Here is a 144,179-nt window from a genome sequence, read left to right as displayed (position 1 = left end):
ATTTTTCCACAAATATGTCAAAGAGGGGAGACAAAATAGGCTTGAACTTGTGCCATAGATATACTTCAAAAGCCACTGAGATATTGACCCTCTAAAGCCAACACAGATCAGTAATGCTTTCAACTGAAGGGATCCATAAAACTCTGTCTTTTACAATAATCAGGTTATCTCAATATTCTAGTAATAAGGGTAATAAAAATACCTATATTATGTCCAAAAGTTTTCCCATATACAATCTATAAATAGGATGAATAACTCATGTGTACTTAGCAGGTTGTTGACTTGGGTTAGCCCTTAAATAAGAATGTAAATATATTGTTGAAGGAAATGTAATTATGTTTGGTCTTCATAAATGTACTTTTGATATTTGTATTTATTCAAGAAAAGAAATATTATTTTTATAATATATGTCAATGATTTTCTTGCTCATTGAAGTAGGTCTAGCACATGTTAAAGTGTTATAAGTGAGTCATGGAGTCAAAAGAATTATGTTGAAGACCTTAAGGGAATGTTACACCATGTATATTTATGTGTGAGATTCAAAGAATACACCTCCAAGCAAAGTGAAGCCTCCTCCTAGTAATGGCACCATTAAATGAAGAAAATTGAAGCAAAGAAGGCAAGTCATCCAACAGTCTTCAAGTCGGCCTACAAATCGTCCTAAAGGAGGGACACTCCTCTATATATAGAGGTTATCCATTCCTTCAATGTCCCATTCATCTACCTCTGAAATCAGTGAAGTAAAGGAGCCGAGAAAAGGTGAGTGAAGGACGAAGAAGGAGCCTCCAAGTGCAGGAAATACGATAGAATGGACAACGAAGGTTTTGGGATTGTTTTAGGGCCAATACCAGTCACACATGTGAAGGAAAAAGAGGGTTTCATGTGGTTATGGTAGCAGCAACTTACTGTCAATCATATCTCATTGTTTGGGTTTGAATCTAGGCCTACAAAGCCTCCTATCCATGTGAAGAAGGAGGGTCCTCAAGCAAAGGAGAGAATAACCATATTACATCAAGCAAGCCTCCCATACGTGCAAGAATTAGGGCTGCAGAACAGTCCTACCAAGTCTATGTCTACACCTCAAGGAAGAGCTCATTTGGTCAAGGAGGAGGTACGTATCATCACAAGGGAAGGGACTCATCACAAGTGTCTCTTCTAGAGAAAGTGCAACATGGTACATCAACAGTTGAAGGAAGAACAAAGTGTTGTAAGAAGGAGGATGAAGTGTCGAGGATCGAAGTGCTGGAAGGAGGAAGACAAAGTGCCAGGAAACCAAGTGCAGAGAGGAGGAAGGACTTGACTTGTTCTTGGAGGATATTCTAGTCAAGGGTCTAGGGTTTGTAATTGATCAATAAGAAGCTTCAATAAGAGAAAACTTACCGAAGGGTTTTCCTCTCAAGAGAATAGAGGTTTTGGCCCTAGCAGAGAGCCAACATCTTGTGTTCTTGTTCTTATGTTTTGGTAGCAGTTTGATGAAGCACACACACATGAATTAATAAGAAGAACAAGAAGATTAATCTAATAAGACAAATTGTAAAAATACTTCACAAATTGTTATCAAGTCAAGAATATTCATACTAAATCTAATTTCCCTAGATTCTTCAACATGGAATCAAAGCTAAGGTGACACATCAAGGAAATGGCATCTCAAGAACACTCATAAGGTGACTCATGAAGGAAGGACATCTACAAAGTTGAATCATCAAACCAAGAAGTCTCAATCACTTCAAGGACAAGAAGGCCTACCATCTATCATTCATCAAGGAAGACTACAAAGCAAGAAGAAGAGCCTTACATAAAGGCACCTACAAAGAAGAGCAGATCAAAGAGGGACCTACATCATCTACAAGTCATCAAGAAAATCTCATCATCAAGAAAGTCCACTTGGAGAAGGAAACTTGAAGAACATCAAGATCCTAGGAAGGCAAGCCATCAAGTCTTCAAGGAGAAAGAAAATCCACTGCATCTAAAAATCTATTAAGTAAGTATATGTCCCCTTATGAATATACAAAGCAACAAATTGGTAGGTACCAATAACTTTCTTGCATGGAAGAAGAGGACTAATTTACTTCTCAAGGAGAATGAACTTCTAGAACATATCAAAGGGAATATCACTATCCCTGCTAAGGAACAAACCCAAGCCTTAGCCAAGTACAATAAGGATGAGACAAGAGCTCAAAGGATTCTAATAGAATCTATCAAGAACTCTCTCATTCCTTATGTCTCCAAATTTGAAACATCAAAAGAAATCTATGATAACCTAGTAGAGCTATTATCGGTAACCACAACTGGAAAAGTGATATCTCTAAGAAATGAATTGTACAAGATGAAGATATCAAAGGAAGGAATAGATCCCTACTTCATGAAGATATCTTAGATGAGGGATCAACTTCAAGAGCTAGGGGAAGTCATGTCCGACAAAGAAATGACAATTGTAGTACTCAATGCTCTACCTGAGGATTGGGGCAACTTCACATCAAGCATATATGCCAAGAAGGAAGCTACCAAACTAAGTGAAATGTGATCTCTATGTAAGATATAGGAAACCAAACTCAAAGCCAAGGAAGTTGTGGGATCAAAGGAGCAAGCATTTCCTACCATGGCCAAGAGAAAGGGAAAATTTGGTCCACGAAGAACAAACAACAAAGATATGTCCAAAGTCTAATGCTTTGGATGCCAAGAATATGGACACTACAAAAGGAATTGTCCTAAACTTAAGAAGGACAACAACAACAAAATAAAAAGGGAAGAAGCTCATGTGACTCAAGAAATTAAAGAAGAAGACAAGAAGCAAAAGAAGGAAGATCCTCCAGATCTCTACTATGACTAAGTCAAACTCTTTACTTAGGTCTTCTTTCAAAGGTTTGAGTAGTATAGGAGCATGTAGAAATAGAATAAGATGCATGGTTAAAAATATATCTTCTAGAATATAGGAGCATGGTATATATAGATCAATATATTCATGTAGAAGAAGCATACCTAGTATAGGACCTCATCCACTATGAAAGAAAATTTGATCGTGATCAAGAATATTTGATCCGAATTGGATCCATAGAAAGACTGTTAAGAACCATAACTGAATCAAGTCGAACAAATGTCTAAGGAAATCCAAACAGTATCAAAAACACCCTAAACCAGTGGCCATGGCAGCCAACGTGGAACGACGAGGACCTCGATCAAAGCGCGCTGACCGAGGCCCATGGAGACCGCGCAGGAGGCCAAAGTAGCCCCTGGGAGCCCTAGAATGGGATATCGCTAGGCGAAAAGGGCCCTGAAAGGGGAGCCCGAGCACTCGGTCACATCGGGAGCCAAGAAACCACGAGCGGAAAAAGAGAAAAATGCTAACGTACGAAGGTGGGACCCACACGCTGGAAAACCAGCGGTATTGATCGGGGTGCCCTTAAACGGTAAGAGGTTTTGGATAGGAGCGGAGTGATCCCATACACCGATCGACACGTGGCAGGCAGAGGTGAGAGAAAACCGCCATTGATCGCGCGCTATCGTTCGAGCAAGTCAACCGCGCGAAACGTGTGTATGGCGTCAAATATAGAGGGCCCAGATCAGACAGCTGAGATTGCCCCTGATGGAAAGAAGCAGAATCGACAGGGAATTAAGTCGCGTTCTAAAGGGATTTGGAATTCGTTTAACCGTCACGGTGGAGGAAGGACGCATTCATGGTGTAACTAAAGAAATGAACCAACGAAGAATGTTGGCGCCATTTAGAGGAGGACAAGTGGCCACTCCCTAAGCGTTCATGATGATGCTAAATGCAGGGAAATCCAAGCGCAGCTGCAGAAGGTGAATCGACACAGGCAGAAGAGGAACTGAACAGGCATAAGGATCGAATGGCTAAAGCCATGAACAGAGACAGTCGAATCAATTAGAGTTGATTTGGAATCAGAATTGAGAGGATTCCAAGTGACCAAGAGAGACAGTGAACAGTGAACCTTGAGAGGAGGACTGAACACAAAGAATAGTAAAGCCAAGCAGAAGAGACAGAGGGCCGAGCTGACCACAAGCAGCGTCGAGCACCAGAGAGCTTGAAGATTCAAGCCTTCCCATAGAGGAATCTGTCCAGACTGAGCATCACATTTGGCTCTTTCCACTATAGACCAAGAGGTCACAGAGCTGGTAGGAAGAAGAAGAGTCTGTGTACTCCAAGTGGCTTGGGGAATCCAAGAACCACCCTGCCAAGCAAAATCTGCTTTAGGAGAACTCATATTGAGTCCCTGTATTGTAATTTCTCTGCTGAAAGACACAATAAAACAAGGCCACCACTGAAGCTGGACCGGAGATGTAGCCCTAGAGAATAGGGTGAACTCCTTATTAAAAATTGTTTGTGTCTTTGTGTTGCTTACTGTATTTCTCTTCTGTATCTCCATTTTATTTGTCTGTGTATTGGCAATCTGATCGATCCGTTGTTTGAATAACACAGAACACACACCAGCACATGAGTCTATAATACCTTTAGTTTAATAAATCTTTAACTGATAGCACTCATAGGGTGAATATCAGATCAATATTAGAAGGCCTTCATCATCAAAAGGAAGAAACATTTGCTAGTTAAGGGTCTCCAAGATCCTCTAATGGAATCTTCAAAAGAATATTCATGAATAAGAAGCAAATGTTTCATTAGGACTCCCATTCATGGGATTCAAGAAATAATGATATGCGGGCAAGAAAAAATGAAGCAAGAAAGGCTACACCAATCAAGAAGAACCATCAAATGAAGCCAAGATGATAAAAGGAGAATCAAGATGAGGTATGTATGCATCAAAGTTCAGTCATGTTATCATATGTACATTATTGAGTCATGGGAATAGTTCTATGACATGATCAAGTATGAAAGAATCTCTTTCACCAATAACATGCTCGAAGGCATGTACTACAATGCAATGAAGGTCAACAAAAGGAAATACTCACATAAGGAGTATAAGATTGCTGACTAGGAAGCAAGAAGGAATGTTGACTAGTCCTAGAAACTAGCAATGAAGAAGTGCTCCCTCAAGAAGTAGAAGGTAGTTGACCAATCTATCCAAGAAGAAGCAAATGAAGAAAGAGATCAAGCATGTGAAGAACACCATGGTCACAAGAATCACTATCTGACAAAGATCCATTGAAGATATCTCCCGAAAGAAGGCAGGACAACTCTGACAAAGGAAGGAAAGACCCTTGACACCTATGAAGGCCTTGGAGATACAAAAGGTGCAGATAACTGATTCTACTCTACAAAGATGTCATGATGAAGAATACATCCAGCAAAACTTAATGTTGAAGCAATAACAGGATGAAGTCATGAAGGGCTACTCGACCGAAGCATGGGAACAAGCAAGTTCAACGAAGCATCCATGAGAAGAGTATTCCGAAGCATGGACAAGATGACAAAGGAGTAGCTAGATGACAAGAGATCTTGATATATGACAAGAAGACCACTTTCCACAAAGGAAGCAATGACATGACAAACTAGGAAGGAAAGTGATCGATGGATGGTACCCTACCAAAAGGAATTTTGAACTAAGACTTCATGGCATCGAAGGAAAGAAGAAGATCAAGCAGTTGAAGGACCCACGAAGAAGAAATTGTTGATGAATGGACAAGTCCCTAGCTAAGAGGGAGATCTGACAAGTTCCCAAAGGAAATTGGGCAAGTTACCTATAAAAGGAAACTTGGGCATGTCTTCCTCATTCTAGAGGAAGGCATAGACACAACAGTCTTGTCTTCACTTGTGAAGAAAGAATGGGAGAATTGGGTAATCATCTGGCATCTGATACTCTTTGAGGATGTGTAGGGCATCCAAGACAAGAGTAGGCAAGAGGACCTATATTCTTTTAGGGCTAGGAACCCAAGATAAGAATAGTCCTAGAAGGTCAAACTCAATGAACACCCAGGTGGGTATGTACCTTGATAGACAATGACTATGGTGTCTATAAGTCATTAGTCTTGCCAACATTGTGCTCTGATCTATTGAGAGATAGAGTTTTCAGTCAAGGCCTTGTTGTGGATACAATGTTGGTTACTATGATGCTATAACAGAAGGATTGCCAATCCAGTTTCTCTTATGTGAATTCTTCAAGATTGATAATATCCAAACACATTGTAATGTTGTATGAATACCTCCGTAGTTAAGAATGAGTGTTGAAGGAAATGTAACTAGGTTTGGTATTCATAAATATACTTTTGATATTTGTATTTTTTCAAGAAAAGAAATATTGTTTTTATAATATATGTCAATGAGTTTCTTTCTCAATAAAGTAGGTCTAGCACATGTTAAAGTGTTATAGGTGACTCAAAGAGTCAAAAGATATGTTGAAGACCTTAAGGGAATGTTACACCATGTATATTTATGTATGAGAGTTAAAGAATACACCTCCAAGCAAAGTCAAGCCTCCTCCTAGTAATGGCACCATTAAATGAAGAAAATTGAAGAAAAGAAGACAAGTCGGCCAGCAGTCTTCAAGTCGGCCTACAAGTTGGCCTAAAGGAGGGACAATCCTCTATATATAGAGGTTTTCCACTCCTCCAATGTCCCATTCATCTACCTCTAAAATCAGAGAAGTAAAGGAGCCAAGAAAAGGTGAGTGAAGGATGAAGAAGGAGCCTCCAAGTGCAACAAAGAAAATAGAAGGGACAGCAAAGGTTTTGGGACTGTTCTAGGGCCAATACTAGTCACGCGTGCGAAGGAAAAAGAGGGTTGCTTGCGGTTATGACAACAGAAACTTACAATCAAGCACATCTCATTATTTGGGCTTGAATCTAGGCCTACAAGGCCTCTTATCCAAGTGAAGAAGGAGGGTCCTCAAGCGAAGGAGAAAGGAACCATATTACACCAAGCAAACCTCCCACACGTGCAAGAATTAGGGATGCAGAACAGTCCTACCAAGTCTGCATCTGCACCTCAAGGAAGAGATCATTTGGTCAAGGAGGAGGTAGGGATCATCACAAGGGAAGAGATTCGTCACAAGTGTCTCTTCTAGATCAAGTGAAACAAGGTACATCAATAGTGTAAGGAAGAACAAAGTGTCGTAAGAAGGAGGACAAAGTGTCGGGGAACGAAGTACCGAGGAACAAAGTGCCGAAAGGAGGAAGACAAAGTGCCAGGAAAACAAAGTGCAGAGAGGATGAAGGAATTGACTTGTGCTTGGAGGATATTCTAGTCAAGGGTCTAGGGTTTAGAATTGATCAATAAGAAGCTTCATAAGAGAAAACTTACCGAAGGGTTTTCCTCTCAAGAGAAGAGAGGTTTTGGCCCTGGCAAAGATCCAATATCTTGTGTTCTTATTCTTATGTTTTGGTAGCAGTTCGATGAAGCACACACACATGCATTAATAAGAAGAGAAAGAAGATTAAGCTAACAAGACAAATTGTAAAAAGACTTCACAAATTGTTATCAAGTCAAGAAGAATCATACTAAACATAATTTCCCTAGATTCTCCAATAGATACTTCATGCCAAACTGAATTAGTCACATATTATACCAATGGAAGAGTCAATAGGAATGCCATAATAAACCTAAGCCTCAAAAACCCACAAATAGCCTTTAAATGGTAATCAAGAAACTTCAAAATCAAAACACATTTGCCTCATAGCCTCAAAGTTGCCTCAAAAAACCACACACAATACTATGTTTAAGGCCGAATTTGGGGAGCCTTGGGATCTGCACGCTTTCTATAGGAGTGATTTCATACATGTGTGAATTTACTAATGAATAAATTAAGTAAAGGAACTCGCATTTGCTTAATAAGAAGGTTGAATGGACTTAGAGGATAAGCACACCCCAATGAAGAACCATAGTCATAGAATTCAACATTGTGTAATGATTCCTTGAAAAACATTGATTGATAATGTGCTTAAAAATAGAGGTGGAATGAGCCTAGAATGAAAATGCCTCAGATAAATATACAAAATCGTTATAGTCGTCTGCCAAGGAGGGCTGAGAAGGCCTCAGGGAATCTAAGCTTGACCAAAGAAATTAAACTTAGGCCCAAAAGAGAGATGTTCCTCAAAAATTGATCTCTGAATATTGTCCTTAGACCCCTTAAATCTGCCTCAGAAAGGCTATGTCAAGTGTGCTTTAGAATTATAACAAAACCACTGAAATTACACTAATTTAGGACAAAAATAAAAGCTCAGGACAACGCATCTATTGTAGCCTCATATGGGTGTGAATTACCACAGAGAAATAGTAGGTTTCATCTTGGGAATCAATCATAGGAGTGTCAAATTAGGCCTCAGGAGGGCCACAAATCCGCCTTCGAGAAAGACTGAAATAGTTCAAAGTTCTTTGCCTCAAATCATTGCAGAAATTGATTAGGATGCCCACAAAGAAATCCACAAAAAACCATAACCAAAACAAAAATTATTTCGACCTTCTACATCAGACTTTCAAGACTACACAAGGACAGTAGGTTTCAGACTAATCATAGATTTAGTGTTTCATATTTTTCATGCCTTTAAGGAGGAAGCGGGTGTCTTTTTATAGTGATTGTGGAGCCTTTAGAAGGGAGGCAGACCTGAACTGTTGGAGGGAAAGAAATCATGTTCAAATTTAGATTGAAAATTTTCACTTTGGAGCCAAAATCCCAATAATATTAGGGACGACCTTAAGTTTAAAATTCAAATTTTAAATTCTTGGAGCCAAAAGTAAATTCATTTTTTGGAGACCGACTTTAATTCAATTTTTTTATAATTATCCTTGATAAAATCCCTTTTCCCTTTTTTTGACTTTGACTAGGATAGGCCCATTTTAAATTGATTTTCTTGAATAAACAAAAAATGCTTGTAGCATTTCCTTTTGGGGTTTCTAACCACAAAATTGGGCTCCAATCTTTGAAACGTCATATCTACTCAACCATGAGGAGTTATATGGCATGCTACATACCGTTGGAATCGGTACAATGAGGAGAAAAAAATGACGATGGTCTCGCAATCAATATCATTGTCCTATAAATATATTTTCTTCAACAAGTACGAGGCTTCTAGGGATTCTCAAGGATTCTTGTCATTTGGAACTTCCAATCAATGCAAATTTAGACAAATATTAAGAGCATTCAAGGACCAACAATGGCATCAATGACAACACCATTCAACAATACCCCCTTTGTCATTGATGGTAACACACATACTCCCCTTGCAAATATTTCTCCCCTTGATTCCATGCCTCTGATCTTCCTTTCCTGATTTCTTTCCCCCCTTTGACATTAATGAAAAAGGGTTACTCCCCATGATGACATATCTTTCTCTGACTTCTTGTAATATATCTTTCTTCCTTTGACTGGTTTTCTCCCCCTGACATGTCATACCTCTCATGGATTTCCACGGCTGACTCTACCTGTAAATATGCTTCAACAACAATGGGTCCTTTTGCAAATCTTCAATCTTGAAGGTTGGCTTATGCTATTTCATAAGATGACTAATCTGCCGACAATGCTAGCTATTGCTTTGACGACTTATTCACATTTGTCATATGTCAAATTGTTGAAGGATATATCTTCAACCACCGCAACTTAGGATTCCCCTCTTCAATATACACTGGATAGGGAGCCACCAAGCTCGATTATTCAGAATAATCTTTGAAACGGATATGTCATCCGATCATCCTAATCCTCAACATCTTCCATTGTAGGTTCATCACAACCTTGCGAATTCACAAATCTTGAGAGCATGACTACTGAGATTTGTTCATTCACTTGATCTTCTTGTCTTTGTTTTCTTCTCCAGACCTTCTTGTACCTGATATTAGAGTTCTTAATGGAGGATTACATCTTGTATCTTTAGTCACGAGCTATATGTCCGTACTTATGGCATTTGAAGCAAACTCTGTGATCCCTGAAGGACAAAGCAACTGACATATATTTTCTGCTAATGAAGCCATTTGAAAATTTGTCTTATATCAGTAACATTGCTTCTAGGGTATTGATAATGTCTTTGATAATAATTCTCGCCATCATATTTACAATCCCTAGGCTTTTTTTTTAAGGATTTCCACTATTTTTAAGGAACTCCTTACAATTGTTCTTTCATTTGCTTGTTTCGCCTTCATCTTCAATCGAGCAGTTTCTTGATTTTTCTTATTAATGACATTGTTCTTCCTTTCATCATCCAACAATTTGTCCTTCTTCCATTTCCTAAGATTTTCTATTTCAGTTAGGACAACGTCAAGTTCTCTTTGCTTTTGACCAACTTTTTCTACGTACTTCTGAGAAAATTCCTCTAACTAGCTTGTCAAGTTTTTCTCTTTCTTTTCGGCTTCTTGCGCTTGAAGCTTTAGAAGGGAAACTTCTTCAAGTATTTGATTTTTCTTCCTTGCTTTATTAAGATCACATAAGGCACTGATCAATTTTGGCCTTATCAAACTCAGGAGTTGGATAACCAACTTGACTCTCATCATTAGTTGTAATAGATTTGGGGACTACTGCAATATCGAAGACTTCCTTTGATAGTCTGGATGTGTGCTTCTTCGATTTTCCCATTTCTGCAATTTTGATATTTGTCTTCAATTTGTTAGGCTGCAACTAAAGGAAGTCATTCTAATACCAATTGTTAGGATCACGATTTTCATTAGACCAAAACCCATAGGTATTAGTCTCTGCTATAATCGCCAGAGTTGGGATCCATGAGAGGCAGTTAGTCCATGTTGCGAAACACACAGGGAGCATTGAACTCAATGTCTAACAACTCCCTCCTCACATCTATACACCCAATATGTGGTCTTCCCTCATTATTTCTATCCTTGTCCCTATTGCACACTTTTTGTCAAAGCTCCAAGGAAGAAGATATGCCAAAAAAAATTCAAAGGATTGAATGACCAGTGATCAGTTCATTGAGTCTTTGGAAACCCATTCTGCAAATTTATAATGTAAATGATGTAAATAAGATTGTGTATGGGTTTTGATAATGTCTTTGATAATCATTTTTGCCATCATATTTACATTCCCTGGCCTTGTTTTTTAAGGATTTCCACTATTTTTAAGGAATTCCTTACAATCGTGTTTTCATCTGCTTGTTTCGCCTTCATCTTCAATTGAGCGGTTTCTTGATCTTTCTTATTAATTACATTGTTCTTCCTTTCATCATGCAGCAATTTCTCCTTCTTCCATTTCCTAAGCTTGTCTATTTTAGTTAGGACAACATCAAGTCCTCTTTTCTTTTGACCAACTTTTTCTATGTAGTGCTAAGCAAATTCCTCTAACTAGCTTGTCAAGTTTTTCTCCTTCTTTTCAGCTTCTTGCACTTGAATCCTTAGAAGGGAAACTACTTCTTCGAGTATTTGATTTCGCCTATTGCTTCTTCTTCTTCATCTATTTGATCTGAATCACAATCATCATCATCATCATCTTCATCTTGACCTGGATGCTTCTTTGAGTACAGATCATGGAGCCTCTTCTAGAGACTTTTGGCTGATGAGAATTGATCAACTTTAGCTTTTACAGTGTGCTTCTTCGATTTTCCCATTTCTGCAATTTTGAGATTTCTCTTCCAGTTGTTAGGTTGCAACTAAAGAAACCTACTCTAATACCAATTGTTAGGATCACAATTGTCATTAGACTAAAACCCACAGGTATTAGCCTTTGTTATAATCACCAGAGTTAGGATCCATGAAAGGCAGTTAGTCTATGTCGCGAAACACACAGGGAGCATTGAACTCAATGTCCAACAACTCCCTCCTCACATCTATACACCCAATATGTGGGATTCCCTCATTATTGATATCCTTGTACCTGTCACACACTTTTTGTCAAAGTTCCATGGTAGAATATATGTCAAAAAAATTCAAAGGATCAGATCATCAGTCATCAGTTCATTGAGTCTTTGTAAACCCATTCTACAAATTTATAATGTAAATGATGCAAGTAAGACTGTGTATGTATATAAAAACTTAGGTAAGCCTATTATTTTGACAAAAGTTTTATCCTAAGAGATTTTTCGTCTCACTGACACATTTGTGTTTCTAAACACGGATGCTTGGCATAGTTTTTCCCTCCAACCTCACCCCAAATCTAGGGTGGAATTCTTCGTCAAAGTCTTAGGTGAGTCCTAGCATTCTAGTCGAGTCTTATGTAAAAATGATTTGGGATAATTTAAGCTAATTGGCTAAATTATTTTATTACTACTTACTTGGTCTACTAGATCATATTGTGTCGCAAAAGTGGGTGTAATTTGAGGGTCTATATCGAATGGGCGTTCCTCGTTTGAGGGTTAAATTGTAATTATCTTATGAAAATAATATTTTAGTGCATGGTCCCTCATACTTAGACACCATGGAAATATTAGAGGGTGGAAAAAATATTTAATCCCCTCCAATGTCAATTAATTAATTTTTTTGGCAAAAATTAAATCAATCATAACCCAGAAAATTAATTAATTTGTCAAAATTAAAGTCTTACAGAAATTAAAATTCCCCAAGTGGAAAAAATCGCGTGTATCAAAGAAATTAATTTTTGAAGGTCCCCTACCAAGGGAATATTAGAAATTTCAAGAAAAATTAGACCCTTGGGCCTTGGTGGTTAAGTCAAAGTCAATTTTTTGAGAAAATTAGCTCAAAATAGTTATTTTTTAGAAAATTAACTCAAAATAGTTATTTTCTAGCTAATGAAAAATGGGTTAAATGAGAAGTTTGAAAATTCCTCAAAAATAAATATTTTCAATGGTGGAGATTAAAAGATGATCAAATATTTTTCGACAGCTGAGATAATTTTGACGGGAATCACGCCAACTAAAGATTTATATATAAATTAGGAGTCATTTGTGTCTCAAGCCATCTGATGTTTGGCTAAGAAAATTCTGCAGAAAATTTGATGTAATGTTATTGTCCCGCTAAGAACGTTTTTTTGAATCATAATAAAGACTTTGGGGTGCAATTCATGGTGTTTAATGTCTATTGATTTGTGGTACATGTTGGGTATGGGCATTCCTATATTGTGTGTAAAATTTTAAAAGTTTGTTTATTCATTAGATGGTGATAAGAACATTTTGTTGATAGATTTTGGATCTATCTTAGGTGATCTGATTCGTCATATGTGTAACAAGCTTTCTTGAAGAAAATATAGTGTTTGCAGGTTCCCCAGTCCTTGGGTTCCAAGTTCACAAATTGTGGATGTAGGTTAACCTTGTTTGGACTTCAAATATTTTGATGGTTTATCTAACTTCGCTAAGATTGTAGCTTGCATTTATTTTCCAAAATACACTTAGCCATTTATCAAAAAAATCTCTTAAAAAATTTATTTCTCAAAATTCCTTTTAAAAGCATTGTATATTTGTACATTTGTAAATAAATTTGTATAATATTATTTTGTAAATTACTTTTTCTAATTAGGTTTTTGCGGTTTCGCTATTTTTGTATAGATTGGGGTTTTGGGTGTTTGTAAATTCATTTGTGCGAGTGAAATCAAGTGAAAAGAGCTGGATCGGAGCTAGATCTAAGCCCTTGAGGGTAAGATCTAGTCTCCAAAATTTTTGCAGGCCTAGGTATTGAAGAAAATCTTAAAAAAATTTCAAATTTGAAGCAAATTAATTTTTTGGTGCAAGGATTTCAAATTTTAAAGGCTCTATGGCCTGGATCTACCCACTCCAAGGCCAGCATATTCCTCTTAAGCCTCTGTGTCACCCTTTGAGGGCCCAACGTCATCATTTTTTGCCCCCCAAAGGTAGGTCGCAAGCCCTAAAAGGCCTCTGCTTCCTCCCTTGGCCTTGCGTTGAGGGTTTAAGGCCTTTTTTAGCCTTGTCGTGGGCCTAGAACCTTGCCCCCCCCCCCCCCCCCCGCCCGCCCGACGGACGCGCTTGACCCTAGACGTCTTCCCTAAGGGACTTGTCGTGGGCTTTCAAGCCCTCTCCTCCCTCAGTCTCCTATGTCCTCCTATCGCCCTCCCTTCCAAGCCCTCGCTCTCCCTTTTGGCCCTCCTTTTGACCCCTTTCAGCCCTTCCTTAGCCTCAATCCCTAACCGCTAGGCCTTCTAGGCATTTTCTAGCCTAACATTAGCCCTCTTTGCCCCTAATTTTCTATCTTCTCATCTTTGAATTTTTTGGACTGAATACTTGGTGTGTTTTTCAGAGAAAATTGGCTCAAAACTTGTATTTTCAGGTGGCATAATCATTGGAGAAATTTTGGCATTTCGGGAAAGTGTGCTATAAGGCCTTGGGCCTAGAGTTTTCTCTCTAAACCCTCACTTTGTCATTGTTTTGCTTCAGGTGCCATATTCATTTTATAGCAGTGAATCAAAATCCCTAAAATCATATCTAAATGGTCTAAACACCCTAATAATCTCATGGTAAAATTTTTCTAGTGTTTTGGCTACTTGGGCATTGAATATCTAGCTTAGATCTAGTCATTTGCTTGCTGAAATATCTCTGCATAATCACTAAATCAGATATGATATAAATATGAAAAGAACACGCTAAAGGGTATAAAATTGATTGATGTGGCTTCTAACATGTTATCATAGTCTCTAGACATCTTGGGCATCAATCTTTTGGCATAGATCTCTAATTTCTAGTGGCTGATATCTCTACATAAAAGGCATAATCAGATCTGATATTTTCTTAATATAACATGTTAGGAGGGCTAAAAGTTCATCAATTTACAGTTGGCAAGTCATTAGGCTATTCATTGATCATTTTTAGCTTTATATGCATGTTAATTTCTTGATTTGAAGTGGCATACTGTTGTCCTATACTTTATCATAAGTAGCTCTTTCATGGTTAAATTGGCTCATGGTGGTTTATGTTGTTAAGTTCTAACAATTGTTTGGTTTGTGTTAGATTCGAGAAATTTTTAACTTGGCACTAAAATCACTCAAACATCTAAGCTCTAAATCCTCTAATCTCATTAATGGTTTAAGTTATTTGAGCATTAAGATCTAATTGGCATCTTTGTGTTTGGCATATAATTGAGGCATTGTTAAGAAATCATTGGATAATTGCTCTAAGTTAACAATCATAATCTTAAGAAGCTTTGATCTTAAGCACTTGGCATCTTAAGTTTCATTGATTATCATTCTAAGTGAGAATCTCAATATTGGTCATTGGCATATCTTAGGTGGTCTCAAGTAATCATTATTGAACTGGATATTTGTTCTAAGCATCTTGTGGATTAATCTATTGTTTAACATTGACACTTGTATCATTAAGCACTTGTCTTGTTTTAAGATTGTCTTTCAATTCATTATTAAGTACTCTTGCTATAAGGTAATTAACATCAAGTACTTAAAGAACATAAACAATCTTAACTCAAGATCCACTCATAACCATTGCATGAGCATTTTAGGCTTAGCCTGCACTAATATTTTACCTCCAAGCATAAGCCTGGTTGATAGATCTCTAGGGTCACCATTTCTCACCTAGCTTGAGGGACTTAGCACCTTTCTAGTGGTTAACACAATTACCTTGCAGTCATCAAATCCACAGTCTATGCAACGCCAGAGGCACTGGGTGGTTGGAACAAAGGGGGAGGTATCGTTAATCAAGCCTCTGCTTATTTCCCATTGGCTTCCATCCCACAACCTACTCTAAACACTGGTCTCAAAACAGTTACGAGGGAGGTTCCATTTAGACTAGGCATATAATTTAAAAGTAACAAATATCCTTGCATTACACTTAGATCTAGGGATTCGCGTAGCATATAAGTTAGTTAATCATTTAAGCAGTGGTTGTCCATCCGGTTACTTGCTCTTAATTTGTAATAAGTGAGAATTTTGACTCCATAAGGCATTGGTCTCATTTATGAATCTAATCAAATCCTTAAGTCTTGTTATATTTAGCCTAGTAGCTAGGCCACTCAACTGTGTCTCCCAAACAAGTTGATTCCTAACTTGTCTTTCATCATTTTCTTTCCATAGGGACTACCCCCCATAGTCTGTTGTTAGGAGACAACTAGAACAGAGTGAGGGGGATCAAAATGACAACCCCTGCCCTGAGTCGTTGTCGGGGTGCCTATACAATCTAAGCGACAATAGTATCCATGGAATTTGGCCCTGAGACCCCCTCATCCTCATCCATTTCATCATTATTCACATGGAACCTATTAATTGAAGGATGTACCAGGGACATGTCTTTCCCCTTAAGGGTTGGGAACACCTAATTGAATCGTTTATTAGCCACTCCTACCTAGGGAGGTAACACTATTACGTGATCAAAGCCCCAAATTTGGAAGAGAAACCCCATATGAAGTATCAATTTTCTTTTGATTAACAAGATTGGTTCACTTAGATGCACTAATGATTAACTGTACCTAATGGGGAAGATGCCACACTAGACATTGTGTGATTGGAAAGTGGTTTGCATCTTGGGTTTGCCAACTTAACTGGAGCCTAAAGTCCACTAGAGGAGCGTTGAGAGCCATGGAACTCCTATCACATGCAAAGCATCATTCCATTCCATGGGCACCTACAGCACCCCAGTAGTCTACGCTTTGCCCCCACATTATTAACGAGGTGATGCACTTGAACTAGCATGCCCTAGTCGTCTTAGCAATGTACACATGGTTTGGCAGATAATTTGAGGGCCAGATGTGGTTTGTCTCACACTTTGATACATGGAAGGGCTAGCACCATTCTCTGAGCCATCAATGTTGGAGTAGAACTATCTGATTCTATCACCAGGAGACCCATGAGACCCATTTTGTGCCCCAAACACAAAACTAGTCTGCACGATGATTTGCATAGAGATCTAGGGGCCAACCCCTAGAGGGAATTTTTTTGCGCCCTCTTCACTCAACTTGGTGTTGAAGAATGTAATTAGGTTAGGTCTTCATAATTGTATTTGAGTCATAATGAAATGTATTTATCAAAAGAAAGAATAAAATTTTATTATGACTTATTAAAGCATATGTTTCATGCTTCGGTCATCATGTTTTAGGTCAATGTCTCCATTGAGGACTTCTAGGTTTTATATTAAGTTATTAGAGTCGTCGTCCATTTAATGAGACCCTTCTTGGGCTTTTGAATCATGTAAAGAGAATTGTTATTGAGTAAATTAATTCATTTGTCACCTTCACACCAAGTCGACCCTTACCTGATCAAGTCGGCCTACATCAGGGTAATTTGAACTCCATAAGAGGCTATAAATAAGGGTAGTTTGATTCATTTGAAGGAACACTCTCACAAGTTCGATATACAACCAGTAGAAGCAAAAAAGTCTGAAATTCCAAGAGAAGAAAGAGAATTACAGAGGAAGGATAAAAGTCGAAGTTTTGGGCTATCTCTCTCTCTCATTCATACGAAGTTACTAGGTTACTATTGGGGTCGAAGATCTGTTGTTGGAGAAATCGAAGTTCTACTGCTGGGTTGAAATTATGTTGCTGGGGAGATTGAAATTCTACTGCTGCAAGATCGAAGTACTAGGTCAAAGTTGTCACTGGAAGGTTATCATCTGTAGAAAAAAAAGGGTTGACTTGGTGATTAGAGGAAGTCGGTGTCTAGGTCAAGGAGTCTTGGATCATCTCATGAAACTATTAAAGGAAGATTTGTTGACTGAGTTTTCCCCTAGATAGGAGTTTTTCCCTGGTTGTCTGCCTACATCTGGTGTCTTTGATCTTCGTGTTATGGTTATTGATAATTGTTTGATGAACTAAGTTAAAAGAAGAACACAAGAAAGTTAATAAGAACATAAGAATATCACAAGTAATTATCAACATAAAGAAAATATTTATGCTTTGATGATTTTCTAACACTTTTCACCGGAAGAGCTCAATGCATGCCTCCAAGAGGCCCATGCATGGATGACATCATCATTTCGGCCCTCTTGTGGGTGTTTTCTTATGTTTTTTACATTGGCTATAAGGTTCGCTTGTAACCTCAATTAGTTTTTCCCATCATTTGACAGCTAGGAGGGGCTTTTAGGCTAAATTGACATTCACTAGACATGTATAAATAAGTGAGAGCTCATTTGTCTCTCTCATCATCATCACTTGGAAAATTCAACCTCTTAGAAGAATTTTGCACTTGTTCTTTCTTGGCTATTGGATATCCTTTGGATGCATTTCAATGTTTGGAAGCTAATTTGATCTTGTCTTTGGAGCCACTTCTTGGATTATGGATGGATATATTACATGTTATCTTCTAAGTGTTTAATATTGATGGAATTTTTCTCTTGATATTGTCTAATGGATGGAATTATGTCTTCTATAATGTGCTAAAATATGTCCTAATTATTGAAAATCAATTTTTGAAAGGCTTTCTAGTTGAGTATTGCATATGTTACTCATTGTATGACATGTAATGAATGTTCCTAGTGGAGAAATCTTTAAACTCTCCATCAAACTCCATTATCTTTGAAGTGGGTAAATATTGGGAATTGGTACCTAGGGCATCAATTTTAGAACTCCTTAAAGACTATTTAGCTCATCTTGAGCCTCTTAAGACTCCATATGTGCAAAGAACAAGGCACTAATCCAAGTCCTTGGTGGTCAACCTTACTTTCCTTCCATAAGATATTCTCTTTAAATTTTGGTCCTCTTAAGGTAGGACATCTAACTAGGGCTTAAAGTGAATTTCCTTGGGAGAGGTTTTACAGGAATCTAAGAGCCTAAACATCAAGCCTAGGGTGTTGGCTACTTGACCTCCAAGTTTGGTGGACATCCACTTAGATTTCGTCCATAAAATCTATTTCCCTAGGTGTTGCCCTAAGAGGGAAACTCTAGCTATTCATCCTTAACTTAGGGAATTCTTTGAGGGTTGTATGGCCTTAGTACTTGGTGAAGTATATCATAAGAAGCCCTTTCTCCTTATTTCCTTGATCTCAAGAGCACCTTTAATTGAGTAAAATCACAAAAACCCAGATCTTGTGCTTCTTTTTCCTAGGTCTCCTATAGGAAGCGAAGTGCCTTTTGAAGCCTTATATCATAACTTTGAGCATTCCTTGAGAGGTATTAGTCCATCGCCTTGCACCTTAAACTCTAGAATACCTATTATAGGTGATCATAATCTTACCAGGAATACCTATCACTATTAGCACTTGGTCTAGCTACTGTCTTGCAAGGTTTCCCTCTCCATGGCCTGCTAGATTTTGTGGTAACAAAGACCACAAAAAGAGTCACTAGAGAACTACACCAATGTAATGATTCGAGCAGCAATATTGTGATTCAATTCCCTAGTAAACCCTTTTTCTAAGCTTTTCAGTGTATTACTCATGTTTGAATATCACTACGATGATGAAATTCCCAAATTCTTGATATTCTACCAAATTTGTTTTTTCAACAACTTTTATTAGGGTGTAAATTACTAAGACAAAGAAGTGACAATTACAAATTCTCTTTGAAATATAGATGACCTTCCAACAATAGTACTCAATCAAATCTCCCACGATGCCAACTAAGGAGGCTAGACCATATCCTTAGGCATACTACATGGTTCCTAGTACAAGAGAGTGATCTCCCTTAGTGTTGTTCGTATTCTGCTATAGTAACAATAAGATCAATGTTTATCTAAGGTTGATTCCAAGTGTTCTTACAGGCTTCCAATTACGTGGAAGATTGAATTTGTTGGCAATTTGTTAGATGCAATACCACTTAAGGGGGTAGAAACAAGGGTTACAAGAGTGTCCAATCAAGTGACTTATGCTTGTATTTCCTATGTATTCTTCCAAAGGTTTACTCGCTTGTGTTTAAAGATGTCAAAACACATCTCTAGCCTTAAACAAAATAAAAATACTTAGGTGCATGTTGCTACAGTAAAGCACTCTAATACCAGTTGTGTTTGTTGTTAGCTAAAACATAATATGTAGAGAAAGATAGAAAAATATATAGCTACGGAAACCAAATAAAACAAAACTTGAGTATGGAAACAATAAGCATGAGCAAACCTTTGTTGATATTCAAGATAGAGATCAATGTTCACTTGCCTCTTTGAGGGGGCAACCTCTAGCTAAGGAGAGTTCCAAATACAATATTATTCACTTTCATAGCCAATCACACATATAGGCGATATCCACTAACTAGAGGACATTCTTTAATGAGACCAACTTACATTTATTTATTTCACACTTTACTACCAAATGGGCCTTATTTAATAGAGATAGCCCCAATACATGAACTGACAACCCATCCTCCTAACTAGGGGAGATAGGAAGGGACCCTCACAAGTGTACCAAGTGCTTTGTCTATGTGGAGCAAGTGCCTTAATTATGTGGCACAGGTGGAAAAAGTGGCACAAGTAAAACAAGTATTTTTTAAGTTGCACATAGTGTTTTAAATACAATAATATATCGATTATTGGCATGGACTAATGTACGTATATGCATAATATTAGGTAGAACATTCATATTACTATAGAAAACAATAGAAAACTAGAGGATATTTCACATTATTATCTAAATAACAAATACATGTGAACTATGTAAAAGTTGCATGAGAGATATTTCACATTATTATCTAAATAACAAATACATGTGAACTATGTAAAAGTTGCATAAGAGATACCTGATCAATTTTGTTAAGACAACGTGTTCTAGTGTTGTAAATATAACCTTAGAAAGAGTAATATAGAATCGCTTGAATTGACCAAAGGAAACACGAGGGAGGATTGTGGATTACACGGGGCAAAATGTTGAGAATAATGTGAATGTGGTTGATTTCCCTAGTATAAGTACAGCGTGAAACCCACCCCAACTAAAATTTAGTCTTAACATTTGGAAATAACCATTTTACATGCAAAATATACCTTAGCTTATGGAACTAGCAGCTATGACTTGCAATGAGGGCTAATTTAGGGAGATCTATCTATAACATGCAAGATGACTTCTCTAGATTGAGCCCTAGCCATTGCATGCAAGAGAAAAAAAAATATGAAAGAAATTTCCAATTGAGTGGAGTTTTTTATCTGGATGGGCTTGCATTCTCCTTCTATCTGGTTTACTTGGAAAGGAAAACCTTATGCCATAAGATGGAAACGATATCTAAGCGTGGTATATGGCAAGGGAGAATAGTGAGAGGTTTTTACTATGAGAGTTTATGACCTCATAGTAAAACCCTGATCAATTTTGTTAAGACAACGTGTTCTATTGTTGTAAATATAATCTTAGAAAGAGTAAGATAGAATCGCTTGAATTGACCAAAGGAAACAAGAGGGAGGATTGTGAATTACACGGGGCAAAAGGTTGAGAATAATGTGAGTGTGGTTGATTTCCCTAGTAGAAATACAACATGAAACCCACCCCAACTAAAATTTAGTCTTAACATTTGGAAATAACCATTTTACATGCAAAATATATCTTAGCTCATGGAACTAGTAGCTATGACTTGCAAATGAGGGCTAATTTAGGGAGATCTATCTATAACATGCAAGAGGACTTCTCTCGATTGAGACCTAGCCATTGCATGCAAGAGAAAAAAAAATTATAAATGAAATAAATTTCCAATTGAGTGGAGTTTTTTATTTGGATGGGCATGCATTCTCCTTCTATCTTGTTTACTTGGAAAGGAAAACCTTATCCCATAAGATGGAAACGATATCTGAGTGTCGTATATGGCAAGGGAGAATAGTGAGATGTTTTTACTATGAGAGTTTATGACCACACCTTAGAGGTTCCAATATCATTGCACTTCCTATGACTACAACAAAATCATTAGCCTGCAATCACTAGATTTCACAGTTGAGTTCCATGTTTATGTATTGTTTGTGTTTATTATTTAGATTGTCTGCGATTATGTGGATTATAATGGTTTCGAATGCCGATTTCATTTCCAGAAATCTAAGGCAGATAAATCTAGGGCAGAGAGATGAGATGATTTCTCTAGCAAAGATAACTACTTGTGGAGACTTTTAACTTTCTTAATTAGGTTTTTCTTTGACTTGATTATTATTATGTGTTCTTCTTCATCAAACAGCTATCAAACATTAAAGAACAATGAAACAAAGGACACAATATATATGCTATCATCTAGGGCCAAAACCTCTCCAAGCTTGAGAGGAAAATCCACCAAATTCTCCTTCTTATAGAATTTCAATTGATGAATTCCAAGACCAAGGCCCTTGTCCTAAAAGCCTCTCCAAGACTAAGTCACAAGCTCTTCTTCCTTCTAAGTCAACGTTGGTCAAACTAACTTGCTACACCATTGATTTCAGCTTCTCTTCAATTTTCAGCCTCTTATTACATGCCTGCAATTTTCAGCCTATCTGAAAAAAGATCCTGCACGTGTGAGATGATTGAGGTAGGTTTGTGAGGCTTTTCTCCTTCACTTGACCCCTTCTTGTGTGAGATGATTGAGGCAAGTTTGTGAGGCTTTTCTCCTTCTCTTGAGCCCTGCATGTGTGAGATGATTGACGCAGTTTTCTGAGGCTTTTCTCCTTTGCTTGACTTGGAGACTTCCTTTTGAGACTTCGACCAACAAACACACTTCTTCCTTTAGCTATGTCATGATTCCTTTAAGATCTGAAACATCCAACTATTGTAGCCCTAGTTGCAGTCACACGTATGAGGTAATTAGCCCAAAAGCAATCCCTAAGTCTTTCGTTTTTCTCCTTCCTTTGTTGTATAAGAGACTTATTTTCTTCCTTTTCTCGCACTTCTTTTCCTTGATGTGGATGCTTGAATGATTGCCTACCAAGTGAGGCCAAGTCCTCCTTTATATAGTGATATGCCCATGTAAATAAGCCGACTTGTTCTCATGCGTAGGCCAACATCTCCTAGAACAATCTATATCTTCTTTAGAAGGCTGACTTGTTTGAGTACGTGTGACAAGGTCTTGGAGGGTCTTTTGGCTCTTATAATGACTCAAATAAATATGTAACATGCCCTAAAAGGGTCTCTCATACATGACAAAGATTCAATTGACTTTATGACTTAATGACCAATCCTAAGAGCTCACAATGGGGTCTTGATCTATACAAATATAAAATTCCTTGATCATGAAACCCATGACTCAAGCATAAAAGAAATAATTTTGTTTTTCTTCTTTGCATCAATTACATAAAATCATGATTACACATGTCATTATGAAGAAAATCATGATTACACGTCATTATGAAGACCGAACCTAGTTACATATTTCAACAATTATGTGGATTATAATGGTTTCGAACGCTGATTTCATTTCCAAAATGTTAATTTAAACATTGAATCGATCATAGTCATCCACAATTTGATAGAGTTTGAAACAAAGAATTTGACAAAGATATGGTGAATATCTACTTCCCATTTCCCAGTTGTCAAATAAACATTATATTAAGACATGAAAACATGCACAAAACAACTCAGTAATCATTAAACTTGTGTTTGGAGTTGTCATAATGGATGATAGAAACATCGAGTGTAAGTAAATTGATCAATAAAATATTCCAAAACAACAAAAAAATACTATATTTTAAGGCCATTGGCCTTTAATTTTGATCTTCATGCCACCTGAAGAAACCCAAATGACAAACTTGCTCACATACCCATACATAGGCTCTCCATAATATCCTCCATAAAATGAAGACTACTATAAACTTTGTCAAAATAGCAAGTTTCACCACACATTATACACACGGGAAGTTTGAAAGATGCATAACATAACTAACCGCATTGTCCTTTCAACACCTTGTGGCATTCATGTATCATATCATCTTTGCTAATCTATAAAATGTCCACCTAAATATATACTTCCAATAACCTACAGATTAATATCGAGTGTCCCATGAGGTTTAACTTCACAACATGGATGGCTTTCATAAAGTTCTAATATATACAATGTCCTCCTCATATACTTCCCATAATAACTTGCACGCTAATATACTTCTCATGAGGCTCGGACTTCAGACTTCATCACAACTTCGATGGTTTCCGTAAAGTTTAAAAAGAGAGGAAGTCGAATTGATATCCTGGGTAATGAATTGAACAGAGCGTAAGTCACTAAATATATTTTGGCACGATAAGAATTTTAATCGGGATGGTTGTGAGCACACATTAGATTTTTTGCCTTGACCTGATTCTACATGGCTAATGCCAAGAAAAATCTATTTCTTGATCTATTTTTGAAGTTAATATATAGAGAGAGAGGGATACTCTAATAAATACAGTCTATGTAGAGAGAGAGAAGGCGAGAGGATATCTCTAATAAACACAATCTTTGAATCTGCACCAGATACAACCCAAGGTAACTACTACTTGTTATGAAAGCGAGATTCTTCCTATGCATTTTAGGAAGCACTAGTTGTGTTGCCATATCATACACACAGTTAGAATGGTGTTAGTTTGGTAGAGGAAATCCAAAATATTAGCCTACAATGTAGACTACCCAACCATTTTTACATATAGAGTCAACTGTATTTAGCATGGCCTAATACATATGCATACAACACAATCACCTGCTTGATATGCATCAAACAAATTAGACTCTCAAAACATGCACTTGTATGGACATTAACGTACATATCATTTCCTTCAAAAGGTGCAGCAGTCATCCCACTTTCTTCCTACTATTAACTCACAAGCATAACAATCCCGACAGTAAAATATCTCTCGAGTAATTTGCAAATACTAGCAAAGAAATTGTCTAAAACCATGTCTTACATCCCTCATTTATTATCAAATCCAAATACCTTATTTATCAATTTCCACTTAAACCTTCAACTAATGGCTGACGATGTAGCAGCCCACTCCCCAGAGAAAAGCCACCAGCAACCAAATTCAAACAAAATGCAGTGGAGAATACCAGAGTCTGAGTCATGTTGTGATTTATGCAAAACAAAATTATCTGGGAGTTCTGCAATGAGTTCAAAACTTGATTTGAGACAGCAGTTGCCCCATAGCCTTACCAAAATTATACATATATTATTTGGAGAGAGGCAAAGGGCCAAATATGGTTGTAAAGCATGCTTACGATTTGATTTAATATGACCCACACTTGCTGTCAAACATATAAAGAGATACATAGAATTGCTATGAACATGCTTGACAAAAGTTTGACATATTATATAGGATTTTCGAAGATGTGCCTCGAGAAAAACCAATAATGATCTTGATAAGATGAAAGATGCTCTTCATGTATTCTTCTTGCTATCAGAACGTGAAAACTTTCGATCAAATGCTGCTAACTGGCTTCGAAGATTTTGATTGTCCTCCAATAAGCGATCATATTCAAGAAGGAATCCCTCTGATTGCTTCCTAAGAGCAATAGCATTTGCTTCAGCTGCCTCGGCTTCTCTTTCCTTTTCTTTTGACTCCAATGTTAACTTTTGCAGCTTCTGCTTCAGGTCAGCAATTTCATCCTTCAACAACTTCATCTCATTGGACCCTTCTTTATCTTCTTTGAGGCGGAAGTATTCTTCTTGAGAACTTTTAGCCTGCTTTCTTAAAGACTCCATGTTCATTCGTAACCCAGATGACTCTCGGATGTAATGGTGAAGGCGATCAATGATTATTGCAAGAAAGAGTGCAAACCCTGCAATTGTACACCACAAAAAATCAACCTTCAAAATCAAAAAAAAAGAAAAATATAGCCAAGAGCTCCGACTAAAGATGTATTTAGAAAATATTGAAAAATGGATTACACAACAAATGAATCAGATCTGACAGTCGCAAAGGCTGTCCAAACTCATCTCCAAAAAGCTAAAACATTAAAATAAGCTAGAATCTAAGAAATTAATGTACTACATATCAATAAATTACATCCTAGGCTGTGTTGAAATTCTATTATGGTTAAGTCGCAGCAAGAACGCTACTTAAAGGAACAAATGCCAGATACCTTCCAATAGCGTTTGTTGTTGAAGTATGGCATCAATTTACGCCAAAAAAAAAACATTCCTTGTGGTAAAAATCTGTCTAGGGTTGGATTCTCAAGGTATGAACAATGATTCAGATCCACATTTCTTTGAAATTTAAAACTATATATTTAGTCGTCGTTAGTGAATTTGGGCAAAATTAAAATATGTGAAAATCTTGAAAATAGATTAATCAACAAAGGCAAGAGATTGACAGTCACAAATGCTATCCAAACTCATCTTCACAAAACTTATAAGCATTAACGAATGCTAGAATCTAAGACCAAGGGATTTCTCAAATTGACCAACAATTTATATTAGCCCCTATATGGTTCCCATTTCTATAGTTTGACAGTTCTGATCTATTACGTGTCTGGATAGTCATTATTACTCGACGGGATCCTGTAGATCGCTATATTCTAATCTATTAGATCCACTAACATCCAATTAAGTGCAGGTTAACAAAATTCTTGTATGCAAGTTAAAATAGTTTCTATGTAAGCACCAAGTCCCAAGATATTGCACTTTCGTTATGAACTATCCCTACCTTGTTCAGCTTCATATCTCTATAAGCAATTTCCACTGTTTTTTGTATGTGTCTATAATCAACTCTCTCCATACGTTTTTAACAAATCAGTCATTGCAAAATTTTACAAAGATCCCTTCCTATACATTTTTATGAGCTCAGTTCTTTTAGATAATAATTATTATAATGGAACTAAGAATTAACATTATTTTCCCGCACAACTTTGTTAATTTCCATTTTGCAGTGATCTCCCTGGCTTCAGCAATTTTAAGAGATCTAGTATAGGCACCAGATGACCAAATATATAAGTTCTTTGACTTAATGGACACAATTTTTAGATGAGCATAAGGGAAATAATATGCATGTATAAATTTGGAGACCAAAGAGATAGAATGTATAAATTGGTAAAAACAAAGACGGCATAATCCAAACGAATATATCTGATATTGTAATCTCTTTAAATACAAACAAAGAGATAGCACCTCAAAAATTAAAAATACCAGAGGATAGATGAAATGGCCGAAAGAAGAGAACAAACCAACTACATCTTTAAAAACTAACGAATGAAATCAAGAAGAACAGAAATAATCGCATAAATGATCTGCACATAGGAAACATGCAAGGAGACAATTCTCTATCATGACCCCACTTATCATTTATATTATGTAACAAAAAGAAAATTTATTACGTATTGTGAGGAAATTGTCCTGATTCTGTACGTTGAGAGCCTAGCACGATGCCCTATTTGCCTAAGATGCCATGAGATTCTAGGTTAATATTGCTGGCATTATAAGTTGTTTTTGACTCTTTTGGTGATGAGCTTAGGCACATGAGATATATAATATTTAGAAGGCCAACAATTAAAAATGGGTAGCTAGAGTTCTCAAGGACTAGGGATGCAATTTATTAGTATAGCACACCATTAAGGAGCTAACAGTTCAAGTAGGTGGCAATGAGCTGGAAGGACTTGCAAACCTCAACCCCCCGAGATCTTAAGTTATTAACCCTTCCTCAACTAGCAAGTTAGTCTTCTTAATCAAATAGGAACCCACTTCATTTATGGTTAAGTAATTTCTTTTGAAGAACAAATAAGTGCAGCTAAGTTCAAGATAGCTACATCAATCAGACAACAAGGGAATTAAGAAACCCCTGTCCACAAAAGCTAGAAAGGCCATCATATGAGCCCAGGCCCCTGGGGGGAGGGGACTCAACATCACGGCAGAATGCATGTTGGTGAACTCATAGGAGTAGAGCCAACTCCTGCCTAAAACTCCACAAATCCCCAAGAAAAAGGGGGTCAGGTACATCATTGAATGTAATTTACAACAATGTTTCCACAAAAAACCAATTGCAACCAAATGAACTGAAAACCAAAGTAACTGACCTGCAATTACTGAACCACAAAGCTTATTGTTAAGTAATTGCAGGACATTCTTCCTAATTAGGCATGCACACAAGCAAACATTCTCTCTCTAAACTACACGGGGAATAATTGTATGATGTACATATTGTATCATCATTCATGCATTTGGAAGAAAAGGTTGTCTTCTCCCCTATGTTGCAGAAAATGTCTAGTATAGGACCATACTAGGTTCCTTTTCATACTGAAACATGAAAACACGTGGTATGGCCTTGACATGTATGTTCAGCTGAACAAATGTCCCCCACGCGTGGAAAACACATTTCATACAGCCGGAAACACATTTTATGGCCATACCAATGTCCGTACAATACATTTCCAACACTAAATCTGCCTTTTTTCCAAGGCAGTACTAAATCTGCATGTTTTGACTTGGATTGACTCAGTTTTTTTTACTAGGCTTGACCAGAAGTGCTACGATTAATAATAATAATAAATTCTTGAAGTAAAAGTTGACATTTCCTTTACCTTTCCTCTTTATCCAAAGATAGCATTTCCCTCATCTTTCTTTTTTATCTAAAAGCTGACATTTCCTTTATCTTTCTTTTTTATCCAAAGTTGGCATTTCCTCTATCTTTCATTTTACTTAAATTTTTAACATTACCATTAATTGTTTCAGGATATTTGAGAGTGGTTGCAACATCTTCAGAATTCACATGGAGAATGTAGACTTTCATGTCCCATTCAAAATTCACAATACTTGACAGTTTTCAGCATTTCAGGATTGGCAGGATTGCAGCATTTTCATTATATTCTATCACATATGAGGGTATGGGATTGGCATTTAATCAAGAGCACCAAGCCCTTTATGTACCTTAACATTGGTAGTATTGAATTTTGAACTCCTTTGTCATGGCTTTAACAAAAATTGCCCTTCATTCAAGCCAAAACCATTGAGTAGGAATGTAAAGCCATATTTTAAGGCTTGGATTAGGAGTTTCATCAAAATTCGATAGACTTGATTGATGTCCCTTGAGAATCTAGAGGCAAAGGGTGTTACTAATGATGAGTATCCCAACATAAGCGATGGTGGAACATTGCTTATCATTTATATTTATCATTTAAATGTTCTTGCTCATTTGTCATGGCTTTAGCAAAAATACCCTAATTGTTAGTAGTGCTGATTGTTGAACTCCTTTGTCACGGCTTTAAAAGAAATGTACCCTTCATTCAAGCCAAAATCATTGATTAGGCATGTGAAATCATATCATAAGGATTGGATTAGGAAGCTTCATCAGTGCTGGGTGGTGTCCATTGATGTCCTATTGACAGGGAGAAATGCACCACCAACGATTGTAAGAGGATTTCCCCAGTATGAAGTCCCAATTAGACCTCACAGCATTTGGGATAGGCATCCCATCCGGTATGTCGGCCTAGCTGCCACCATGAATGTTTGAGAATTAGACTTTGGACGAGTTGAACAAGAAGAAGGGAAATCCTAATGATACCCTAATGAGATGCAAGTTGGAATAGCTTTGGAAACCTTAAACAACACATACAAAGGATATTACAACAGATAAGTATATGAACATGAATCTCAAAGAAAGATTGTTAGCAAACCTTAATTAACATAAATGAACAAGGAAGAAATCTAGTTACCAGTTGTAAAGTAGTTTGCAATTAATAAGCAGTATGAAAGCATATGTAAATCAGCAAACCATTCCAAGTAAGATGTAAGTTTCCAATTAACAAAATAGTTCTTCAATCTTCAACACATAAATAGGCAATCACGTACCATTGAGAAGCTACAAGAATAGTCTTACAAGTTCCAATAACACGTGAATGAAATGCTTGTTGTGGCTAGAAAGAGCTTCTCAATATTGATGCCAAAATATCCAATGCACTATTACACAAAGTATCCAAGAGATCCAATAGTGGAAATGCAAAATTGTCACTTGATCTTTGAAAGGAATGAACAAGCTTTCCCTTTCCAAAGTGCTGTAAGTCCAAAACTAAAAGTCCTTTCTAACTAGCCATGAGGGTATATTTATACAAAGTTAGGTGACCTTTCACCTTCAACAACTTTTCAAATACCTTCATGACTTTTCAGCTTCTTCTAAGACTAATTTCTATTTCACTTTTAATTCTAATTCTACATTATTTACATAATTACATGGAATTCCAAAATAGCCAAAGGTATGGTTTGAACTTGCATTTCTTGACTTAGGTAAGTGTGCCATGCTATTTAATCAGCAGCTATGGATAGTACTTGGCTCGATATCAGGCTCTCACAGGCAATCTCACAATCGAAAGAATCAGGCACTATTTTCTTCATGTTTGCTTCTACTCGGTGGAATAGGGTGGAGAGCATTGTATGCAACTTTGTTGGTTCTACCATGTGTTCCACAATAACTTTTCGGGTGGGCTTTAGATTATTCCGAGCAATGGCCATCCTGCATGCATCTATGAATTCTTGAATTTTTCGCTGAATGTCTTGTTCTAGCCTCACTTCCCCACATGCTCCAATGGAGACTATTTATTATGGCCTGATAAGAACTGTTATCATGCTATGACATTGTCAATAATCACTCATTATCCTGACCACATCTTTCCGTAGCTTCTCATGGGCTTGGATGATCAATTTGATTTTTGCCTTAACCCTTTCCCTGGCAATTTCATCCTTTCTTGGTAGATCCATTGGGGCATTAGGATATTTTGTGTCTCTCTCATACATTATATCCACGGCGGTCGACGTATCTCTTAACAACGTGCCTTTTGCCTTGTGTTCATTTTGAATGGCCATGTGTGAGGACGCTACCTTCTAAAGCTTGAATAGTTCTTTCTACAGTTGTTTCATGATGTCTTCTACTACTCTGATTTCTTCTAGTGCCACTGCTCAAAAGTCATCTTCATGGGAACTTGAGGTCGACAAAGTTTGATTCTCTTTTTAAAGCCTCTCATTCTCCTGTTGCGAATTGGCCAAATTCTTCTCCAATTCTTTGATCTTATTCAACAAATGCTCAATGTTCTTCTTTGTAGCAACAAAGAATGCAAATCTTGTAGAATCTATTGCCATAGGATTGTTCATAGTATCTACCACTATATCTTGTTTGGTGGTCACCAAGATCGGTTTGGCCAAATCTCAGGCTACGTACCGCCTTTCTTGAACAATTCTATTTGAGCCGCAATTGAATCTGAAGCTTGAAAGATCAAACATCTGATTTTCTTCTTCAACCGAGATACTCATCTCTCCAAGTGGCATATGTCCTCTGGTGAGTGGTGTAGAAGGCTCAATATCCATGGGAGGTAATATGACTTGTGCTTCATTTTGAGCTTGCTCCTTTTGCTTAATTTCTTCTTGTGCTTTCTTGTCAGCCATTTCTTTTGCATGTCTTTCTTCTTCATGTTTCTTCTGGCTTTATCCTACTTCTTTTCTTCTCCTTGTTTCTACCTTTCCTCTTCTCGTTTTCTGTTTTCTTCTTCCCACTTTTTCTTTTTCTCCTCCTTTTGATTCTTCCTTTTCTCTTCCTCTTTCTTCCTTTTTTCCTCCTCTTTCTTCCTTTTCTCCTCCTTTTGATTCTTCTTTTTCTCTTCCTCTTTCTTCCTTTTCTCCTCCTCTTTCTTGGCTTCTTGTTTTTCTTTTAGCATTTTTTCACTTTCTTTGTTGCATCTTTCTCCCTTTCTCTCTTATGGGTAGCTTTTTGTCTTAGGCATCTTTGCCTTTGGATGATCCTCTGTTTGTAGGTTCGGCATCATTTGTAGGTTGGGAACTACCCATTCCCTTTTGTGCATCTAAGGCTTTTGCAACATTGTAAAAGTTCTTGAACTTTTCTTTTTCCTCATCGATGCTTGGTGTATAAATCCATTTGTATTTTAGCTAATTACAGTGATTTGCAGCAATGCCCTTGGAATCATATCTGTGAAAACTTAGCTCACCAAACCTAAAGCATTCCAAGTCACTAGCCTATGCTTCTGCTTCTTTGTAACATCTAACATAGTACGTGCCTACATATATCGGGAAAGGGGGCCATGGTGCCTTCTTTGTGCGGACTAGCATACCTCCAAGTCCTGTTGTTCCTGGTATGCTACTTTCTACAAGATTACTTTATCTGTGACAAACAAAGGAAGTTGGTGAGGTGGTTTGAGGGCTCTGAATTGTTAGTTTTTGTAGCATCGGACAGGTGTTCTAGTCTTGATTTGTGTCTAAGAAACTAAGGAACATGATATCTCCAAACTGAGAAAAGGTTTTGGAGAAAATAGCTAGAGACCACTCAATTAAGTTAATTGATCAATAATTAAAAATGCATAAGTCTAAGTTAGGAAACTTGATTAATTAACAACAATCAATTGAAAAGATTGAGAAAGCTCTAGAGACTCACACGGATTGAGTCTAAGATGATCTTAGTCGTTGATGAGGATCTAATCATGGTTGTTGAAGCTCCAGCGAGAGATTATAAGAGCAGTTTGATGGGATGAGGAGCGACACAGTTATGTAGAGCGAGTTTCCTTAGTAGATCGAGCTATCTAGATGAGCTTCAGCAAGGAAGAAGAGAGTTCGAGCCAGAAGGAGAGCAGTGATTGAAGTAGCAATAGCAGAGAGATCCGAAGGATTTTTCCAGTGCCAGCAAAGGAGAGGTCGAATTATCTGCAGAGAGAGGCCAAGCAGCCAGAAAACCCAGTTCAAGTTGCTAGAAGAGGGTTTGCAGACTTGTCAGAGATCAGATCGAGTTCCAGGAGGCATAGTGAATTCCTTCTAGTAACTAAGGGAGGCAGGACAGCTCACTAGGAGCCAACTAGCAGGTCGTGTGAATTATTCAGGCCTGGCAATGCGCATTTTTGGAAGAGCGAATTGTTGGAGAAGAGTGCAAGCAGGGTCAGAGGGGCCAAGTTGGGTTGCAGAAGGGAGAAAATTTCTCCAAATTATTTTGCCAAGATATTTGTTGGAGGATTGCTAGTAAGGCATCTAGATTATTGTACTCATAATTTTACTGTTGCATAATAATAATAAAAACCCTCATTTGTTGCACCTGTTTTCCCTTCGAGGTTTTTCCGAGGACATTAGTCCAAAATAACTGTGTTATTTGTGTGCATCTATTTTCTCAGTTCTAGATTTATTTCCGCAACATATTTATTTTATTGTGAGGATTGCAGTAGTGAGCTATTCATTGTTTGTCGTTAATTTGATTATCTAAAGACAAATAAATTGCATTAATTAGGAGAATAGTTTCCAGTTACTGCAATCGAGTAATTTTCACATGAATACTCTGATATACATTACATCCACCAGTGTAAACCAATCAGCGATATCATGCAATGCTTCCCTTGCTTGGTCGTACATACAAGGTGATTCGTCATTCAAAAGATTGTGATACGAGGGTGAGATGAATCCTTCAGCTATCTTGTGATACATTACCCTGTAACCAGTATCCCGTAAGTGTCAACAGTAGATATACACTAGTGGTATGTCTAGAGCCAAAGTCCATCACCATCCTAATACCTCAAGCTGACATCTTGAGCATATGGCATTTAGTAGATACCTAAAACTCAGGTTATCTTCCTGTAGGTGGATTCTGAGCTTGTTTTACATCTGTCCTAATGGAAGCTGCTAGAATCTCTGCCCAATTGAATATGCTTCCCACTTGGGTACATTTGTATATTAGTGGTACCCAATTCTCTTCAAACAATTATGCATTTGGCCCACCATGCAATCGGCAATACATATCCAATACCATTTGATATGCCTTTCTCAACAACTTGGTCTTCTATTCCCCATCAACTCGAAGTCAAAACTTATTAGGGCATTGCCACCAGGTCCTCATGACATCCTTACTAAGGCAAAACCATCAAACCACTTTGTTGTAAGTGCCACTTCATAGCTTGCCAGTTTGTAATATTCAGCAATACGAGGATATACATATGCAGCTATAGATAAGCCATTGTTGTCCCAAATGGTCATGTCTCTTATGTCAATACATTTTATTATCCATTATATAGCTTTTGCACACGAGGGGACAACACGATGTGATGTTACTTTATGCAACCAAGAATTCCTCACATTCTAATGTACTTCACTATCTTCCTCACCTTGAAGAACTTATTTATGAGTAAACAAATGATAGATTCCAGACCAAGTCATAGGTATCGATTTATCAATATAGCAAGTTGTGTTTGCATATACCAAAGTTGAGATTATAGAACTTTCCTTTGTTCCTTCTTCACCACCTTCAGCAATCTCTTTTCCCGGCCTTCTTTTAGGTGGTGTCATCTCTTCTATTAACAAGTAAATACTGAAGCACACAAAATCTACAGTATCTAACATCTCAAAAATATTCATGGTAATAGACAATGTTAGGAAAACCCAAAAACAATTGTAATGCATTAGGCAAAAGATTAGGCATGTGTATAGCAAGTCAATGCGTTGTTGCACAAACTATAGGGAAAGGTTGCATCGAAGAGGGAATGCGCTACAGTGACGCAAATTAGGCTTTGATATAGTGTCATCGCGCAAGGAAACGAAGTAAGTAACAATGAGGGGACTATGTCCTTGTGCAAGGGAAAGGGTTCAATTACAAAAGAAGGAATGTGTCATTGCGCAAAGGAAGAGGGGAGCCAGAGGTTGGGCTTCGCGTCACAGCAACATAGATGGAAGGAAGAACGTGTCATAGTGCAAGGGCAAGAGTAGCGGAGGTGGTAAAAGTTCAAGTAACAATTCGGTTTGAGAGCCTTGTTGCATTGGGAAAGGGTAGTTATCTGATGAAGGATCTTGCGTCGTTGCACAAAGGACTGCGAGAGATTTGGTTTTGACTCGACACCATAGCATAGCGTACACCTGAAACGATATGTCGTGACGCAAGAAAACGTGGAGGCTCGCGTTGTTGCAGGAATGGGAATATAGAAGAATGAGGAAAATAGCTAAGTGTGGGAGTAAGGAAGAATGATGACTGATGAATGAGGGAGACAGTAAAAGGATTAGCTTGTGTGTGCCTAGGAATATATAGGAAATCAAAGGGATAGCAAAAGGCCAAGAGTCTAGAGGCAAAGGGTTGTGCAAGAAACAAAATGACAAAGAACCTCAAAAGACAAAGGCGGGTGCGAGGACCTACCTGTTGCGACTATTCAACTCCTGGTGGCAGTGCAACGATCAAAAGCAGTGCGTGCCGATTACTACACTATAGTGCGCCAACAAGCTAAGGGCTTTGGCAACAAAGAAGCGATGTACAAATGACTTGGGATTAGGCCCTTATATAGTTTTCTTGTATGTGTGAGGGCCTTAGTGCACATTAAATGTAGTCTCGCAAGAGGATTTGCTCTATGTTGTAAGGAAGTGTAAAAAGGTTCAAAGGATGTGTTGTGTTATGCTAGGCAAATGCATGGCGCTACGCTAAGAAGGTGTGTGAGATGCTAAGCTACTCAAGAGTGATGTGCTAAGCCTTTTTTTAATGATTTTCTATTGTAATTCCTTTTTCCTTATTGACTTAGGTTTAGACAAGGATTTTCATCATCTTGAATTACAAAAATGGGGGGACTCCGAATTTTGGAAAATGTCAAAAATTTGTGACTGTTGTAGCTACTACAACAATTGCTGATTCACGAGTAGGCCTCAGCATCTCTAGTTTAGCCATTCTTTATGATGAAGCCTAATCAATAGAAAATATACATCTGAATTCATGGGTATCACTTGTTCAGTCATTTAGCCCCAAATAAAAGTTAGTCGGTCTTGGTTTATAACACATCAATTGAGATACAAGTTAGACACCAAAAGCTTTGATAAGAGATGGAGATATTATGTATGTGAGTTTAAACTTTAAAATGTTCAGAATTAGATACAGCCGGGCAAGGCAAGGATGTTGGGTGATATGGTGAAATGGTAGCTTCTGCATTCACCCCTGCCTATACAGATACTACCACCTTCGCTTTTGCAGGCGCGGGATCTGATACTGGAATAGGGTAAACTAGTGCTTATGAAACCCTTGTCCCCGGTTCAAACGATACTTAATCTGCTCGTTCTGGAACTACATATGGATATGAAACCGGAGTCTTTGATGTTGCCCCACTTCCAGCAAGCTTCCATAGACCCAACGGAGTCACTCAAGAAATCACAAGCATTACTTCGCTGCCAGCGAGCGTCTATAGCCTCAACGAAGTTGCTTGCATCACCTCTCTATGCAAGAAGCCTTTCTCATTGCTTTAGCCTTTTATTTATTTTTCTTTTCATGATATTTTGCATTATTTGGGCATTCATTGCACTAGGGTGGATGAGGGATCCCAACTTATTTTACGATACGAGAGGTTGTACCTTGTGTTTCAGAGACTTTAAGATTTTTTGAAAAGGGTTTACCCTCTATTGCAATTTTCACTCCATCCCTTCTCTAACCAATGGGTCGACACCGTTAAGCACAGAATTCATTGATTTGAGACCAATTAAGTTATGGAGATACTATTAAGGATTCAGGTTTCACTGGCTTAGTAGAGCACCCCACAAGATTCAATTCCTATTTTCTATTGGTATGATATAAAATCATAAGATGTTTAATATTGAACCAATCGATGAAGATCTAATGTTAACCAATTGATGAACAGTAACCATAGTCTTATTCATGACATTTGACATATCAACTTTTTGTACATGGGGTAGGCAAGTTATTTATATACAAGACCATTTATTTATGTACAAGGGCTCGATAGCAAAATGTGAAATTAAAAGCAAGTGTGACACACAAAAGAAAGAAAATGCAACAAATGTAAAGGAAAAACATAAACAAGATATGTACAAGGGGAACAACTCAAGGAATTGTTATTGGAAGTTGTCTTAGCCCTCAACAGGGAGGGGGTCAATCTCCCCTTGTAAGATTTGCAATCTGTAGGTATGCAGGCCAAGCTCTTCATGGATCAGGAATGGGCCAAGCCGCAAGGTTTGGAATTTAGTGTGTTTGTGTTTGTCTTCATGGGGTTTATTCCATTTCAAAACAAGATCACCCACACGAAACTCTTTTTCACCAATGGATTTCTTATCAAACCATCATTTAATTCTTTGTTGGTGGGACACGAATTTAGCACGGGCTTTCTGTGTTTCTTCCTCAAGCTTCAGGAGGGTAACAATTCGATTTTTGCATGATAGGGCATGACCTACCATGAGAATCTTGAAAAAACTATAAGGTGGGTAGATAAAGATGGGGAGGCAGGATGGCTTCCTTCCTGTATACCAGAAAGTAAGGCGAGGTACCAAGGGAGGATTTCAGTGTCACTCGATTAGCCCATAAAGCATTTGGTAAGGATTTATGCCATTTATGTTTTTGGGCAAGTACATTTTTCTTAATGATACGGATCATATTTTTATTGCTTGATTCTGCTAATCTGTTTCCTTGAGGATGATAGTTCAAAGAATGTTTCAGTTCAATTCCTTTATCCAAAGCAAATTCATATAATTTTAATGATAAAAAGTAAGTGGCATTATCAATGACAAGAGATGTCGAAACGCCAAACCTGGTAATGATATTATGTTCAATGAATTGCATTACTGCCTGGTCATTGACTTGCTTCAAAGGAATGGCTTCGACCCATCTTGTAAAATACTTTGTATCTGTGAGAATGCATCGATGTTGTTTAGATGAGTGTGGAAAATTTTCATATATAATATCAAGTCCCCATTGTTGAAATGGTTCTTTGACTTCAATGGGTTGCAATGGGGTAGTCAACCTTTTCTCCTTTCCAGCACACCATTGGCAAAATAGGAAACTTTCTGGCATATGCAAGTGCATTCCGAATAAAGGTGGCCAGTAGTAACATGCACGAATAATCTTGTGTGTTGTAGTCTCACTGGCAAAGTAACATCCAGTTAGTTCAGCATGAAGCTCTTTAAGAACTTTATCTGCCTTGGACGACTCTAAGCACCGCAGTAAAACTTTGTTATGATGTTTCTTGAACATAATACCATTGATCAACTAGTATTAGGTGGACTTGAGCCTAATTGCTCGCTTTTGCTTTGCCATTAATTCAAAAGGCAACATGTTGTGTTCTAAATATTGTCTCAGTGCAATATACCATGATGTTTGTAAAGTAGGCACATGCACATGATCTGAGTTATACGTATCAATTTCATCATCCCAATATGTCGTCTCTTTTGTTTGAGGATCCGCAACCTCTACAGCTAATTTACATAAGAAGTGACCTTTAATAGTATGGATTAGTTTAAACTAGAGGTCATATTCTTGTAATGATGTCATCTAGTTACCTCTCCATTCCCCTAACTCCTTTTGCACGAATAAAGATATGACCGTTGGGGGGCGAACAGTCACCTTTACATGGCTCTTTAGGATGTAAGGCTTGAAGTGCTTCATAGCTTTATATACCATGTAAGCTTCCTTATCAATATCAGGGTAATTCAATTTGGATCCTTGCATGTATGTACTCATGAATGATATAGGTTGTTCATCACCTTGATCATCCTTCTGCGTGAGAACTACTACAAGGGAAGAGTAGATGCAAACACATAAAGCAAGAATTCTTTACTAGAATTAGGAGTGTATAAGGCAAGGGCCGCAGCAATAGCTTCTTTTATCTTTGCAAAGGCCTCCTTTTCCTCTTGATTCCACTTGAATATTATGTCTGTCTTGATCATATTTTGCAATGGTTTCACAATCTACGCAAAATCATATATAAATTTTCTGAAAAAGTAAGTATCTTTCCTAAGAAAGACCGCATCACCTTTTTCCCGTTGGAATAGGGTATCTGTGTGATTGCCTTGACTCATTCAAGATCAACAATGATTACACTCTTAGCAATAATGTGCCCAAGAGGTTTCCTTTAGATACTGCAAAGATATTTTTCTTGGGGTTGATCAAGATGCCATATTTGCAACAATGCTCAAAGATTTGTTTGAGATAGCGAACGTGATCTGAGCACTTTTTTTAAAACAGTGTTACATCGTCCAGATATCCCACCCATTGTGTCTTATTAGTCCTCAAAAAGTGACGTCCATTGCCCATTGGAAGGTGACCCCAACTTTTACCAACCCAAAAGGCATTTGACTATATGCAACGTATCCCACTTGGTCCTAAAAATTGTTTTTAGCTTATCTGGTTCAGATAGTAGAACTTGGTTATAACCAAGAACCTGAGACTGTTTGAAGAATTTGTACCATGGGTGGGACAGGGTAATTATCTTTATCTAATACACGATTGAGATTATGGAAGTCTACACATAAACGTATCTCACCCGATTTCTTTTTAACAGGAACTAGGTTATAAACCCAAGTTGAATGTCTTCCTTTAAAGATAATCTTAGCATCCAACAGCATTAATTCTTTCTATATAAGTGATTCCAAGATTGGATGTACTTTTCGTAGCTTCTGCTGAAATAGCTTGACACCTTCCTTGATAGGAATAACATGTTTGATGACCCGAGTGTCGTAAGTTTTAAATCATGGAAGGTCCAAGCAAAGACATTTCGATAATGCTTGAACAATTGTATAAACGATTGGCGTTTAGCTAGAGTGCGACACGTACCGATATTTACAAACTTGGGGTCCTTTTTTATACCCAGGTTTATTTTCTCATGCATCAATGTCGAGATCTGCATCTTAGTGTTCAAGAGCTTTCTGAAATAGTTTTGCAGATCATATAACTTTGCTAATGTAACGACACCTTTGGGCATTAGATTGCCTTTCCGCAGCTTTGCCTCCTCCTCTAGAGATTTGTCATTTTCTTCTTCATCGATGGCTACATCCTTAAAAAAATCGAGTTGGTGAGGAATTCCAATATATGTTTATTGTCATTGAAAACATGGATGTTAGTTACATTGTCTGGGACTACGGGTTTGTAAACAATTACAATGGAAAACCCATCTCTAAGAGGAGCAAATCGTGTTGCTGCAGTTGCCAAGGTATCTGCTACAACACTATTAATCCTAGGCACTAAAATTATATTAAAAACGTTAAATGTTGAAATGAGTTGCCATACTTATTTTTGGTATTTTTTTAGGTATGGGGATAAACAATGAATTGTGTTATGCACCTATCTGGTGATTATTTCAGAATCACCAATTACCTTGATGCATTCTACTTGTAGATCGATGGCTTTCTTTAGTCCAAAAATCAGCACCTTGTATTATGTTGTTTTGTGTGTGCATTCAAACTCCATGAGACAAGAGATGAGCGTCTTCTTCTTTGTTGGATCCAGCAATATGCACCCTACACCAGCTTCATCTTGTGTTTTATATTGAGAAATCTAGGGCAGCTAGATTAAGGTGATTTCTCTATACTTTGATAATTGCTTGTGATGTTCTTTTACTTAAATTTGATGTTCTTGTAATTAGCTTCTCCTTCTTTTGATTATTATAATGTTCTTATCATCAAACAGCTACCAAACTATGAAGATCAATAGAAAAAGAGGACACACGATATAGGCTGCTAGCCAGGGCCAAAACCTCTCATAGAGAGGTAAACCCCCAAGAATTATTCTCTTTGCATAGAATCTTCAAACGACGAATTCCAATACCTTTAGACCCAAGATAAAGACCCCTCCAAGACCAAGTCAATCTCTCTCTTTTATGAGCTTGTCCTTCACAAAGTCATCCCAAGTCAAACTACTTGAAAACTGCTTCAACTTCACTTCTGATCACAAGTTCGGACCTGCAACTTTTGACTGTAATTTTTTTGTCTTACTGTAGAAACCCTAATTCGCACGTGTGAGAAAATGTGACATCCCCACGTAGCAATATTGCTAAGAGAAATATCAATTTTGTCAATTTTGTCAAATTTGGGGTTACTACTTAGGAAAAGTGGGTTGTGGGACCCCACTTGAAATTTTGAGCTAAAGAAAAGGCCCAACATAGGGGATAGGAAGAAAATTGAATTGCTAGTGGATGGTGGGGGCCACCCCAAGAGGAAAAACACACTCCCCTTAGCTAGCAGGCATTCTTGGAGGGAAGAGAGAGGAGGAGGTCGATGTATGGGACCCACATGGAGATTTGGAGGCCCAAGATCAAATAGGAGATGCATTCCACATTTTGGGGACTTTTGATCATTTTACAATTTCACTCACCTAGCACACTTGAGCTAAGGGCCAAGTCTGCAAGTGCTGTTAAGAACAAGAGATTTTCATGCGAGAATCTCACCCTACCTTCAGTGGACTTCGAGTGCCAGCCCAAGGAGATGATCTGCATTACATTTGGAGTTGTCCGGAAGTTTGGCTAGCCTTTCGTGGAGTTTCTTCTGCAGGTTGGGTGCAGAAAGGGGAATACGCTCCACTTGAAGGAGCTGTCTTTAGAGCAGGGGATTCCTTGAGCTTTTTGGGGTTGACTGGGGCCATAAATTGTTGAAGGATTGGAATGATAGAGGAGCACGAACTGGAGGGGAAATTGTTGTGCTCAGCGTGCCATCATCAATGACTGCATAGTGTTCCTTTTCGTGCCACACGAGGAAGCTAGGAGGAAGCCATTCCGGGGCTGGTGTGAGTTGATATTGAGAGGAATCCCAGGAGGGAATTTTGTTGAGCTTTGCAGCTATTTTGGAGCCCACGAGCAATGTTATTTTCTGGAGTGTCGATTTGCCTAACAGTTAGAGAGGAGCATAGAAATTGGGGCAAATTTCAGAGGTTAGCATTTGACCAAACCCTTTATGGGTTTTGGTGGGTTATTTGTGTTGAGACTGTGTTAATTTCCCGAAATTTTCTGAGCACCGAAGGGAGACCAAATCAACTAGTTCTTATAGCTAGCAGTGTAGTTTCTGAAGGGCCAGCGCAGAGCATTTGTGGGGGCAACTTCCTAGTAGCAGAGCAGCTGATTTCTTCACCAAGGCTTTGTTAGTTGCCTTGGGCAAGCCCAGGTGCATACATTTTGAGCTTCTATTGTACCCCTTTTTATCATAATAAAATGGCTCAGTATTGCGCAATTTTTGGTGCATTTCCTGGTGTTTAATTTGTGTGCAAATTTTGTGTGTTTTTGCTATGTATGCTTTGTTTATTGTTGTTAATTTTCCTTAGGGATATTACAGTGGTATCAAAGCTCATAGTCTTGGCTCAGCCTGTGGGAGCAACCGTCAGTTTATGACACCAGAGGACAGACAGAACATCACGTATAAGAGGCAAAGGTACAGAAGTAGAGAGAGGCAGCTAGAGATTACTCCTGATACAAAGACCATTGCACCGAAGGTTGAGGGACCAACTATGGGGGACAACCCAAATGATAGAGTGAGTAAAGAAGAGGAGTTTTCCCAACATCTCTTAAAGGCTATCCATGACTTATCTAGGGGTATTGACGAGTTGAGGCAGCAAAACAGCAGTAACAACAAGGGCAAGGGCGTTCAAGGGGATGTACACTTGGGTGAGGGCTCGGGTACCTCGCACCACCTAGGCAACAAACCCGCCCAATGCACCTCATGTTTCTAGCACACCACCCAGGTCAACCATTCCTACATTCCTAGCATCAGGTGTCGGAGGCCGCAAGGGCAGGAGGACATGCCCATGGGAGACTATTTTGTGGAATACCAGTCCTATGGGGTTGATTTCAGAGATGCCATCACCTTCAAAGACTTTTGCCAACTGAAGGGAAACAATAGGAGCAAGGGGCAAAGTGGAGGAGGTTACACGCATGGCACCGATTTGCAGCGCACAGTGGGGAGGTTATTCCTTCCTACTTTTGATAGCTCACCTGAGAGCTCATCCAGGGCGTGGGTTGAGAAGTTGGATGTCTATTTCCATCTTAACCAGATGACGGAGGTGGAGGCAATCAAGATTGCCACGTTACACTTGGAGGGAGAGGCCCATGATTGGTGGTTCCATGGATTGACCACGATGGGGCATGCAAGAGTCACAGCCTATGAGGATTTCACGAGGGTACTTGAGCACTTTGAGAGGAGAGACCCAAAGGAGCACTTTGGGGAGTTGACGCGGCTCAAGCAAACCGGTAGTGTAGAGGCATACATCTCTGAGTTTCTGAGAGTATCAGTGATGGTACTAGATCTATCAGAGACCAGGAGGGTGTCCCTGTTTTTGGAGGGGCTAGCAGAGCCACTAAGGGGCTTGGTGAGGTCCAACAGGCCCACCACTTTGCAAGACGCAGTCGGTAGAGCCCGGGACTTGCAGGATGCTCTGCCCAGGGCCAGAGCGCAGATACCCACTAGGCTTGTATTCCAGCAGAGGGGAAGAGACACCAGACCCCCACCACAGCGAGACATTCAGGGGCATGGGTAGTTGGATGACGAGGCTAGGAGGGACCTCCGACAGAGGAAGTTGTGCTTCACTTGCTAGGAGCCATGGGCACCGGGACATCGGTGTACCAAGGGCAAGGCCCACTTCATAGAGGTATTTTCTGATAGTGAGCCGAAGGATGATGTGGAGCAGGAGATAGGTGTTGGAGATGATGGTCCACCTATGGCGAGAGGAGGAGGTGGAGGCCCACCACCCCCACCAGGGGGAGCTCCTTTCTTACCAGCAGCAGGGGTCATTGCTTCACTTCGAGGAGTGCCAAAGTACCTCACTTTGAGGATTAGGGGCACGGTGCAAGGGGCAACGTGTTTCGGTGCTAGTAGATAGTGGGGCCACCCACAACTTCGTAGATTCCCGGAAGGTGGAGAGGAGGGGCAGACGCATAGAGTCCTTGAGGGGTTCTTGGCTTTGGTACCAGGAGACTCGTACCATGTAGTGCACTAGATACGTTCCCGGGATGACAATAGTGATGGGGAACTACTCTATGACGGACCACTTCTTTGTGGTTGATGTTCCTGACACCAATGTGGTGCTTGGTGTGCAGTGGTTGTACTCACTTGGGCGTGTTACTACTGACTGGCAAAAGTTGGAGATGGAGTTCACAGGGCCTGACGAGAAGATGGTCTTATTGAGAGGCATGCACTCATACCCTCCACAGACAGTGTCAGCGCACAGGATGGAGGCTGATTTGAGACATGGTGATATAGAGTGGGTAGTGGAGCTGAGGATATTTGATGCAAGGGGTAAGCCCCAACCACCACACCTAGATGTAAAGGTATTTCAGACAGGTACGCAGCAGTGCTTGGGGACATTCTGCCCAAACGACCACCTGACAGGGGATTTGAGCACACTATTGAGCTCGAACCAGGAGTGCAGGCAGTGATTACAACTCCATACCAACATCCCAAGGCTTATTGGGATGAGATCGAGAGGGCTATTCATGAGTTGTTGGCATTGGGGCACATCAGGCCTAGCTCTAGTCCCTTCACTTCATCGGTTGTCCTGGTGAAGAAGAAGGATGGCACACTAAGGATGTGCATAGACTACAAGGCCCTCAACAAGAAGACGTTGAAGAACTGATACCCCATCCCCTGCATAGACGAGCTTATGGATGAGCTTAGAGGAGCCAAGTACTTCTCTAAGATAGATTTGCGTTCGGGGTACCATCAAATTTGGGTGAGGGATCAGGATATCCCCAAGACAGCTTTCCGATGTCACTATGGCCATTTTGAGTTCTTGGTTATGCCCTTTGGGTTGACCAACGCCCCAGCCACTTTTCAATCTTGCATGAACCATGTGTTCCGTAAGCAATTACGCAAATTTGTGCTCTTGTTCCTCGACGACATTTTGAGATATAGCAGGACGTGGGAGGAGCACCTGCAGCATCTTAAGGAGGTGCTTCGCATTTTGGAGGGACAGCAGTTCTACGCGAACCTATCCAAATGTGAGTTTGGGCTTACCGAGATGCTCTACCTAGGGCACATCATTGGAGAGGATGGAGTGTGGGTACACGAGGAGAATATTAGGGCCATCTGGGATTTGGCCAGATCTTGGAATGTGACAGAGATGAGAGGGTTTATGGGCATTTGCACCTACTACAGGAAGTTCATGAAGGGCTTCTCACAGCTAGCAACACCCCTCACAGACCTGACCAAGAAGGGGGCATTCACATGGACTGACAAGGCACAGACAACATTTGAGCACCTCAAGGAGGTGATGAGCAGTTGTCTGGTATTGGCTCTACCTGATTTCACTCAGCCATTCACCTTGGAGTGTGATGCATCGGGTGAAGGCATTGGCGCAGTTTTATCATAGGGGGCACCCTATAGCTTTCGAGTCGAAAGCTCCTTACTCATGAGAGGTTGTACTCGATTTATGACAAGGAGATGTTGGCCATCATGCATGCTTTGGCCAAGTTCCGATAATATTTGGTTGGTAACAAATTCAGAGTGAAGACTGATCATAACAGTCTTCGCCACTTTCAGGGGCAAAAAAGCCCCAATGACAGGCAGCACAAGTGGGTCAGCAGGATTCAGGCCTACGATTTTGACACAGAGTACTTTAAGGGCAAGCATAATGTGGTGGCAAATGCCCTATCTAGGAGGCCCGCAACACTTTCCCTCATGAGCATTTGCCATGATTGGAAAGCACAGCTGCTGGTGGAGTACTCCAAGGATCGTCAGGCATGTGAGATCTTGGAGGGTACCTATGGGGATGAGTGCTACCGTGTGATGGCAGATGTTATTTATTACAAGGGGCACATCTATTTGGTTCCTAGTTCACAGTTGAGGGAGAGAATCCTCCACGCAGCCCATGATTCGCCACTGTCAGGACACCAGGGGTTCTTGAAGACTTACAGGATAATCAAAGAGTGCTTCTTGTGGAAGGGCCTCAAGGGGGACGTGTTGAGGCATGTACAAGAGTGTGAGGCCTGCTAAAGGAACAAGGGGGAGTTGACTCATCCGGCAGGGTTATTACAGCCACTTCCCATTCCGAAGGGAAAATGGGAGAGTATCTTTATGGACTTCATCACAGGACTTCCCGTGGCACAGGGTCGTGATTGCATCTATGTGGTGGTGGACAAGCTAACAAAGTATGCCCATTTCTTCGCTATTCCTGCCAAGTACTCTGCTTCTCAAGTTGCAGAATTGTTTTTCAGGGAGATTTTCCGATTGCATGGTCTTCCCAAGACCATAGTGAGTGACAGGGACAGTCGCTTCATGGGGGCTTTCTGGCAAGATCTCTTTAGGTTGGTGGGCACAGAGCTTACACCCAGCACCAGCTACCATCCCCAGACTGACGGGCAAACCGAGATTGTTAACAAATGGCTGGAGGGTTATTTGCAGAATTATGTGACAGGACAGCAGCGAGCTTGGGCACGATGGCTACACTTGGGGGAGTATTGCTACAATACTACCTATCACATGTCCATTGGTATGTCACCTTTCCGCGCTTTATATGGTTATGATGCTTTATCTTTTGCTGACATTGTTTTTGGAGACAGTCAGGCCCCAAGGGCCAAAGATTGGATTCAGGAGAGCCAAAACATTCTCAAGGCTCTCAAGGATAACTTACAGACAGCACAAAACCAACAGAAGATGTATGCAGACAGGCACAGGGTTGAGAGACACTTTGAGGTGGGGGACCTAGTCTTTTTGCGCCTCCAGCCCTACAGGCAGTCCACGTTGAAGCAAAAGGGGGTCGAGACGCTGTAGCCACGGTTTTATGGGCCTTACTGAGTCACCAGGAGGGTCGGTGAGGTAGCATACAAGTTGGAGCTTTCGTCGGGGATCTGAGTGCATAATGTCTTCCATGTGTCGTGCCTCAAGAAGGTACAAGGCCAACAGGTGACAGTAGCCCCGAAGCTACCTCCATTGGACGACAACGAGCATTTAGTTCTGGAACCTAAGGCTATCTTGGAGAGCAGGAAGAGGAGACTGAGAAACATAGTCATCAGGGAATTTCTAATCAGGTGGAAGAACCTACCCTAAGAAGATGCCACTGGGGAGGGTGAGCAGATTCTTCAACATCCTGCATTGCAATTGCTTGAGGGAAAGCAACATCTTGGTGGGAGAACTGTGATATTCCCACTTAGCAATATTGCTAAGAGAAATATCGATTTTGTCAATCTTGTCAAATTTTGGGTTACTACTCAGGAAAAGTGGATTGTGGGACCCCACTTGAAACTTTGAGCTAAAGAAAAGGCCCAACGTAGGGGAAAGGAAGAAAATCGAATTGCTAGTGGATGGTGGGGGTCACCCCAAGAGGAAAAACACGCTCCCCTTAGCTAGCAAGCATTCTTGGAGGGAAGAGAGAGGAGGTCAATGTATGGGACACACATGGAGATTTGGAGGCCCAAGATCAAATAGGTGATGCATTCCACATTTTGGGGATTTTTGATCATTTTACAATTTCACTCACCTAGCACGCTTGCGCTGAGGGCCAAGTTTGCAAGTGTTGTTGAGCACAAGAGATTTTCATGCGAGAATCTCACCCTACCTTCAGTGGACTTCGAGTGCCAGCCCAAGGAGGTGATTTGCATTACATTTGGGATTTGTTCGGAAGTTTGGCTAGCCTTTCGTGGAGTTTCTTCAGCGGGTTGGGCACAGAAAGGGGAATATGCTCCACTTGGAGGAGTTGTCTTTAGAGCAGGAGATTCCTTGAGATTTTTGGGGTTAATTGGGACCATAAATTGTTGGAGGATTGTCGTGATAGAGGAGCACGAATTGGAGGGGAAATTGTTGTGCTTAGGGTGCCATCATTAGTGACTGCGCAGGGTTCATTTTCGTGCCACACGTGGGAGCTGGGAGGAAGCCATTCCAAACCATCATCGGTGACTGCATAAGCACTGCACAGGGTTCATTTTAGTGCCACGTGGGAGCTGGGAGGAAGCCATTCCAAACCATCATCAGTGACTGCATAGGCACTGTGCAGGGTTCATTTTCGTGCCACACGTGGGAGCTGGGCCATTACGGGGCTGGTGTGAGCTGATACTGAGAGGAATCCTAGGAGGGAATTTCCTGAGATTTGCAGCTATTTTGGAGCAAATGAGCAATGTTATTTTCTGGAGGGTCGATTTGCCTAGCAGTTGGAGAGGAGCGTAGAAATTGGGGCAAATTTTGGAGGTCAGCATTTGGCCAAACCCTTTCTGGGTTTTGGTGGGTTATTTGTGGGGAGACCGAGGATAATTTCCTAGAATTTTCTCAGCACTGGAGGGGGACCAAATCAGTGATTTCTTACAGCTAGCAGTGTAGTTTCTGAAGGGCCAGCACAAAGCATTTGTGGGGGCAACTTCCTAGTAGCAGAGCAGCTGATTTCTTCACCTGGCTTTGTTAGCTTGCCTTGGGCAAGCCCAAGTGCATACATTTCGAGATTCTATTGTACCCCTTTTTATCATAACAAAATGGCTTAGTATTGCGCAGTTTTTGGTGCATTTCCTAGAGTTTAATTTGTGTGCAAATTTTGTGTGTTTTTGCTATGTATGCTTTGTTTATCACTGTTAATTTTCCTTAGGCATATTAAAGAAGAGATGGTAAAATAGACCTTCTCTCTCCATCTCTTAGGGTGCTTCTTTCTCCTTAGGTATTCGGCTTCCAAAATTGATCTTCTTGACACCAAACTTTAGCTTCTTGAGATGGCTACACTTCGGTCTTGCTACAACAAAAATGATGCGCTAGTTTTCACACATGTGAGAGATAGAGGCCCAAAACTTTGACTTTATCTCTCCTAGATTTTTTGCTCTTTCACCTTGTTCTTTTTCTTCTTGTCTTGCTTCTTCTTCCTTGTGATCGAACTTGCTTGGATGTTTGCTTCAAATGAGGTCGATTGTCTTCTTATATATAGGCTTCTAGGGGGCCCTAATGAGGCTGAATTCATTATTGTAGGTCAACTTGTCTGCAGACTTGGTCTTGGGGGAATCTTTTGACTCTTTTTGACTTACAATATATTCTTTTTACATGATACAAAATGCCCAATAGGGTCTTTTACATATGACAATGACTCTGACTTCTTTGACTTAATGACAAATCCTAAAAGCACACCATGGGTGCTTTGACCTAAATTCAAAGTGACTATGAGCATGAAACCCATGCTATAAAAATAATAATAATAATTTATTTATTTTCTCTTTACATCAAATACATAAAATCAAGATTACATGAAACATTATGAAGACCAAACCTAGTTACATATTTCAACACTCCCTCTTAACTAGGAAGGTATTCATAATACATACATGGTACATGGACATTCTCATACTGAAGAATTCTCATAAGAAGAGTCGGATTGGTAAGCCATCTCATATCTATTTATTCAGCTTATATCAATGCATCTCATCATTATCACAAGCATTGTCATATAGCAAGGCCTTGACTAACAGCTCTATCTCTCAACTAGAATAGAGCACAATGTTGGGGAGACAAATGATTTATAGACACCTTCATCATTGTCTCTCAAGGCACATACCCCATCTAGATGTTCACAAGGTATGTCCTTTTAGGACCATTCCTGTCTTGGATTTACACATCCTCAAGGAATTTCCTCTTCGACTACTCTTACCTATTGGATGCCCTACCTCATCCTCAAAGAGTATCGATATCAAAGTCTCAGATGCTTACCCAATCCTCCATTCTTTCTTCATAATGTGAAGACAAGAATGATGTGTCTATCTCTCCCTCTCAACTAGGGAGGATCTACTCATTCCTATAAAAGGAATATACCCAAGCTCCCTCTTAACTAGGGACTTGTTTCCAACAACAACTATCTGCTCTTTGGTGGAGATCATGGTACTATTAGCTACTTTTAGGGCTCCTCCTTTCTACATCATCATGTCATGGATGAACTTCAACTTCTTCATCATGGAGCCAACTTCTTCGTAGGGCTTCGACCATCATCTACATCACTTCTCTTCAACGAAACATTGTGTTGAACCAATAGTCATTTCATCCTTCTCTTCATCAGGAAGTGTCCTTTGTCATCATCTGGCTATCCTTCATACTGCTACCTTTTTCCAAGTCATGTTCCTTCCAGGGTTTTCCATCCAAGTCTATGTGTACTAGTTGTAGGTGAATTTCTACAACCCTCTTCCAGTAGCCCTGTTCCAACCCAACCAGATGCTTGCTTTCAAAATCAAAAGTTCATCATTAAATCAAAATTATCTCTTTATGATGGCCCTTCGTCATATCAGCTTCTGCAACATCAACATCCTGCATATTGTACAAATCCATCTCCAAGACATTTACTATCAAGGTTCTCCTTCATCATACATATCAAGGTCTTCATACCTTCTCCATGGAGATGTCATAGCTAATCCTTCTAATTGTTATCAGATGTTGATTACTCAACTTATCTCAAGTAGTCTATATGTACATCTTTACGAACTCTTCTTCATAGGAACAATGGTTGCCAACCACCTCATATTCTTTATGAGGTCATGTGATGTTGATTTTATCATGTCATCATATAGAAAAGTTCAAGGCACATGTATTCATGCCTTCATGTATCATTCATAAGGAAGAGTCCCTTCTTCTTCAATCATGCGCATGAGATAGAGCATTCTAACCATTCTATCTGCAATTAAGTGATGACATGACTTTATCCATATCTCAAAGTTAACAAATATACGCATGTGATCATCTAGGCTTCCTTCAGCAACTTCCCTTTCCTTGCTTGAATATGGAGAAATACTTCAACTAAATTGTCATGCTACACTTATTTTTCACCATACCTTCATCCTTCTAAACTGTGGATTCCATACTAGGTGGAATATAGACTATCTATGTGACGCTTCTTCTAAGTAAAGGTGAACCTTTTAACAAAGATTCCAAAGGAGGATCTTGATGATCCTTGTTCTGCAAATGCTTCTTTTGAATGATGATGAGGTGTCACAAACTCTTATTTTCTCTTTCTATCTTGCTAGATGACTTGCTTTAACCATTCAAACTGTGACTTCGACTATCCTTTCATGCTTCTAAATTCTAATATGATGTCATCTCAATACTGTTATAATGCATCTTATCATGATTGTAATGCATCCTACCATGACTTGCTAACTTCTATATACTGAAAATAAACTAAATGCATGTGAAAGACCTTCAATAATAGAGTTCTTTTACTTCTTCCTTCTTTGACTTCTTCTCTTCTGATTCTTCAACTTCTTTGGCCATATGGGCTTCACTTCTTTCCTTTCTTTTCTTGTTGCCCTTCTTGAGTTTAGAACAATTCCTCTTGAAGTGCCCATTTGTTACATTCATAGCACTGAATCTTAGACATGTCAATTTTCTTTTGAAATTTCTTTCGAGGCTCAAACTTCCCTTTCCTCTTTGTCATAGTTGCATATGTTTGTGTTTGTTCATTTGATCCAAGGTCCTTTGCCTATAATCTAGTTTCTTCAATCTTACATAATGACCACAAATCATTGAATGGAGTGGCTTCCTTCTTTCCATAGATGCTTGATACAAAGTTGTCGCATTCATCTGGTAATGTATTGAGTACAAGAGTGGTCATCTCTGGATCTGACATTGTTTCTCCTAGCTCTTGTAGTTGATCTCGTATTTGAGATACCTTCATGAGATATGAGGCAACCCCTTCTTCCTTTGATATTTTCATCTTGTATAGCTCAGTTCTTAAAGATATTATTTCCCCTGCAGTACTTACAGAGAACAACTCCACCAATTTGTCATAGATTTCTTTCGATGTCTTCAACTTTGCTACATAGGGGATGACAGAATCCTTGATTGATTCAATGAGGATTCTTTGAGCCCTTATTTCTCCTCTCATATATTTTGATAGTGCTTGAGATTGTTGTTGTGGATGTTTGGATATTGAGCCCTTGACATATTCAGTAACTTCATTTTCTATGAGAATTAAATCTATTATTTTCTTTCATGCAAGGTAGTTCGATGTCCCAACAAGTTTATTGTTCTCCTTGCAGAAAGAAGTCATTTGGTTTGTAGATTGAGACATAAATATGAAGTACTTACTTGATAAATGAAGATGCCGCCTTGATGATGTTTTCCACTAGATGTCTTTTTTTATGATGATCTTCCTTCTTCAAGAATGACAATGCTTCTTCTTCAATATAAGGAGAGATAGTCCTCTTCCTTCAAAGATGTTTGAGATGTGATCCTTTCTTCAATGTGAGGGAGATCACTTTGATTTTGTTAACGAAGTGCTCTTCTAGCTTCCTTTGGTTGATGATTGAAGGATGTGGAGGCTTCCAAGAATACTTCAAGTGTGTAGAGTTCTTTTGATATGGAGGTAGGGTCCTTGAGGTTTTCTTCTAAGAGATTTCTTCCTTCAAGATGATAGGGTCTTTAGATCTCCTTGATGATTTCGATTTTCTTGAAGCTCTTTTATGCTCGACCCTTATATATCCTTCTTCAATTGAATGATCTTCAAGCTACATTCCCTTGTAACCTTAGCTCTGATACCATGTTGAGAAATCTAGGGCAGCTAGATTAGGGTGATTTCTCTATACTTTGGTAACTGTTTGTGATGTTCTTTTACTTAAATTTGATGTGCTTGTAATTAGTTTCTTCTTCTTTTGATTATTATAATGTTCTTATCATCGAATAACTACCAAACTATGAAGATCAATAAAACAAGAGGACACAAGATATAGGTTGCTAGCTAGGGCCAAAACCTCTCCTAGAGAGGAAAACCCACAAGAATTCTTCTCTTCTTATAGAATCTTCAAATGACGAATTCCAAGACCTTTAGACCCAAGACAAAGACCCCTCCAAGACCAAGTCAACCTCTCTCTTTGATGAGCTTGTTCTTCACAAAGTCAACCAAAGTCACGCTGCTTGAAAACTGCCTCAAATTCACTTCTGATCACAAGTTCAGACCTGCAACTTTTGACTGCAATTTTTCAGTCTTACTGCAGAAACCTTAATTTGCATGTGTGGGAAAAGATGGTAAAATAAACCTTCTCTCTCCTTCGCTTAGGGTGCTTCTTTCTCCATAGTTATTCGGCTTCCAAAATTGATCTTCTTGACACCAAACTTCGGCTTCTTAAGATGGCTGCAACTTGGCCTTGCTACAACAAAATGATGCCCTAGTTTTCGCATGTGTTAGAGATAGAGGCCCAAAACTTTGATTTTATCTCTCCTAGTTTTTTCGCTCTTTCTCCTTGTTCTTTTTCTTCTTGTCTTGCCTTTTCTTCCTTGTGATCGAACTTGCTTGGATGTCTGCTTCAAATGAGGTCGATTGTCTTCTTATATATAAGCTTCTAGGGAGCCCTAATGATGCCAACTTCATCATTGTAAACTGACTTGGCTTCCTGCGGCCAAACTTGGTCTTCAAGGGGGACTTTTGACTCTTTTTGACTTAAAATAAATTCTTTTTACATGATACAAAATGCCCAATAGGGTCTTTTACATATGATAATGACTTTTTGACTTCTTCGACTCAATGACAAATCCTAGAAGCACACAATGGGTGTTTTGACCTGAAATCAAATTGACTATGAGCATGAAAGCCATGCTATAAAAATAATAATAATAATATTTTTTTTCTCTTTACATCAAATACATAAAATAAAGATTACATAAGAAACTATGAAGACTGAACCTAGTTACATATTTCAACATTTTAGATCCATCATAATAAAAATTCCAAATATTATTATGTACAGAAACATTATTATCTAAACTAAAACTATTTACATCTATAATATAGTTGTAATTTACAGCAATTAGGGTGCAAGGATGGAGCTCAGATTGTTTGTCTGATGAAACTGGCGATGGTTGTGCTCTGTAGCAACCAATCTCTGATTCCAGAAAACAAATTCCCAATGTTTCCTAAGGAAAACTAATTGATTTGTTGGGTCCTTCTAATTCCCTCACGATATACTTCATGTGTGGCTCACTATCAATTCTTATTTGATTATTGTTTCCTTTGTAAGGGAACCACAAATGAGAACAACTAGTAGCAAAATATTCTTGAATTTTTTGGGACCAGTCTCTACTTAGAAGAAAAACATAGGCTTCAGGAATGTCAACCACCACTATATCGATAGCTTGGACAACCATCGGATTTGATGATAATCGAATGAGTACATTGTTGAGTTCACCAATTACTTGTACTTCAGTCCTATCCAGTTGTATGATTTTGGCATTAGTTTTCTCAAGGGTGGCATTGATATTTTTACAAACAGACAATGACATAACATTAGTTGAAGCACCAAAATATACTAAACAATTATGAACATTATGATTAAATATCTCAAAAGTAAGTAGGAAAGGTGGTGTTTGTGATCTAGAATGAACTCCAATACTCGTTTCATTAATTATAACCTTGTTAGTTTCAGTAACCTTGGTCTGGACAACTTATGTAGTCTTCCTAGGATTGGAATGTGTGGGACTAGATTCACTTAGTGCAGCGGTTGGCATGAATGTTTGGATTATTAGCCTTCTTTGTTTGGGAAGTTGAACTATTTCATAAAATGTCAAATTCACTCGAGTTTTCTTTATATCTTCAACAATGTTATATTCCATCATACCACCTTCATTCTTGTCCTTGGTTGTGTGAATCGAAGGCGTGGCTTGAGAGGCCTTATTGGATGATTCAGGAGCTTTTGGATTTTCTTTGGTATGTCTCGAGGCATCATTCATGGGTGACTACTTTTGGATGGAGAAGTCAAATTTTGATTGCTAATCTTCGAAGGAAGTATCTGTCTCAACAACATTTTACCTAACTCCTAAGGATTAGATTCCGCTGCAGGCCCTTTACTCTGTAGGTTGTAAGATTTAGTGGCCTTAGTTGGTTGTGTTTCTCCGACCAATACTTCTCCAATTGTTTGTCTGTCTCTGTCAACCACCACATCCCACAATAACATAGTTGACCCCATAATGGACTCGTCATCAACCAGAGGGGTTTCTTCTTCTATCGATTCTTCTGATTGATCTTCAGCAAACTATTGATCCAAAAGTCTGTTAATCACAAGGGTTGTTGAATTAATCCACTATGGACAAGTCTTTTCCAAGTGACTCGCTTGATGATACGAATAGAAGTTATCCATCCCCAATTCTTCAACATTTAAATTCATGTTAGAGCTTCAGGCAAATTTAGCTAGGGGGTTGTTGTTGTGTCTAGAAAACGGTTTCAAAGATCTATTGCTTGAAGAACTTTCCCCAACACTATTCTTCAAATCTGTAACTTCATTGATTAACTTCTTCATCATTTTAACAACATCCACCTGGCCACTAGCCTCTTTCTCAAATGGTTTTCCCGTAGTAATTTGAGGCTTCTTTCCACTCACTTTTGAATCTTCTTGGGTATGAAGTACCCCAATAGAGAGCATATCCTTCTCTACTGCCAATGCATCAGTAAAATGTTCAGCTAATGTGGCTTTGACGCCCCTCTTAACAAATATTGCTATATTGGAATCGAGAGCTGACGTGTAATATTTTATAGTAATTTCATCTTGACGGGTGGTTGTGGTAGGAAACATATTAAGAATGGTGGTGAAGCGTTGGTTAAGGTATTTAACCTTCGCTTTCTTCTCCATCTTCAATGCACCAAGCTCTCTTAGTAATGTGGCAGGGGTCTTTTCTTCTTTGAACTTATCCAAAATGCCTTTTGGAACTGATTCCAGTTTGTAATAGATCCGGTAGGGAGATTGTAGTACCAAGTGGCAGCCTTGTTTTCAAAAGTAAAATGGAATAACCTACATGCCACATCTTCATATTGCACATTCATTAACCTCAAGATAGGTAAAAGTTTTGTTAATTATCTTCCAGAGTAGTTGTTTTTCTGAATCGAACTTTGGAAGTAAACTTTATGGATGGCGACGATGCTAATTGATTTCTGGCCATATTGTCAGTTAATTGTTCCTCGTCACTTTATAAATTGGTATGTTCTTCATCTTTTGGATTCTCGCATTCTAGATTCTCACCTTTTGCTCCTTCAAACGGTTCAAACAAATAAGGCCTTTCCACAAATTCTACCAAATCAACTAAAGATGTGTCAACCAAGTCTTCAACATAATCAACTAATACACCATGATCAGTTCTTAGTCTTCTTGTTGTTGGAAATGTAACTAGTTTCGGCCTTCATAATTGTTATTGTACTCATTTCAATATGTATCTTATGTAACAAACAAAATAAGAAAGAAAAATTTATTACTTTAAAGCATGGGCTTCAAGCTTCTTATTGATGGTCTTCTAGGTAAAAGCACATTCTTCATGTTTCTAGGGTTTGTTAGGTCATAAGATTTATTGCCATGAGTCAAGAAAGTCAACATCATGATTATAAGACCCTTTTGGGCAAGATGTAACTTGTAAAAGAATTTATTTTTGAGTCCAGAAAGTCCTGGAAGCCTCCTAGTACAAGTCGGCCCTAGCAACTTCAAGTCGACCTAAAGGAGGGAATTTGACCCCTTGGAAAGGCTATAAATATAGGCAGCTTCGACCTCATTTGACACATTCACACACACAAGTTCTATCTCTCAAGAAGAAGTTTGATCTGAAGTTTGGAAGCAAGAAGAAAAGAAGATTGAATGTCTAGAAGGCAAGAACAAGGAAGAAAAGTTGTTTTTGGGCTTTATCTCTCTCACACGTGTGAAATCTAGGGTTTCTGTAGCTTCAAGGTAGGCCAAAACTGCAAGTTTGAATTGCAGAAGATTGAGTTGCAGTATCAAGTTGTTGGAAGAGGAAATATCCTATTTTGATCTCATTGACCTTGGGAGAATCTATCTTGCTCAAAGAAGGATTTCCGGAAGAACTGTCTAGGGTTTCTACAGCAACTACAAGGGCAAAGTTGCAAGGTCGAAGCTAGGAATCAAAGTTGAAGCTGGAAGCTTGTTGAAGCAGGGTCAAGCCTTGTTGACCTCATCTACTTGGAAGAGCTTCTTGGAGAGCTAACTTGGTACTATGAGGAGGACTTGGTCTAGGGTTTGGGTCTTTGTTGTCTCGTTTGAAGCAGATTCTATAAGAGAAGAGATTTTTGGGTTTTCCCCTTGGAGGGGTTTTGCCCTGGCTTGGAGCCTAATCTTTGTGTCCATTGTCTTTACTATTTTTCTCTTGATGAAGAAGATCTAATAAAGAAAACACAAGAAGAAAAATAAAGCTCACAAGCAATTATTAAGGTTAAGGAAAATCTATATTAACAGTTGCCATATTGCATTTTCCAACATGGTATCAAAGCTAAGGTGAACAAGAAGGCAGTTGGAAGGATCATCTTATGGAGACAAGAAGGGTTTGCTAAGGGGAATCACTTGCAGAAGACTACATCAAGCTCCCATCAAAGGAAAACCTGAAGAGGAACATTGTTGTTCTTTCTTGGAAGGCGATCTATTTGAAGGCTCATTGGAAGACAACCTTGAAGGAAGCATCAAAGGATCTTGGTATCATTCATCACCCTTGGAAGTTATTGAAGTCTCTTTGAAGATCTTGAAAACATCAAGATAGTTCGAGTCATCATCAAAGAAGAAAAGACTCTTGGTTTTCAAGTAAGTATCATATTGTTACTCTATCTCTAAATCTAAAGGTTATATGGGTTCTTTCTACAAGGAAAGTAATAAGCTTGTTGGCTAAGAAAATTTCCTAACATGGAAGAAAAGGATTGACCTGGCACTTACAGAACATGAAGTAATGGAATATGTCCTTGGTAAAGTTCTTGAACCTAGCAAAGATAAGACTCAAGGGCTAGCAAAATACAAGAAAGGAGAAGTGAGGGCACAAAGGATCATTGTTGAATCCATTAAGGATCATCTTGTTCCATTTTGTTGCTAATTTGAAGACTTCTAAGGCTACGTATGACAAGCTAGTAAACCTGTACTCTATAAGCACATTAGGTCAAAAGATTTCTTTAAGAAATCAATGATATAGAATAAAGAGATCGAAGGAGAATGACATGGCCTCCTACCTGATGAAGATTTCACAAATAAGAAATCAGTTACATGAGCTTGGGAGACAATTTTTTACTCTGAAATGGTCATCTGCATACTGAATGCCTTGCCACCAGAATGGAGCAATTTTGCAACTAGCATCTACTCTAAGAAAGACTCTACTCCTTTTGATGAGTTGTGGGCTCAATGCATCTTGGAAGAGACTAGGATCAAGGCAAAGGATGACATTGAATCAAATGAACAATCTCAAGCCTTTATTGCAAGAACCAAGAAGTTGAAGAAGGGAAAGTTTGGAAAGTCCAAGAAGAAGCCAGATATGTCCAAGGTTCAATGCTTTGGGTGCAATGAATTTGGACACTTTAAGAGGGATTATCCAAACAAGCAAAACAACAAAATAAAGGAAAGAAGTGAAGCTCACATAGCTAAGGAGATAGGAGAACCTGAGAAGAAGCCAAAGAAAGAAGATGTCAAAGATCTTTACTATTGAAGAAGGCATCCTCTCTGTCAGGTTCTTTATGAAGTTTGTCTTTCATTTAGAAATAACATGCATTGTTGATTAAGTCTTGTTGTAAAAGCATGGCATCATAGATAGTAGCATGTGATAGTAGAAGATTTAGAATCTACTTGATTGAGTTGCTTTGTAGGAATCATCTAGTCTTTCAAGAATGAGAAGATTGGACGATTTTGCATATTATAGTTCATCCAAGCATTTTCTAAACATTATGTTGGAGATAGTCATTTTTGCTAAGGTGGATCATCATGATCCTATAAGAACCATCATTTTGGAAGGTTCTTGAAAAAAAGGCATTATATCAAGGTTAGTATATATTTTATTTTGTATGGAAACAATACTCTTGATGGATGAAGGAATGCAATTGGTCAAGTTGCAAAAGTAAATAGCTAGATGATTGTATGAAAGATTAAAGGAACTCTTGGGAAGGATTCATATTACTGAATCCTGTAAAAGAAGTTGGTCATAAATCATGCATGGTGAATGTTCCATATGGTTGTCTAATGCCTAAAAGATGAATTTGACTTACTTGCAATGAATAAAAGGATTAAGACTTTCTCACTAGAATATATAGAATGGTGATCAACATCTGGTATAGTCTTCGAAAGAATATTGTAACTTGGTAATCAAGTTCAATCCTTGGGCACTCTGATGCATGAAAGAATATTCTTGTGAAGATGGACCATGAGGATGTTGATGTTTTGTTGAGAAGGTCATCATGATGAACATAATGTTTTGCTAACTGGAAGGATATTGCAAGAATACACGATGGCAATTGAGGCAAGTTCAATTGTATGGATTGAATGTTGAGGCTAACTCAACGTATGATCTTAGCAATTATAAAGTCAAGATATCTTCATCTTGAGACTAAAAGGTAGCAGTGCAAGAAGATAACCTAAAGTTCAAGTTTGAATAAAAAAGATCACTTTCATGAGATAGCTATGATTAGCTTGAAGATTGGTAAGGCTCAATACAATGCCTTCATTAATTATGACAAGATGAAAGTGATGTGCAAGATTGATGACCTGAACCCTATCACAAGATTGAAGGAAGAAGATGGCCTCATGATACCCCAAAAAGAAGAAAGCTTGATGTAATGAGATGCTAAGGAAAGAGGGAGCCAGGCAGCTATCTCCATAAAGAACAAGTAGCTATTACTCTTATGGAAACAAGCTAGAGAGCTTGTGGTTATGACTTCTCAAATTGAAAAAGAAGTTAGGGATCTCTTCTAGATTTGAGAGGGAATAAAGAAATCTCCTTAAATAGGAGCAAGGATCTATTCCCTAGTCAAAAGGGAATGGGGATATCCTCTCTGGTTGAGAGGGAGTGATGATGGACATCACATGTGCATTCTCTTCTTCATGTGTCATGCACTTAACTAGGACTAACAGTCGTAAGTCTAAGTGAAGGCCATGAAGAGAGAATGGTGGAGGATTGGATAAGCATTTGTGGTTTCCTTGAGGATAGACAATCCAAGAAAGGAAAGGTATCGACACTCTTTGAGGATAAGACAAGTATCCAAGATAAGAGTGGTCGAAGAGGACTGATATTCTTTGAGGATTGGAAATCCAAGATAAGAATAGTCCTAAAAGGACATACCTAGTGAACATCTGGATGGGGTATGTGCCTTAGAGGTAGTGCGGTATCACACGTAAAGCCTCCCAGCATAATGCTCTCGAATGAAGTTGAGCTTGTCTAGTTAGGCCTCAAAGACAGTGTTGGTTATAATGACGATGCTTACAATTGGCTTATCAATCTGACTCTTCTTATGAGAACTCTTTAGTTTGAGAATGATGTTGTACAGGGTGTACAATTATGAATACCTCCCTAGTTAAGAGGTAGAGTTGAAAATGTAACTAGTTTTGGCCTTCATAATTGTTATCGTACTCATTTCAATATGTATCTTATGTAACAAACAAAAGAAGAAAGAAAGAGTTAGTACTTGAAGGCATGGGTTTCATGTTTCTTATTGATGGTATTCTAGGTAAAAGCATGCTCTTCATACTTCTAGGGTTTGTCAGGTCACAGGTTTTATTACCATGAGTCAAGAGAGTGAACATCATGATTATAAGACCCTTTTGAGCAAGATGTAACTTGTAAAAGAATTTATGTTTGAGTCCAAAAAGTCTTGGAAGCCTCCTAGTACAAGTAGTCCCTGGCAGCTTCAAGTTGGCCTAAAGGAGGGAATTCGACCCCTTGGAAAGGCTATAAATAGAAGGAGCTTCGACCTCATTTGACACATTCACACAAACAAGTTTGATCTGAAGCTGGGAAGCAAGAAGAAAAGAAGAGCGAAGGTATAGAACACAAGAAGAAGGAAGAAAAGTTGTTTTTGGGCTCTATCTCTCTCACACGTGCAAAATCTAGGGTTTTTGCAGCTTCAAGGTAGGCCAAAACTGTAGGTCTGAATTGCAGAAGATCGATTTGCGGTATATCAAGTTGCTAGAAGAGTGAATATCGTGTTTTGATCTCATTGTCCTTGGGAGGATCTATCTTGCTCAAAGAATGATTTTTGGAAGAACTTTCTTAGGGATTTTGCAGCAGCAACAGGGCCGAAGTTGCAGGTTGAAGTTGCAGGGTCGAAGTTGGGAATCAATGTTGAAGCTGGAAGCTTGTTGAAGCAGGATCAAACCTTGCCAATCTGATTTACTTGGAAGAGCTTCTTGGAGGGCTGACTTGGTACTTGGAGGAGGACTTGGTCTAGGGTTTGGGTCTTGGTTGTCTCATTTGAAGCAGATTCTATAAGAAGAGAAGAGATTTTCTAGGTTTTCCCCTTGGAGGAGTTTTTCCCTGGCTTGGAGCCTAATTTTTGTGTCCATTGTCTTTACTATTTTGCTCTTGATAATTGTTTGATGAAGAAGATATAATAAAGAAAACACAAGAAGATAAATAAAGTTCACAAGCAATTATTAAGGTTAAGGAAAATCTAAATTAATAGTTGCCATATTGCATTTTCCAACACTTGTCACTCGCCTATGTGGTAAAAGGCCAAAAACTAGAAGTTACTGAGCTACTTTGCAAAATCCCGAGTGTGAGGCCTAAGAGACCTTAGATCATCTTAAGTGACTTCGTACCACTGCTCAAGTCTCTTTGGAGGGGGTAAATTTTCAGGATAGTGTTCCTCAAATAGCTCGGGACCAAATGGAGGAGAAGCAACCTGATTGTTATCGTGACCTAAAGTTTTTGAATGATATGAGTGAGGGTATCAACCAGCCATGCAATGGAAGCCCTACTTCTAGCGCTAAAAACTATTGACGGGGCGAAAAGCACTGTCAATGGTTGTAAGGGGATCTCTCTCGTATGAAGACCCAATTAGACCTCACATTGTTTGGGATAGGAGTCCCATTTGTTTGAGAATTAGATTTTGGACAAGTTGAGCAAGAAGAAAGGAAATCCTAATGATACCCCAATGAGATGCAAGTTAGAATAGCGTATGGAAATACCTTAAGCAAGAGATACAAAGGATATTACAGCAAATAAGTATATGAACATGAATCTCAAAGAAATATTGTTAGCAAACTTTAATTAAGATGCATGAATAAGGAAGAATTCTAGTTAACAATTGTAAAGTATTTCTGAGTTTAGACTTCCATGATCCATACTGTTTAGAAGAGATTTTTACGGAGAGATCACATCGAGCAATTTCTTGGAGCCAACATTTTGAACCCTCTGCCCTGATGATGAACCACAGTAGAGGGTTCGAAACGTTGGCTCCAAGAAATTGCTCGATGTGATCTCTCTGGAAAAATCTCTTCTAAATATTGTAAAGTAGTTCGCAATTAATAACCAATATGAAATCATATGTAAATCAGCAACCCATTCCAAGTAAGATGTAAGTTTCCAATTAACAAAATAGTTCATCAATATTCAACACATAAACAACAATCACATACCATTGAGCAACTACAAGAATAGTCTTACAACTTTCAATAAAACATGAATGAAATGCTTGTTGTGGCTCGAAAGAGCTTCTCAATATTGACGCCAAAATATCCCATGCATTATCATACAAAGTGTCCAAGAGATCCAATCGTGGAAATGCAAAATTGTCACTTGATCTTCGAAAGGAATGAACAAGCGTTCCCTTTCTAAAGTGCTCTAAGGAGTCCAAAACTAAAAGTCCCTTCTTTCTTGCCATGAGGGTATATTTATACAAAGTTAGGTGACCTTTCACCTTCAACGACTTTTCGAATACCTTCATGACTTTTCAAATTTTGTGACTAATTTTTATTTCACTTTTAATTCCAATTCTACTTTATTTACATAATTACATGGAAATTCAAAATAATAAAGCAAACATCTTTCATGGCAGTAATTCCAAAATAGCCAAAGGTACAGTTTGAACATGCAATTCTTGACTTAGGTAAGAGCAACTATGGATAGTATTTGGCTTGATATCAAGCTCTCATAGGCAATCTCACAATTGAAAGAACTGGGCACTATTGTCTTCATGTATGCTTCTCCTCAATAGAATAGCATGGAGAGCATTGCATGCAACTTTGTTGGTTCTACCATCTTCCACAATAGTTTTTTGGGTGGGCTTTGGATCATTTTGAGTGATTGCCATCCTGTGATCATCTATGAATTCTTGAATTTCGTGTTGAATGTCTTGTTCTAGCCTCACTTCCCCATGTGCTCCAATGCAGACTATTTTATGAGACCTGATAAGAACTGCTATCATGCTATGACATTGTCAATAATCATAGATTATCCTGAGCACATCTTTCCCCAGCTTCTCATGGGCTTGGATGATCAATTTGATTTTTGTCTTATCCCTTTCCCTAGCCATTTCATCTTTTTTTGGTAGATCAATTGGGGCATTAGGATATTTTGTGTGCCACTCGTACATTATGTCCACAGCAGTCGACATAGCCCTTAACAGTGTGCCTTTTGCCTTGTGTTGATTTTGAATGGCCATGAGTGAGGAGGCTACCTTATGAAGTTTGATCAATTCTTTGTACAGTGGTTTCATGATATCTTCTAATACTCTAATTTCTTCCAATGTTGCTCAGAAGTCATCTTCATGGGAACTTGACGCTGACAAAGTTTGAATCTCTTTCCATAGCCTCTCGTTATCCTATTGTGAATTGGCCAGATTCTTCTCCAATTCTTTGATCTTATTCAACAAATGCTTAATGTTCTTCTCTGTGGCAATGGAGAATGCAGATCTCGTGGAAGTTATTGTCATATGACTGTTCATAGTATCTGCATTATATCTCATTTAGTGGTCACCGAGATCGGTTTGGCCGATTCTCGGGCTAAGTACTTTTGCCTTTCTTGAACAATTCTATTTCAGCCATAACCAAATTTTAGGCTTATCACTTGATTTTATGCTTCAGCCAGGATACCCATCTCTGTAAGTAGTAGATGTTCCCTGGTGAGTGGTGTAGAAGGCCCAATATCCATGGGAGGCAATATGACTTGTGCTTCCTTTTGAGCTTGCTCCTTTTGCCTAAATTTTTCTTGTGCTTACTTGTCAGCCATTTCTTTTGCAAGTCTTTCTTCTTCATGTTTCTTCATTGCTTCCTCATGTTTTCTTCTGGCTTCTCCCTACTTTTCTTATTCCTATCTCCGCCTTTCCTCTTCTCATTTTTTGTTTTCTTCTTCCTACTTTTTCTTGTTCTTCTCCTTTTATTTCTTCCTTTTCTCCTCCTCTTTCTTGGCTTCTTATTCTACTTTTACTTTTTTTGTCTCTCTTTCTTTGTTGTCGCTTTCTCCCTTTCTCTCTTCTAGGCAACTTTCTTGTCTTGGGCATCTTTGCCTTTGGATGATCCCCCATTTGTAGGTTCGACATTATTTGTAGGTTGGGAAATACCCATTCCCTTTTGTTCATCTAAGGTTTTCGCAGCATTGTAAAAGTTCTTGAACTTTTCTTCTTCCTCATCAATGCTCGGTGTGTAGGGCCATTTGTATTTTAGCTACTTACAATGATCTACAACAATTCCCCTAGAATCATATCTATGAAACCTTAGTTTACCAAACCTAAAACATTCCAAACCACTGCCCTTTGCTTCTACTTCTTTGTAACTTCTAACACAGTACATGCCTACAAATATCAGGAAAGGGGGCCATGGTGCCTTTTTTACACGAACTAGCATACCTCCAAGTCCTGTTGTTACCCAATATACTACTTCCTACAAGATTACTTTATCCATGACAAACAAAGGAAGCTAGTGAGGTGGTTTGACGGCTTTGAATACTCTGATATATGTTGCATCCGTCGATGTAAACCAATTAGTGATATCATGCAATGCTTCCCTTGCTCAGCGAGACATACAAGGTGATTTAGCATCGAAAATAATATGATGCAAGGGTGAGACGAATCCTAGGGTCTTGCCACTAGGTCTTCAAGACATCATTGCTAGCTAAGGAAAAGCCATCAAACCACTCTGCTATAAGTGCCACTTCAAAGCTTGCCAGTTTGTAATATTCCGCAAAATGGGGATATCTATATATATGTTTGCTACTATAGATAAGCCATTATTGTCCAGGATGATCGTGTCTCTTATGTCAATACATTTTATTATCCATTCAATAGTTTTTGCACACAAGAGGACAACAAGATGCAATGCTACTTTATGCAACAAAGAATTCCTCACGTTCTAATATACTTCATTGTCTTCCTCATCTTCAAGAATTTCTTTGCAAGCGAACAATTGATAGATTCCAGACCATTGTTACTATAGAATCTAGATAAGCCATTGTTGTCTAGGATGATCATGTCTCTTATGTCAATACATTTTATTATCCATTCAATAGTTTTTGCACACAAGAGGACATCAAGATGTGATGCTATTTTATGCAACCAAGAATTCCTCACAGTCTAATATACTTCATTGTCTTCCTCATCTTCAGGAACTTCTTTGCAAGCAAACAACTGATAGATTCCAGACCAAGTACGTGGCATCGATTTATCAATTTAGCAAGTTGTGTCTACATATACTGGAGTTCAGATTATAGAACTTTCCTCTGCCCCTTCTTCACCACCTTTAGCAATCTGTTTTCTGGCCTTCTTTTAGGTGGTGCCATCTCTTTGTTGATGAGGAAATACTAAAGCACTCCAAATCTACAGTACTTGACATCTCAAAAATATTCATGGTAACAGACAATGTTAGGAAAACCCAAAAACAATTGCAATCCGTTGTGCAAAATATTAGGCCTGTGTATAGCAAGTGAATGCGCTATTGCACAACCTATAGGGAAAGGTTGTGCCAAAGAGGGAATGCACTACAGCGATGCGATTTAAGCTTTGATATGGCGTCATTGCACAAGGAAACTAAGTAAGTTGCGATGAGGGGATTGTGTCGTTGCACAAGGGAAAGGGTTTAGTTACAAAAAAAGGAATGTGCCACTGCGCAAAGGAAGAGGGGAGCCAGAGGTTGGAATTTGCAACGGTAGGGCATAGACAAAAGGAAAAACGCATTGTAGTGCAAGGGGAAGAGTAACCGCGACGGTAAAAGTTGCAATAACAATTCGGTTTGACAGCGTCATTACACAGGGAAAGGGTTGTTATCTAATGAAGGATCTTACGTCGTTGCGCAAAGGACCACGAGAGATTTGGGTTTGGCTCGGTGTCGTAGTGCAGGGTACACCTGAAAGGATGCACTATGGCACAAGAAAACGTGGAGGCTCGTGCTATTGCGGGAATGGGAATGTAGAAGAATGAAGAAAATGGCGAAGTGTGGGAGTAAGGAAGAATTTTGATGACTAAAGAATGAGGGAGATGGTAAAAGGATTATAGCCTATGCATGCCTAGGAAATATGGGAAAGCAAAGGGATAGTCGAACGCCAACGGCCTAGGAGGCAAAGGGTTGCGCAAGAAACAAAAAGACAAAGGCGGGTGCGAGGACCTACCTAGTGCGATCGTTCAACAGTAGTGCGCTAACAAGCTAAGGGCTTCGGCGACAATTTTGATGAATTAGAAACAGAAGAACTTTCACATCTCTGGCATCATAATCAAAATCTACTTATGGAAATTAAGAAACCTAAAAATGGTAAGAAATTATAGGAGAACAAATTAGAAGAACTTATCACAAAAGAAGCATCAAAGTCTTCAAAAGTAACAGTCCATGTTGAAGGAAAGGGAACAAATATTGATCCAGATAATATCATGATTTAGAAGTATTCCAATCCAATTGAAGTGAAGACATACTCAGATGTTACAATTCAAAAGATGGAAATTCCAAGTGACAATACAACGATTGTTGAAGTTTGTAGCTTGAGCAGGTAATTCTACGCAGGCCTTGTGTCTAGATGTGCAGAAGTCGCCCAGATCTACTTAGAACACTTGCTCTAGGTTGAGCAAGTTGTTAATGTAACTTAGCCTAAGTTTAACTTAGGAAAAAGAAAAATCACAATTAATATGTTGGCTTATTGAGCTAAAATAAAACTTGGGAAAAATAAAGTAATTTGCCTTAATGTATAAGTTTCAATCTTAGCAATCGATCTCAAGAGAAGTAAGATATAATCTCAGGCGTCAATCACTTTGAGATTAGAGTTACAATTAGGGTTTTGGCTCAATGTAAAGTTATAAAATCAAGGCTAAGGTGAGGAGAAGCCATACAACAATAGCACTAACCTCAGGAAGGGTGTGATACTCCATTGCGTCGAGTCCAAGGAAAAGTGCAAGGAGCAGCTAGGGAGATAGATCCACATCAACAGAGAAAGATCGAATGACAAATCTAGGGTTTGATCCACTAGATAACTCCAGGTTTATTGTTGTATATTAATTCCTCAGTTGGACCATTATCCCAAGACGAGAGCCCGAGTAGGTTTTGAGCAATTTTAATGAAGAATTGATTTGTTGGGCAAAAAATCTATTTGTGTCAGTGTGATCCAGATCGTGTTATTTGCTTCTATTGAATAATTTTGTTAGGAACCTAGTTCTGTATTTGATCAGTAATTTATTGCTTCGAATTAAATATCGAGTGTTGGGTTCGTGTAAAATCTAACATGGTATTAGAGCTAACACTTTGAATTGATCTTAGAATCACAAGTGTCGGGTTTGTACTAGATCATCGGAGCCAGGTTTGGTCAAGGTTGTACGAATGGAAGTTTTCTTTTAAGGCCGAAGTAAATCAGTTTAACAGCCCAAAGGAAATTTTTTCAAGTTGAATTTCTTTTCTTTACTTGGCATGTTTTAAAATAAAAAGAGTGGGAGCCATGGTCGATAGGCCTAATGGCCCACTCGGTTGCCAGAGCAGCCAGTCGGCCAATCGGCCAAATGAGACACAGCAATGTCAGCCACCAAACCAAGCTACAGAATAGAACAGCGAGCCTAGTGTGGTGCAAAAAACTTGTAGCAACCGCCTGACAGTAGACCAACAATGCAGCTCATGAAGGACGTAATGGTTGTAGGGCATCATTCAAGGTTAGAGGTAGCACTATGAGCATGAAGTAAAGGAGATGACGAAGGAAGTAGGTTATCGGTGTAGAGTAAAAAGCAGTCCAATAGCAACACAGCCCGCCAAGAGTCACATGTGGGGGGCCAATGGGCCTACAAATCCAACTAGAACCAAGTTGCAGGGTCGACGATCAATAGTCAGTGGGTAGGTAAGGACGCCCCCCAGCTATTAGTCAACAAAGAAGGCCCTACCAGCAATTAAATATTTGCCAACACCAACCGAGACATTGGAGATCGAAGCAAGATGTAGAGAGTTGAGTTGTCGGCATTGAGGTCAAATCTAGTGATGTAGGGGAAGAAGGAGGCAGCGGTTGTGGTGGTCACGGCAATCGAGGTACTAGAGATGGCCAACAGGGCGCAAGGTTGTAGCAAGGTTGGTCGTGAGGGTGTGGATGCCAAGATCGTAGCAAGGTTCAATGACATGGCCAAGAGCTCGGGCAACAGGCTACGCACACATATTGTGTGTTGATCAACAAAGAAACACAGCTTGCAGTAGGGTTGGCAATGCGCATAGATTCAGTGCAGGCGGACAAGACACCCACTGGACCAAGGATTGAATCCAAGAGCAAGTAAAGTGTCGTTGAGGGTTGACAACCCTAAACCAGAAAAGGCACAGTTCCATGGTGGCAGAGTCACAAGAGTGTGACATGAAGAGTCGTGGGAGTGTTGTTGCCGCTGAGGATAGTTGTCAAGATAGCGTGGGAGCGCAGGGGTGTGATGGGTGCAAGACAATCACCCGAGAAACAAACAATACCTATAGAGGAAGATCATGTCATGGGAAAAATGTTGCGTCGGGCATCATCAAGCAACTACGAGAGGGTGCAAAGTCGTTGGGTAGGGTATCTTCCATGACAGGCATGAACTAGCAGTTTTTGGTAGAGTTGGTAGTAGCCAACAGCAAGTACGAAGGACAATACCAGTAGCTAACAAGATTCGCAAAGGAAAACCATCAAAGGGAGAGAGAGAGACTGTACCAATCGGGGAATTGGTAGCAGTGTTCGTGGGTGTCTCAAAAGGACCGAGACAAACCCACAGTAGTGCTAGAAGGACATAGCACAAGATCGATGTTAGTGACAAAGATTAAGCAAGAGGCTCTAAAAATTGAGTTGAAACCGGGGACTCGACTTTCTAATCTAGAAGATGGACAGGAGGCTTCTTCCAGATCTATTAGGACCAATTGGCATGAACTAATATTGATGGATGCTCAAGAGCAGGATCCTAGGAGCATGGTTGGAGGAACAAGTCTTCAAATCAAATTCTAAAGCAGGTAGCGGGAAAGTCTTCCAATTCAAAGGGAGCAACTACAACAGCAGATGACATGATGGGATTGGAGATAGATCCAGGTGGAGGAGGTTCTTCCAGAAGTACCTCCCTCGCCAAGAGGAAGTATAGAAATTTGTAGCTGAAGCAGGTACTTCCGCGAAAGCCTCGTGTCTAGGAGTGCAAAAGTCACCCACATCTCCTTAGAACACTTGCTCTAGGTTGAACAAGTTGTTAATGCAATTTAGTCTAAATTCAACTTAGGAAAAAGCACATGTTAATAAGTTGGCTTATTGAGCTATAATAAAACTTAGGAAAAGTAAGTGAGGCGAGATCTAATCTTGGGCATTAATCACTTTGAGATTAGAGTTATGATTATGGTTTTGGCTCAATGTAAAGTTATAAAAGCAAGGCTAAGGTGAGGAGAAGACATACAACAATGGCACTAGCCTCAGGGGGAGGAGCAGTGTGTTACTCTAGTGTGTCGGGTCCAAGGAAGGTACAAGGAGTAGCTAGGGAGACAGATCCAAATCAGCTAAGGAAGATCGAAGGACACATCTAGGGCTAGATCCATTGGATAACTCCAGGTTTATCGTTGTATATGTAATTCCTCAGTTGGGCCATTATCCCAAGACGAGAGCCAGCGTGTGTTGTGAGTAATTTTAATGAAGAATTGATTTGTTGGGCAAAAATTTGTTTGTGTCATTGTGATTCAAATCATGTTATTTACTTCCGTTGAATAATTTTGTTAGGAACCTAGTTGTGTAATTGTTCAATAATTTATTGATTGGAATTAAATACTAGGTGTTGGATTCGTGTAAAACCTAACAGGGATTAACCAAGCAACATTAGTGTGAAGGAAATCATATAATTGAAGTAAATCAAGAAATCACCACAAGCAAGATAAGGGAAAATCAGGTCACAAGAACTCCTTATCAACATCCAAATCATAACAGTAGACATCTCAAATAGTCAGCATATCAATATCACTCAAGACAAAAACCACTGACTTATGTTCCAAAAAATATTGATGCCAACACAATTAAGTCTCATAATAACAATTCATATCAAGTATCAAATAAGTGCAAAGTTCCACAAACGGTCGAATTGAGATGGTTAGATCATTTTTCGGTTCCACAATTTTTCTCATCACTAAGAATTTCATATTGTCTCATATCATGAAAGATGACAGCTACAAAAGCAGAAAGTGATGCAAAAACATTACAAGCCAGAAAAAAATGACATCAAACTTTTCTATAAATATGTTCGAGGACAAAGCATTTTTGAAAGGGAAAGCAAAGTTATAAACATAAATATATAAAATAATATAATTAAATAATTATTAAAAATAATAATTAGTATAAAGAAAGGACATGGCTAGTCATGAAAGGGCATCCCGACTAGGTTTAAACTTTATATACAGGACCCTCATTGTATTCCATCATATAATTTTTACTATTATTATTATTCAGCAGCAATTTGAGAGATAAGTCCCTGGAAAAATCCCAATGAGGGGAAAAACAGTTCAGCAGAGAAGGGCTTTATTATTATTCTTCAACAATTTGAGACATACAATTGCTTGCCTGATACTGGCAAAGCTCCGGTATACAATTTCTCCACTATCAAAAATAGTCTAGAAACATGAAGTTCCCTCTACAAAAACAACTCGGCCTCTTCCCAACGATTCGCACTTCCTCCTGGCAACTCGCACTACTAGCTAGAAATGCGCACTAGCTGCTCCAAAAATTTGCACTGCCTCTGAAAAATTAATCTACTAGCTAGAAATGCACACTAGCCGCTCCAAAAATTTGCACTGCCTCTAAAAAAATAATCTGCTAGCAAATCGACCTCCAGTGACTCGTCTAACCCACTTGCTTTGCCTCTAGTAATGTCTCTGGCAATTGGCTACTGAATCGAGCTCCTGTCTCACTCGCACCGACGAACTAGAAATCCGCATTGCTAATTTTGGCCTCCTCCTCTACAGATAAAATTGACCCCCTTCTGTCTCTAGAAACTAGAAATCACTATGGAAATTCCTCTCCCGTATTCTCCTCACAAGTCTCTACTGAAACCCCGTTGTTGGTGTCTCCCTCTACTTCAACTGCGCCCATGCTAATTTGTTACAACTAGGTAAGTCGAACTGCTCAAGTGTGTCTCTCCAAACCCCATCTACTTGCTCTTATAAACTCTCATTGAGCAACCAACGGCCATGATCTAATCATAATCGATGGCTAAGATCATCTTGACTCCATCACATAACTTTTCCGGAAGTCTCTAGAGCAAAATTGATTTTCCTCAATTAATCCAATTTAATTAACCAATTTTCCTAAGTTAGGGAAATTTTAATAATTCGCTAATTAATCTAATTGAGGTGTTTTCTGGTGAAACCTTTTCTAGGTATTGGAGAAAATGTGTTCCTTAGCCTCATAGACACCATAGAGACTAGAACTCCTATCTGTTGCAACCAAAAACTAACACTCCCTCTTAACGAGGAAGGTGTTCTCCACTACTCACATCTTATCCCTGAAGAAGACAAACTTTGCCCTTCCCGACGCCTTTGTGAGAATATCTGCAACTTGTTGATCTATGGGAACATGTTGTAGCCAAACAAATTCACACTACACACAATCTCTGATGAAGTGGTACCTTATATTGATATGCTTCGACCTATCATGAAACACTGGATTCTCAGAAAGCCTGATGCAACTCTGATTATGACAGTAGATACTGGTCGAATCCAACTGTTGACCAAACAAACCCACTAGCATCTTTCGAAGCTAGATAGCATCGCAAGTGGCCATGCTAGTTGCCATGTATTTTGCCTCCGCAGAACTCAATGCCACATACTTTTGCTTCTTGCTGCACCAAGAGACAACCCTTGATCCAATACTAAAGCAACATCCTGAGGTGCTTTTCTGATCCACTGAATTACATGCCCAGTCTGCATCTGTATATCCACATCAACTAACACCATCACCCCGAGTATATCTTAATCCATACTCAATTGTGTCATGCAAGTACCTCAACATATGTCTCGTCGTTGTCCAATGCACCCTCTTCCAATTAGGACATTGACTGACATAGTGACCATGCTAACCACAACCAAAACATTTGACCTTTGATTGGTCCTTCTTCATCTTTTCTCCTTTCAAGCCTTATCCCTTACTAGGACCTTTCTTCACTTTACTTTTTCCTGCTAGGGCAACATTCTCTTGCTTCTCCTTCACCTCCAGTGCCTTCCCACTACTATTGGTGCCATTGACTAAGTACAGCCTCATCTCCTCTTAAGTGAAATCACTCCATAGGCGATCCCAATCTAGAAGCTTGTCTCGCCCATAAACCACTTAGATGAACATATGTCATTCCTTGGCGAACCCGTTAGTGCTACACACACTAGTTCATCATCACTCAGCGTTTTTCCAACTGCAGCTAGTTCATCTCTGACAAATCGAACCCTGGTGAGATAGGAAGTTACATCCTCACCCTTATGCATCTTGATGGTTCTCAACCTCTCCTTGAGAATCATTTTCCTGTTTTCTGAAGGATCTTGGTATAGTTTGATGATGGCATCCCACATCTGCTTCATTGTATCCTTCTCTACGATATGTGGAACGATGTGATTCCTGACTCCATCAAAAATCATCCTCTTCGCTTTGGTATTATCCCTCTTGTATTCATGTAACAAGATGGGATCTGTTAGTGCAGCAATAGTTGCCATAGCAAACTCCTTCAGACCAAATTCGTCCAATAAGAACAACATTTTGGCCTTCCAAACTCCAAAGTTTGAGGCTCCATCCAACCTATCCCGATCTCTCAATCCTGAAGCAGCCATCTATGGAAAAATTTGCGAGCTCAAATAAACTGGAGAAATCTAAAGAAATCAATCTAGGTAAAAACCCATGTGTACTTCTCTTCATGTGCCCTGCATTGATTTACCTATGCAAACCCCCCACACCTAGATTTGCTTTAATACCATGTGAAATTTCCTTAATTGGAGTAACTAGAAATTTAATCTTTTATTTACTAGAGATTATTTGTCTTCAGAAAACTAATTCAGCAAATAACGATTTATTCACTACTGCAACCTTCACAAAATTGAATATTGGAACTGAGAAAATAATGCACACAAAATTTGGACAGCAAAATTTTTGGGCAATAATCCCTGGCAAAACCCCAATGCAAGGAAAACCAGTTCAGTAAATGAGGGTTTTATTATTACTCTTCAGCAATTTGAGAGATAAAACTAATTGCCTGATACTGGCAAAGCTTCGATATACAATTTCTCCACTATCAAAAATAGTCTAGAAACATGAAGTTCCCTCTACAAAAACAACTCAGCCTCTTCCCAACAATTCGCACTTCCTCCTAGCAACTCATACTGTTGGCCAGCATTACGCACTTGTTGCTCTAGAAATTCACATTGCCTTCGTAAAATTAATCTGCTAGCAAATCGACCTCCAGTGACTCGTCTAAACCACACTTGCTTTGCCTTCAGCAAGCAACTAGGTACTAAATCGAGCTCCTTTGTCACTCACACTGGTGAACCGGCAATTCACACTACTAATTTCAGCCTCATATTCTACAAATAAAATCGACCTCCTTCATGCCTCTGGAAACTGGAAATCACTATCAAAATTCTCTCCCAAATTCTCCTCCCAAATCTCTACTGAAACCCCGTTGGTGGTGTCTCCCTCTGCTTCAACTGTGCCCTTGCTAATTCGCTACAACTAGGTAAGTCGAACTTCTCAAGTGTGTCTCTCCAAACCCCATCGAGTTGCTCTTATAATCTCCCGCTAAGAAACCAACGACCATGATCTTATCACAATCAATGGTTAAGATCATCTTGACTCCATCAAGTGACTTTTCCAGAAGTCTCTAGAGCAAAATCGATTTTCCTCAATTAGACTTAGGGAAATTTTAATAATTGGCTAATTAATCTAATTGAGGTGTTTTCTCGCGAAACCTTTTTTGGGTACTGGAGAAAATGTGTTCTTTATCCTCATAGACACCATAGAGACTAGAACACTCGTCCGCTGCTACCAAAAACTAACATTTGTGAGTATTTTTCTTATGTTTTGCTAATGTTGTAGAATTAGGGATTTATGAAGCCTCCATGATATGTTGTATCTTTATTGGCTTTAAAATCTCCACATGCAAGATCATTGACATTAAATCTACTCTTTGTGAAAGTCACTAGGGTTAGATTGAGAGGTTTTCATCTCGCTTTCTCTCTCCATCCAAGGTATTCTACCTTTGATCCTCATCCTTTTGACTCCATATACCAAATTGATTGAAGGCACTAGTCATTGTTTGTCAATCTTCTTTAAAACTTTAGCTTTTTCTTACTTTTCATGGGGGTTAGGGTTTTGCAAAATCTACATTAAATAGGATAAAACAAGTTAAAAGTCATATACATAGGGTTAGGGTTTGAATCTATTGTGTTAAAATGGGAAAAATATAATCTTTATTGCATTTTTCAGCAATAATTCTAGGGCTGACATCTAGAGTTTCCTAGTGGTTTTGTGCATTGCAACCACTGAGAAATTTGCTTTAGTGTTTCTCTTGTTTACCTATTTAGTAGACTTTGACATTTTATTGCCTATCATCATTTATAGGTTGTTTTTATTATTGTTGTCATAAATTTTGTATGCTATAAAGTGTATTTATTTCAAACCCTAGTTTATAACAACAATTGTTTGATTAATGGTAGCATGTGTTTCTTATCTATTTGAACATCTTTTGGACTTATCTCAGCCATTTGAAATTAGCCATAGGTTCTTTGAGATTGCTACCTCGTTTTCACTCAGAGCCCTACCTTATTGAATAAATTTTTTGGGTTTCTAATTAACAAGTTCCTGGGAGGGTTTTTAGCTTGGGAGTCCTTGGGTCACTTAATCTCTAAGGCCTATCGGAAACCCTCTATTGTGGGGATAATATCCAACCACAAAATAAAAGGAGAACAGCCACTAAGATGACAGTAGTGGTTGATCTCATTGTTTCCCTAGACCTAAAGGCCTAGTGAGGCTTTGCACTAAGCTGCTAGATTTGTGGTAATGGTGAACACTTCTTTTGTAGAGAGGTGTTCAGCAACTAGCTTAGTGTATTGTTTTCGACCTTTCGGTTTTCATATTTCAGTGCGTGAACCACATATTTGTAAACATAATTATTTGGTCATGTTATTGTTGACAATTGCTCGATAACCTATTTCATTCCATAAGTTAATGGTCTATTTTCTATTATATGGCTTAAAAATTTGTGTGTTTGTTTGTGATTGATAGAATCTAGATCCTAGATGGTTAATGCTCAAATGATTAATCATTGATGTACTATGGATGTTATTTCTATCTTCATTGATATACAAATATGCATGTTTTCATATTTTCTGCAACTAATTTGGAATTCTAGATGTTTTTTTAATATAAATGCATTATATATATATTCTCCCAAGACACTACACTCCTGAGGATTTTTGGAAAATGATGCTCCTGCTTTCAAAAACATTCCCACTTCGCTCCTACTCCCTGCAACCTCGAATGATACATTGCACTGTATTTGGACCCATGACTTTAGCTTCATTATCAAGTAACATATGCTATCATGTTTCATTTATTGAATATTCCTCTATAGGTCATAGATTTACTTCATTAAGACCAAGGATGAGGTCTTTGAGAAGTTTTAAGAGTTTAAAGCTCTTGTAGAAAATTAGATTGGTATAAAGATTACAATTTTGAGATCAAATAATGGAGGAGAGCATATCTCCAAGGAATTTGACCCTTTTTGCAAGAAAGCAAAGAGTAAGAGGGCACAACAGTGCTTTACAATCCATAGTGAAATGGGGTTTCTGAGAGGAAGAACAGGTCCATCATAAACATTGTCAGGGAAACGATTCATGCCCTAGAGCTACCCAGATGTCTTTGGGCAAAATCTTGATGTGTAGTAATCTAAATTTAAAACAAAAGTCATCACAAGATATGAAAGGACACAACCAAAATAAGCTTTTATAGGTGATAAACCACGAGTATCACATTTTGCTGAAGTTGGCATTAGGATAAAATTGATAAGGGTTTGGAAAACAAAAAAAAACGTATAAATCAGCAAACATCGGCCAAAAAAAATACAAAAAGGTCAAAAAAAAGTGATTTAAGGCAGCTTTTTGGATTGACTTGTGATTTTTTTACGATTTTGTTAAACACATACATGGAAAAGACAGCAGATAAGCTAAACGTGAATTGCATTTTTATTAACAGAGATATAAATTTATAATACATTCTTGTGACCCTTGGTCTTTTCATATACCAAATCGTCTCTTGGACTCCGATGACTATTCACATTCCACACCAACCCTTAGCAGATTAGGTGTCCAACATTCCCCCCCCACAAATCCGAAGGGGTATATAATTTATAGCACATTCTTGTGACCCTTGGTCTTCATATACCAAGTGGTCTCTTGGACTCCGGTGACTATTCACATTCCACACCAACCCTTAGCAGATTAGGTGTCCAACATCCCCCCCCCACAATCTGAAGGGGTATATACAAGTCCAAGAAGAGAGCTCTAATATAAAATACAACAATGCATGACAGCAATAAGCTGAATGTGCTCTCTGAGATGATGGCATAAGGTGGGAGAATTCGAGGTCTCAACCGACAGTGGTTTAAGGATGACCACCAACACTAGAACGCTTAGTGCAGTTCCCGGAACTCTTCCAAATCTGGCAAGAAGCTGAAGTCTTCTACTAGAGAAGTGTCCCTAATGCTTTGAAGAGGGATACCTTCAACCTGGAAAAGGGAGGTCTACAATCTGCGATGGTTTAAGGAAGGCCACCAACCAAAGGAATGCTTAGTGTGATTCCCAGAACTCTTCCAAATCTGGCAAGAAGTTGAAGTCTTTTGCTAGAGGAAGTGCTCCTTAATGCTTTGAAGAGGGAGACCTTCAACCTAGAAAAAGGAGGTCTGCAACCTGCAGTGGTTTAAGGAAGGTCACCAACCAAAGGCATGCTTAGGGGCTTTTGTGTCTCTGGCTACAACTTTGAATCTAAGTATGGTTGTCTCTAGTTGTAGGCTCAAGATGCAAGTTCAGGTTGTGGCTCAGGTTGCAGGTTCAGGTTGTGGCTCAAGCTCGCTTGATTTCTTTTTGAAGCTTGTATATGACCACCAATTCCCCCCCTGTCAGATACAAGGTGAGAAGATGAAGAGACCTCAATTGCAAGACTTTTTAATACTTGAGAACAAATTCTGTGATATGAGCGAAATATCTTCTTGGTTGTTGAAGCCCATTGCCAAGAAATGATTCGTCCAAGGTGTATCTTTGTTCAGGTGAATCTTTGTTCTTGCAGGAGGCTTGTTTTTTAAGCATATATTTGAAGAATGAGTGTGCTAACTACAATGCTTGCATCGGTGAAGATCAAAACAACGATCCTTTACATGGCCAACTTGGTTACAGTGTTGGCATTTGACAATCTGTTGTCGTATAGGAGCAGGAACAAATGAATATGTATTATGAACTATCATGCAAAAACCCAGCACTAAGAAACTGGATGGACTTGGAGTACTCTGGAGTGTGAAGAGAAGCCTCCTTATCATATCCAAGACCTGTTTTATGCTTGTTGCTAACAAGCTCCTCCCAAGGTCTGATGATTGGCTTGGAAAGTGCAGACTGAACTTCTGCATTTGCATGCAAATCTACTCTTGAAATGGGCACACGATGAGAGTCAACTTCAATGTTACTAATTTGACCACTTTTTGGCAATTGATGGGAGTCTGTCTCAATCTTGAACAGAGAATTGTTCTGAACAGAAAACAGTTCAGAATGACAACTCTTCTAATGAAGTTCATCTTGTTGTAGTTGTGATTCTAGTTACATAAATTCAATGTTTCTTGTGCATATTGTAGACATGTCTGAATGTTAAAGAGAGTATTGTTGACCTTTACCATACATCAACAGTAGAATGTATCAAAGTATTTAGTAACTCTAATACATCAATGATTTTGGCCATTTTTTTTAAATAACTGAAGATTCACTTATAGCAAATGGAAATTTAAGCAACTTTGTTTGAGAGAAATAAGATGTTGAAATATCTAACTAGGTTCGGTCTTCATTACGACATATGTAATCATGATTTTATGTCTTTAATGAAAAGAGAAAAATAAATTTATTATTGTTATTCTTGAGGCATGGGTTTCATGCTCAAGAGGAATTTATTTTTAGGGCAAGCACCCATTGAGTGCTTCTAGGTTTGTCATAAAGTCAATTGAGTCATTGTCACGTCTTGAAGACCCATTTGGCCATGTTATATTGTAAAGAGAATTTATTTGAGTCAAAATAGAGTCAAAAGACCCTCCAAGACCTCATCATGGTGCAAAGATCAAGTCGGCCTAAAGATAGCAATTTGTACCCCTCAAAAGCCTATGAATAAGAAGGAACTCGACCTCATTTGGAGACTCACTCAAGCAAGTTCGATCTTCTCAAGATAGAAGCTAGAAAAGAATGAAAAAGGAGAAAAACTAGATTGAATTTTCTGGGCCTCTCTCTCTCTCTCCCTCTCTCTCTCGTGTTAGGGTTTCTACATTTGCTAAGCAAAAGAATTTGTTTGGCAGAAGAATTTGAAGAACTTGCTGGGTAGAAGAATTTGCTAGGCAGGTCGAAGTGGCAGAATAAATTGTTGGTCAGGTCGAAGTTGCAGGAGAATTCGCTGGGTAGGTCGAAGTTGCAGGAGAATTTGTTGGGCAAGTCAAAGTTGCATGAGAATTTGTTGGGCATGTCAAAGTTGCAGAAGAATTTGCTAGTCGGGTCAAAGTTCCACAAGAATCTACTGGGTAAGTCAAAATTGCAGCAATTGTTGGAAGCATGGTTTGACTTGGTCTTAGAGGGTCTAGGTCAAGGGTCATAGGTCTTGGAATTCATCAATTGAAGTTCTATAAGAAGAGAAGAATTCTTGTGTGTTTTCCTCTCAGTTGGAGAGGTTTTGGCCCTAGCTGATCGCCTACATCTTGTGTCTTATTGTCTCATTGATTTTATTGTTTGGTAGTTGTTTGATGATAAAGAACACCAATAATAATCAAGTGAAAGAAGAAGTTAATCAAGTAAAGTAAAAATATATCACAAGCAATTATCAAGTTAAGAGAAATCCTCTACTCTAGTTGCCCCTAGATTTCTCAACATGGTATCGGAGCTAAGGTGACAAGCCAAGGAAAGGCAGCTTAAAGAAGGACATTTAAGGGCCAAAGCACTAGAAAAGCATCAAGAAGTTCGATCAAGAGGAAAAAGAAATGAAGCATCTTAGATCTGTTTTTGGGCTATATTCCTCCACACGTGCAAAGATTAGGGCATCATCTTGTAGCAGAAAATTCTAAAGTATAAGCTACTCCAATAGAATTGAAGTTTTGGGGCAAAAGAAGTCTCCCTTGCAAGTTGAATTAATAAGAAGAAGATTCCATCTCAAGCGAAGGAGAAAGGAGACAAATCCATCCATCTTTTAGTCACATGTATGAACTAGGGTTTCTGCAAAAGAAGCTGAAATTGCAGTCTTGCAACAGCAAGCCGAAATTTTGAAGAAGGGTCGAAATTTGAAGTTGTAAGTTTGACAAGCGTGACTGGAAGGAACTAAGAAGACCTCAAAACCCTAGCTCATGTTGGGAATCACGATTGTCGTTAACCAAAACCCGCAGGTGTTAGTCAACGATCACATCACCAGAGATAAGGATCCATGAGAGGCGATTAGTCCATGTTGCAAAACACATGGGGAGCATTGGTTTAACCAATGTCCAACAATCTCCCCCTAACGCGAGTCGGGTGTGTATCGAACTCATGACCTACACTCTGATACCACTTGTTGGGAATCACGATTGTCGTTAAACCAAAACCCGCATGTGTTAGTCAACGATCACATCGCCGAAGATAAGGATCCATGAGAGGAGGTTAGTCAATTTCGCAAAACACGAGGGGAGCGTTGGTTTATCCAATGTCCAACAACGCATCCATAGAAGAACTACACCTTGAAGCATCTAAAAGTCTCTACATTCTAGAGAAGCAAGAAGAAGCGTAATCATCATCATCAAGGAATCAAGGTGATCTCCCTCTCATTGAAAGATCACTTTTGAAGGAAGATATCTTCATCAAGAAGACACCTTCTATCATCATCAAAATCAAGAAGGCATCAAATTGAAGATATTAACATCAAGGAGCATCTTCAGTTGACAAGTAAGTATCTTTATATATATGTCTGAATCTGTTAAAATGACTTAATTTTGCAAGGAAAGCAACAAATTGGTTGAGTCGTCAAACTTTCTTGCATGGAAGAAGAGGGCAAATTTGATCCTCATAGAGAATGAAGTCATTGAACATGTTAAGGGTACAATCACTAAACCTCCAAAGGAAGAAGCTCAAGATTTAGCAAAGTATATGAAAGGGAAAGTAAGGGCTCAAAGGATTCTCATAGAATCCATCAAGGATCCCCTCATACCTTATGTATCAAAGTTGGAGACATCAAAAGAAATATATGACAAGCTAGTAGAATTGTTCTCTATAAGTATTGCAGGAGAAGTGATATCATTAAGACAAGAACTCTACAAGATGAAGATATCAAAGGAAAAAGGAATAGCCTCATACTTTATGAGGGTGTCATAAAGTATAGTACTCAATGCACTAGTAGAGGAATGGGGCAACTTTACATCAAGCATCTATGGAAAGAAAGAGGTTACCCCGTTCAATGAACTATGGTCATTGTGCAAAATTGAAGAAACTAGGCTAAAGGCAAAAAGTGATGGAGGATCAAACGAGCAAACACAAGCATTTGTTGCCATGGCGAAGAGAAAAGGAAAGATTGGAAAATTTGGTCCTCAAAAAAGGAAGAAGAATATGGCGAAGGTTCAATGCTACAGCTGTCAAGAATATGGGCACTACAAGAGAGATTGTCCCAAGCTCAAAAAGGACAACAACAAAAGAGGAAGGGAGAAAGCCCATAAAAACGAAGTGAAAGATGCTAAGAAGAAGAAGTCAAAAATGGAATAAGTGAAAGATCTCTACTATGATTTAGACAATCTTCTTCACCAAGTTCTTTTCAATTTTTGTATAACTATCATGGTAGGAAGCATTAGAAGCATGATAAGATGCATCATTTTAGGAGATGGCATCATAAGAGCATACGAATGAAGCAAGAGCTCATGACATCATCAGCAGGAGCTTGAAAGATAGCTGAAGTAGAAGTCTATGGCAATCATCATTAGAAGGAAGTAGCTCTTGGTAACCTCATTAGAAGCATAAGTAGTACTTATGGGTAGAAGGAAGTCATCTAGTGTAGAACTCATCATACATCATTAGAAAGGAGCATTTGCAGGATGAGGATAATCAAGATCCTCCATTGGAATCTTCATTAGAAGGTTCATCTCTTGGAAGAAGCAAGTGTCTCGCTAAGAATACCACCTTGGATGGGATTCACTATTTGGAAGAATGATGGTATGATGACAAAGGAATGCAACATGTCGAGATGGTTGAAATACTCTCAATCAAGGAAAGGAAGTTGTTGAAGGAAGTCTAGATGACCAAAAGAAGAAAAGAGGTATGTATGCATATGTTTGATAAGTTAGGTCATGTCATCATATAGTTGCAGATAATTGGGATCGATACTCTACCTCATGAGTATGATCAAAAGAAAGGGTTCTCTTTTGTTGGAAAGATGCATTGAAGGCATGGTTCACATATTGACTAGATGAAATCAACATAAAATGTCCTCTTATGAAATATGAGGTCGTTGACAAAGATGAACGAACTATGATTGGAAGCTCTTGGGAAGCAATATGTGAATAAAGAAAAGAAGAGATCATGAAAAATACAACTACGATCACCTAAAAAAGGCCATGATATCTCCATGGGAAAGTCCAGGAAGAAAGAAGACCCTTGACAATTGAATATCTTGGAGATGTGTCAATATATATGCAGGATGTTGATGTTGCAACAAGCAAATGTCGTGATGAAGGGCCATCACAAAAGGTAATTTCTAATGCGATGTTCATTTTTTATTTTGAACAATATCTGGATGGGCTAATACAGGGCTACCAAAAGGGAGTTATGGATGTCACCTACAACTAAGCACTCATGGGATTGGATGGAAGATCCCAAAAGAAACATAACGTAGAAGAGGTAGTTGTATGACAAAGAGCCATATGTGGATCAGAAGATCACTTTCAAATGAAGAGAAGGATGACCTAACTAACATGACTCGTGAAGGAAAGTGATGGATGGTCGATGCCCTATGAAGAAGTCCCAAAAGATGAAGGCTCCATAAAGATGAAGAAGAAATTCATGACATCGAATGGAGGAGCTATACAAGCAGTTGAAGGTCCCATGATCTCCACCTAAGAAGCGATGCTTGCTACTGGAAACAGGTCCCTAGGTAAGAGGGAGCTTGGAAGTCAGTTTTTGATTAAGAAGAAACTTGGAAGCAAGTCCCTAGCTAAGAGGGAGCTTGGACAAGTCCTTGGTTGAGAGGGAGCTTGGGTACACTCCTTTTATGGGAATGGGTACATACCTTCATAAAAAATGGGTATATCCTCCCTAGTTGAGAGGGAGAGATAGACACATCATTCTTGTCTTCACTTTCGAAGAAAGAATGAAGGATTGGGTAAACACCTGGCATCCGACACTCTTTGAGGATGTGGTGGGGCATCCAAGATAAGAGTAGTCGTAGAGGACCGATATTCTTTGAGGATTGGAAATCCAAGATAAGAATAGTCCTGGAAGGACATACCCTATGAACAACCGAGTGGGGTTTGTTCCTTAAGAGAATGATGAAGGTGTCTATAAATCATTTGTCTTGCCAGCATTGTGTTTTCATCTTGTGGAGAGATAGAGTTGTTAGTCAAGGCCTTGCTATGTGACAATGCTGGATGATATGATGCTAAACAGATGAGTTACCAATCCGACTCTTCTTATGAGAATTCTTCATATTGAGAATGTCCAAGTACCTTGTATGGATTATGAATACCTCCCTAGTTAAGAGGGAGTGTTGAAATATGTAACTAGGTTCGGTCTTCATAATGACATATGTAATCATGATTTTATGTATTTAATGAAAAGAGAAAAATAAATTTATTATTGTTATTCTTTAGGCATGGGTTTCATGCTCAAGGGAAATTTATTTTTAGGTCAAGCACCCATTGAGTGCTTCTAGGTTTGTCATAAAGTCAATTGAGTCATTGTCATGTATTAAAGACCCATTTGGGCATGTTACATATTGTAAAGAAAAATTATTTGAGTCAAAATAGAGTCAAAAGACTCTCCAAGACCTCGTCATGGTGCAAAGATCAAGTCGGCCTAAATGAAGAGACAAGACGGCCTAAAGATAGCAATATGTACCCCTCACAAGCCTATAAATAACAAAGAACTCGACCTCATTTGGGGACTCACTCAAGCAAGTTCAATCTTCTCAAAGTAGAATCTGGAAAAGGATGAAAAAGAAGGAGAAGAACTAAATCGAAGTTTTTGGGCCTCTCTCTCTCTCTCTTTCGTGTTATGGTTTCTACATTTGTTAGGCAGAAGAATTTTCTAGGCAGCAGAATTTGCTAGGTAGAAGAATTTGACGGGCAAGTTGAAGTGGCAGAAGAATTTGATGGGCAAGTCAAAGTGGCAGAAGAATTGTTGGGAAGGTCAAAGTTGCAGAAGAATTTGTTGGGCAGGTCAAAGTTGCAGAAGAATTTGTTGGGCAGGTCAAAGTTGCAGAAGAATTTGCTGGTCAGGCCAAAGTTCTAGAAGAATCTACTGGGTAGGTCAAAATTGCACAAGTTGTTGGAAGCATGGTTTGACTTGTTCTTTGAGGGTCTTGGTCAAGGGTCATAGGTCTTGAAATTCGTCAATTGAAGTTCTATAAGAAGAGAAGAATTCTTGTGGGTTTTCCACTCAGTTGGAGAGGTTTTGGCCCTAGCTGATCGCCTACATCTTGAGCCCTATTGTCTCATTGATTTGATTGTTTGATAGTTGTTTGATGATAAAGAACACTAATAATAATCAAGTGAAAGAAGAAGCTAATGAAGTAAAGTAAAAAATTTATCACAAGTAGTTATCAAGTTAAGAGAAATCCTCTACTCTAGTTGTCCTAGATTTCTCAACATAAGAGTGGCCCTAGTTTAGTAGGTTTGAGTCTCCACACTAACATTGCTACCCTGACACTTAATTTTGCAAAGTTCGATGGAGATGACTTGCTACAACTTTTGTCCTTACTTTTGAATATAATGATTGGCAGCGTTCTCACTACATTTTAGCTCCAAAAAAGCTTTTCAGAGAAGAGATCTAAAGCTCTATTGTTGTCGAATTTGAAACAAAAGAATTTGACTTGGATGGCACATAAGAAAGCCTCACTCAGCTTAGGGAAGATGACACAATCAGCTGGAGTTCTAGATAATTCAAGGAGTGTTTCTCCTCTGATATAACATTAGAACGAACAATGTGCAACGATATTGTTCCTTTTATCAGGCTAGGCCAATATCACAACTAATAGCTATTGGAATGACCATATTCCATAACCATTTCAACGCATACCACACCGCTCTGATACCATTCATATTTGATCACTGAATAACACGTTGTTCCGGGAATGAGGTTACAGCAATATGAATACGCACAAGGAGAGACCTGTTATCTAATGCTTCTCTAGTGCTCATGTGCGGCACAAGAAAAAGGAACGAGACCTTTGTGAGCAAACTCATCTGTGCAGATTGAAGAAAGCTCTATGCAAACTCAAGCAGGCTCCCAAGGCATCGTATGGTAGGATTGACAGCTACTTGCAGTAGATGGGATTCATCAAGAGTAACGCAGATCCCAACCTTTACTATTTGATGGTAGAGGGTGAGCCACTCATTCTAGTTTTGTATGTGGATGATCTCTTTTTGACAGGATCATCAGGGCTCATAGAGGACTGCAAGAGGAACCTGGCAACAGAATTTGACATGAAGGATTTGGGGTTGCTGCACGATTTCCTAGGATTGGAGGTGTGGCAAAAGGATAGGGAGATCTCCTTGGGCAAGGAAGATACACTACAGATATTTTGAAGAGGTTCAGAATGCAGGATTGCAGACCCATGTCTACGCCCATGATCACCAACTGGAAGAAGATAGATGCATCAGATGACAAGGATGTCGACCCCACCTTGTATAGATAGCTTATTGGGTCTCTCATGTATTTGGTCGACGCTAGGCCAGATATCTGCTCCTCAGTCAATACCCTAAGTCGATTCAAGGTTGAGCCGAAGAGGGTACATTGGGCAGCAGCGAGGCATATTCTGAGGTATGTTCGCAACAAAATCGAGTATGGGTAGAGATACACTCGAGGGGATGACATCAGACTTTGTGGGTATACATATGCAGATTGGGAAGGCAGATCAGTGGACAAGAAAAGTACCTCCGGGTACTGCTTCAGTGTTAGATCAGGGATGGTTTCTTGGTGTAGCAGGAAGCAGAAGTCGATAGCACTGAACTATGCAGAAACAGAGTATATGGCAGCCAGCACAGCTACGTGCGAAGCTATATGGCTTCGAAAGCTGCTAGTAAGCTTGTTCAGGCAAAGGATGGAGGCGACCAGTGTCTATTGTGATAATCAGAGTTGCATAAAGCTCTCTAAAAATCTAGTGTTTCATGACAGGTCGAAGCACATCGATATTCAGTGTCACTTCATCAGAGATTGTGTACAACGTGGAGCAGTCCAACTACAGTATGTTCCCACAGAAGAGCAGGTTGCAGATATACTCACGAAAGCTCTAGGGAGAGCTAAGTTTGTCTATTTTAGAGAACAAATGGGTATGATGGAAAACTCGTTTCAATAGCAGGGATAGGCTACTTTGGATGCTTTTTAGTTGCAGATGTTGCAGTTGCAGCATCAACAGACAAGAGGGAGTTGCAATGCAGATGGAGTGTTGGTAGCAGTATGGCAGTGTTAGCGGCAGTACAGATGGAGTATATATCAAAGTTGCACAGTGGTTGGTGGGCAGCAACAGCCAGATATCAGTAGCATGACAGGAGATGATACAGAGACAGAGTGTTGCTACAGGGTGTGCAGTAGCACTAGAACACATTCCTTGCTAAGAAGGAGTGTTAGTTTTTGTAGCATCGAATGTGTTCTAGCCTTGAAATTTTGTGGAGAGGCTCGAATACATGAGATCTCCAAAACCCATAATTCGTTTCTGGAAATTCCACATAGAAATGACTTAATTAGATTATTAACCAGTTTTTAAATATTTCCTAAGTCTAAACTTAGGGAATATGGTTAATTAATCAGTATTAATTAAGTCAATGCGAGAATCATCTAGAAACTCACACGGATCGATCCAAAGATAATCCTAGCCATTGATTAAGTTTTAATCTTGGTCGTTGGTGCTCCAACAATGGATTATAAGAGGAAGTCTATGTGGTGATGGAGAACACACCAATGCAGATACTCAGTTGCCCAGGCAGTTCGATTTTCTCAGTAGTAGCAGCTCAGCAGAGAAGATAGAGCCAGAGGATGAGTAGCAAGTGGAAGAGGAGGGAAACAACATTCCGAGAGGAAGGTTTCCAGTCCCCGGAAGAGGCAAAGGAAGGAAGGTCAAAATTATCATAGGGCCAACGTAAGCTCTGCGCAGAGGGTGATGCAGGAGGCTAAGCGCAGAGGCTAGGGAGGTAATTTCGGTGGCAAAAATTAGTTGCGAAGTGAGAAAATTCTCACAGTAATTTTGCCAGGTTGAAGAGAAGGGCAGCAACATTTCGGGAAGAAGATTTTCAGTCCCTGGAAGAGGCAAAGGAAAGAAGGTCGAAATTTGCAGAGAGCCAACATAAGCTCTGCGCAGAGGGTGACGCAGGGAGCTCAGCGGGGAGGCAATTTTGGAGGTAGAAAATAGTTGTTGGGTGAGAGAAAATTCTCACAATATTTTTGCGAGTATTTTCCTCAGATTAAATTGTCAGTTGGACATCTAAATTATTGTACTCGGAATTGTTGCTAAAGAATAATAATAAAACCCTCATATGTTGCACCGATTTTCCCACATTGGGTTTTTCCGAGGACAATTGTCCAAAAATAATTGTGTCAAAATTCTTGTGTGTGCTAGAATTTCTAAATTTTCAGGATTTTATTTTCCACGGTATTTTTATGGTAAAAATTGCGGTTGTGATTTTATTCATTGTTTGTCGTAGCAAATAAACTATATAATTAAATTTTTCAAATAGAAGAATAATTTCCAGTTGCTGCAAAAGACAAAAAATTCACATGGTCTCAGAGCGTAGTTGATCAGCCAGAGAGCTCAGAGGAGAAGACAAAAGGAATTTTGTTGCTCATTGTGGGCAGCAGGCTGAAATTCCCAAGGGCATCGCAATTATTTTGCGAGGAGGTCGAATTACTTACGGAAGTTCGATTTTTTTTCTAAGTGCTGGGCAGAAAAATCTGATTCTTCCAGATCGAGTGATTCCAGAGGCAGAGGGAGCAGCTCAGTACCTTCGTTGGGCAGATCTCTAGCTAGACGTAGAGGGTTTTGCAACAATTTGCTAGAGCAGAGCCAGCGTCAGGGTGGAAAAGAGGAATAGCACACTATAAATTCTTCGGCATAACCATGGACAGAAGTAACATTCAGGAGACTTCATATTTGTCTTCCAAATTGGAGGACGAATTTGCTTGCTTAGCAGGATCAGCTTCACAGGGAGTCTAGTATATAGACAATGGAGCATCAGCTCACATGACAGGGGTTAGAAAATATTTCTCTAGCTACAAAGAGGAGCAGATGGACTTCCAAATTACTATGGGAAACGAAACAAAATGTACTCTAGTAGGGAGAGGTGCCCCAGATTTTCAGAGGGAGTCAAGAGAAAGCACCAGCGATACAGATGTATTGCATGTGTCAGGATTGAGTATGAACCTGATTTCAGTATCCCAGTTACAGGATAAGGGGTATGATATTCACTTCATAAGAAAGAAAGTGTATGTCAAACACCCAAGCTGGAAAAAGGTAAGACAGATTGGAGTTCAAAGTAACAGATTGTACCAGTTACAAATTGATTCTCCAATGGCACTAATAGGCAGTGATAGTAGCAGTGGGAAGGAGCTGAATGAGTTATGGCATAGGAGAATGGGACATCTACACCATGGAGCACTCAAGATGCTCAGAGAAACGGTAACAGGGGTTCCTGAACTTGGCACGAAACATGATGATGTGTGCAGAGGATGTGTACTTGGGAAGTATGCTAAGGCAGCATTTACAAGAAGTGACAGCAGAGTTGATGGTGTGTTAGGACTCATACATTCAAATATTTGTGGCCCGATGTCCACTAGAGCTCTTAGTGGTGCCGAATATTTCGTCACCTTTATTGATGACCATTCTAGGAAAACTTGGATCTACTTCTTGAAGACCAAAGATGAGGTCTTCGATCATTTCAAAGAGTTTAAAGCTCTCATGGAGAATGCGACAGGGAAGAAGATCAAGGTGCTTCGCTCAGATAATGGTGGAGAATATATTGATAAAGACTTCACATATTTTTGTGCGAAGGAAGGCATCAAGAGAGAATGGACAGCTCCATATAATCCATAGCAGAATGGTGTAGCGGAGCAGAAAAATAGAACCATTGTTAGAGCTCCAAAGGCTATGTTGTATGACCAAGATCTACCCAGATTTCTGTGGGCAGAAGCATGTAACACACCAGTATATATTCAAAACAAGACTCCTCATTGAGCATTGGGGAAGAAAACGCCAGAAGGTGTCTTCACAGGGAAAAAGCCAGAAGTTAGCCACTTCAAAAAATTTGGCAGCGTTGATTATTGCCACGTGCCAGATGATAAACGTACCAAACTGGATCAGACTGCAAAGAAGGGGTTCTTCGTCGGGTATAGTGAAACCTGAAAGGCATACAGAATCTACATTCCAAGCAATAGCAAGATTGTAGTAAGGCGAAACATGAAGTTCATGGAGGATTGAGCTTTCAAGAGATCTCGTGAGATGCCTGCAGGTGATCAGAATCAGTCAGCATAAGCTCCTTTGGTCCAACCAATGAGACAGGCAGGAGGACAGTCACAAGGATCAAGTACTGTGACGCGTACCAGTATTTCCTGGGTGCAAGAAATCTGAGGAGTTCTCAGCAGATGGAGCAGCAGAGACAAGATGAGGAGGAGTTGGTTGAACCTCCCACGACTAGTGGTCGAGCCAACAGAGAGGTTTGTCAAACATTGAGAGATGCAGAAGAGTTTATTGGAACTCCTAGGACGAGCAAAAGACAGCGCAAACAGTCTGACAGGTATCAAGCATTGGTGGCTCAAGTCGCAGAACCTTCCAGCTTTCAGGAAGTCGCACGAATCAGGTGTGGGTAGATGCCATGGTAGAAGAGTATAGCTCTATCATGACAAATGATGTTTGGGAGCTAGTGCCAAGGCCGCAAGATAGATCAGTTGTAGGTTTTAGATGGATCTATAAGATCAAATATGCAGTAGACCGCAATGCAGAAAAGTACAAGGCTAGGTTTGTGGCAAAGGGATATGCACAAAAAGAAGGGCTAGATTATGAGGAGACCTTCGCCCCATTTTCCAGATACACTTCTATCCGATCAATTATATCTCTAGCAACTCAGATGGGATGGCAGATTCACCAAATGGGCGTCAAGACAGTCTTCTTGAAAGGGGTGATAGAGGAAAAAGTGTACATAGAATAGCCAGAGGGCTTTGAGACTCGTGAGAGGCACACTCATGTGTGCAGATTGAAGAAAGCTTTATACGAACTCAAGGAGGCTCCTAGGACATGGTATGGTAGGATTGACAGCTACTTGTAGCAGATGGGATTCGTCAAGAGTGACGTAGATCCCAACCTTTACTATTTGATGGTAGAGGGTGAGCCACTCATTCTAGTTTTGTATGTGGATGATCTCTTTTTGACAAGATCATTAGGGCTCATAGAGGATTGCAAGAGGAACTTGGCAGCAGAATTTGACATGAAGGATTTGGGGTTGATGCACTATTTCCTAGGATTGGAAGTGTGGCAGAAGGATGGGGAGATCTTCCTTGGGCAAGGAAGATACGCTACAGATATTTTGAAGAGGTTCAGAATGCAGGATTGCAGACCCATGTCTACGCCCATGATCACCAACTAGAAGAAGATAGATGCATAAGATGACAAGGATGTCAACCCCACCTTGTATAGACAGTGTACTGGGTCTCTCATGCATTTGGTCAACACTAGGCCAGAAGTCAATACCCTAAGTCAGTTCATGCTAGAGACGAAGAGGGTACATTAGGCAGTAGCAAGGCATATTTTGAGGTTTGTTCACAGCACAATTGAGTATGGGTTGAGATACACTCAAGGGGGTGACGTCAATCTTTGTGCGTACACAAAGGCAGATTGGGCAGGCAGTTCAATGGACAGGAAAAAATACCTCCGGGTAATGCTTCAGTGTTGGATCAGGGATGGTTTCTTGGTGTAGCAGGAAGCAGAAGTCAATAGAATTGAGCTCTGCAGAAGCAGAGTATATGGCAGCCAGCATAGCTACGTGCAAAGCTATATGGCTTCGAAAGTTGCTAGTAAGCTTGTTTAGGTAGAGGATGGGGGCGACCAGTGTCTATTGTAATAATCAGAGTTGCATAAAGCTCTTTGAGAATCTAGTGTTTCATGACAGGTCAAATAAAATTGATATTCGGTGTCACTTCATCAGAGATTGTGTACAACGTGGAGTAGTCCAGCTACACTACATTCCCACAGAAGAGCAGGTTGTAGATATACTCAAGAAAGCTCTAGGGAGAGCTAAGCTCATCTATTTTAGAAAACAGATAGGTATGGTGGAGAACCTATTTCAGTAGCAGGGACAGGATACTTTGGATGTTTTTCAGTTGCAGTTACAACAACAGCAAATGAGAGGGAGTTGCAGTGCAGTTGCAGTGTTGGAAGCAGTATGGCAATGTCAACAGCAGCACAGATGCAGCATATATCAAAGTTGCGCACTGATTGGTGGGCAGCAGCAGCCAAATATCAACAGTGTGACAGGAGATGATACAGAGCCGTTGCTGCTATAGGGTGTGCAATAGCACTAGAACACATTCCTCGCTAAGAGGGAGTGTTAGTTTTTGTAGCATCAAATGTGTTCTAGCCTTGACATTTTGTGGAGAGACTAGAATACATGAGATCTCCAAAATCCAGAAGTCATTTCTGGAAACTCCGCCTAGAAACGAATTAATTAGATTATTAACCAGTTTTTAAATATTTCCTAAGTCTAAACTTAGGGATATGGCTAATTAATCAGTATTAATTAAGTCAAGGTGAGAATCATCTAGAAACTCACACGGATCGATCCAGAGATGATCCTAGCCATTGATTAAGTTTTAATCTTGATCGTTGGTGCTCCAACAGTGGATTATAAGAGGAAGTCGATGTGGTGATGGAGAACACACCAGTGCAGATACTCAATTGCCCAGGCAGTTCGATTTTCTCAGTAGCAACAGCTCAGCAGAGAAGAAAGGGCCAGAGAGTAAGTAGCAAATGGAAGAGGAGGGCAGTAGCATTCTGAGAGGAATATTTCCAGTACCAGTTTTTAAATATTTCCTAAGTCTAAACTTAGGGATATGGCTAATTAATCAGTATTAATTAATTCAAGGTGAGAATCATCTAGAAACTCACACGGATCAATCCAGAGATGATCCTAGCCATTGATTAAGTTTTAATCTTGATCGTTGGTGCTCCAACAGTGGATTATAAGAGGAAGTCGATGTGGTGATGGAGAACACACCAGTGCAGATACTCAATTGCCCAGGTAGTTCGATTCTCTCAGTAGCAACAGCTCAGCAGAGAAGAAAGGGCCAGAGAGTAAGTAGCAAATGGAAGAGGAGGGCAGTAGCATTCCGAGAGGAAGATTTCCAGTCCCCGGAAGAGGCAAAGGAAGGAAGGCGGAAATTTGCAAAGGGCCAACGTAAGCTCAACGCAGAGGGTGATGCAAAGGGTGATGCAGGGAGCTCAGCGCAGAGGTTGATGCAGGGAGCTCAGCGCAGAGGTTGATGCAGGGAGCTCAGCGCAGAGGGTAGGGAGGCAATTTCGGAGGCCGAAAATAGTTATGGGGTGAGAGAAAATTCTCACAATATTTTTGCTAATATTTTCCTCATATTAGATTGCCAGTTGGGCATCTAAATTGTTGTACTTAGAATTGCTGCTGAAGAATAATAATAAAACCCTCATTTGCTACACTGGTTTTCCCACATTGGGTTTTTCTAGGGACAATTGTCCAAAAATAATTGTGTCAAAATTCTTGTGTGTGCGCTAGAATTTCTCAGTTTTCAATATTTTATTTTCTGCGGTATTTTTATGGTGAAAATCGCAGTGATTTTATTCGTTGTTTGTCGTAACAAATAAACTGCATAATTAAATTTTTCAGTGAGAAGAATAATTTCCAATTGCTACAAAAGATAAAAATTTCACAAAAATTGACGATATTTTCAGCCAATAAAATCAGCATTTGGAAAAAATTACAATGTGGCGATGTTCGTGATTTTTTCGTGATGTTTGCAACATTGGGTTCTTCTAAATATATCCATATTGCTAAAGAGAAAAGAGAAATAAGTTACAACCCTTTGTTTGAAGGGTAGTTTTATGGAATACAGCAAGACATCTAAGGCTTACAAAATCTACATCCCATCCCAGCGAAAGATAGCTGTAAGCTGAGATGTCAAGTTTGACAAGTATGCAGGTTCCTCTAAGTCTCAAGAGCCTCTAGCAGAGATTGAAGAGATGGAGAAGCTTTCTACCCCAAAACTTGATCACATATTCTATATAAATCAGAGTCAGATCAATTAGATTCCAATGCAGATACAAAAGACAGTTTGCCTTTTAAATCAATCAAAAGGCCTGAATGGTGTACCCAAATAGTAAAAGGGGCCCAACAGCAAGTAGGAGAGCCTAAGACTTCTTTTCTGAGTGAGTCATACTCCTCAGAAGTTTCCTAATTATGTTACATTGATGTCTTCCATTATTGATACAAAGCCTTTCCATTATGTGGAAGCAGCAAGCGAGAAGGTATGGTAGGATGCCATGGTAGAGGACTACAACTCCATCCTTAAGAATGATATTTGAGAGATAGCACCATGACTAGCAAGTCAGTGATTGATTTCAAGTGGCTACAAGGTAAAACCATAAAACATGCATTTGATGGCAACATTCAGAAGTATAGGGTGAGGTTCGTAGCAAGAGTGTCCTCCCAGAAAGAGGGAGTAGACTATGAGGAGACCTTTAGTCCAACTGCCATGTATACATAATACTTCCATTAGAAACATTATGTCTATAGCATTAGTATTTGATTGGCCTTTATATCAGATAGATGTTAATAAGGCAACTTTTCTTTATTGAAATAAGTGTGTGGAATGACCTGTTGTAGAGTTTTAAACCCAACGTTTCAGACTTCTAAGTGAGTCCATCATCAGGGGAATGCCATAGGTCATTCCACACACTTATTTCAATAAACTCCACCTGTATGGACTCATTATATAAAAACTTTTCTTCATGTTCTGATTGAGAAAAATGTATACAATGCATTAATCAACCTAGAGGTTATAACATGCATAGGCAGGTACCCATGTGTGCAGGTTGAAGAAGGCCCTTTGTGGGCTGAAGTTGGCACCACATGCTTCGTACTACTACTCACAGACTGATTAGTAATTCCAGAGTTTGGGCTTCACTAAGACTGCTGCAGATCCTAAGTTCTAACTTCCACTATCCATTCGATAATCTTATCTACTTATCTTAGTGTTGTATCTAGATGACCTGGTCCAGACAGGTAGTTCAGAAAAACTCAGCAGTAAGAAGAAACTAACAAGTGAATTTGACATGAAGGACATTGGCCTTATGCACTATTCTTGGGTTTGCAAGTTTGGAAGAGCCCAAGAGAGGAGTTCCTCAAACAAAGTAAGCATGAAGTTGAGATTTTGAAGAGGTGTCAGATAATGCATTGTAAACCCTTGGCTACTCTTATCATACCAAATCTGAAGTTGTCAGCAGGATTCAAATTTAGATTTGGTTGATCTATTAGTGTACAGACAACTGATAGGTTTCCTCGTGTATCTGGTAAATTCAAAACCTGATATTTGTTTTGTAAAGGTAAATTCACTAGGTTGCCATAAGGGAACAATTCATCATGTTCTCAGATATGTACGAATTGACGACTTGATGCTGCATTGTTTTGCGGATTTATATTAGGCTGGAGATACAGGTGGCAAGAAAAGTACTTCAGGGTTATGTTTCAGTTTGGGTTCAGGTATGATATCCTAGTTCTGCAGGAAGTGGCGGCAATGCAACTTAGTTCAGAAGAGGCAGAATATATGGCAGCCAGTTATGTTAATTTGTGAGGCCATCTCGCTTCGCAAGTTGATAGCAGAACTGACCAATCAGATGTTGGAGCCTAGAGTGATTCACTGTGATGATTAGAGTTGCTTCAAGCTCTCTAAGAATACAGCATTTCATGATCGTTCTAAGCATACTGATGTCAAGTACACATATTATCAGGGTGCAGTGATCAGAGAGTATGTTTGAGTCACCGAGGAAGAAACTTGGATTGGTGGAGAACACTTTCCTCACAAAGAGGAAGTGTTAGTTTTACCTGGTTGCTCAGCCACTGTTACCCTCACAGCAGCTTGGCACTCTTCCACAGATCCATTGTGGCTTGGTTTCTCTGAAGCAGAGAGGTCTGTGTGTGAGGATGCAGCAAACTTCAGTAAGAATCCTTGCAATACAAGCATGTGCATGCAAGCATGCACGCATCATCCTTATTTAGAAGTGATGTTCCAAGTTTGTAAAGCACTAGCTTTTATTATTTTAGACTAGCTGTTAGTTCTAGTTCAAGTTTGCTGTTGTTTGATTTTTAGACTAGGCACCTTGAATGAGAAGGTTCAATTTAGCAAGGGCACAGATCTTAAGTAGGTTAGTGTATGCTGAGTTGACTTATCTCCCTGAGGATGCTTTAGTCTAAGAAATCAATCAGATTTAACTAGGGCACATATCTCAAGCAGGCTAGTGCATGATGAGTTAACTCTCCCTGAGGATGCTTTGCTTTAAGAAATCATTCATGCAGGAGTGGATGTGTTAATCTAGGCAGCTTTCCACATACAGGATGAGCACACTTCTCTAAGAAACAAGGGGTAGGTTTTGGGCTCCCTACTTGATATGTATACATGCATTGTATTTCTCATTTTCAATATCTAAAAACAGAGATGTCAAAGACAGTTTGCAGAAGTAATTTTCTGTGTAAATTTTTGTTTCTAAATTAATAGACACAGATGAGTTGTTGCAATTTCTTATTAATTGCTGTTAGTATTTTTCAGTTTGTGTATGTGTTTTCAGATCTATAAGCAGAAGCAGTTTTGAGAGTTCTTTAAAGTTTTCAGGCTTCTAGGACTAATTATTGCAAGTCTCCCATGTACTGAAATTTTGACAAGGAGAAAATGGAGGTGAAGAGCTTCTAAGTAAGAATCTCTCTACCACAGAGAACTGATATAAAACAGAATGACAGGCTTGCAAAGAAGAAGAGAAGGGGAGGAAAGAAGAAAGAAAATGAGGAAAAGGGGAGAAGAAAAATAGACAAGATCACCCCAAAAATGAGAAAAACTGATTTTGAGGTAACTTTTGCACACAAGCTCAGATTGCCCTGAATTTCAGGTGAAGAACCGTAAGAAAAATTCCCTAACAAAAAGTATTTTCAATGCTTTTGTAGATCCAGTTCAAAAATGGTGATAAATATGGAACTCACATTTGACATGTGATCGCAAAATTTTCCACTAACCCATAAAAGCCAGAAATTTAACAGGAGTTGAGCATGGAATAGAGTAACACACAGAGTTAGTTGTGAAAAATTCTTAAGAGAACTCGAGAAATTGGCTTCCTTGACAGAGCATAAAATGGTATTTTGGGGCACAATACCCCAAATATAAAACAATGGATCTAGAAAAATTGACCTTACAAAGTCAAAATCTCCACAACAATCCAGATAAACTTGTCTTTTAAAAAATTTATAATCATTATCAATTGGGAGATTGAAAATTCTATATATATTTTGCACTTGAAGGTGAACATAACTCAAAAGTGAAAAATCACTCTTTTGCGAGGAAAACAGAAATTGACAAGAGCAGTATATAATCAGGACCAAATTTGTCAAAGTAGTCAGAATTTAAAATATTATCATTCTTTGTTGGATCTTGTCTAATTTTCTTCCACAGGTGGAAAATGCTGGTCGCATGCCCATTTTGCACTGACAAAGTGTTGGAAACAAGTAAGTTGCCAAATTTTGCGAGGCAAAGCATATAAGCATGATATCCATTTTGAGCAAACTAATAGCAATTCGAAATTTGTTGCAGTGGAGAAGGATCTGTGCATTCAGACCACTGACATGCATTTCTGGTGTTTCATAAAAATTCAATAGAACAAAGGCTTTCAGCTTGATTTTTGAACTTGAGTTGTTCATAACTTCATGTGGATGACTGAAAATGCCTTAAACTTCTAGGGAGAAAACGATGAGGAAGAAATGAATTTAAAAAGACATTGAAACGGAATCTAATGGCCATAGTAAGTGGAAAATATCTGAGGAATTAACAAAAACCATGAGAAGCCTAAGAGATCAAATCCACAGTTAGAGAGCAGATAATGAAGTCGATGAAAACCTGGGAGATGCATTACATAATCAATACTATGATGATCAAGAATCTGAGAGAATACAGAAAACAATTGGTGCAGAGGCAAAATTCGACCCAGCTCGATAGAAACAGTAGTAGTTTCATAAGCCACTCTCAACAAAGATCTCAGGGATCGAGGAGATCATCTCCTGATGATACATATCATTTGGCTCCATCAGAATCTTTGATTAGTGAATCATAAATCAAAGTAACCTTTGAAAAGTCCTCAATCCTCTGAAAGCAATTACAGAAGAAAGAGGCACCATTGAGATAATTTGCCAAGGCAAAGCCACCTACTTTTGATGGTCAGATTGAAACTGGCCAAGAAGCTGAAGCTTGGACATTGGGGATGCTAAAGTATTTTTAGCTCCATGATTATTCAGGAAAAATAAATCTGATAATTTCCATTTGCAATCTGAGTAGCAAAGCATCCTTGTGGTGGGAACAGCACAGACAAGAGAAAATAAACAATGACAAAAAAGCAGTTTGGAAGCAGTGAAATGAGTATGAGCAGGGAACAATGTCTGTGGATGAGTACAAGGAAAAGTTCACGGAATTTTTTATGTCAAGTATCTCAGGGACGAGAAACTAAAAATTAATCATTTCCTTAATGGGATTCATTCCTCATACAAGAATCAAATTCAGATTGTCGAACAACAGGCATTGGAAGAGACGCGGCAGAAGGAAAACACTGTGGAGACCAAACAAAAAACAAAGCATAATTTCCATAGGAGATAGAATGACAAAAGAAAGCAAGGCAAGATACAAAATTCCTTCCAGCCAGGTCAACATGCTCAGAGCTGAACACCAACAACAAAAGCTACTGTTGATAGAATTCAAGAAGCTACTGTGAATAATGTGGTGCATGTGCCCAGGATTTACACTGGATTGAAGGAACATCAGGTAGATGATTGGGGTTCCAAGCAAAACTGAAAATCAATCTATTTCAGTTTTTACTAATCCTGGAGCTAGTCATGGGTGCATTACTCCTAATCTAGTTGAGAATTGTTGTTTTAAGTGGAATAAGCATAGCAAGTCATAGTTGGTTCAGTGAGCCACTAGAGCTAGGAAGAATAAGAAAATGGTAGAGAGATGTCCAATTACTTTTAATGCAATGCATACTCATGTACAATTGCAAGACATGAGATCTGTTCCCTAAAGTTTGGATGTGACAGGTTCAACTCTTTTGATCCCCTCGAGGTTAGGCTCCAAAATCTGTTTACCATCCATGGATCATGGGTAACTACTGAGAGGATTTTCCATGAGATATTTTCCTTGGAAAAAAGAATTGAATAACCTACCTCTTCAAATTTATGATGCGCTCATTCAAATGGAGTGGTTGGAGCTGTATCTGCTAAATTTTACAGCTACAACAAAATAATTTACTGCATTGAGAATGAGGGGAATACAAGAACAATGCATGATATTTCAAAACCAATATCTGTAAGGGAAATTACATCCTTATTGGTTGAGAAATATATAGAAAGAACTGTCATTTGTTTATAGCTCATGCAATGCAGCCACCTAACAACCATGATCCAAAGCTTGAAGACTTCCCAGTCCTGCAAGAGTTCAATGATGTATTTCCAAATGAAATAGCTAGACTCCTAACAATGACATAGACTTTTCAATAGACTTTGCTCCTGGAGCTCCAACTTTATCTAAAACTCTCTATTGTTGGATGCATTGATGATAGACAATCAAACAAATCTGTTATCAAGAACAAATACCCCTTGGCATGAATTGATAAATTGCTCAAACAAATGAGAGGAGCAAAAGTCTTCTTAAAGATTAACGTAAGGTCAGGATATCATCAATTCCAGATAGATTATGAACATATTTATAAGACAGCTTTCAGGACACAAAATGGCCATTATGAGTTTGCAATGGTGCCATTTGGGTTGATGAATCCACCAACCACCGTCATGTACCTAAAGAACAAAGCCTTTTGCAAATACCTGGATAAGATTGTACTTGTACTCCTTGATCATATTTTAATATATTCCAAATCTATGGGAACAAGAAGAACACTTGCAATATAAGTGTTAGACGAACACCAACTTTATAAAAAAGTTAAGCGTGTATTATTTATATCAAAAGCAAGTTCAGTATTTGGGTCAACACTATTTCAGGGAAGGAAATAATGATGGATTCAGATATGATTGAAACCAATGTCACATTTATTGTTCCAGTGAAGATATCACCAAGGGTTCGGAATTAGAAATATTGGGAAAAATGTTGAAAAAGATCAGAAAACTTTAAAAATACAAAATCCCTATTTTTTTCATTTTTCTTTTTAAACATCTAAAGCAACAACATCAAGCCCACACTGTGTAGAACAAATAGTGACAGGATGAACTATTAAGGCACTCCTTGTGTTAGAGTCCCAAGTTCAAAACTCCATGAACACAAATTGAACCATGTTAAGGATTGGTCTGGTCCAAGCCAGGTGCGATTAGCTTAGATGACCCTAGGTCACAACTTCTTAACTACAAACTAGTCTCACAAGTCACAAACAAACTGTAAATAAAAAAATAAAACAACAACATCAAATAAACACATTGGCACATAAATATGAAATTAAACTGCTATGTATTTAAGAATCAAATAAATGAGCTGGAAGCGAAGCGGATGGCGACCCTTTGAGGCGGAATGGAGATGGCCTGAACGGGATGGTGGCTCCGGGTACGGGGTACTGCAGACGCCGGCACCTGGCCTGCAGCTACCCCTGACAAGTTCTTTCTCATTTCCCGTGCCTCCGTTTTCCGCTAAAACCATCATTTCTCTTTCACCGCGTCAATTTACATTTTCACCGTTAAGGGTTTCGTTTTTTGCCGAGGGCACACAAGCCGTTTTTCACCCTACCCATCTCCCGACAGTTAGGCACCTGTGCCTACCCTAGCTCCCCTTTCGGACTATTCTCCCCGAGGTTTTCATTTCTGCCTGGTTCCATTTTCGCTGCTGTCGGTGCCAGTTTTCCGTCGACCAGCTGGTTTCGAGGTGGTTTGCCATTTTTTAGTGCAGCTGTCGCTATGGACGTTGACGAGGTGGATTATTCGAAGGATCCTCTGGAGGAGGGCTCCATCTGGCATTCCACGTTTGCAGCATCTGAAGGTATGTACAACGAAGACCTCTCTGGTAATTTTGTTGAATACCCGCAGTCCTCTGGTCCTGTACACCCCACCTCCGTTTTGCCGGAAGAACCCTCAACCTGGCCGCAGTTTTCAGTGCCGTCCCCGGCTACCCTGCGTTTTCTCTCGGATTGCTTCCACCCTTCCCCGGACATTGCGGGTCCTTCTGTTCCGCCGGGACCTTTGTCGGCACCCCTGCCTGGATCTTCGTCTGAAGCCCCCCTGCCGGCTGTCCCTCCCTCGTCCTCTGCACATTCCATACCCTCGGGCAGATTCTCCACGGTTCCCCTTCTCTCTGAGGTTGTTCCTGTAAATCCCTCAATCCCTAACCCCTCCCCCCCACTCGCTGCTCCGGAAGAGGCGAGGGTTTCTGCAAACCCTAGCCACCCACCTTCCCGCCCCTTGAAGAAACAGAGGTGCTTCAAATCCCGGCGCACTGACATTATACTTCGACTTGAGGAAGACCTTCAGTGGGGGGACACGATGGACTATGCAGACAGAGTTCTGGTCGGTCGTATCAGAGGGAGAAACTATTCGGCGGCTAGACTGAAAGCTTGGGCCACGGAAATATGGGGACAACACTTGGCTGATATCCCTTTTGTCCAGACTTTTGTCCGTGGTTGGTTTGCGTTACGGTTTGCAAGGGCTGACCACACCAGTTGGGTTCTCTCTTCCTTCTGGCACTTTGAGAACGCACCCGTACCCTTAAGCGTTGGACACCACTATTCGATCCGGAGACGGAACAAATTGGGGTCGGCCCGGTTTGGATTAGGCTCCCTGGATTACCCCTTCAGTACTGGTCAGAGGATATTTTTCGGAAAATCGGGAATTCCCTGGGCACTTTCATGGAGTTTGACAAGTCATATCAGACCACAGGAATGATGGCATATGCAAGAATCCTTGTTCACTTAGATACCAGAGGAGGTCTACAGGAATTCATCACTATTCAATGGAGGTCTTTTTCGCGGAAACAACGGCTAGACTACGAAGGTATCCCCTATCGTTGCAGAAGGTGCCATCAGGTGGGACACCTCTACAAGGCTTGCCCCCTCTTAAAGAAGCTAAAGCAGGCTACACAGGAACAGGAACAGGAATTGCCAGCTGAACAGCCCCCTCCCCAAGCAGCGGAGACCTAGCCGACGAAACAAAACAAGACATCAGACACAGTGGAAGCACCGCCGGCTCCAACACTGAAGAAGCGAGGCAAGACTCCATTGCGACCTCCCTCCCCTCCACTGACGCACTCTAGGGCTGCAAAAGGCGACATCTTCTCTTCAGGTATGTCACATTTTTCTAATGTCTCTGCATCTCATCTATCTGCATCTATTTTGTCGCTCTCTTCTCAGTTGCCTCCTCAGGTATTGGTTCCCCCTCCCCCTCTCCACACTGGCCCTTCTCTGGGCTCCTATATGCCCCCCTCTCCCCATCGGACAAGACACCCCATATATCCTGCTCCATCCCATTGCCTCCTCCTATTTACACTGCCTACTCCCTCTCCCCTGGCCCGATCCCTTCCCTCCCGCCTCCCTCCCCCTCGGTTAACTCTACCCCAAGGTATTCTACCCACTCCAAAACTAAGGAGAGAGTGCCGGATGCAGTAGGCCTTGATGTGGATTCTCCCCTGGTTTCGCCCAAACCAGGGAAGGGCAGACCTTCCAATCTCCACAAGGCAATTGACCAAGCTGGGATTGAGGTTGTCCAGGGCAAGCAGAAAACTATAGAAAGGGTTCTTAGAGCAAAGGATACCCTCTCCCCTCCCCCTCCATGAAGCTTGTTTCCTTCAATTGTAGAGGGTTGGCTAGCCTCGAGAAAAAATTAGCCCTGAAGCGACTATTTCTCTCTGAGATGGTCGATATGATCTTTTTACAAGAAACCCTCTGTATGGCAGACACGATCATCCCCCTTCTGAAATCTTGGTTGCCAGACTGGTCTTTCCATGCCCTGGATGCCTCTGGTCGATCAGGGGGGATAGCTAAGGGTTCAAGAACAGAACAATTGACATAAGGAACATATGGGGTGGGGGGGGCTTTATCGGAGCTGATATTTTCTCCAAAGATTTGGAGGTTGAGATTAGAGTCATCAATGTCTACGCCCCTGTCAAAACAGAGAGACCTTCTGGAGAAGGCTTTTCGGTACCTCTCTCTTTCAGGCAAACAATGTGATCCTAGGTGGAGATCTGAACTTCTCTTTGGGTTTCATGGAATCATGGGGCCACATGGCTCAGACAGACCCGCTATCTGAAGTTTTTTTGTAATTGCTAGAGGACCATCACTGGATTGACATCCCTTCGGCTAAACTCCAGCACACCTGGAAAAACAATCGTTCTGGTAGCCAAAGTCTGGCCCGGAGATTAGACCGTTTCCTCATTAAGGAAGCCTTTCATGCCAGACATTCCCGTGCTAGGCAATGGGGGACTCTCGGACCACCGGCCTATTTATCTGGAATTAGATGACAGCTCACACAAGATCTCTGCTCCATTCAAATTCAACTCAACCTAGCTAAGGGATCCCTCCTATATCAGTTTGGTTACTGAGTTCTGGCAAGCCCATCCGATCTCAGGGGAGGTGGATCCTGCAAAAGGGTTTGTCAATAACCTCAAGGAGCTAAAGGGATTATCTAGAGAATGGGTGCACAAGAAGAGGGAACAGGAGGAAATTAACCTAAAACTTGCTGAACAGGCCATTTCAGATATTGAAGAACAATCGAAGGGTACTTTTACCTCCCTGGAGCAAAAAGAGCAATATACCCACCTGATAAAGCAGAGATCCCAAATTCTCAAGGACAGAGAAGAAAGCTGGTGCCTAAGGAGCAGAGCGACCTGGCTCAAGGAAGGAGATGATAATACAAAGTTCTATCACCGCTTTGCAAATGGGCGAAAGGCCATCAACACCATCTGGGAGCTCCAGAACGACCACGGACACAAAGTTAATACCTCCAGAGAGCTGGCTGCTCTAGCCAATTCACATTTCAAAAGCATATACTCGGCCCCTGGAGAGGCCAACATTCTGGAGATAATGCGCATAACAGACTCTTCCCTCGGTTTGTTGAGGTGGATGAGGCAGAGGAACTGTCCAAGGAGGTAACCTTGGGAGAACTAGAAGCCACCATCAAAGGATTTCAAAGAGATAAGAGCCCAGGGCCTGATGGCTAGACTGTTGAATTCTACCTTGCTTTCTTCGACATCCTGGGCCATGATTTGCTCAAGGTGGTGGAGGACTACCGCCTCTCGGGAAGGATGTCTCCAGCTATAAAGTCCACTTTCATTGCACTCATCCCCAAAGCTGACAAGCCCTCCTCTTTCAATGACTTCCGCCCCATCTCTCTGTGTAATTGCCTATACAAAATCATAGCCAAAATCATAGCAAATCGGCTTAATCCCATCCTCTCGGCTCACATTTCCTCTAAGCAATTCGCTTTCCTTCAGCATCGCCAAATCCATGAGGCAGTAGGAACTGCACAGGAACTTCTTCACTCAGTGCACATAAGGAATCTGAAAGGTATGATACTGAAGGTGGATTTATCAAAGGCTTTTGATAGAGCGAATTGGCTCTATATTCGACTGCTTCTCACGCATCTGGGTTTCCCTTATTTATACATCAAATGGATTATGAGTTGTATTACAAATGTCTCATACAGTGTTCTTCTAAATGGTGCTCCTACTCCTTTCTTCTTGGCCGAAAGGGACTTAAGGCAGGGATGCCTGCTCTCCCCCCTACTTTTCCTTCTCATCATGGAAGGCCTAAGCAAATCTATAGGGGCTGAGCATAGAAGGGGCAGAATAGTGGGCATTAAGATTACGGACAATTGCTTTTTAACCCACTTACTGTTTGTGGACGATGTCCTCATCTTCTTGAACGGCAGCATCGGAGACACCACTATCCTACAAAACGTTTTTGATCTCTTCCAGAAGGCAACTGGCATGGCTATCAATATTCTCAAGTCTACTCTGACTGTTGCTAGCTGCTACCTGCTGGAAGTTCAATTTGCTCTTCGCTGTTTCCCTTTTACTTTACACTATTTGGAGGAGGGTCTGAAGTACATAGGATTCTTTTTGAAGGCCCTAGGCTCATCTCTAAGGTGGAAAAGCGACTGAACATCTGGTATAACAGATACCTTTCTCGAGCAGGCAGGTTAATCCTCATCAAAGTTGTTCTGGAAGCGACCCCGGTTTACTGGATGACCTTGGCCTGGATCCCCAGGGGAATTCTTGCAAGGCTTAAAAGCATATGCAGCGGTTTTCTATGGAAGGGCAAAAAGCAAGGTAGACTCTTTGCTTGGGTTAAATGGGACACTATTGATAGACCCAAGAAATGGCGGGGGGGGGATGGGGCATCAAAAAATTGGGCATCTTTGCCAAAGCAATGGTAGCAAAATTGAGATGGCAGCTCATAACATCATGTTGAAGCCCCAAAAATCGGGTCTACAACAAGGGGGATACCCGCCCGGTCCGGACCTTGGTTGGCAGCTCCTTTTCCGTTTGGTATAGCGGGTTCGACTGGGGATATGGGACCAGTTTCCCAATTTAAGTGCGTGTGTGAGAAAGATTGATATTTCTGATCTAACCGCTTCTAAATGGAATACCTCTACTCTAATTCTAATCTAATAATAAGGAAATTATATTCTAATAAGCAGAAATATCTAAATCTACACTAACCCGGGGTGTAATCTTTCCTTTATGCGATCTAAAATGATTTCAAATAACAACTGGTAATAAAGATCATTCAACTGTTATGAGAAAAGAATTCAATAAAGATGAACCACTTCGTATAAAAAGTTAGACGAAACAGTTGTGAAAAACATATCGCATAATAAGCTATTCATACACTAAGCATAAATAAATAGTTATCACCGTACAAAAGTGCCAAATGATAACTCAGGCATTCATACATCAATATATAAATAACTGAACATGAAAATCACTCTAACACAAGGGCAGAAATAGTTAAGAGATAGAAATACCATTTATAACTAGTCCTACTCATGAGCTTCAAGCGATAACGATTTATCTCTTCTTGATCAAATATCCATTAAGGGTACAAAAGTGCAACATCAGTAGCAGATATCAAATGCAAACATCAATAAATCTTGTTCCATTCATTCATCAAAACCTCCTCAGAGGGTACAGAAGTGCATGTTCTGGGATAAGTTTTTGATAAATTTCAGGACCCTTCTCTAAATGCATGAGAAGGGTTTAAATACTACTAACTAAATCTAAAAATAAATTATTATAAAAATGTAGGATGCGGTTTAAATGACCGTCCTCATTTCAGGAAAATAAAACAAAATTAAAACTAAAATTGAATCTAAAACTAAAACTACTTCTGTATTTGGTCCTTGAAATCGCACGCATGTAGTATCTGTTTGAGAAGAGTCGGCTGGCCGACTTCCGATTTTAGCTGAGCTGAGAAAACAAAATCAACAAGAGCTGGCGCCATCTTTTCGGTCGAATTGATGATACACTTAAGAGTCATCCATTGGCTATGTGACTTTACCAAGTATGCCCAGTAATAATCCCAGTTTAACTTGGTTAACCCTTGGATTGTTTCTGCCTTTTCTTTTGCCTTCTACTTCCATTCTGCCTGTATCGTTACTTTCTTGCAATTTTCGGGGCTTGCAGGTGATTGGGCAATTAGCAGCTTTCTTTTTCGAGAAATTTTTCTCAGCGGCGCTAATCGCGCATCAGAAACTGCCTCCGTTTCTTGATCCGGGTTTCCTTGATGCGTTTTTCGCCTTTTGCGCTTTTTCCTTCTAGCGGATATAAAGTTCAACATTTGTAAAAATAATATTTCCATAAGCTCTTGACCCTGAGTTTTAAACTGTCTGTTTCTGATATCAACGTTGTCCAGTATCAACTTGACCATGTTCGTGTATGGGAGAATTTTGGGCCTTGCTGCTATCCGGTGTAGGAATGAGCAAGCTAGCTCTGTGATAGATGCCTCAGAAGAACTGTTTGAGCCCGCGGTAGCAGCAACTTCCATTACTCTTGGATTCTCCTCTTCAAGCAGATTATACATGCCTTCCCACGTAGCAATTCCTGCGTCTCTGTTACAGGCCGTGTCTGTATACAAGGGCGCCATTTCTTTTTCTTCTGAGCTCGGAGCTTTGCTTTTCTTTCCCATTTTATCCTGCGTATTGCTTTGTATTGGCCTCTGTTCTCCATTCCTGCAATTCACAAGTGAAGTGAAAATAATGACAAGGAAGGGTGATGGGAAAGTTTTTTAAATGCTGAAGATACATCAAATATACCACCTTATGTGAGATGATTTTTTGATAAGCACGAACCCATATTCCATTAATAACTGGCAACTACCTTATTTATTAGCATTAAAGCGCATAACCAGGTGTCAGCTTATGGAAAATACTTTTCTTGAATAACGCGCCCGAAAGATTTGCGATGGAGGGATTTTGCGATTTGCTTCACAATACCGCATATCACAACGTCGCAAAATGATAACATCGCAAAATGTAACGTCGCAAAGTTGGTCGCTCGTGATATCACATTATCACATTGTCGCTATATCGCGAGATCGCAATATCGCAATATCGCAAATCGCAGGAACGTTATATATGATAAACTTTGTTAACTTGTTTTCTGCGAAATGCGATTTGCGATCGGCGTCATCGCATATCGGCAAATTAAAGTTTTTCAATGTAAATTGTGCTGTATGCGATGCGATATTTCATTATCGCAATCTCGCAATGTTTAAAATTCAGCTCATAAGGAGGTATCCCGTTATCATTTTGCGATGCGATAGTCCTAAGGAAAGATTTGTGTCTTACCTTATCATAGAACTTAGATTTTTGGATTTTTCGAGGAGGGCTTCCTAAGCTTATGATGGTAATTTTATTCGAAAAAGGAAATTTAAACACAACTTTGATTTTTTAAATTTTTGCTAAGGGTCCCCATTTATTTAGTATTAGGAATAACACTAAATAAGAAGGGGGTTGTTGCTGGCCACAACACATCACAGAGTCTTTGGACAAAGGTTGCCCATGCCAAGTATATCTCCCCATCAAACACTATGGACTGGATCAGGCAGGACCATCGGAACAACGATAATATATCCTCCATTTGGAAGGCGGGGCTAAACTCTCTTCCCCTCATTCGCGAGGGCCTAACATGGAGGATCCATGAGGGGAATGCAGTTCGAATTGGGGTTGACCCCTGGATTGGATGTGGGTACACTCACAGGCTCCCAGCAGAGGTGTCTGGACTTCTGGCGGAACAGGGCTACACACACCTATGTCACATAGCAGACTCTACAAATTCTACTTTTTTTCAGCAGGCCTAGAAGTCGACTCTGGACCTCCACCTTCCGACCCACTGGCATCAGGTCTGGGATGATTTCATTGAAGCCCTTACACAAGCTCACATACGGATAACAGAAGGAGAGGACGAAATTGTGTGGGCTCATGCTAAGAATGGCAGATATTCGCCGAAGGATGGGCACCTGAAGCTCATGGAAGCTCAAAAAACAGAACATTTAGAGCCATGGTGGAAAGCCCTTTGGAAGTTAAAAGCGGCCCCCAGAACGCGAGTACTCATGTGGTCCATCCTCTTCAACAAAGTACCGACCCGTTTAAACCTAATGAAGCGATCCTTCCATGGACCTTTTTGGTGTCACCTGTGCAGAAGCAACGAGGAAAGTACTAAGCACCTATTTCTGGAATGCCCTATCATCTCTGAGCAATGGAACTTCATCCTGGCACAGTACCCCTCCCTTCAGGGGTGGCGCGGGGGGAACATTCGTGAGGCTTGGCTAAGTTGGCTCGGTGGACACAAAGGAAAAGATAGGAATCTGCCCCCTCAGATGTGCTGGGCCTTTTGGACGGCTAGGAACCGAGCCATTTTCGAGCACAAATTCCCTCACTGGCTTTCCATCAAATCCAGAATCATAGCCGATTTTGATTCTATCCCTGAGGATATCTCTTTGTCTCCCCCTAGGGACCTTCAACCGGAACTCATAGATAAATCATCTCCTTGGGCCTATTTTGATGGGTCAGCCCAAGAAGAGGGCTGTGGAGGGGGAGCCATCCTCTACCTGAGGGACTCTCACTGTTTCAAAATCCAAATGAACCTGGGAAGAGGCACAAACAACTTTGCTGAGCTTGCCACTGCAAAACACCTCCTACACTTTGCTCTAGAGAAACACTGCACTCAGCTCCAACTCTTTGGGGATTCCAAACTTGTCTGCAACTGGCTTAATAGAACATCTCATTGCTCTGCTTTCTCATTGAGGCACATTTTGGATGAGGCACATAGATTGATAGCATCCTTTGATAACTTTGTATGTCACCACATCTACAGGGAGCGCAACTCAGGGGTAGACCACCTATCAAAGGAGGCAGCGCGCTGGCAGGAAGAGGACTGGTTGATACAGGAGGAAATTGATGGCACCTTCCATCAGTTTTACCACAGGCCATTCATGGATCGGCACAGGCACTAGGGGATTTAAACACTCTATCTTTACTTTCTTCCTGTTTTTTTCAGTATCTCGCATGCAGTTTAAATTTCTGTATATATGTTGCTACAGAACTCTCATCTAGTTTTTTATTTGACAGACTCTCAGTAAAAACTACATCAGTGTTATTTCATTTTTGAGAATTTCATGATCTCCCTGCGTGGAGAATCCAGTTCACTGTTTTTTTTGCTGTCGTTTATTTTGAAAACTCTGATAAGTAACAGTACTTTTGAGATTTACATGACCTCCCTGCGTGGAGAGTACAGTTTTTTTGTGTTTGCTGTTTCGCCAAACAGTCTGCGGAGGCAACCAGCCTCAATATGCATATGCTATGGCATCTACAGAATGTAATTTCTCTTTACTAATAGAAATTACGAGTTTTTCCAAGGGAAAAAAGAAATTAAACTGCTATATAAAATGTAAAAAATGCCATCAAGTATACATCACATAGTGATACTGAATTCCAGTATCTGTCCCCAAGTCCCAAGACCTGAAAGGCTGATACAAAATCACATAAAAAATAATAAATATGGCTCATGATTCATCATCATGAGCAAAGTTATCAAAACCAATACCATAATTGGAACCAGCTTGTGAACTGATTTGTGTAATGGTCTATTAAAATATACAATACACACATGTACAAACCATTAGACACCAAAATCCAAAGTTTGACCATGTATATGGTATGTAAGTACTAAGGGTGAATATGGCAAAATGGCACCAAATGTGAATCGCAATAAATATCCAAAACACAATACAGACTCTAAGGGCTTAAATAGCCTATAGAGTCCAAAAAACACCATGCTAAAACAAATAATTACAGATCATCAAATTCATTGCCTATATTGGGATCCTCTCATTATTATTAGCAACCTCTGCCCACTCATATAGCCTTTGCCTCTACCTCAATCCTCCAGGGACATTAGTCAAAATCCTCTAATCTTGATAGAATCCAATGGAAATGTTGTAATCTTGCCGATCATGAAATCATGAAACTGTTAAGTCTACTGAATTCTGAATGGGATATGAAATTTTACTTGCTCTGAATAAAGTCCAATAAGGTTGGAACCACTCTCAAACATCCTCAGAGCTCAATCCCCCATCCCTGTTTTTCAAAATGAGGGTAAAATTACCCATGTTTTGTCCCCTTTAAACTAATAAATAGCTACTGTTCTTGTGGACCAGGTATACCAAAGAGCAGGAATTATGCGAAGCTCTGATATGCACACCGCAATGCTTCTGGCCTTTAACACTGAGTACTTAAAAGAGAGATGAGAAATGCCAAGCTTATAACAATATTGACACCATGTACATGCAGCATCTTCTTGCAACAAGTAGTATTATTGAATGAGGAACAAAGATAACAGATCATAGAGCACTATTGCTTTAAAAACAAAGTAATAAAAACCAATAGATCAGTCTGAGAGGAACAAAACCGAAACCGGAAAGGGAAAAAAATTTGAAGAAACCTTCTTAAGATCCCTTTTATCTCTGATCTCCCGTGCAGGTACCTACTTACTATTTCCAGATCCAGCAGTAATTCCCACTCTAATCAAATAACAAGACCAAAATACCTTAATTATGCAGGCAATGTCCAACCATGGTAGTAAAAAAGCAACTGAAATGAAACTCAACATATTGGCATTATCGAAAAAGTTCAACTTTCAGATGAAGCAAGGTCCCAGTCAACGAATCTAACGAAGGAATAACCTTTAACACAGATAGGATGATTTGTAGCAGATGGGCATGATGAAATCGTGTCGTTCAAACAAAAAAAAAATATTAATTTCAGCAGATAGGCATTGTTAAAACGTGTTCATAAATCAAAAAGAACTACTTTCAGCAGCCGAGCAATGTGAGAAAACGGTGATCCAGTGAGGGAAATACAAAAATACCCATCAATGAAGCCTCCAGAAGATGGGTCCGCATGAGAATCTGATCCGTTGGAGTTATGGCACCCATCTTAACGGATCGTCTCTGAATCTTGAGGATACTTGTGATACTAGACGCCAAGATTACAAGCATTGTACCTCCAAGTGTCTTGACCATGGCCGGACCCTTGCCTGTTTTAACCTGATCAAGAATCTTGATGATCAGCTTTCTCAAGGGAGGAATATTTGTCATCAGAAACAGAGCCAATGCTCCCTGTGCAAAGACTAGAGTAAACAATAATTGAATCATGTTGTTTCACCACTGTGAATCTAAATCCCCAAGCGGTACTACCCCTGCTGTGCGAACCTTCTCAGAGGGATCTTTCCAAAACCCAGCAGCCAAATCCCGTTTTAAGGTACTGGAGACTTTAGAGTAGCTTTTCGAACTCTTCAATATGTGTTGTCAAAGCAACCAATGCGCATAAGATAAAAGTTGAGAATTGGTGTGTGTCTGAACTCTTTCTGTCAACTTTTCTGCTACATTCTTGTCTGAACACCTCTGAGATCCTAACGGTTCCTCAAACCCATGCCCACATATTCCAAGAAACCAAAGATAGTTGTGCTCAAGTTTGACTGGTCTGATCGTGCTAGCAATTGTCCAGTGTGTGTGAGAAATCTGCAGTGGAGGACGGAAAAATAATTAAATATGGGAGAAGCAGTAGACAGATCGAATATGATTATAATTCTGGACTTCAACATCATAAAAAGGGTAGAGAGGGTCCATCACTGCAACCACACTTCCAACGCCAATGCCTTAGCGGCCATCCCACCGCGGATACCCCAAAGTACGGAGGTTTTAATTCTTATTGTCTTCAAATTAACTTATTCTGCCTTCACAGTGATGAACAAGGATTATGTCGTCTATGGGTTGAGATGCTTTCTAAACTCTATTCTCCATTCCTTCCTTGGAACTTCGAGTCAATGCTCGCTAAGCACCTTACCGGTATTTGAAGTTGTTACACATAAAAATACAAAATTTAGCGTGTCGGTTAAGTTATTACACATACAAATATAAAATTTAGCGTGTCGGTAACAACGCGTCAGTTTACTTAGCTTAATTGATTGACTTTTTTTCTTAATTAGGTTATTAGGTTATATAATTTGAGATATGATTTTGATTTTTTATTGTTTAAATATGTAAATAAATTTAATATCTAAATAAATAGAAATATTTGAAATTATATATAAAATAAATTTCAATCAAATTTTTTTGTTTGATTTAAATTGACCAAAAATGTTTTTAAAAATAAATATAATATAAAACAATTAATTATAATTTTTATAAATAAATAAAAAAATTTATTAATTAAATATGTATTATAAAAATTATTAATTAAATATATATAGATATATATATAATATTAATATTAATGGAAAATGGAGCATATTAACACTGATGTTTAATACATAGGTGCAAACACTTTTAATCAAAGTTAGTTGTTAGTGTGATTGAAGTGTAATAGTTGCTACATATGGTGGTCTCTTGAGTTGGATATCATAACTTATTTTTAAAAGTCACATTTTATAAATAAATTTAATATTTTCAAAAAAAAATTGGTACACTTAAAGTATGTAAATTACACAAAAATAAACTTATAATTTTAATTAATTTTTATTAAATGTGACACAAAATTAACTAAAAATATATATTTTAAAAATTAAAAGTAGAAAAATAACTATAATTTTCATAAAAATAATTATTAATTAAAATACATATAAAATAAAATATACATATAAACTCTGATGGGTGACATTAGGGGAAACGTGGGAGTAGGTCAAGGGTGTTAATGCCCTAACATGCATCATTAATGGTTAACTTGTATGAGGAGATCGATTCACCTAGCATGCGTCTGGTGAACATTCTAAAGGATGTTGGCTTTATAATTATCATCTGCTCAGTTCAAGTTTTCATTTGTGTGTTTCAGGAAATGACGGAGGTGGTTGTGGTGGATGGTAATGTATCTGAGGCACAAGGTGGCTTCCTCTCTCGGCCACACCACGCTCATTGGGATCAATCTATTTCGCGTGGGTTCGAGCTTCAAAAGCAAAGTGTGGCGCTAGTTCTAGTGGAGATTCTGCAAGGAAAGGTTTGGAAACTTGGTCTAGTGTGGAAAGAAAAGATTCACGATTAGTTGTGGCACAATAAGTGTTAACACTGGAAAATCGTACACTTGCTAGTACAATCCATAAGACATTAAAAGTGTCTAGCAGAATGCACAGGGGGGCAATTTTCCAGCCGAATACATTATAAAGATTCAAAAAATCAAAGGTTCTCCTAAGGTCCAAAGTTTATAGAGGAAATCAATTAAGGTTGCACGTATATTTCTTCGATAAACGTGCGCTGCATATCATCAAAAAAGTTGCACGATTGCAGAAAAGGTGACTCCGCAGTCTGGGACCACTTCACACACTTGGAGTTGATTTCTTAATACGAGGTCGACCTAGTACAGTCGAATTCGAGTCGCCTTGGAGAAGTGCAGCCCTTAATGGAATCCTCTTGTCCTACTCATGTGTATTTATCATACATGTACCAAGAGAGGGAAGAGGGATTGAAAAAACTCTATATAAAGATGCCATGGGAGAGCCAAAAGAAGAGACATTGTTATGCTGACCAAATTTCTTGTAAGCAAACCACCATTTCATTGTTGAACTAAGGAAGTGAAAAGCACTAACATGTTGGCCAAATTGCTTATGCAACCCAACATCTTAGTGAGTGAAGAACAATGCACCTTTTGGAGAGTCTCCACACTTCTTTGAGAGAGAGGAGAAACTTGCAAAGAGACTGAGGAAAAGAAACATCCTTGTTGAGGATTATTGAGCTCCCTATCTCAAGGAATTCTCTTCAAGTGTTCTAGTATTCTGATTGTATTCAACCTCTACCACCAGCGATCAATAAAGGGAGATTTTTCCATATATTATTGATGTGTTTGCTCCATTTAAGCATTGTTATGTTCATGCACCTCTTTGTTTAAGTTTATGTTTTTGTATGCACTATATCCATTATTTACAATGTTGTGTTTATTTAAGTTTGTCCATTGAAAACACCAATTTTGACTGTGATCCTTTGCAGTATAATAATCCACTACTTAGGGGGTGTTTTTTGGTACACTTGTGCTCTAAAAACACTTCAACAAGAATCTCGACCATACTGATCTCTTTTCATTAATCTAGAGATTGTTTGCAGGCCCTCATCTCTGTTATCACTGAGAAATTTTCCCTATAAGTTATCAGAAGAAGGAAAGGACCAAGGTAACCACTAACCAACTTTTAAGCATAGGCTATAGCCAACCTATGGCTCAGAGAGGGCTCTCTCTATATGATTTAGCTTTGTTGATTGGGATTTTAGGCTAGTTATGAATGTTCAGGGGGGTTTTTGATTTGTATTGAAGATTGGATGGTGGAATCCTTAAAACATATGGATAGAATGATGTCTTTAGACCATTGGGCTATGGAGTCAATAGAAGGGCAACAGAACTGGAATTAACTCACTAAAGGGAGTGTTCAAAGGGAAAGCTAGCAGAGTACAGTGCAGGTCTTTGGGTTAGATGGGTGAAATGGTCTTAACCAGGGTGAGAGAGCAATTAAGAATTCTCAAACTAGGATTAAAACGAGGAACGGGGGTAATCGGAATCAAAGGGAAATTAAGAATCCATTGCTATAGATTACAGAGAAACAACCTAAACTAAGGAGCAATTAAGAATTCGTTAACTCAGATAATCAGTAGAAAACATTTAAATGCATAACAGTTAAAATAGAGTGCAATTAAGCAAATTCTAAGATATCATTCCATATTATAGCATTCAGATTCAGATATACATTAAAGATTGTGGAAAAACTTTAAGAAAGATAACAACAACATGAGAAAATACTTGTCTGCACTTCGCTCTACACATGAATCCTATGAAATATCTTGTCTTTATTCATCAATCCAGCTTGCTAGTCCAGTCAGTGATACAATAGCTTTACAGTCTTTTGATCAAGAAGTCTATAGAAATGTCTAAGAATCCACCCTACATACTTCAAATTGTGAAGTATTTATACAAAAATTATTACAAAATATCTCAAACTAACTTGAGATTTAATCTAGGAAATACAAATATCTTCTTGCAAGAAGATAGAGACAGCTATTGAACTGTTTTCATGTTGTCCCTTTTATTGTGGTGCTGCTAGCCTTTATAGTTTGGTTTGTAGCCCTTTATGTTGGCTTGCTGTTGTGGTCTTTTACGCTGGAATCTTCTTTAACTTTTAACTTTCACTTGATACTCTTTGACACTGATACACTTTGGCATGCTGACTTGTTTTCATCTGTTTACCTGGTTGTTCTACTTTTACTGTACAATAACCTTTTTACTATAAATTTCTTACAATAAATTAGTCATCTTTTCCCACCATTTATCATCAAGTAACTTGACATTCATCATTCGCCTATATATCTCATCAGCCTCGATATACTTGGCAAAATTGGGCTTGGTGATGAACAAGTGTTTTATCTCATGCTGGAGAAAAAACAAGTTCTCAAATGTATTATACAAAACTTTGCCTGTTGGCAGTGCTTTTATTGCTGAAGTGCTAGCTTGTTCTTTAGCCAACTGCCTGAGTCTCTTATCATAGTCCTATTGTGTCATAAGTTTGTCATTAATGACCAATGGACTGGGCAATCCTTTCTCCCTCAAAATTTGGAACTTAGCCATGAATCTATCAATGGCTACCTGCATGTTCTGGCACTTTTCTTCCAAGTTTAGCATTAGGTTTCTCTTGGAAAGGACCTTCCTTATTTCCAAAATGGTTTCAATTATGTCTTCTATATCCAGCTCATGAAGCTCATACCTGTTTTTGCTATTAAGGAAGTGGATGAGTCTATTGGCATCCTCAGGCATGTCTCCCAATTCCTCCTTGACTTTTTGGATAGCTTCTGTAGCTATCTTTATCAATTCTGTCTACTCAAAAATAACTTGAATAGATGGCCAAATATCCTTGACAGAGTCAATGATATTGGCCCATAACAGTTCCTTGGCTTGTCCAAGGGGTTTCTCCAATGTTAGGTCTTTCTCCATAGCTTTGACTCTTTCACTCATTCTATTGGCCTTTTGTGCCTCTTCCTTTTGCATAATTTGGGCAAGTTTGTAGTCAGTTTCTAAACTTGCCACCTTTTCTCTTAGTTTGTTCATTTCTGTAGCCTGGATTGACATTTCATTCATGGCTCTGATTAATTTGTCTGCCTCTTCTCCTGATTTACCTGCTGTTGTAGACTCTGTCGTGACTGTCAATGTTGTGGCAGGTGGAGCTGTAGGTGCTAGTGTGGAAGGGATTGTTGTAGATACTGTTGGGATGACATTTGCCGATGTAGTGGCAATATCACTTTGCTTCAATTGAATTAAAGTGTCTAACTCCTTCTCTGTCACCCTTAACTGATCATTAAGTTTTAGGACCAAGTCCATCAACTCTTCATGTCTGGTTTGGCTCTCTAAGACCTCTTGTTTTTAGGGATGCTGCAGCTGGGGTATCTTCAATTGTTTCTTCAGTGCAGCAATATCATCATTTTTCTGCTTTATCAGTTGTTCTGTGGCTTTAATATCTTTGGGATCATGTCGCAACTCAATAACTAAGTCTTCCAAAGACTTAATCTTGGTATCCTTGGCCTGTGAGGAGGCCTTCTCCAACTGAAACTGTGTCGAGATATTATTCAATGAGTTTTGTAGCTGATGGGCATGTTACACAAAAATATCGTCACCATGATTATTTGCAGTTAGTATGGGTTTATCATCACTTGTACTGTCCTCCTAAGCAAGTCTCAGACCTCAGCTCTTCAAGTCAAGCTTTGAAAATGGGAGAAAGACATTAAAAATCAATGTAACTCTGGTTCCGCACTTTCTCTCACTATCACCTGCGGTCCCGCACCTTCTGTTTACAAAAACTGCGGACCTGCCCGCTCTGTCCCTAACGGTGTAGGTGCAGACCCCTATGAAAGTCAAAAGGCGCAAGTTTTATCTTAAAAAACTCACTTTGGGTTAATTCTAGAGGATTCTAGAAGGAATTTTGACGTGGATTGTTCGCTCTGAGGTGGTTCATGCATCCCAAAAGAGAAGGAGCTAATCCCTTGATGGGAGGAGCTATCCCTTTGAAGGAGGACTTAGTAACCTCCCTCCATTGCACTATAAATACAGGCATTGGGCTGGTTGCTGGGGAGGTTAGAAGCTGAACATTTTTTAGGGTAAATGCTGGTGAAATCAAGACTTCCTAGTTGAGCTTAAGAGGAGAGATCACATACCTTTTTGGCTTCATTGGGGAGTGAGTGAAACTTGTCAAAGTAGAGGAGACTTCTTGTTGGACCCTGGGAGGAGCTTGTACAGCGTCAAGGCAAAGGTTGTAAAGTTCTTCTTCTTTTGAATTAATACAATCAAACTCATTTTGCTCAACAAGTATCTCATGTTATTTGTTTCATGGACTCCTTGACTTTCATGTTGAGTATGTTTTATGATATTGGCTTTTCAGGTGCTATTTAATTTGTTTGCCTTGTTTGTGTTTGCAGATTCGCGACAAAGGAGCTCATTTGGATCGAAGGAGCGAGGTCATCCACAAACTTGCGTTGGACCTAAGGTAGGCCCTAAAAACACTTGTTTGTCATTGTTTATTAAAGCATATTTAGAGAAAGATAGTGTCTGGTTGGTTTGCTTGTCATTAGGTCTTCTTTAGATTCTAGGAAGGTCTATCTTGTCCGCAAGATCGACTTATTCCGTGTGACAGGGCAGTTATGGATTTACCTGTAAGGGTGGAGTATATCATCTCTCCAGTCTGTTTATGCAGTTCTATTTGGTCTATGGGATGAATATCCTTTGCCAATACTTCAAATTCAACCCTCTTGAAGTCTAATGATGTCTTGGGCTGCTGTGTTTTACGTTTGATAAAGGACATTTGAAGCTTTCCCTCCTTGATGTCAAAAGTTGACATCAGGCTTGTTTGATTTGTGGGAGTGATTTTTAGATATTGAGCATATGTCTGAGCTTTGAGCTTCTCATTCCTCATTTTAATGTCTTTGTACCTATCTTTTATATCCTTATCCTTATCAGCAGGCCTACTGAATGAGGATACTTCTACACTTAGCTGTCTTTCCAAAATTTGGGTCTGTGATGTAGATGGCCCCTGTGTTTCCTCAGATAGAGTTGTGCCTTTACTTTTGTCTAGCTCGGTATCAATTATTTCTACTAAGCCTTCTGTGTCTTCCTGCTCTGTAACAAGATTTAGCCTAGGCCTTTTGCTCTGACTGGTCTCATACTGTACATTTGATGTGCCCATTCCTGAACTTGAGGGTTCCTCCTTGGTCCTTTTGGGGTTCTTTTCCTCATTTTGAGGAGTCTACATGATAGGAGGGGTGCTCATGGCTGGCTCTTGCTATTCAGGTACCTGCAGAAACGAGCTCTCATCAAACTGTCTTTCTAAGTCACATAAGGCATTCTCTACATCTACCTTTGTACTGTCTCTGTCTACAAGAGTGTTTTCCACCCACTCAGATTGATTTGCATATCTTTCTATCTCTGGTATGGGGTGGTGAATATAAGGTCCCAACTTGGCCTTTTTTCTCAATCTGGTCATAAATTCTTGAGGGTCATACCTCCACATAAAACTCTGTTGGAACTTCATTTGTTGCAAAATTTGGTCTGCTTCCTTCCCTGCCTCTCTAGAATTGCAGATGAACTGGCCCAACTGGTTTTTTACTTTGAATTGTGATCTTTTCTTGGCCAAGAAAAAATTTATCTCATCAGAGTTCATTGTTTGCCTATAGTACTCTAGAGCAAATAAACTCATGGGGAGGTATTTGGGTAGTTTATATGGTGCAAGCTGGCAACCATAAATCCTTGTCTCTGTGTGGTTTTGGTAAAGGTACTAATCTCCCACTTTGCTTTGTTTAGACAACTGAAGGACCCTTTTGATCTCTGGACTTATCCTGGGTGGAGGGGTTCCTTTCAGCATAGTCATGACTGGATGAACAAAACAATATATGAAATCTGAATAGGTATATGGTGCCTCATACTTATGGAACAGTGGGGTCCAAAAAATGACAGACCTGGGCTGGCCTCTGGTATCCAGCTTCTGGAGGGGAAAAGGAAATCTGTCTGGCTGATAATATAAGAACATATGGTAGAGGATAGATGAGTATTTGAACACTCTTTCATTGTTCATCCTGGTGAACTGTTCATGCATTCTCTCAGCTATGAACTCAGCATAATTGTACAAAACAGCAGGAGGCTGTCCTGGGGTATAGATTGACATGAAGGCTAGGACAAGTTCATCAACAAATTCATTAGTGGAGCAGCCTAGGACACATGATATCATGGTGATGATTTGTTTGCCCCTTTCAGAGAACATGGCATAAAGATATGGGGGGGAGGGGTGGGGGGATTTTTAGGAATGTACTGCTCCTCAACAATGAAATCTTGGAACAATTGGGCCAGTCTAGAGGGACTTAATTTGGAATATTGGTCTAACAAATCTCCAATTGAGAGTGGAGTCAGGTTTGGTCCTGGTTGGAGTTGTAACATTTCATTGATGGATTCAGCTGTGATAGTAAACAACACCTTTTGGTCATGAGACATTATGGCTCTATGGCTAGGGATGTAGCATGCATGGCACATATGGACAACTTCTGGGAAGATATGTACTTGGGGGAACTGGTATTTGGGCAAATTTGACTCCCAAAGGCCAATATCATCAACATGGTTGAGGTATCTATCCCTACTTAGACAATGGATTTTAAGCAGGAGGCCTTGGGTAGATGTATCCTTAATTTGGGAATCCCTGTCAGCCAAGGGAAGGTGGTCGAGGTCCAAATGGGGAGTTGTGATAGGCCTAACGTGCAAGGCAACAGGGGTAGACATAATTTAGTTCTTGTGGATTTAAATTAGGCTCTAGGGTTTATTCAAAGGTTTTGAACGGAAATTGGAAATTATCAGAGGGTTTGGTCGAAGGTTTTCAAATTTAAGGTATTTTTCAATTAATTTTACTCAATGAAAATCCTTGACAGGCTAAATGTTTTCAAATTTGGACGGGGAGTGGTATTCTATGGTGAAATACCTAGAATTGGGTGAACTGGCTTCAAGTTGATGGTTCACGGCAGCTGCAGAGGTTTGTACAGCTCTGGTACATATTGAGAGGTCAATTGGGTTGTCTGCAGCGTCTTACGGAGTGAATTTGGAGGTTTGTGGGCAAGTTCGGCGTTTGCAGGAGTCGCAAAAGTTTTCAGAGTTTACAGAGAAAATGAGTAAAAAAGGGCGAAAAGAGGGCTTCGCGGCCTTTCATAAAAAAAATAATAATAATAATAAATAAATAAATTACTTTTAGCGAGTTCATTTATGAATGAACAATTGGCAGTTTTTTCGGTTAAGCGGGGAAGTGGTTTTGCTTGGCCATCGCACCGCTTTTATGGAGGGGGCAGTATTTGGGAGGGGTCACCCGATGTACTCCAGCGTTTGACACGTAGTAGTAGGGGGGTCGGGGAAAACCACTTTATCGAGCGAGTAAAGGTCGGCGATCGGGTTCAGCCGATATGGCTGTAGGTCATTAAATGAGGGAGGTGATGATCGAATGGGAGTTGGGTGAGGGAATTGCACGGTGGATAAAGAAAAGGCTTTCGGGGGGGCATAGCTTTAATCTTCGGCAGTATGGGATTAGTTTAGGATTTAATCACTGGATTAGCAGATCAAGCGCTGCTTAATGACAGGATTAGGCGATCGGGCAGGGTTAAATGCCGAGATTAATAAATTTTGTTGGGATATGGGGTAAAGTGTATAGTTTATAACTAAACTAGGGGTTGGGTTATTTATATAAAGGAATTAATTAATATGGGATAATGGAACTTTGGGGATTATATAATAAAATAAAAAATTAATATGAAGTGAATGAGCGGAGTGGGTAATATCCCTTAAGAATAATGTAACATGTAATATTTGCGCGCGTTACATACTCTTAATACTTAGGATAAAATTCTTTTGTGGGTTTCGGAATGAAATATGTTTTAATGTGGGGTGGGGGGTTTACTTTTCCTAGGTAAATGAAGTTTAAACTTAGGAAAAGGGGTTTTATGAAGGGGAATGAATTTTTTGTAGGGGATTTTAACACTTGGTGTCCTTAAGTCATTAAGTCGAGGGTCTGGTCCCACCAAAAGTCAGAGAAATGCTCTGAGCCTCTTTGACTTAAAGGATTTAAGTACTTAGAACTTATTTATGGGAAATTAGTAAGTAGAGGGGTGAAATGACTGAGGGGATGTTAAATAAACCAAGTTGTAAACCATTGTCCTTGCTTTGTTTACTGCTTATGCACATTTGAAAGATGTATTTAAACATGACATAAGTGCTTTTGTGTAATCACTTGATATTTCTGCAACCTTTCTTCTACTTACCCATTTACTTACCCTACCATTTTTTCTTCATTTTATTTGGGTGCATTTAGGCTAGCAAACCCTTATCAATCCTTTTCTTTTACAAAGTAGACTATCTAATTCTAACCTTATATCATCCAAGGGCTCAGATTAAACTGATGAGCTCCTTTTATTTTCTCTACCTATCTAATGATCTGCCAAGATTAAACTGTTTGGTTAGATTTTATTCTCTAACTATAAACATAAAATTCAAAGCATGGTATAATCAAGATTAAACAGTTTGATTACCATGGATTGTGGCATGAATAACAAGCTACACACAATCATTATTACGCATCAAAGTAAATAGTAGTGGCATTTTGACTTGCACACTTTCATGGTCTCTTTTGTTTTTGGGGGTTCATATATTTTCATTTTTTGACCTTTTCTCATTCTTTTTGTCCTTTGATTTTTCTTTTAGGACATACCCTCTTTACATTTTTTTATTTTTTAATATGGAAAACATTTGCAGAAAGCAAAGGGATGTACAATATTACAAGGCTTAACCTTAGTCATTCAAAATTATGACTCATATTGGTATAGGAACCTAACACTCTCTACACAAACATCCTTCAAGGTGCTCCTCACCTCCCTAGAGTTTTTACAGTCCCCCTAAACCCTATTCTGAGCCTGTGGAAGTGAAGAAAAATCAGAATTTTTTTGCCTGCATGTTTTCTTCTCTGACAGACGTGAAGCGAGCGTTTATATCTTCGAAAACTGTGAAGCGCGCTTCTGTTTCTACAAAATACGCGCGACAAACAGAAAAACAACAAAAAATCTTGTATTTTTCAATTTTCTCAAGTGATTGGTAGCCTCTAATGAATTGCCTTCACCTCCACATTCTATATTTACTGTTCAATACCCCTGGTTTTTTGAATGAACCCTAGTTCATCAAGCAATTAGATTTTTTTATATTTTATTTTATTTGCAAACAAATACCCACATAACTTAATTAGGGAGAAAAGTAAGTGGCCATAATCCACGTATGTTTTCAAAATATTTCGCTTATTTTTTTGCAAATCATATTAGCTTAATTAGTAAAGCAAGTAAGTGGCCATTATACACGAATCTTATTACTAACCAAAGAAAAGAAAAAAAATGGGACTAGGAGCAAATGTTAGTAAAAGAAGTGATTAGTCCCTGCTTCCCTTGCGTCTCATAGACGAACCTCGGATTGCATATGAAAACCTTCTTGAAAATATTTGAATTTCCATCTTCCTCATTAAACTCCACATAGTTTAATAAGAAAAAGTAAGTGGCCCATAATCCACAAACAAAATTCTTTTCCCATGCAAGGAACAACCAACACCAAGTGTAACTAAAAGGATATTGAAAAGGATCATCGCATATCCAAATATTATCACACTTGTATGTTCACATTGCATCACACACTAAGCCTCCATACACTTTGTACTCAAAGACCATCCATTTTTGGATCTTTGGTTACTTAGTCTATTTTGGCTTACCAAGTCACCCCATAAGTGAAATAAGCCTCTTTAAAAACAACCATAACTTGAACAAATTAAGTTTCCCCACAGGGGCCACAATTTTTTTTTATAGTTCAGGTTAGGACCATTGGGGGTAGGCATCCCATAAGCTGCCATGGTCATGCTTCACCATTGAAACATAGTTGTTGACTTTCTAGGGAGCTTAAAAATCCTTCAACAATTCCATGGAAAAGAAAACCCGAGCATGACAGAGACCCGATTCAGAGGGGGGTACCTATCCCATCTAGTGCTCGGTACTGGTAACCAATTACCAAGAAGTTAAAGACTCGAATGCTCACGTGGAATGAAGGTACTTAGTGGCCAAATCTAGGGCATCCTTCCCTATAGGTGACGGTGCAGGCAACACTCGACCCTCATTACCATTACCTTGGTTGATTCCTCGACTGTTGGAAGGTGTCGCCAATTCTTTCAGGACATTGCCCCAGGACCCATAAGAGGTTATCTCTGCAAGGCCTAGTTACTTTGAGAGTGGACAAGATGATTAGGTCTTCATAGGACTATTTATCATACGCAACAAACAAAAACCCTTTTTTTGTTTGCTTGGTCACATAGTTTAATTAAAGGAAAATAAACCATTGATATTTTCACTTTGATTTATGTATGTGATCCAATTTGCATTAATATATATATATATATATATATATATATATATATATATATATATATATATATATATATATCTCCGCCCATCACTAAAATCAAAGTAGCACACAATCTAAATCGACACCATAGGGGACCCCATGACTCCTCGTCGATCTAGGCGTTTTTAAAACCTCCCTCACTACCGAGAGGTGTACCAGGGCTCTCACCATTTAGGCAGAGAAGACATCATTCAACCACCATTATTGGATCTTCCATTATTGGTGCAACTATGCTTGGAACTCCTCCACGGCAAAGGAAACCCTTCACCATTCCTGAAGGATCCCTGCACACTACCCCTTTGGGACCACACACACTTCTCCTCCGGATAGTCCCCGAGCTACCCATAGGGTAATCCTCCCGTGACATCCCCACAGAGGACTCCACTGCACATATCTGTCCATAATTGCTTTGCAATGGAAGTAAATGTACATATCTTGTTTTTAGCTTCGTTAATTTCCCAGATTTAAGCAAACTCACAAATGACCTGATCGAACATGGCAAAAATTGGCCAGCTATGCCCACAAAGCTCTCTTCAGATATTCCAAACTTTGAGGGAATGCAGGGCGAAGACCCAAGGAACTATGTCATGACATTTCACCTATGGTGTTAATCTAACAATTATCACAGAAGATACTATTAGATTAAGGCTATTTCAACGCACCCTAACAGGGCCTACTGTGAAGTGGTATATAGACCAACCCTCTGCATCTCATGGAACCTTTAGCTCATTAGCTAAAGCATTCCTTACTTTCTTCCAAATCCCAATCCGCCATGATTTTGGGTTGGAGCTTCTAACCAATTTCAAGAAAACACAAGCTACGCACATCTCGGACCATATCCACGAATGGCGGAAACGTTGCATCTTGTGCAAAACTGATTTTGAAGATAAAGTCCTCTTGGACATTTTCTTGAGATCCCTCACCTCTAAAATCTCAAAGGACGTGGCTAAAACATTCCCGCAAAGTGAGGAAGAAGCCATCAGTAAAGCCCAACAACTGGAGTTGATCTACAACCAGTCGAGGTACATTTACCACGTACTCCCAGACGCCCCGCGCTTGTAATCTTATCGAGAAATAGCATGCACATCTAATACTGCTGACGGATTAATTGGGGCCCTATCCCAAATACATCATAGCAGTAGCAGCCAATACCCTGCGTATCTAATGAATGGCCCATCTTACGATGCTACACCACCATTACAAAATATTGGGTATTATAATGGTCAACCTGCACCTATGTAGAATATAAGCAACAGGGTTAACCAACACCAACCCCCATAAGGAGATTTGTATCATCCCCCACAGGGAAATCAATACTCCTCCTGGAGTACAGATAAAACGTCTGCTCCCCCGAACCAGTACGTTAACCAGGGATAGGAGAACCAATATTCTCCTTTCCCAACTCCGCAACAGAACAACCCACCAAAGCAAAACAATGCATGGGTAAATCTAGTGCAACCATCTCTTGCTTCATCACATCAATCAGAAGAACAACCGAATTTGGTTAATTCTTCTAACAGTGCTAGGAAAAAACCAAAAAATAAGCCAAAGGGAGAGCCCAAGCAGGGAGGCAGCAATCAACAGCAACCCCCAAGGGCACCGGGAAGGGACAACCCCAACCGGAACCAAAACCAAGGTACAACCAATAACAACTCACAAAAACAGGGCAAGAACACTAGTCTTCGGACTAATCATGCATGCACCATCTGCGGGGAGTATGACCATTATACCCATCACTGTCCCCAGCTTCCCAATTTAAAAAGGATACAAGACAGTAGGGGGCAAAGTGGCCAACTAACTGTAGTCATGCAGGAACCCTTTCCCCATCAGGGAATTGTTAACACCCAACAACAAAACCCATCTATAGGGAACCTCAACAATACTCCTAACCATGATATCTTCATGACAAGAGAGGACGTCCTCTTGCAAACAAGGAATCATACTTATGAGGCTCCCCCAGAGCCCAATCCATCCACCTTAGCTAAGGCTATACCTACTGGACCATTGACCATTACGCGACCTCCCATAGATGTCATGCCCAAAATGGTTAAAGGACCTTTATGACATGCAGGGCCCAATTCAAGAGTTGCCCACAGTTACAGCATAGTCGATGACTTGGCTTAGTCGTCGTCAGCTATGTCAGCACTTGAAGTCCTGCAGACGTGCCCAACCCAACAAAAAGCCCTACTTTCCGCTTTAGGCGCAATTGACCCATTTGATTCCTGCCTCATGGTCTTTGACTTAGACAAAGCTACTCCTTGGCTACCCTCAGCCATCGCTTTCCAAATCCTTGTCTCAGTCCAGAATATCAATATCCATCGTTGCATCATTGACGAAGGGGCTTCCACATGCATCATGTCCAAATTTGTTTGGAAAAAATTAGGATCCCTTGAACTTAAGCCTTCTGACATAACGCTCATAACGTATGATAGGCGCCCTTCCACCCCCATCGGTTTATACCCTAGCGTTCTAGTTAAGTTGGCTGGAAAAACTGTGTTAATAAACATTGAAGTACTTGACACCCAGTTGGATTACAATATCCTCCTAGGTCGAAGCTATATGTACGAAATGCTCGCAATTGCCTCATTGGTGTTTAGAATCATGATGTTCCCCCATGAGGGGAAGGTCATTACCATTGATCAACTCACATACTACGAGAAGACAACTTCACCCACACCAGATGGTGTGTTTCCCTTAGTATCCCAAGAAGTGGTCACTACTTACACTGAGCTCAACCCAAGCCAGTTTAAGCCATCAAGCCTCCTAGGAACATTCCCAGGAGACCCTCCGGTAATACAAGAGATTGTCCCAAATATCGGAGCACTAGTTTGCATGATGACTTCATCAAACACCGCCCAAACACCGGAATCAGTTCTAGACACCTCAAAACCTGCAACTGAATAAGTCAGGTATTTACCTCTCGCAATCACTCAAACCATTTCTTATGCCCCCCACCCAAGTTCCTCTCACACCAAGCCATATATGACTCTTTCAATACTAGTTTGGTACTTGATCCCCATGACTGTGTCAGCTGATTCAGGACACATGCAGGAAGGGAGCTTCCTTGTACCTCCATTGCAGAGGAGCACCCCTACTCAAAACCATCCGGCACCTACCACAATTGGAGCCGCCAAAAAAGCAAAACAAAACGGTAAAAAAGGAGAAACTTCCAACTCCTCCAAACCATACAACCCTGCGCATTATGTGAGGATTTCGGGCACCCAACTCATATATGTCCTGAAATAGACAAACTAAAAGCAATAATGAATTCTTCCAACACATTGGTAACCTCAGCTCCACCAAAAGGAGTGAAAGTCGTACCCTTACATAACAAGGAAGTACGCACCAACCATGTGTGCGCCATATGCGATAAATATGGACACTACACTCACCATTGTCCAAATATCCATGAACTCCAAAAGACGCTAAAAGGTCTCATCCAAACCATGAACAATGAGTCCATAGCACCAACCCCGTCTCCACAGAATGAAAAATGCCAAAACATCTTCTACATACAAGAAGAGGCATCATCCAACTCCGCACCTGCCTACAACACACGAGGACGAAATAAGCCATATTTTCACCCCTCCACTTTACCATGTGCTATATGTGATGACCCTACCCATCCGGTAGACTGGTGCCTAGAATTATGGACACGCTACCAAGTCCGACCCAACACCCTGGAGGACCCAAGAAAGAGGTCTAGGCAACAATACCACATATGCACTATCTGTGGGGAGAACCATCATAAAAGGAGGTGCCCTCACCTTCCTCAATTCTGCAAAACAACAAATTTCATACATAACTTCGTAAAGGCAAATCCCGATCTACTGGACTCAGATACGGAATCCACATAACCCACCCCATCACCCGACAAAGAAGGACCCTTAGATGTCTTATGTGTGTTTGAGGAGAAAATACGGTTAGGACCCTACCATTTCACCTCCCATCACCATCACTGGTCCAGACCATGCCAAAAAACACCTGGCAAAGAAAGTTGCCCATTACATGGGCATTATGCGACAAACCCAATCATTTGATCAATAAATGCCGCAAACTGAGTAGATTCAATGATATCTTCCGCTTAGTAGCCCAGATCCCCTATAATCACCTCTCAAACCAAGAAAAAATCACATGGTGTTATTGTTGCATATGCTCTCAATTCCACCACACAAGGAATTGTCAGTACCTTACACGATTCTGTGCAGCAAGAGCAACACTAAAACAAACCCATGCAAATAGGTCACAATAACAAAACCTTGCCCCAGAGATGGATACCCCCACAAGATATCTTGTCTCGCCATAACAAGACCTCACCCCAGAGATGGATACCTCCACAAGATATCCTATCTCACAATAACCAGACCTCGCCCCAGAGATGGATACCTCCACAAGATATCCAGTCATACAATAACCAAGAGGCATCAACATCCCATGACATGAGTAGCGCCGCCTCTCATACAATCTATTTGGTTAGCATTGAACCAGTTTAGAGAGACCATGTGCATGGTACGATAGAAGTTTGAAACCCTTTGGAAGGGCCCATACATCATCAAACATTGCCTCCACAAGGGGGCATACATACTATCAGAGCCCGATGAGACTTGCCTAAAAAACCTTGTCAATGGTCTCTACCTCAAAAAATTTCACCCATAAAATGTTAGAGTAAGCATGTATGTATAGTGACTTATTGTTTATGATGATCACCTCATCATAGATGTATTATAAAAATTTCTCTCTCCTCTCATGTAAACAGATGGATCTTCCACCAGCTTATCACCATGGTTCGCTGACGGCGCATCTCGATGGTCGCAAAATCTCGCTGCCGTAGCATGGGCCATATACTCTCCTGACCAAGCACCTTGTCTCTTCAATGGGCTATGTATCGGGTCAACCACCAACAATCAAGCAGAATATGATGTCGTCATAGGCCTCCTGGTCGATTCCCACCACCTAGGCATCTGTCACCTACATGTATTCCTTGATTCCCAGCTCGTAGTGTCACAGTTAAATAGGATGTTCCAAGTCCGTGATTCATGCCTTTTTCGCAAGTATCTGCATGCACAAAGGTTAGCTAGACATTTTGATCAAATCACATTTACACATATACCAGAGATCAAAATCATATAGTTGATCGCATCGCTAATCAAATCCTAGACTGACATGCATCACACATATATAACCATCAAGATATGTAAAAACATCAAACACAAGATACATCTATAAACACAAATGCAGAAATACACCAAGAAGTATGGACACACATATCACATCATGAGAGCCACCAAAAAATGCCTTGTATATACATCAAAATATATATATAGGTACAAAAGTCATTGGCCCACGATTAGGAAGGATAAGTCATAAGAAAATACAGGGGAGCATCCTCATAAATGGGTGCTTGCCCTGGTACATACATCATCTCAAGCCAAAACAAAAGTACATAATTAGCCTCCCTAAGGCCCTGACGGTGCCATCTGTGCATCAGGAGCCAAAATGGGACCAACTGTAGCCGTTTCCATAGAAATACAGTGCAAAGTCATCTGATACTTCCGCTCCTAGGACATCGACGTCTCAAACGCAACCTCTGGAAGGTGATTCCATCCCTCAAGGGGCACACCTCCAATAAAGGGCTCCACTCATCTCCAGGATTCATGGTACCGTTGTAACTCCTCCTCTGTAGCATCTCGTCACACCTCAGCCTCCTTAGCTCACACGACCATAATATTTGTAACTATAACCCCCTCTTCGAAGGGCCCACCAATCTCCATCCGAGGTAGTTGTCCTGGTTGCTCTCAAGGAGAAACTAGTGGCCTCGGTACCCGGGGTCTTTGAGGAACAGGTGCATCCCCCATAACTCCCATGTGTCTTAAGTCATGGCCAACCAAGAAGGCCAGTGGACGCCCTCGTGGAACTGCATCTACAAGTAAACAAAGCATAGTGTCAATATCATTGTAAATCATAAATACATGAAAAAACACATGTATACAAATGAAAAACTAACAATCAATACTTGATCACTCCAAAGCAACACCTAGAGGGAGCCCCATCTCCGGATCTCCCCAGAAATCAACCCCATGGTATGGGTAGTCCAATATCAGCTGGGGGTTCGACTCGAACCAATGTTGTACCATGTAGGTCCAATACTGACCCACCTCTCCTCCGCTTCCCGAGGCATCGCTCCTCCCCAACGACGCATGCAAGGCTCCCAAGGAGGCCCTGTCGGTACTGCAAGAACATGGCGAAGCATCACCACCCTCTCATAGAGTATGCTACAAAGATTAATCCCGTAACCAAAACTCCTCAGTGATAATTGCTAAAATTGGGCAAGCTAAGACACTATCCCCTGCCGAACAAGTCGGGCCCAATCAAAAAATGCCCCCGCCTGAAGTCACTGCAAAACTGAGATGTGCAACCCCAAGCATTGGTTTGGGAATGTCGACCCCACAAATCTAACAATCATAGTCAGCGATGCTTAGTCGGCTAGATCCTCCACTATTGTGATCTTCACGCATCCATCTGAAATAGGGTCTAGACTGCAGTGTTGCTCAACCCAAACCCTCATGCCAACATCACCTCCTGGAAGGGGATAAGGAAGCACCTCCCCTCATGGTATCAAGCTAGTAACAAAATAGATGTCAACCTCAATCAGGATCGGGAGGTATGTATGATGAGTAACCATCAATTGGTGATCTGCATCCCAACAAGTAACCAAATATCGCAGGAACCTGTCATGTGACCTCATCAATGGGTTCTGAAGAAACTTCAGTAACCCCCACTGCACGAGTTGTTGCCTCGCACCAACATCCTGCATCACAACATTCCAGAGAGGAGTCCAGTCTCGCTCTCTCCAGATCATCTTGCCACCAAGGATGCCACAAATTAGAAAGAAAAACCTCGCATGTCTTCAAAAAACCAGAATGGGGACAAAAAACCCATTTTCCCCACCGCGCACCTGTTTCCTAAACAGGTGCATGGTGTCCGCGCCTGTTCTTCAGAACAACGCATGGTGCATGTACTTATATCCTATACAGGTGCACGGCCGATGCGCATTCGCTTTAGAAAGACGCGACAAACCCCCGACAAGTCTCATTGTGCAAACCCTTAACTTAGACATGCACATCGCATGTCTGAGTATTCTTTATATGTGAGGTCTTCGCACATAAATCCAGTTATGCGCGAAGACCGTGTGGCTCAAGCAGAGTTGCCTGCACGATCCTCAAAATGGACTCTAAAAATCCATATAGGGGACCCCTATATGACCTACCTAATCTACTAGACTGAAAATTACAAAGGTATTGGCTTAGGCTCCTACCTATCTTTGACGACGTGAATCCCAGGTACATAGGCTTACCGCAACGGCAAGAAGTTCTCCAAGAAAGCTCTCTGACCTCCACAACTCAACAATGCAAATGATTGATATTTGGGCCCCATAGCCTTATATATCGCCCTATTTTCCATCTTTGGGAGAACATTGCAAAAGCCTGGGATCTCCATTGACAAAACCAAAAGAGACACAAGGATTAGTCCCACAACATCTTCATCATGGAACCCTTTGTTCCCATAAAAACCAAAAATCATTTTTTAGACCTACTGCACATGTCAGGTACTTCTTCAGCTCTCTAAGTCCATAACATTCATTACATATTTATGTCTTAAACGATGCTTTCACTTCGGGTTTTGGTTGTATCCATTGCACGAATATCACACATGATCAACTGCAACCAGCACCCCGATAAGCGAAAAAGAGCAAGTATCATTCTCCACTCAACATGATAGGCTTCCCCCTAAAAAATTTCATCTTGACATCATTTCTCTAAAAGGCGCCATAAGGTCCAACATCTCGACCATGTTTATCACCATCTCACACTTGTACATGATAAGCATTCATGTCGATGGATATAAAACCCCACCCCCCGCCCATGGCTCCCTTCATCATTATCAATCCTTCTTCACACAAAGTAGCCATGACCACTCACTCCAGCTCGGGAACCATCTCACATACATATCTAAAAGTTTAGCCTCATTATGCTACATTCATTTACGCATTCACCCTGTTCTCCTGGACCCCCACACAAATACTAACAGATGCACATCTGCATCCTACATTTGGCCTATCGTTCATATGCATCACATAGCCCATTTGTACCAACTCACCCACCCACCCGACACAGAGACCAACCAATGTGGCACCCATATCCATGGCTATACATACAAACCAAACCCTATTATTTTTGGCAAGTGTACAAAGATTTTTTCAAAAATAAAAAAAAATAAAAAAATCTCCCATCTATATTTGATTTCACAATCCAGGGCCCGCGCCTGCCTATAGTCTCTGATCACCTTTGGTCACAACTCATTAGCAAACCACCCCCATTTTTCACATCCGTAAAAATCACTTACAGCCATCCTGGAAAATCTTACCGACTCCAGGATCATCGTAAAGCATGTTTTGACCGCCACCATTTGCATCTCGATCTCTGACCTCAGAAGAGTTATATGTATCCTCTAATATCGATAACCCTCGCTATCATGGCTCTCTAACCCAAGTTATTACAATTTGTTCATATCTATTTCCCAACTTACCATGTTGGGCGAATGCCATTGCTTTCCTGTCTACTTCAACAAGTGTATTCTAGGAAATAGGTAGTACCTTGGATACTCCCTCCCTTAATAGGGATATCCTCGGGTGGCACATTAGGAACCATTATTGCCTAGTGATGTCATCGGTTCCCTTGACATGCGACATCAATTCAAAACATTCATGTCAAGGTGGTTTCGAACTTAGTTACTGTTGCAACCCGTTCAGATAGTCGAAGACCGCCCATTCAGATAGTCGAAGACCCCCGCTTCACCAAGCACCTCATTTAGTAGTGCTTATATTATGAGGTGGGGGAGGTACCTACCGCCAAATATATGTGCATACCATAGCACCCATCCAAAGTTCTTCACCAAGATATGCATAGGAAAACAAGATTTCCCCTATTTGACCAAAAAGCACCCCTGATGGAGTCAACAATGTTCATCATCAACTATCAGCAGGTCAACAAACAAAAATTTGATTGGACACAAATCAATGGTTGTCCAATTGTAATCAGTTCTGATTATCCATCATAATTAGCATGGCACATGCTTGCCTCACATAGAACACACCATTATTGAAGTTTTTTCCACCAGGGCATGAGTATCATTTATACTCAATCAAGGATTTTTCTCTACTCATCTCCAAAACAAGATATCCTCTCTCTCAAAATGATAATTAGACTCTCCAAAGAAAATGAAAACATGATGTATTTCAGCTATACGTCTGCTCTAAGCCCATACATCAGGGGGAAACTGTTAACACCGGAAAATTGTACACTTGCTAGTACAATCCAAAATACTTTAAAAATGTCCAACATAATGCACAAGTGGACAATTGTCCAGCCGAAAACATTATAAAGATTCAAAAAATCAAAGGATCTCCTAAGGTCCAAACTTTATAAAGGAAATAAATTAAGGCCACGTATATATTTCTTCGATAAATGTGCACGCGGCATGTCATCAAAAAAGTCGCGTAATTGCAAAAAAGATGACTCAGCAGTCTGAGACCACTCCACACACTTGGAGCCGATTTCTTGATACGAGGTCGGCCTAGTACAACCGAATTTGAGTCACCTTGGAGAGGTGCAACCCTCAATGGAATCCTCTTGTCCTACTCATGTGTCTTTATCATACATGTACCAAGAGAGGGAAGAAGGATTCAAAAAACTCTATATAAACAAGCTTTGGGAGAGACAAAAGAAGAGACACTGTTATGCTGGCCAAATTGCTTGTAAGCAAACCACCATTTCATTGTTGAACCAAGGAAGTGAAGAGCTTTAGCATGTTAGCCAAATTTCTTCTAGGCAACCCAAGATCTTAGCGAGTGAAGACCAATCCACCCTTTGTAGAGTATTAACACTTCTTTGAGAGAGAGGAGAAACTTGCAAATAGATTGTGGAAAAGAAACATCCTTACTGAGGATTACTGAGCTCCCTAGCTCAAGGAATTCTCTTCAAGTGTTCTAGTATTCTAATTGTATTCAACCTCTATCATGAGAAATCAATAAAGGTTTTTTTTTTCCATATATTATTGATGTGTTTACTCCATTTGAGCATTGTTATGTTCATGCGCATCTTTGTTTAAGTTTATGTTTTTGTATGCATTGTCTCCATTATTTACAATGTTGTGTTTATTTAAGTATGTCCACTAACAACAACAATTTTTACTATGATCCTTCGCAGGTAACAATCCACTGCTAAGGGGGTGTTTTTTGGTACACTTGTGCTCTAGAAACACTACAACAGTAAGTCTGGTGTAGAGTGGGCAGATGGGATTCTTAGTTGTGCATCCCAAGGGCTATCTAATTGCATCATTGTATAGATATGTTTGTATGATTCTACCTCTGTGGTCCTTTTGAATGGGGGTTTGGATGTAGTAAACTCAACCACCCTCGTTATCATTGTGGATGGAAGGCATGGGGTGACGGGTAGTCTTTCTGTTATACTTGGAGCCAAAGGTCTTTTAGGGAGCATCATGCTTGGAAAGGAGTGGTTCTGGGGGTGGCACTTTGTCAGCAAGGCGTGGCTATGTGCGATGGAGGCTTTGTGGCTCTAAGTGTGTGTAACACCCTCCTCCCACATTTACCCAAGTTAACTAGTATTTTGGGGTAAACATGCGACGAGAGGCTACTATGATCTGATTCAAATCCCCATGTACAGTTAAGGAAGTGAAACCAACACAACACAACCAATCTAACCTTCTGCACATGTCACTGAACCTATAAGAGCCAAACAACCCTTTCAGGTGATCAACCCCTGAGACAACTTGACACTTCTTTGCCCTAGAGCCTCAATCGCTCCCATGACATGGGCATGCGTGCGATCGGGGCCCTCCAGTCGCTCTCACAGTGAGGGCATGCAAGTGACTGAGGTCTTTTTCAGCTAGTTCAAAGCTAGCGACCCTGGATTCTGTGCCACTTTTTCAGGGCCAGGTCTCGGGCCACTACCCAGAACTTCATGGAACATTCATAAATGAAAAATAACATCGAAACAATAATAAAAATGCAATAACTTGACAAGGACTTGACTGGACCCCTACTAGCCATGACATGTATTTCTTCAAACATGTCACAAATATGCATTCTACATGTCATAACAACATATTTGAGCATAGGGTCTCACACTTATCATAAAATCTCCAAGAAACTTTGATGCCTTATCACATTAGCTGCATTATCATCTATTAGGTCATATATTCATTGTCCATTCATTTACAAATCAAAACATGATGAGAGTCATACATCATCACTGTCGTAAAACATGCTCATAACTGGCATATAACCAACAAAAATAACAAGGATATAACAACCATAAAGACCACATATAAACAAGTATATTTACCCATCAAATACAAAAGGAAAGAAGCTCTTATTAACATATGCAAAATGCAACCAGGTATAGGTCTTCCACGAACCACTCGACCATAGACTAGGCTTAACCAAATCTCTCTTTCAGCTAGTTAGCCCCATGCTATATTCTGTAATATTCCAAATAGAAATTTTACAAAGATAATCAAAGACATGCACAGAAATAACAACACAATAAATTTCAGCAAACACCCATGAACAAAAAAACGCTCCAGAACACCCAAAATGGCCAATTTTGTTATAAATGAATTGATGTAGTAGAATAAAATTGGAAGGAGTGCATTTGGTCTTGCTCAAGGCAAGCTACAAGCCCCAGGTGATCAATCTCTTAATGTCCAACTGCTGCAATAGTTTGTCCCTCCAGAAATCTGTGTTGGCTTAGTTTTTCTACATTGCTGGCTGACTTGACAGCCTGTTTTGGTCCCTCAAAATTGCCTAGAAAATTTGGTAAATTTGGGGATATGATCCTTGTCAAAAACCCAGAAAAAACCCAGAAAGCGTTTTCTCTGGTTTTGACCCTCCAAATTCGACCCCAAATAGCTTGTCCCTCCTCAAATACCAAAATGCTCCACATGTAGCAGAAAATGATGAATTATTGCTCCAAAATGCTAGTAATCACCCCACAATCTCCCTCCAAATGAAATCCTATCAGCTCAGCCCCTAAATCCTCCAACTGATACTCCACATAGTAATCACCCAAGAGAACTCTGTAGCCCTATGAGAGATGACGCAGTAGCAAGCTTAAGAAATTTGTACAGCAATGAGGGACTCCCTTTTGCCTCCCAAAATCTCCCTCCTTTGGCTAGAATCTAACCAAGAACACCCCTGCAGCAATAGAGACCCCAACTTCTGGCACCAATCCTCCCAATGACTGTGTGGCCTCTCCCTCTGCATCTCAGTTAAACTAGAATAACATGTACTTGTGTGATGCTCCTCTCCAATCCTCCATAGCAAGAGAAAATCCTTCTTAGGGTGGCACTCGAAGTCCCTCGAAGAAAGGTTGAGTTTCACTCCTTGGGAAGCTCTTGTGCTAAGCAACACTTGTAACTCAGCTAAACAGCTAGAGTGACAATCAGTTATCAAAATGTCAAAAGGCCCCAAATGATGCTTCTCTTCTCCTATTTATGCTTGTTGGCCTTGAGTCTCATGTGGGTCCCATCTCCAATTTCGACCTCACTTAGGAAAATCAAATTGCTTACCATGGGGTGTGTATTATTTGTGGGTAAGTGGCCCCCACATAACACTAAGATGCTCATTGACCCACTTTTCCTAAGTTTTCTTCACCAAAAATTGCCTTAGACAAAAAATGACAAAATTGAAAAAATTATTCCTCTCACCTTAGGAAAATAATTAGGAAGGAATATTACAGTCCTCCCCTCTCGGATGTTGTTTTTCCCAAAGCAACTACAAATCTGGATGCTGCAAAATTTGTTCACTCTCCCACGTAGCATCCTCCTTTGACAAATCCTTCCATTTGACCAAATGCTCCCTGATCAGCTCGTTCCTCAACCTCCTCTCTTGGGTCTCCAATATGAACTTTGGTGTCAAAACCAAATGCCCCTCATCATCCAAGGGAGGCAATTCAGTCGCTACTGTAACCTGCTACCCCAATGCCTTTTCAAGCATGAGACATGGAACCATTGTGAATCTGGCTCTCTAAAGGTAGCTCCAACTCATAAGCCACCTCTCCAACCCTCTTAACCACCTTGTACGACCCATAAAACCGGGGTCAAAGTTTTTTTGCCCCCTTCTACTTAAGTGAAGTTTAACTATATGGTTGCAACTGTAGGTAGACCATGTCCCCTACCTCAAACTGTTTCTCCACCTTGTGCTTATCAACATACATCTTTTGCTAAATTTGAGCGACCTGCAAGTTGTTCTTGAGAGCTCGGAGAATCTCCCGGCTCTCTTAAACCCAATCCTTTGCCCCTGGAGCCTTACTATCTCCAAACATCATGTCAGAAAGAGACAACGCCTCATATCCATAAAGTGCTCAGAAAGGAGGCATATTGATCGGCATGTGATAAGTGGTGTTGTAGCAGAATTCTCCTAGATGAAGCCACTTGACCCACACTCTCTACTGAATTGTCACATAGTTTCATAGGTAGCCCTCCAACCACTTGTTCATGAGCTCAGTATGCCCATCTGTTTGGGGGTGAGAGCTAGTGTTGAGTGTAAGCTCTATCCCCACCAACTAGAAAAACTCATGTAGAAAACCTCCATAAACCTGTTGTCCCTGTCACCAACAATGGTCTTGGGAAGACCATGTAATTGAAATACCTCCCGAAAGAATAACTCGACCACCTGGGAGGCTGAAGATCTCGATGAGATGGTGAAGAAATGGGAAAACTTAGTTAATTTTTTGACCACCACGTAAATGCAATCTCGCCCCTAGATGGTGGGGAAAACATCATAGTGGGTGTTCATTCAGTTTATTATGGCTAAGGAGATTGGCAAAGGAAATGGAAAAGACTTTGGAAAGGGATGAGGGATTTATTGGCATTTTATTTATGAAAATAATGGAAAATAGGAGAAAAGGAAGGTGAAAGGTCACAGGTCGCATGTGAAGAGGAAGTTGAAGGAAAATAATGCAAAATGAAGAAAATAGAGGCCTCATTAATAAAAAGGCTTATGAGGATCAGTGGGTAAGATTTTGAAAGGTCTTGGTGGAGCTCTCTTTTATTCTCTCTCTCTCATACTCTTAAACACTTAGAGTTTCTTGGAGCACTCTTGGAGGAGTGTGGCATACTTGGAGTTTTGGAGCAAGAGGGCAAAGGAAGGGCAGGGAAGGGTAAGAGGACATTGGGATCAACAACTATAATATGTTTTGCTTGCAGGTACCGAGTTGCATGTATGTTTTCCTCACTATTTTTGGCATGCATTGCATATGCATGTGGTTTGTTGGTTGTGATCTGTCATTGGCATGGAGGATGAACGGGATTGAAAATGGATTGCCTAGCCTTGCCGTTTCCTAGATAGTCATGGTGATTGTGGATTTGTTTTCTTTGTTTTGTTTTGGTTTGTTCTCATATTTCCTTAGCTTAGGTTGAGTTATTAGTCTTGGAAGCCCTGGTGGGACAAACGCTCTGGAAGCCCTGTAACAACTTGGGTTGAGTTACTAGTCATGGAAGCCTTGGTTGGAAAAACACTCTGGAAGCCCTTGGTGGTTTGAATTACTAGTCCTGGAAGCCCTGGTTAGACAAACGCTTTGGAAGCCTGATAAAAGATGTGGGTTGAGTTACTAGTCCTAGAAGCCTTGGTTGGACAAATGCTCTTGAAGCCCTGGAAGGCTTGGATAGAGACCAATCTGATGATGGTTTTGTGATATCCAACCGTGAGGTGGAATCACTGTTTGATGGGTTGAGGTGGATGGCCTATGGAAGCCCTGGATGGTTTTGGATTGATGTGTTTTACAAGATCCCACATTCATGCTTGGAATATGGCACAAGGGTGAATGGTTGAAGAGAGATTTGGCTCAGCCATTCTACGGTTGGGTGGAACGTGGTAGTCCCATACCGGGTTGGCTTTTGCATCATTAATATGAAGTTATTTCTCCTTGTTATCTCATGAGCATTATACTAGTTTATATGTGGATTATATGGCTGTGATCCCCTTGGTATTTTTGCTGCTATTATGCTGGTTAAGTATATGTTTTATGACAGTAGCTATGTATGGATCTCATCATGTTTTTACTTGTAAATGAATGGATAATGTATCTATGACCTAATGGATGAAACTGCAACTAAAGTGTTGAGGCATCATGTAATGTTCCAAAATTAAATAAACAATGATATGCAAAACAAAATTGATTTGTGACACAAAAAATAAAAACAATCAACAAATGCTTATTAAAACTCGAGAAGTAAGAACTGGCTGAGCCATTTTATTAATGAAATGGAGCAAGTACAATAATATGAAGAAATGCACCTAGGCTTTCCTCAAGGGCAAGCTTGACAGGACCCAGGTGATAAAACAACAATCTTGAAGCTGGAAATGACTACTCCTCTAATGCTCTGCGTTGTCCCTAGAAACTACATTGTTGGCTGGAAAGGAACTATAATAAACCCCATCTATGTTGCTCAGAAAATGCTAAAAATTTATATCTGGGATCCTTGTCAAAAACTGAGAAAAACCCAGAAAGGGTTTGGGCTAAATCCAACCTCCCAAATTCAGCCTCCAATATGCCTTATGCAATCCCCAAAATTTTTGTATTGTATGCTGCAAAGATATGGCTGAAATCCCCACCCCTGGTGCTCAAAAAAGTATGAATCTTTACAACTAGGATCCTTGTCGAAAACCCAGAAATGGTTTGGCCGGATTTTGAACTTTCAAAATCGACCTCCAATATGCCCCCACGCCGTCCAAGCTGCTCCAAAAAACGGCTTGCAATAAACCCCAATGAAATCCTCCTCCAATCTCATGAAAACGTAGAAATCACTTCTCCAAATATTTCCTTTAACCTCCACTATAAATTTCAGCGTTAAAGACTGATACTCTACCCTCCACGTGAACACCTAGTGTTGCCTCTACGCTGGCCCAAGAAGTGCGAAAATCACCCTGCGAAGTAGCACACTCCTCCGACTCCAAAAATTCTCCCAAATGCAACAATCCTCCTGTGCCTCCTCTCCAAAAAATACTTCACTCAAACTCCTCTATAAGAAGCCACAAGCAAACTCAGGCTCCTCTTCATTGTGTCTTCCAGTAATACGCACCACCTAGAGATGGATGTAATTGCTGGGAATCACACTTAGATCCTCCTCCTGAAGAAATGAAAGAAAACCTTCTTAGGGTGTCACTCGAAGTCCCCCAAAGAAAGGATGAGATCTTCGCTTGAAGAACTCGTGCTAAATAGAAAGTGACTTGGTTAAGTAGCTCAAGCGACCAAAGAGAAATTGATATTACCAAAAAGATGAATGAATGAGATGAGGAGAGTTGCCTTCCATATATAGATTTTGTGGAACACTTTTCCCTCCAATTTGTCCTCCATCTTGGGCCCTCACTTAACCACCTCCATGCAAATTGAACTAGGGAGTGCGTAACTTAACTACAACACAAAATTTTTTTCCTAAGTCTAATCTCCTAATAAAACCGAATGGTGTCCACTAGCTCCAAGATTTGCCCCATAATACAAAAATTAATATTGTTCCAAAATGATTTAGGAAGGGACATGACAATCCTCCCCTCCCAAATGTTGCTTGTCCCCAAGCAACTTCGGTGTCATATGCTCAAGTATGTGTTCGCCCTCCCAAGTAGCATCCTCATCTGGCAAGCTTCTCCAATACACCAAAAATTGCTTGTCCTCAAGCAGTGCCTGAATAAGTGCCCTCTCTGGCTGTGGATCGCCACTGTTGCTGGAAACTTCACTAGGGTTTCGTCCCTGATCATTGTACTATCCTATAGTGAAGGAGTCCCTCGATACCAAGATCCCAAGCCAACCTGATCAACATGAAGCACCCCTTGCTCCACTCACTATCCTGCCAGATAGGGGCATTAGAACCCCTCTGTCTACTGCCAAAATGTAGAGCATCCTAATGATGTGAAACTCCATCCAAATCCTCATGAAGTTTCCCTACCGAATAGTCCACCCCATGCACTCTGATTGTGGGCCCCTGAAGATATAACTCAATCCCCATGTGAATGAAGCCTCTTATGCATGAGCTCCTCTTGCTAGCCATCTTGCCATGTTGATGAAGTCTCCCACACCATCAACAAGTCATGGAAACCAAATGGAAGATCTAGATGACCCTCCCCTATAGAAACTTGCTCACCTCTACGAGTAGTTGAACTGCTCAGCCCTGTTATGCTAGAATCCCCTGCATGTCGCAGAAGGAACCTATCTTGTTGACATCATGACACTCTGGTAATGACTGACTTCCTAGTGTTGAAAAGTGTGCAACAAGAAATGCTAAATTTAGAAAGTGCTAAAAATAGAACTGCTAAAAATAACACTTCTAAAAATAGCAGTTTGGCCAATGAGCATTTTGGCCACCTTGGGTCAAAGGTGAAACTGCTAAAAATAGCATCTTCTAAAAATAGCATTTCTGGGTCCCTTCCTATTTATAGCAGTCCCTGGTCTATCTATAGGAAGTAAATTTTAATTTGGTCTTACCAACAGTTTGGAATATTAATTAATTAATTCTCCATTAGTTAGTTAGTTAAGGAAAAGCAAACTTGAAGTCTTTGTGAGAACATGTAATTATTTCTCCACTAATTAGGGAATGTGTCCTTAATTTACTCCACTAATTGAGGAATTAAGGATGAGTTCTATATTGAGAGGATCAATTGACTTAGTTTAACTTAGTCAAGTTCAGTTAGATTAATTTAACAAGTTGCTAAATTAATGAGATATAGTTTGTTGATGCTTGCATGCATGTGACAACTATTGTTTTCAGATAACTGTGTATTCACTCATGGATAACTGATGCATGTCAGTTCAGACAAAGACCCAGTTGAGATTAGAGAAGGGACAGTGTACTATTAGTTGGATGAGTATTTTTCCTATAAAGGAAGCTCATCTATGATGAGGATTTATCTCCTTCAGGTTTGTGTAGTTATTCCAGAGGTCAGTGTTGTGTGTGCGGTGAGAATCACATAGGTTGTAGCTGGAGGACCCAGGAAAAATTGTGCATAGAAATAGGAGGCTTGGAGGGCAGAGGAGAAGGTTTGTGAGAAGCCTTTGACTGTCTATGAGCAGTAGAGGGATTGTACTAAGAGCTGGATAGCTTCCAAGCTAAGGCTTTGTGTAATCCGGACTATATTTCCACTTGTATGATAATACAGAGATGGGGTTTTAGGCAGGTGCTTTCCCCGGGTAAATTCTTCTGTGTTATGTGTGATTGATTCCTTCTTATCAGTTATATGTGTTCTTATTGATGTTGCTCATGGTTGATTAAGCTTCCGCTAAATTGTTTGTAGAAGTAGATCAAGTGTTTTGCTTTAGTACATTGCATTACCAGGTGATCTACAGGTGGGAAATTTCTACATGGTATTAGAGCTAGCTGATTTGTAGAAAAAGTTCTACATGGTATCAGAGCTAGCTAATTTGTAGAAAAAATCTACAAAATTCTACACCTAGCATGATCATACCAGAGCCTCCTCTCCCATTACTCTCGGTCATAATCTATGCGATGATGGAGGCTAGGCCAATCTTGCCAAAGCAACTCAACAGTGCCAACACCTATCACTCCATGGCTAGCCCCAATCCTGAGCAACAATCTACTCCGTCATATGGTGAGGGCTTTAGTGATCCCCCATGTGTCTGCCTGTGAATGAATCAGTTTGCCTGTCATCCCGACCATGCTCACTGAGGAGTGGAGTATCCCACCAATCCACTGGATCCCTAGATCTCATAACCATACTGGAGGTCCAGAACCCCCAATCCTCTCTTTCTACCACTATGATATGCTGCTATTTGTTGGAACCCCTCTATGCCCCATCTCTACATCATGTAGGTATTCAATAGGTAGGCACCGAGCATCAAGAACATGTGCCTCAAATATCCAACTGCTTTGTGCCTGCCAAATCACACAATGAGATCTGCTATCCCAGCTCCTGATAATGTGCCCGAGTATTGCCGGAATCTAGGCATCATCCTGCCAACAAGGACTACCATCCTCTATACCTCATGCTCACCTAACACCTCAAGCTGTCTAACTGAAAAAGCACCATGTGACTCCCTATTGGTCACCTCCCCAAGTGTGAGCCTAGGGGTGGAACATATGATACCTCGATAATCAACCATGCCATCCCTAAGCATGTATTCATCAACTCGCGCACCTACCAAGTTCCTCAACTAGAGAAGGCGTCTCATCCAACTGCCTAGGAGGAGCCTCCCAAGCCGTGTTGCCTTAATGGAGAGTGTCAAGGGGAAACAAACAAATACTCTACAACTATAAACAACATCGAAGGAGGATGGGTACGATCAAGAGTCTGCCGGAATGCTCAAGAGTAATCCTACATATTACCCCCTCTCTATCTTGGATCTTGTGATAAACCCCTTGAGGCCATGTCTCCACTAAACATGGTGTCCCAAGATGCTCAACAATGTCCTCATTGAACCTAGGTGGGTTGCATCCAATGGTACACATAGTGCCCCTATCCATAAGTCTCCTGGGAGGCAACACTCCAAGCGCCCGTTGCACCACATCATCTGCCATTGTATACCCCCTAGTATTATCGCACTCCTCGACATGCCACTATACGTTGCAACCTGTCCCGGTACACCAAAGGGTACTCTTGACTACGGCTATACCATCTTGTACCGTCTTGTGTCCCACCTGTATCACTTCCCCTGACACTCCACGCATGTACTCAACGCGATGTCCTCAAGCCCCTCGAGTAATCCATAACCTCTGTTGATCTGTGGCCACAGATGCATCTAACCTCCTAGGCAGCTCCACTGGATACCAACTCAATATCTCTTGCCATCCAACCTTGAGAGAGGGATCGAATGCACGAACAACCATACACGGAACAAGTCCTCCATCCCTCAAATGTTGCACCTTGTGCAAATCATGTCGCCCCATCTTGCTAGTATGGCCAAACCATGTAATCTGCCTAGGTAATGCGAACTCTCTCTCACCAACATGAGGAGGTGACCAAATAATGCTGCAACCCCCATCGATGTATACCTGAAGGGGACTACCGTCTGAAAGCATGAAAACTCTGCTCGCTGCCGATGCACCTAACTTCTCCTCATCGATGGATGACTCCAATGATGGCTGCTCATCCTCCTCCACCATGGGATCAACATGAACCAATAATCGCCCCTCCATAGATAGCTCATCATGCATAACATCCTCAACAATCAGCGATAGGTAGCTACCATCTAGAAAGTCTATCACAGATCTGGATGCCTCTGTACCTATCGGCTCCTCGTCAAAGGTGGATATGTCTCTAGGCACCTCACCAATCTGATGTGCCCTACCATCACCTGAAAATCCATACACGGTCCTGGACACCTCATCAATGGATACCTCAACAACAAATGGCACCTCATCAATGATAGACACCACATCATTAGATGGCTCTATGGGTATATGCTCAAGTTTCTCTGTCAAGGTTTCAACTGGTGTGATCAAAGAGGTCTCCTCCTCAGGTCCCTATTGTCTAAAACCAGGTCTCCACTAGCAAAATCGTCTCCTTGACTTACCCTCTAACTATCCTTGGCATGCATACTTCTTTTAAGGAGATCTGGTGCCCTGATTATGTCAGATTTCCCCACATGGTATAGATGGTTGTACTCCCACGACTTTTGCACCTCTAGTGTCTCTATTGTAAGGAAAAGGATGGATCTAGTCTAACACCTTCCTTAACTGAGTCAACCTCTCATCATTCCAGCGGATTCCACCCCATAATTCCTACATACTGAATCTCCCTTGAGCCATGGGTGGTGTACAATGTAACCCATCATTATGCATACATGCTCAAATCTCCCATGATCTTACTGGTTACCCATAGTTGGACCAAGATCATACTCTGTTACCACTGTAATGTTCCAAACTTAAATAAACAATGATATGCAAAAGAAAATCGATTTGTGACACAGAAGATAAAAACAATCAACAAATGCTTATTGAAACTTCAGAAGTAAGAACCAGCTAAGCCATTTTATTAATGAAATGGAGCAAGTACAATAATATGGATAAATTCACCTGGGCTTGCCTCAAGGGAAATATTGACAGGACCCAGGTGATAAAACAATAATCTCGAAGCCGGAAATGATTGCTCCTCTAATGCTCTGTGTTGTCCCTAGAAACTACACTACTAGCTGGAAAGGAACTGCAAGAAACCTCGTCTCCGGTGCTGAGAAAATGCTAAAATTTTATATTTGGGATCCTTGTCAAAAGCCAAACAAAACCCATAAAGGGTTTGGGCTGAATCCAACCTCCCAAATTCAGCTTCCAATATGCCCTAGGCAATCCCTAGTAATTCTATAATGTCTGCTGCAAAGATATGGATAAAAACCCCACCTCCGGTGCTCAAAAAAATATGAAACTTTATATCTGGGAATTTTGTCGAAAATCCAAAAAAACCCAAAAATGGTTTGGCCGTATTTTGAACTTTCAAAATCGACCTCCAATATGCCCCACACCTTCCAAGCTACTCCAAAAAATGGTCTGCAATAAAGCCCAACGAAATCCTCCTCCAATATCATAAAAATGCAGCAATCACTTCTCTAAATATTTCCCTTAACCTCCACAGTAAGGTTCAACCTCAAAGATTGATACTCTACCCTCCACGTGAACACCCAGTGCTGCCTTTGCGTTGGCCCAGGAAGTGCGAAAATCACCCTGCGAAGTAGCACACTCCTTCAGCTCCAAAACTTCTCCCAAATGCCAACAATCATCCTATGCCTCTTCTCCGAAAAATCCTTCATCCAAACTCCTCTTCAAGAAGCCACAAGCAAACTCGGCCTCCTCTTCACCGTGTCTTCAAGTAATACGCACCACCTGGAGATGGATGCAATCACTGGGAATCACACTGAGATCCTCCTCCTGAAGAAATCAAAGAAAACCTTCCTAGGGTGGCACTCAAAGTCCCCCGAAGAAAGGGTGAGCTCTTCATCAACCACAGGTCCACAAATTACAAGTTCTCATTTATATAGCATGTAAGGGTGCACATAACCAAAATAGCATTGAGTGCAATCCATCTCTAAACTGAAAATACATCAACAAACAAATAGGCTCTAGATGGCCTCTAGCATCCAAAAAAATCATGCTACAACAAATACCTA

General features: G+C 40.0%; 1 protein-coding gene across 1 annotated transcript; it reads right to left on the bottom strand.

Annotated features, from left to right (window-relative positions):
• Nucleotides 1–24,604: 24,604 nt before the first annotated feature.
• LOC149228599 (uncharacterized) lies at nt 24,605–110,358 on the bottom strand. Its single transcript, XM_089378287.1, has 2 exons — nt 109,400–110,358; nt 24,605–25,348 (listed from the first exon to the last, which is right to left on the bottom strand). The coding sequence occupies exons 1-2, from the start codon at nt 109,683–109,685 to the stop codon at nt 24,948–24,950; spliced, it is 687 nt and encodes a 228-aa protein (XP_089234413.1). The 5' UTR covers nt 109,686–110,358; the 3' UTR covers nt 24,605–24,947.
• Nucleotides 110,359–144,179: the final 33,821 nt, after the last annotated feature.

This window comes from Pinus tabuliformis, chromosome J (genome assembly GCF_031772625.1).
Source record: "Pinus tabuliformis cultivar Carrire ecotype Pingquan chromosome J, CPIR1, whole genome shotgun sequence".
NCBI lineage: Eukaryota > Viridiplantae > Streptophyta > Pinopsida > Pinales > Pinaceae > Pinus > Pinus tabuliformis.
The sequence above is the reverse complement of the archived record's forward strand: the minus strand, read 5'-3'. Positions and strand labels throughout refer to the sequence as shown.

Coding starts and splice junctions, on each gene's coding strand:
- LOC149228599 (XM_089378287.1), bottom strand. CDS start 109,685: ATGATTCAATTATTGTTTACTCTAGTCTTTGCACAGGGAGCATTGGCT. Junction 25,349..109,399: donor TCTGGAGGCTTCATTGATGG/GTATTTTTGTAT, acceptor GTACAATTGCAG/GGTTTGCACTCTTTCTTGCA.